Raw genomic sequence first — 144179 nt, forward strand, 5'->3', positions numbered from 1 at the left:
GATTCACAGATAGTGAGACATAATCTAATAACAACTGGTGCAGAAGCAGCTACTGAGAGGCGTTTGCACCACTGTTTCCACTTGCCGGTTTTATTCCAGGTTTTCTAGAAAGTTTACCCTGATCAGGAAATTTTCATGAAACCCTGGTAATTCTAACTTATTGTAATATTTTAAGTTTAGCTTTCATTTTTGTAAAAAAAAAAAAAATGGCCACCACCGGACTTCTGAGACTTTTGGCGGTATATGGGCAGGGAAGACATAAAGTGAAGTGGTACTGTGCAGTGTCCATATGTACAGCAGAAGAATTAAATAAAGAGAAGTGGTAATGTGCAGTGTCTGTATAACAGCATAAAAATTGCATAAAGACTAGTGGTACTATGTAAGGCATGAACATGACAAATACAAGTGCTACTGTGCAGTGCATATGTTGTTAGCATGGAAATTAAATAAAGAGAAGTGGCACTGTGCATTGTCCATACATTCAGCATAGTAAAACAATTGCATACAAAGCAGAAATTGTGCTGTATTCAGATATGACAACTAGAACAGTAAAATGTACATAAGTGAAATAAAATGTTACATAGAAAAGAATGAGACATAAAGTAAGCTGTACATTAATGTGAACACTGCTTTAAATAAATCTGACCATCTAACCAAATTAATATTACTCTGCAAAACTAATACTAATCTCCTCTCCCACCCAATTGAAATAAAAACTATTAAAATGAGTGTTATAGTTACTTACCCAGTGCTGCACATCAGATTGCAGATGATAACAGGTCAATTACTTTTCATATTTTTCTATTTCACACAAACACTAGAGCACTAGATAAAAACTGTATAAATAATAAACTAGAGACAAAAGTAACAGCGGCCATTTTGTTAAGGCCAATGTTGATGAAAACCTAAGCAGATGCTCGGAAAAGTTTCCTAGGCTGCAGACAATGGGCCTGATTTATCAAGCCATCTATTCTGAGCGCAATTCACGTTTAGTATTATACGCACGTATTTAGGCTTTGCGTACTCCCGAATTCATCAAGGCACGGATCACAAGATATGTATGTTTTTGAAATCGGGGACAGGTCTGCTGCGCATTACTACACAAGACGCTGCAGAATATGTCCAATACCTATGTGGATTAGAAATTTGCAAAAGAACAAACAGGAAAATAAAAAACATTGTGAATTAATGTAACCTGTTAATAACAAAGTCATTAATGCTAAAACAGTTAAAAAAGTGATTGTTTTTTTTAAAAAAAAAAATTCACATGAAATATATTTATTATAATGGTGTTAATGTCTACTAAACATAAAATACATTTTTATAGTTGCTCGTGATTGCAAACACATGTTATAGCATGCGTACGAGACTCTTATCACTACTGATCAGGACTTAGACTAGCCCCTTAGATGGAGCAAGAGATATGGCAGAAAAACAAGTAACTTTGAGAAACTTAGAACTTAGACGTGGCTGCGTGTGCTTGAGTTTGGCACGCCGCTACTGTACACTGATTATGGCAAAACGCCCCTTCCCCACCCCGTTCACTCCCTAAAATCATAGGCTGTAGTAAGTGTCCTTTGCATACGAGAATGCAGCGGACAGGGCTGAGTTCAAGGACGTTTCTCTGGCTATGGGCTTGCGCAGAGTGATTTTGCAAACGATTCGCTCACAATTGACAGATACGTGTCTTGATGAGTCAGGACCAATGTGTTATAGTAAAGGTAATATACAAGCTAACTGGGAAGTTTCATGATTAGAGAAAGGGGGGTTCTTGGGTGCCTGTAAACCCCCTCTAAGTGCACTACTGACAACCTACTAAGCTGTAATTGTTATCCAGTTGCTCTTTAAATTCAAGCAGGCTCATTGCAGGGTAATTAGATCACAATACATTAGGTGTGTGTATGCACAATATTGGAGTACTGCAAGAGATTCCTAGTTATCAATATCGAGATTCTCACATGTGTTTTTAAATTGGTCCTGGAATCGATTCGTCGAATAGGCTCTAAAAAAAATCTGAACTATAGATAAACTAAAAATCTAAATTTGAGGAAGGCGAGCTAGTTCAAATGTGTTCGGGATTGGTTGAGCTTTAATAGCTACATCATAAAGTATTTTTAAAGCTTTTTAACGAAAAATTTCAAACTCAAACACAGTGATTTTCATTGCTCTAATTAAAAAAACATTAAAAATACTATAAAGTGTGGTCATTTAAGCTCAAACAAGGAAACATTTTAAATGTAACCCGAAATACAACCTAAACAACCGAAATACAAACTGCCCAAAATACGTGATTGTACCTCAAACAAGTTTGAGTCATTTTAACAAGCCAAATTTGGCCGTATTTTAAACCAATATGAATATTACAAGCATCTCTAAGTATCATTAGTTCAGCATTGTAGTTTTGTAGGCTGAGTTTCTCCTGTACAGTTTCTGGAAGGAGGCCTAGGTGGTAATAAACAGAAGCAGCAGAGCGGTAAGTGTTCAGGCAGACAAAGGTTGTCTTTGTTGTATGTGGTGGTTCATAATACACAGTCAGGGAAGCTCTGGTGAGAGTAGTAGTGAGAAGGGGGGACAGTTGTTCATATCCTAATCCATTTAAGACAGTTCAAAATGTAGTCTCATCAATTAAATCTGCAGAGCTCTCAAATCATCTTTATAGACTTTGAGGCAGTAAAATTGGTGTGTATTGTGTACTACAGGCAGCACGGTGGCTCAGTGGTTAGCACTTTTGCCTCACAGCGCTGGGGTCATGAGTTCAATTCCCGACCATGGCCTAATCTGTATGGAGTTTGTATGTTCTCCCCGTATTTGCGTGGGTTTCCTCCGGGTGCTCCGGGTGGGTTTCCTCCCACACTCAAAAAACATATTAGTAGGTTTAGTAGGTTAATGTGGGGGTTATGTTAGGGAATTTAGACTGTAAGCTCCAATGGGGCAGGGACTGATGTAAGTGAGTTCTCTGTACAGCGCTGCGGAATCAGTGGCGCTATATAAATAAATGGTGATGATGATGATGATACTAAACATAGATTTGTAATACAATTCAATTCTAGGGACTGTGAGTGGTATTCCAAAGCCTTTACCTTTCATTGCTGTTAGTATAGTTAGTTAGAATACTTTGACATGTGTTAGCTAAACATTGGGGTTCTGCTTTGTGTATCTGACCAGTTTCTTACACATGTTGCTTTGACTTCAACAGTTCCCCATGACTTCAATTTCTTCATAATGTAATCTGGAACTATGTAGACATCTTTTCATAGCCTTCGTCTGCTTTGTAGCAGTCTGCTATCTTTTTATAAGTCTTCTGTCAGCTACTCAGAGAAACCCACCGATGTTAACAAGAGGCTCAGAGTATTTCTGCAATTGTCTTGACCTGGCTTCATTTCATGTTTAAATGGTCAATAAAGACAGGCCTTAAATTATAGTAATAAGTCAACTGGAGGGGTGCCCAAACATTTGCACATGTCACATTCACTATTTTATGTTTTCAGTCTATTAAAGTTAGCAAAAGAAAAGGTAAAAGTAAATATGCATTAAATTGTGCAGATAGATGTCATGTTTACGTTTGCTGCCTGCAGAGGTTGTGTTAACTTCTTTTCACTTAGAGGTTCAGTGAAACATACCATGTGACCACAGGTGTCCAAACGGTTTCGTACAACTGTACACGTCTGATTGGTGAATTAATGCTAAGATCCAAACCAAGTATTAGTAAAACCAAGAACCAATTTAAAGAGATATACAATGGAGTTTGCTGGGTTATTTTTAATAGATTTAAAGATGTATGTGAAGAAAGTCTTAGAAGCTTAGTCTCAATTGCTGCAGATATGGAGGAGGAGGGAATATAACAGAAAACCATAGCAATTAAGGTAGAGGAAAATTTTCTTAGTAAAATATAAGATATCATATTCTTGCATTGATTACATAAAAAATAAAGTATTATTATTCTTATATCTATTTGCTAGGTGTTTGCACATTAATACAGGTTAAATATTTGTTTTATGTATTCAACTTTCTGGTAGATTGCTGCTGAGCCGTTGGTAGTCACTAATATGCTTTTTTTCAATCACAATGGGGTTGCATGAAGATTGACATCACTCGTCATTATCAGGAGACTGCAGCTAGGCTTCAGCAATCACTAGTAGTTAAGGTAATTAGCAGGTCTATTATTCTTGATCATAATGGTTAGAATTTCGCTCCCTGCTAGAGGTCACTCAATTTCTGAAAGTCGCTGGTGGAAAACAATTATCTAATTCTTGAATTGGCTTTATTATACAAAGAAGCTTTCTTTTTCAACAAATATATCTATTTTCAGGAGGATACAAAATATGATTGAGAACTATATAAATATATACACATTAGCTCTGCTGCTGAGTTTGGAACAAAGCAAAAAAAGGAAAAAACCATATTGCAATGCAATTTGGTGCAAATTAATTTATTTTTTTTGCACGCAAGGAAAATACTGGCTACTCTTTCATGTAGCACACAAATACTTGACAGCTTTATTTTTACACTGAAATTTAACGTTGATCTAGGACATGCCCTACTCCACGGTAGTAATAGTAAAAACGATTACCACTATGGCGTCAATGTGGGGAACCCTAAGGTTAAGTGTTTAAACACTTAACCTGACATTGCCGCTTTAGATTTGTACTGACAGACGTCGCGATGACGTCAGCCTGCGCTGCCGAACACTTCTCCAATCGGAAACACTTGCTGTTATCATACTGATCCAATCAGAGATCTCCAGCGGCGTCTTGAAGGTAAGTCTGTTTATTTTCCATTCAATTTTGCAGCTTTTCGGATTTTTTTTGTAGGGCTTGTACATGTCGGCATAGTAACAATAGTTTAATTGTATTCAACCCCTACCCAAAATATAAATCTGTCACCGCATTTTAAATTTACCTCCCCCTCCAAGGTAGCTTGGTTTTGCCAAGGGGCTAATTTCCTACTTTCATGATCATCATCATCATTTATTTTGCGCCACTAATTCCGCAGCGCTGTACAGAGAACTCACTCACATCAGTCCCTGCCCCCTTGGGGCTCACAGTCTAAATTCCATAACATTCACACACACACAGACAGACTAGGGTCAATTTGTTAGCAGCCAATTAACCTACCAGTATGTTTTTGGAGTGTGGGAGGAAACCGGAGCACCCAGAGGAAACCCACGCAAACACGAGGAGAACATACAAACTCCTTACAGATAAGGCCATCATCGAGAATTATACTCATAACCCCAGTGCTACTTTTTTTTAAGTAATTGGACCCATTGTCGGGAATTGCTTTATGAGGACAATCCATGAGACAGGAAAACCAAGTTGAATCTTATTAGGATGATATAAATGAACTAAACATTCTTTGTCATCTGAGGCACTAAGAGCCTTAATGGCATAAAACATAAATAAAGTGTAAACAGGACACATCCAATAGTCACATCATCGTGCACTGAGGGGACATGAAGGCACAAATCATGTCATCTAAGCCCTGTCATCTTTTAATAGGAGGAGAGATGTGATCTGGGAGGGTGGTCTACTCTTCCAGGAGTCCAGGAGGGTTACGTGAAATTCACAAATCTACCAGGCGTTTCAGGAGAATAAGTAGGATTTTATAGTTTTCAAGCTCTCGTATTCCTCAGTATGTGACCTAGACACTGCCTAAAAAAACATCCCTAGCAAGTGCTCTTCTGGTCTTCTATATAGGGAGATGGCAGGTGTCAGCCATAAGTATGCTTGGAGACAGAAAATCCCTACTACAGTGGAAGGGGGTAAACTAAGCCCGCTGCAAACCTTCTACAAGCTTTACGTTTCAGAGCCAATAACACAACTTAAACAACCTCGGAATGAAAGTGATTTTCACTGACTATGATTCCTAAATATTTTACTACATAGAATGGAAACTTTTAGTGATGAAACAGTGTATCGGGGCAAGGCTCGCACATTTCCTTGTAGTTTTGCCACCTTATGCTTGCTGGACCAGGGACCTTTGGGTGACCCTCTGTGATCCTCAACTATTAGAACCACTTTATGAGATGTTCACCTTTACCAGCCCCCTTTCTGATGAACTATATATGTTCCACAGTACTCTGATGCCCTCAGGATTGTGTACTAGTAGCTGTTGATCTCACTATTGCCCAGTGGAGTGGACAGAACACGGTAGGAGGTAGTGAGCAACCTAGATGGTAACAGCAGAGTAAACTGAGAATCAAACTGGCAAGGGTTAATGCAGAGTAATAGGCAAGCCAAAGTCAGGAGTAGGAGAGGATAGCAGTTCCTTTAACCAGCCAGGGGTCAGGGGAGGTAGAGATATATATGCAGATCAGTTTAACAAGCCAAGGTCAGGGGCAGGAGTATAGAGAGTATCCTTTAAACAATTTGGGTCAAACACTGAGAACAGAACAGATTAGGATAGAAGAAACTAGGTCAAGCAATAACTATTACCAGCATCGGTATGGTAACAGGAAGGGGTTTATAAAGCCAACAGAACCAATGAGATATTACAAGATGATTAGCTTCATGAGTGCAGCAAGTGATTGCGCAGCTGATGGCGCCAGACTGAGAGCTAAAGTGGCGCTGGTGGCTATTTACATAGCAACCAGATAAATCAATGAGGCGCCACCTGCGTGGGGGGAGAGGACGCTACTATTGTTTTAAGGCAACCAGTCCAGAGCGCGGCAGCAGACATCCTGCACATACAGAAGAGTTTAGTACAATTCACTGCCATATAATAAGGAAAAATGCTGGTACCGGATCAGAAGTGCAGCAGTGACCACCGCATAACTAAATAATCAGGGCACAAGACGCCGGTTACCGATCTGACATATAGCAGTGATCATCAAATCATCAAATTCCTAAACACATGAGAGCGCAATCGACTGTCATCTGACAGGGAAAGGACACTGGTAACAGATATAGTATCCGATGGTGATCACCCTACACTTGGGACATCAGGTTACAATCCTCTGTTGCCTGATAGAGAAAGGACGTCAGCTACTGTTGCTAGGCAACTGACCCGGCGTGCTGCAGTGATCACCATATTTCTTAACAATCACTGTCTGTTCTTCCCCATTAATTAACTGTCAGAGGACTGCTCCAAACTACAAATTGAAAGCAACTGTTTGAATTGCACACTCTTATGTGAATCATAAAGGTATTAGAACTGGTTGTTTACAAAGGACCATCTTTAATTACTGGAAGGCCATCTCTGTCTCTGAACTCCATAATATGAGAGCTGACTTGCTTCCCCTTATTAGGTCGGTGAAGGGACCTGCAAATTAAGCAAAGTTAGATATGAATGTATGGTAGTATCCCACGATACCCAAGAAGGCTCTAACTTGTTTTATTGTTAACAAAAACATAATAAAGGATTTTTACGTAAGTAATTTTAGGGTTAAGCAATTGTTTTTTGGATTGTTTTACATAAAAAACAACAATTTAATTCAATCAAACTGCATGTCATCCTTAGGTAAGACAGCATATAGCAAATATACAAAAATAGTAAATCAGCTCAAATTGATATATTTTCACTCCTTTCTCTCCTTCACAGAGATTACTTCTATTTAGAAAGCCTAACTTAAAGATAACTCACTCTTTACTTTTATATATTGCTGAGTAATTCTGACACATTTTATTGTATTATTTTTTAATCATATTTAAAGGGATTGTATACACAGAGAGCAGTATTAAACAACCATCAGCCTGGGAAACATTTGAGATGGGGAGGAGAGCCCCAGGCCATGCCATACATGTCCTCATGTGATTTGACATTGCCATAGCTAATCAGCAGGGGCTGGCTGGCAAATGTTAGATTGGGGGTCGGAATTCTACTCGTCGGCCTCTTAGGAACATTATAAAGGAAAACAATGCAGGATGCCCAGTGACCTAGCCCAAGGTAGCCCACTCTGGGACCGACCCAGGGGCAGACGCCTACCTGCCCCACAGCCCAGCCGGCCCCTGCCAATGAGACACCTGCCTCCTTGTTTGCCTCATGTCCTATCACTTAGCACCCTCTGTGGTCAGAAACACCTCCCCCTTTCAAATGTTTCCTAGACGCATTGCCGCCTTGGATCTACGATCTCCTAGGCCGAATTAATACTGCCTCAGGTCAAGTGCCTCAGGTCAAGTCATTTATGGGGCTCCTGCCACTAAAATGTCATAAATGCAAGTCAGTGCATTTGTACAGTTCCACACCACTATGAGTGGCATGGTTGCTCTCATGTGTTGACAATGGTGTAAAATTAATATTATTACTATAATTTTTGTTATTATTATTTATTGTTTCAAAGGTCTACCAAGATATGATCTCAGTTTAGTTACTGGACGCAGACAGTTCAAATGCCGTTGCTTTTGACATCTCCTCTTTTGTTCCTCTCTTGATGATCTCCTTGACCTTCTTGGTGGCGGCAGCTGCCACCACAAATTTTATAAACATGGGGAACAAATGCACTGGCCCTGAGTCCAGGATAAGGCCAAAGAAAAATGTTGGACACAACACTAATCCGAGCTGGAACCGAAGGTCTTCTCTACAACCAGAGGAAGAAGGAGGTCAGCCATGGTTGTCACAAGCTGACTGTCTTAAGATTCCAACAATGACTAATAAATCTCCACCTTCAACTGTCTCTTCTCATTTCAGCCATACTATACCACTGTGCACACAAATGCCAGTTGCCAATGGCTGCTTTAATATTAATGGCTGGTAACGCTTCTGCCTTACAATAACCACAGACACTCTCCCCACCACCAGCTACAATTGTTCTTCTGCTACTTTATAAATCAGTTGTTCTCCTCACCTGCCAAAATGAGTTTATAATTTGTTTCATATCATTGTATGTTATTTATTTGTATTTTGATCCTGGTGTACAGCGCTGCTTAATATGTTGGCACTTTATAAATAAAAGATAATAATGATAATATTCGGTTGCTGCACACTGCTTTCTTTTCTTCTGTCTACTTAAGAGTCATTTATGAAGTGCAAGACTTACACTGTGCGATTTATAAATGTGCAATTACTTTTAAAGGTCTAAGCAAACTTACATGGCTTCTAGTAGTAATCCACCATTTTTCATAATAAATTGAACAGTGGGAACACTACCTCGTTGGAGTTTGTGGATGTGTAAATAATCAGGCTCCTTGTCCAGAATGAATTATAATTAGAGATACGTGACTTGTTCAAAACTGTTACACAAAATACTCACCTCGTTCCACATTTGGCCACAAAGTTTTGTACATGCTGCGGGCAGAATTTGGCATTAAGTGTTCCCCGTTCTATCCAAACCACACTGCACAGCAGAATGAATATATCATCGTTGTTCCAACTCTATACAGTGCAGAATGGTATTCCATGGAATGTTAAAGAAAAAGCGGAACTCAAAGGGTTAAATTTAATAAGCCGTGAGGAGGCGGCACATTGTCGGCTAATATGGTACAGAAACTTCCGCTAATTTTCCCTTGCACCTCTATGGGATACGAGCAGGGGCTGGCTGGCTAATTTTAGCCCTGGGGGTGAGACTCGGCTCAGCAGCCTATTAGAAACATTTTAAAGGAAAAAAAAAATCAGGTTGCTCAGTGACTCAATCCAAGGGAGCCCGCTATGGAACCGGCCCAGGGGGCAGATTCCACCTGCGCCCTAGCCCAGCCTGCCCGTGAACATGAGGGAAAATAATAGTTGCCTACTCTCCTGGAATGTCCGGGAGACTCCCGAATTCTCCCTGATCCTGGCCGGCTGTGTAAACTAAACGGAGTGGGCGGGGCCTAGTGACGTCATGGACGCCGCGTCATAATGCCCCACCCCCCCCCCTGTTTTTATTGGTCCAGAGTAGTGATGTCCATTTTGGGGGCGGGGCTAATGACAAGAATCTTCGAGTCCCGCCCCCACACACCCACCTGCACCCCGGACCTCCCAGGCATTTTAGTAAAAACTCAGATGGGAAGTGTGCTGGCAAATTGTTCTGGAGACACCTTTTTGCAGTCATTAAGGAGATCAAAGCATAAAAAATTTGTAACTTTGCACCTGGGCAAAACTATGTTGCATTAGAGGGGGAGATAAATTTAAAATGTGGGGACAGATTTATAGTTGAGATAGGAAATGTCCTAGATCAGCTTTAAATTTCAGTGTAAAAATAAATCTATCAAGTATTTGTGTGTTAGATGACAAATCAGCCTATATTTAACTTATGTGCAAAATAATAAGCTATTTTGCACCCATTGCATTGTAACATGGTTTGTCCCGGAGAACATTTACTCCTTTTTTTGCCTTACCTTAATGACTCAGACCCAAAGAGTGTAACACTGAAACCTCACTTCTCTGTAAAACAGTCTTTTCTCCAGCAAAACTTGATTCACACAAAATTTCACCTTCATTTTGCTCATCTCTACTTATTATTTTAAAAAACAAAAAAATAAAAAAGTTTACTGACTGAGTATCAAACTCTGGCATTGTTTAAATGCGTTACCTGCTATCCATATAAAAACATAAGGGTTACATGTCATCTGCTTGCTTTCACAACAAACCGTTCCTGTGTTCAGTAAAGAAGTGTGGGGTATTCAGCACACATGAAAGTTGAGCACCTGTGTACATACAAACACACGCTCACTACAATTGACAGGTGGATAAAATCATCAGCCTCATATTACTTCTCAGTCCATTGTTTCCCTCACAAGAAAGAACAAAACACGCGTTCAAGTCTTTGTCTCATAATATTACTACAAACGATGACATGTTGCAGTGCAAACACAATTGTGTATTAGACACAACCAAGTCTTGTCTCATCAGGAGATTAGATCAGAATAGATCAGTCTGCTGGACTTACCATGGTAGACATTTCACTTAATATAGTGGATACCAGTTTTGATGTAAAAGCAATTTTTCTACTATATCTATTTCAAACTACCTAATAAACAGGCATTATATAGAAGGAATTGTGATCTTAAGGGAATAGTCTTCCCCTTGCAAAACATTGGGAAGCTATTGCTGGAGAAAGCTTGCCAATCTTACCGGTGGCAATAACCCATTGGGCGTAGTTCTATCTCAGATGAAAACACTTGGCCAAAAGGCTTTTCTCCATTTGATAAATAGACCAAACAGTGGTGCAATTAACCTTGTGAGAAATTCAAAGATAAGCATTGAAAATATCAAAAACACCAAGTTAAAAATGGCTTAATTTGCAAAACAAATAAATGCTGAGGATATATAGCTAATGTATGCAGCTTCAAAAACTGTTGTTGCTTAATTCTCCTAGCTACTAAAAGCAAATATGCACATGTTCGCCCTTCCGTTGCCTAATTAAATAAGCTTTCTTGCCTGTAAAATATACATTGACATATCATAGAGGGAAGCAGGACCTAATTATAATTTCTCTAGACCTCTCTCTTTGCAGCAGGTAAAGATTGTCATCTTGAATCAATTTGCATTGATTTGCATAACCAATACCTGACGTTATACCTTGAGGCTGTCGCCATCTGTACACATTGAAGCTCCAGAACCCCCCCCCCAGAGTACATGTTTAGTGCCAGCCTAAACTATTATCTGACCAGGCAACAGGGGGCATTTGATTGTATAAGGCATACAATCGGAAGTCTGATTTCCATAGCGGATACTCCAACGTCCTACATGTATGTGTGACTCACGTGACATCACATGAGTGCCTGATAGAGTGCATGACATGATGACACAATGTTTTAAATAGGCTCCTCCCACTCTGTGACATCAGATGTCTGCCCTGGGCAAAAGAAGGGCTCTTGCTGGCCCTGCGAATCTTGTTCTATTTTTAATGTGTATAAAGGAGAGATTAAATACCTTTGTAATACAAATTGTCCTCTTTTATGAGAACAGCAAGAGAACCTGTCAGGCGCTGTCTCCGCACTGACTCTTGGTGCAGGAGACAGACACGTGCACCTTCTCGGCAGCCGTGTCCTGTTGCCTAGCAGCGGGACGCTATCTCCGCTCACCTGTTGGCAGTCAGCAGCACCAAAATCTCTCTAAACCAATCAGGATGCACCTTTTGGTATATAAATCAGCCTCTGACACATGTCTAGTGCCAGATAATTGGTTCACTCCTGCTCCAGCGTTTCCTGAACTTCTGATCCAGTGTTCTTCGGTTCTAACTCGACTTCCTGTGACTATTCTCCTGTGTTTCATTTTGGTACCTCGCTGCCCGGCTGGTTTGACTATTTGGCTTGACCTGGCTTCTCTCTGGATCCTCCCTCTGTACTGCACCTATCGGTTGGCTCTGACCTGGATTGCCTGACTAGGCCTGTCTACTACTGTCGCTACACTGGTGACTGTCTTGGAGAACCGCGACCTGCGTACCCTCTACAGCTAAGCCTAAAAAAAAAACAAAGAAAAGTAAAAATAATAACTACACATTTTTTCCATAAAATTAAAATTCAATATGTTATCAGATATGAGATATGTTAGAATATTATCTAGAAACTTGCCTACTGTCCCAAATTTTGGATGAATCCCTAGATTCCGGGAAAAGTAGGCCTTCCCCCGGATCCCACCGACTTCACTATTGAAGTAGGCGGGGGCAGGGCTTGATGACTCAACTTGTGTACAAATCGCCGCATTCCACGGCAGTGGGTGGGGCCACAGTGACGCAGTTCCCTCCTCCCCGCACTTACCACCTAAACTCTCTTCTGGGATTTCCCGGAGGGGAGGTTTTCAATGCTGCCAAAGTAGAATTATATATAGTATTTCCACTATATCCATTGTCATTCACACCTGCTTATGATCAGCAGGCTGTAGAATATTGTGTTTCTTTAGCCTCTCGATGCTCTAACATCATTAGGAAGAATAAAAATAGGGAAAACAAACATTGTTCCTGAGATAATGCCAAGTATCTATATAGCTGACAGCTGTGATTATGAACACAAGGAACAGAGGTAGTGTAAAATGTTTATCACAGGAGATGCGTCAGGAACAGAGAAATGATTGGTTAGTCTATAGCGTTGATAGAACACATCAGAGCATTCAGTATTCTAGTGGTTAATTTATTGTGAACATTAAAAGCAGAAACAAATAACATATATTTTTCTATTTATTTTGGATTTTTTTTAATCACTAGGTGTATTTTCCAGATTAAGGACACATTTTCACATTTTGTGATTGTTCATTTTATTGTTTTTGAGTTATATTACCAGCAATCATCTAGGCTAATAACCTGAAAACATTTTTTCTTCAAGGTTTTTTTTTATATTAAGGTGAATATTTTAGTAGTTTTTGATAAAATAAATAAACATATAATATTATTATTATTTATTATTATCATTTATTTGTTAGGCGCCACAAGGTTTCCGCAGCGCCGTACATAATACAAACAGGAGACCATACAGGTATGAATGTATTAAAAAAACAAACATCCTATTGTTTTTATAACATTGTTAACAACGATTTGAAAGATACACTATAAAAATGGTAAAAATAATAATTATTCTCACTCGTAACTTAAAGATACAGGGCCTGAGTTATTAAGGAAAGCAAAGCATAAAAAATGAGTAACTTTGTACCTGGGCAAAACCATGTTGCATTAGAGGGGGAGGCAAATTTAAAATGTGGTGGTAGATTTATAGATGGGATAGGGCATGTCCTAGATCAACTTTATATTTCAATGTACAATAAAGCTATCAAGTATTTGTGTGATACATGAAAAAACAGCCAGTATTTAACTTACATGCAAAATAATAATCTAATTTGCACCCCTTGCATTGTAACATATTTTTTTACGGAGAACATTTACTCCTTGTTTTGCCTCACCTTCCTTAATGACTCAGGCTCACAGAGAATACAGGCACTGATGCATAATGATACTGCATAACATAATGATAGAAGCAGTTAACTGCAATCTGCAGGGGCAGTTTCCTGCTGTATCTATGTGCCTCATGCCTCGTGCCTCCTCAACGCTATCATACAGTACCTTCCAGCATGAAATGACCACTTGGATTATTAACAACAGTTTTATTTTAGACTTTGACTGCTCACCTTCAGTACACCATGAATTATAAATCATAGAGAATTAAAATGATGCTGAGAATTTCGTAATAAGAGAAGTGAAACTGTACTGTAGATCAAAATTAATAATTACGGGTATTGTCTAAAGTTTCATAGAGGCTATTTCTGATTCCTGTCCAGGTCTGTTCTTGTAAATGAGGGATGAATAAAAACTGGATTGATATGATGATGACTTTAAAAGGACAATGGGCCTGATTCTTTAAGGAACTTAAATTAAGAAGTTTCTTATTTAAGTCTCCTGGGCAAAACCATGTTACAATGCAAGGGGTGCAAATTAGTATTCTGTTTTGCACATAAGTTAAATATTGACTGTTTTTTCATGTAGCACACAAATACTTGATAGCTTATTTGTGCACTGAAATTTAAAGTTGATATTTGTATGCTACATGAAAAAACAGTCAGTATTTAACTTATGTGCAAAACAGAAAACTAGTTTGCACCCCTTGCATCGTAACATGGTTTTGTCCAGGAGACTTAAATAAGAAGTTTCTTAAGTTAAGATCCTTAATGAATCAGGCCCAAAATTGTGCAAAACATATAAATTTATGTTTAAACATACATTTAAGGATAGTATAGCTATTATTTATTTTTTATAAATACACAAAATTCTAAATGTACCCAGCTTTATAGTTAAAATAGATATACTAACATGATAAAACTGCAGTTGCTATCACTCTCGCTTTTCTCCCTCAGTCCTAATGGTTTGTCACTTTTCTCTGCATTGAACAAACAATTTGTACCAGGCTGATAGTGATGTATAAAGCTCAGACTATCTATAGTATTCACCGTATCCACCGCAGATACAAAGTAGATACAATTGATGCAAAACAATAAGACATAGAGAAAAAATATTAACCTGACATATCATTTGTAACATTGGTTATAGTTCAGTATGCTATGTTCAGTAAATATCATACACAGACTTTTATGATATTGGACTAAACTAATAAATGGATTTTAACTTTGGACATTTCCTGATATACAAGTGTGATGAGCCCACAAATGAACCAGATGCATATAAATATATATGCATATGTAAATATATAAATAAATATATATAAAATAAATGGTGGTAATAATAATAATAATAACAACAATAATAATGCATAATAATTGTCGGAATCTATAGCATCATTGTCAGACATGCAGTCAGAAGATGACGGTCTTGTGACTGCAATAACAGGCCCTAACTAGGCCGCATAGAGGCCACCTGATCATCATCATCATTTATTTATATAGCGCTGCTAATTCTGCATCACTGTACAGAGAACACATTCATATCAGTCCCTGCCCCATTGGAGCTTACGGTCTAAATTCCCTAACACACACACACACACACACACACAGACAGACAGAAACACAGACTAGGGTCAATTTGATAGCAGCCAATTAACCTACTAGTATGTTTTTAGATTATGATGCTTTTATTATTGCAATTCCCTATTTTTTTTATTTTTATTTGCATGCATCAGGCAAGAAGGGGCAAGTGTTACTCATCAGGGCCGACCCCATCAAGGAGCTAAATAAGACCGGCAAGCAGCAAATCAGACTGCTGCCAAGCTGCCTGTCATTGCAGCGTGTGATCTCAGCTTTCAGTCTCGCAAGATGAGGCTTCCTTTCCTGTTTTCTGCAGAGCATTTCACTAATGGATGCCAGCAGGTAAGTACAAGGGGCTGGGGGAAGGGGTGTTATATGCCTGGCATTGTGTCTGCATGTATTACATTGGGTATTGTCTGTGTATGTATATGATATTGTGTATCTGTATATGACTTTTTGTATGTATGTATGTATGTATATGACATTGTGTGTGTATGTATATGGCATTGTGTGTGTAAATCGTGAAATCTCTGCTGAAGTATACTAAGGGTGGTTGTCTGATATAAACTCTTCTGGAATTCTATGCCTAAAATATATTGCTTTTTGTTTATCAAGTACATTGCAGGTCAATGTGTTTTTCAAAGGTTCCACTTAAAAATTAAAACCTTCCAATGCCTCATTCTCCTGAGATCCCTGTTGAAAGACTTTGTTTACAAAAAGCAATACAGTGATTATACTATTATGAGTTGTTCATGTATTTTATACAATATTCTTCTTGCATGTGTTCTGATAGGACTTTATATTGCACATATGCATGTACGTATTCTGCACTGTTCTGTCTGCTAACATGCGGCAAGTAACGTTTACGTAGAGCGTACTTATATCCAGATTCAAATGGACACGTAGATCCGCTTGGATACTGGCGCAAATACGCTACATTTTCACGTGCTCATTTTAAAAAAGGGCCCATAAAGTTAATAATAATATGTGACTTATGTTGAGAATGTTTATTAGATATATTATAATTAACACGTGGCATGTATGGGAAACATGTATTGGATATATCAATTGTTATGTGGCACAAAGTTACAACATTTTCACATAAGTCTTTAGCTCTTACATGTGTTTAGCTTGAAGTAATGCTAATAAATCAAATTTATATAACAGGTTGCTTCAACTGATGTTAAATGGGTGGACAAGAAACATATTTTATTAGCTTTATTTATTGGCAAGATGGCAGCTACACAATATCTACAAAGGTTCTTTAGAAGTCCTGCAGGCATTTCCCAGTCAGCTTTAACTTATGTTTTGAGTTACTAAGCACACAACACTAGAAATAGAAATATCCCATTTACTTGGCTTGATATTGATGTCCTATCAATGTAGTTTGCGCTTTGTCTTTCAACATTTTTGGGCATCCTAAATTGTATGACACTCTATCATCATCATCATCTATTGATTTATATAGCCCCACTAATTTGGCAGCACGGTACAGAGAACTCACATCAGTCCCTGCCCCATTGGAACTTACAGTCTAAATCCCCTAACATACACACACAGACCGAGAGAGACTACGGGCAATTTGATAGCATCCAGTTAACCTACTAGTATGTTTTTGGAGTGTGGGAGGAAACCGAAGCACCCGGAGGAAACCCACGCAAACATGGCGAGAACATACAAACTCCACACAAACACTCTGTCCCAGGTTTCTTCAACTCTGGTGCTTAAGTTTGTCCAAGGATTTCTCATATTATGAGTAGAGAGCAACTAGCCAGGCCCGGAGCTCCCATTAGGCAACGTTAGGCAGTTGCCTAGGGCGCCGGGCTCTGGTGGGCGCCACAGAAGTAAAATGCATTTACTATTCACTATTCACTTACTTTAATACTGTGCGGCGACCGCTGAGCATACCTTCCACGGCCGCCGCACAGCTTCAGATAGATCCACGGGGGGGGGGGAGGGGCTATGGATCACCACCGCAGCCCTCCCCTCCAACAGCTGATGGAGTTCACCGTCCCTCCTTCTCCTCCCCTCCACTCACTGACTGTCGGGCGTGACATCATCATCACGGCCCGACAGTGTCAGTGAGGAACCCGGCAGAGAGGAGAAGCTTTATGGAGCCAAGGTCAAGGTGGGGGAAGCGATTTTGAAATTGTGCGGGGGGGGGGGCGGATTTTGAAATTGTGTCAGGGTTGGGGGGGGGGCGGATTTTAAAATTGTGTCAGGGGGAGGGGGGGCAATTTTGAAATTGTGCCTAGGGCGCCGAGGACCCTAGCACCGGCCCTGCATCTAGCATGTACCTTTTCCTGAAACTTTTCATTATGCAGTGGGCCGGTCATATGTAGTCCCCCAGCTCCTTCTGCCACATCATCCGGCCACTGGTAGTAGTTTGAATTGAGTAGTAAAAAAAGCTATTTGTGAGTCTGTGGAGCCAGGTGTAGACAGGTGGCTGTATACGCCCGCTCTTCGCTATTGTAAAGCTGCATGCTAGATGTATTCTACTACAGGGTGTATCTAACCAATGGTTAGATATATATAATTGGGTTATATCTGCAGAATAGATTCTCTGGGTCTATTTTGCTCATTTAAACCCAAAATATGAATAGTCCACAAAAGATTGATATTTGAAAGAATTAATGAAAAAGAAATGCATATTTTAATTAAAAAAATCTTGTATGATGGACACCAATAGGCACCCAATCTACAAGTGGTTTACTGTATTTAACAGAAGACCTGTGAAATGGTGAGTTGGTTTCTTGCTTCAAAAATGGTGAGACTTGGAAACATTTACATATATTTGGAAATGAGTCAAATACTGCAGGTTTACTTATAGTTATGTATATTCTAAGTTACGTCAATGTAGGAAACATTTACATATATATTTCAAATGAGGCATGACAATTTATGGAGAGTTTTCGTATCAATGAATGTTACAAGATGCAATAACAAAAATTGACAAAGAAATGCATAGATATAATTAGCTAATTCATTTTGTAAAGTACAGTAGCATTTAGGACATTCATCTTGGGAAAAATATAATATTTCTTAGTAAAACTCATCAAAAAGCACCTGATAAACAAGGGAAGACCTTAATCTTCTATAATATGCAGTTATTAAAAGGATGACTAAGAATAGCATGATAGTTGGGTGTCTACATTTTCCTTTTTGCAGATTGCACCTACAAGACGCAGTAATTCTCTTCTGAAGTTCATAACAAAGGGATCTCAGGAACAGTCGTGTACTTGCCAATGTTTGGACTATATATATACATCGCTAATCGTGCAGAAATTACTATAATCACAGACAAAACACTTCCACTTATGTATCAGGTGACTGACTGTATATTTGTATAATGAGTGCATTACTCCATGCTGAACAGTGAGAAGTGTTGACTATAAGGATCATTTACTAACATTGTAGAACCATCCCTTCAAAAAAAGTAAATTTCAACTTTTACATTTTACTCATGGATGCTCACTAAAGCCTCATTCATGTCTTAAGTGTAAGGAAAAAATCTGGTCTGTCTTGATATTTCATATTCATATTTCATTTCATATATTTCATATTTGTAGCGTTACTGTTTTCGTTACACTGTTAATGGAGTAAGTAAAAATGCACTTTGCACTATAAGTGTGTCTGGAAGGTACAATAGGGTTCCCATTAAAAGTATAGGTCCTTTTGTAAGGAGAAAGCATCTCTCCGGCCCTGACTAACCAGGGAACGCCCAATAAATTAACATTCGTCACACACTCAAACTCAATTTAATATCTTGTTCTGAAATCTTTCTTACATGTTACCACAATACAGGGCTCATTAGTGTGCCTAGCCAGCATTAAACAAAGGAGCACTTGAACCTTCCCTGCTCATCCTATAAGGAGCAGAATTTGCACCCCTAAAGGACCCATGTTTCTGCAATTTAGCAAATTACTTTTTATATAAAGGATTATTCTTTGCTTTGCTATTTGTATTTCTTCTACAGTTCTCTCCCTTTATATTGCCTTATTTTTTTAGAAAGCCACCTTCACTACATTTTCTTAACAAAAAACATATTTAATTGTATTAATTATTTTATATGTCATCTTCTATATAATGCATACATATAGCTGACATAAACAAAAAGTTTTCAGTATTTCTTTTTATATATTTTGTGTTCTTGTATATAAGGTCTGTTGCATTTATCAAAAACATTTATTGAAAGACAATGACAGATATCCTTCTGAGGAAATACGTCTGTGGGAAAGTGTTTATGTGTTAAGAGGTTTTACTGGCACTATGTACTATATGTTGTAGCAATGTATGTAATGGCTGGATAAGGAGCAATGGATTTCAGTGCTTAGAACCCACCCTTCTCTCTATTCCCATTGCTGGCCTACGGAGTGGTCGGCCTGTGCTGTTGTGCAGCTGTTCTCAGGTATGAGGATACGTTTGTAATCCACTCCCTTCAGAAACTGATGCATTGGAATGAAGTGGGAATGCAAAACCAGTGGAAAGTTCTATTGACTTCCCCATGGAAGACACAGAGCATTACCCCAAAGAGTCCCCATTTCTAGCCAAGATGGAACTCATTCCGACGATTGGGACTGGCTTCAGCAACAAATCCAGGATATATACTGCCAAAAATATGCCTGATGGGGGTGGAAAAAGTGGGTGGAGCAATGGCAGAATGCCTACCAAGACACACAACCCTCTACGGAGAAGGTAGGAGAGAGATTGTGAGGGAAGAGACATGATAAAAGAACTCTGGGAAGATGTGGGTAGAGATTATGACTAATGAGCCAGGAAAAAAATTTCGACCTTGTGACAGTCAGGGTTCCCTTTGCCTAATGTGAAATGTCCCTTGTTTTAAGTACTGCTATTAAAAGCATTTGGGACAAGGTGTCCGCTACCTGCGGCCATGTATCTGTAATGAAAACAGCACCCTGATCCGGATATTCTTTTGAGTGTAACATGTCAAAGGGGCCTAGTCCTGGAAAGGAAGAAACTGGCCTCACAGAGGTAAGTGGATCTCTAGATGTAATTATGGAGGAAGTTATAGAAATTGACAAGCTGCTGACCACTGCACCAGAGATATCAGGGACAGAACAACCATGTGAGGTTATCAAAACACCTGTAGAGAAAAGAGGGCTTTAGCCCCTCATAATCCTCTACATCCAAATCCATCCAATTGCTGGCGAGCCATGACGGAACGAGAGGAATTTTCAGAAGAGGAGATATTCCTGCCAGGCATTATGGAAGTTTCAAATTCTTCTGTCCAACAGAAGATAAGGACAAGCAGGGTTTTTACATCCTGCTTGGTATGCGCATTCGTGTTGAGGTCTTCAATGTTCGTAAAGTTGAGCTAATGGTATAAGATGTGGTGCTCTTACGTGGGTCTTAGCTAAGGTGGAAAACACAACGTTCATCTGTGCATTCTACAGAGGCTGAATCCTTACGTGAAAGGGGCAGAATCCCTCCCAGATGGAATGATGTGGGAAATCACACATTTTGAATCCACAATGAGATTAAAGAAATGGTTTATGGGATGGAGCATCATAAAACATGGAGACTTTTTACTCACTGATGATGGCAGAGAAGCTGGGGCCTCCATTCCCTTAATCCGGCCCTGTGTAAGTGACGACTGAAAATGATGACTGACATGGAGTTGTCTTTGTATTAAAAACTACACGTATGCATGCCACAAACTAGCACAGAACATGCATGCGAGGATGAGTGTCCATAAAAATGCAATGTATGTACAGTACGCATTGCAGGCATCTTGATTTCTCTATTTAATGTAAACATATGTTTTTTAAATCCATATTTTTATTGATTATACTGTTTAGTTGTTCATTTATTTAAATAAAATTATTATTTTTTCATGTGTTCTGATGTGACCTTAGACTTGTTGCATATACTGCAGTCTGTTGTGTGTATCTATATACGACAAGTAACATTTAGGCAGAGCTTAAACTTAGATTCAAATAGAAACATATCTTGAGATACATTTGGATTTGACGACGGTCGGAAGTTCCGTGTTCTTCCTAAAACACAAGTTGCATCCAAACATGAATCAGGCCCAGAATGTGGTTATGAACATATGAATTTTTGGTAAACGACCCCAAACAGAGAGAAAAAGACTAACTTGGCATTCTGTTTTTTGTAAGACTGATAAATGGAAAGTGGCATATATTATGAAGCATTATATTTATGTATGTGTCAGGTAGCACGTTGGTTTGCAGTGAGGTCAGAGATTCCAACCAGGACCTTATCTGTGTGGAGTTTGTATGTTCGCCCCGTGTTTGTGGGGAGAAACATACTGGAAGATTAGTTGACTGCAGAACAAAATGGACCCAAGTGTGTGTATGTGTGATAGGGAGTTTATACTGTAAGCTCCATAAGGGCAGGTACTGATGTGGATTATTAACTATGGAGGCACTATAGAGATAAATGCTAATAAATAAATAATTTATGTAATCGATGCAGGGCCGCCATCAGGGGGGGTACGGCCAGGACTCCTGTGAGGGGCCCGGACAGACTAGGGGGCCCGGACAAACCTCTCCGTCTGTCCAGGCTCCCAGGACTGTCCAGGCGTCTCAGTCTGACTGTGCTGTTCCGTCTTCTCCGCGATGCTGCAGCTCCACCTCCCAGGCTCTGATAGGCTGGGAGCACGGCGCGGTGACATCATCACTGCGCGCTGCGCTCCCAGTGTATCAGTGACCGGGAGCTGCAGCATCATGGAGGAGAAGGTAAGTTAATTAGGTATTCATTTTATAGGAGAGGGGCCATTAACTGTGCCTGGGGGGGGAGAGGGGGCCATTAACTGTGCCGGGTGGGGAGAGGGGGCCATTAACTGTACCTGGGGGGGGCATTAACTGTGCCTGAGGGGGCATTAACTGTGCCTGGGGCGGGAGAGGGGGCAATTTACTGTGCCTGGGGGGGAGAGGGGGCCATTAACTGTGCCGGGAGGGGGGAGAGGGGACCATTAACTATGCCTGGGGGGGTGGGGAAAGGGGGCCATTAACTGTGCCTGGGGAGGGCATTAACTGTGCGGGGGGGGGGCATTAACTGTGCCTGGGAGGAGAGGGGGACATTAACTGTGCCTGGGGGGGCATTAACTGTGCCTGGGGGGAGAGGGGAACATTAACTGTGCCTGGGGGGAGAGGGGAACATTAACTGTGCCTGGGGGGAGAGGGGGACATTAACTGTGACGGTGGCATTCACTGTAAATGCGGGGGAGAGGGGAACATTTACTTTGATGAGGGAGTAGGGGGAGGCATGTACTGTGATGAGGGAGTAGGGGGAGGCATGTACTGTGATGAGGGAGTAGGGGGAGGCATGTACTGTGATGAGGGAGTAGGGGGAGGCATGTACTGTGATGAGGGAGTTGGGGGAGGCATGTACTGTGATGAGGGAGTAGGGGGAGGCATGTACTGTGATGAGGGAGTAGGGGGGGGCATGTACTTTGATGAGGGAGTAGGGGGAGGCATGTACTGTGATGAGGGAGTAGGGGGAGGCATGTACTGTGATGAGGGAGTAGGGGGAGGCATGTACTGTGATGAGGGAGTAGGGGGGGGCATGTACTTTGATGAGGGAGTAGGGGAGCATGTATGGGGAAGAGGGGGGCCCTGACGGATTAATTAGTACACATGGCAGCCCTGAATGTATGTATTTAAAACTAATGCTCAGAGGCTCATTAAGGGAAGACACCTTGATCTTAATGCAGAACCCTTTTGAACAGCAGCTGAATTGGTCTGACAGAGGGGATAGCTGCTGTCATTACACCTTATGGACCGAGCAGCACACATTCCCTTTAAAGAGCTCTGTGTCACTGGCTGAGCACAGATTGTGCTCCGCATAAATAGTACTTGTCCTTTCTTGCCTTATAGGCAGAAACAGGTTATCCAGAAAGTTACAAAAAAATAAATGGAAACTTGCTCCTCATTGTCATATAATATTATGCTACTCACTACTGGGCATAACGTTCTGGCTGTTGCTGGAGAATATATGCTGGCCATTGCTGAGCGATAATATGCCAGTCATTGCTGGATATGATATGCAAGTAATTGCTGGACATAGCATGCTGATTAGTTATGGGGAATAATATTCTGGTCATTGCTGAGTGTAACATTGCTGAGTTTGTATCCTGGAATATAATATACTATATCCATGTTCAACTAGTAGTTGCAAGTTGTAACATGGAGGTCTTTCCAGGCAATAATGTACTAGATATCTATATGTATATTATCCTGGTCATTTGGGCTGTGTAATAAGCTGATCATTGCTGGGTATAATATGCTGTGCTAGTATGCTACACAGTGTATGTACAGTATACATGTATTAAATGCATAATCATATAAAACACACAAACACCCGTGACTTGGTGGATAGGCTTCCACAATTTGATAAAACGGATGCTATCCTCATTTTATCCAAAATGGGCTAGTATTTTTAAATATTCAGATAGAGAATATCTTGATTATACAAGATTTAGGGGTAAATGTATCAATCTCCAATCTCAGCTAAAATTTAAAGCGGCGCTGCCTTGTAAAGGCAAGATTCCCTTTACAAGGCAGCGCCACTTTAAATTTTAGCTGTCATTTTGCCGAACTCCCACGAGTTGAAGAAACCGGAGATTGATACATTTACCCCTTAGAGTTGGTGGTAAGCCCATCGTCAGCCATAACAACATGCGTAAAGTTAGCTGCACTGCACATGTGCACAACATGCTTTCCTGCAGGAGAGCATTTAAACTGTACAAAATGAATCCAGAGACAAACGTAGGGACAAGACCCATTCTCCAGCATCTCAGAGGTGCCAGAAAATGGGAGTCTGATTGTAGGGAGAAAAGGGTCCATTACAGGGAATACATATGTAAATGTGCCCTCTTCACCCCTTTATTTAAATAATGTCCTACTGCATGATGAAAATGTTTTTCCATTTCACTACAAAGCTAGGAGCAATCTAGCGCCTAGCCTGGGCCAACCAAGGAGCGCTCCAGGCTGCCCAACTACTCCCATCAGCTACTGCCACCGAGTTCTCAATAAATACATTTGCTGTACATCTGGGTGGAACTGCGCAGAAGTAGACCTGTGAGAATGTAAGCTGGAGTTCTCCTGCTTTGCGGTTGACAAACAATAATTTATTATATTGCTATAATTACTGATAGTCATCATTATTTTTAAAACGACATCACATTATAATGCAAACTCTCTGCTTTGTTATACTGAACACGCCTTCTGTTTTTGTTTTTTCTCTTAAAAGTCATTAAACCTCTAAGTTAAAATTTATTAAAATATTATATCTTCACGCTATTACATCACAGCTGAATCTCATTAGCGTTTTTTGTTGTAATGGAATCTGATGTCGGTCAAAACTGGAGACTGCAGTCATTTAAACTGCTTTTACCTTACTGGACCTCCTCCCGAGTATGTATTATCTGCCTGTTTAGTAGAAGGACATCCCACCTTATATAGCACCCTGCTGCAGAGGAGTAAAAGAGAGCATGTTGGACTAATTTAGTTTAGAATAAACACTTCAGTTATTTCATGTATATTATTCAGCTCAGCAATACACAATCATCATCATCATCATCATCATCATTTATTTATATAGCGCCACTAATTCCGCAGCGCTGTACAGAGAACCCATTCACATCAGTCCCTGCCCCATTGGAGCTTACAGTCTAAATTCCCTAATATAGACACACACTCACACACAGACAGACAGACACTAGGGTCAATTTTTTATAGCAGCCAATTAACCTACTAGTATGTTTTTGGAGTGTGGGAGGAAACCGGAGCACCCGGAGGAAACCCACGCAAACACAGGGAGAACATACAAACTCCACACAGATAAGGCCATGGTCGGGAATTGAACTCATGACCCCAGCGCTGTGAGGCAGAAGTGCTAACCACTAGGCCACTGTGCTACACAACCTTTGTAATATTAATTAATGTGTTTTACTAACTCTTTGTTTAGGTTTATAGTAATTTATTATATAAACCAAAACATACAACCCTGCAAACACTTAGAGGTAGATTTACTAAACTGCAGATTTGAAAAAGGGGGGATGTTGCCTATAGCAACCTATCAGATTCTAGCTTTCATTTATTTAGTACCTTCTACAAAATAACAACTAGAATCTGATTGGTTGCTTTAGGCAACAACACCACTTTTTCAAACCCGCAGCTTGATAAATTAACCTCTTAGATTTGATGCACAATGTTACATTTGTTAATTTTACCTAATTCAATATTGCCACCTAAATAAACAACATTTAAAGTAGATAATTTAAAATGTATTTTCCATTAACCACAGTAAGAGGCAGACAACAGTACTCCCATCTTTTAGAGATGATGGACCTGATTCATTAAGGACCATAAACGCAGACACTTGCCATATTTTGCGTTAAATTGCATTGCACAGGCCCAGATACTGACTATACACCAGTGAACGTAAGAATATCCAGTTCATCTTTGAACACAAAGGACAACAGCCTACGATTTCATGGGCGGAACAGGGTGAGGAAGTGGCGTAAGCAGGTAGTCAATATACAATAAGGGCCTGTCAAGCTTGCACCAGCTACAGGGCAGGTGTAAGTGCCATCAGGAACAACTGAAAAAATTCATTTTTTTGTACAGTAGACATTAGTAACATCCTGATAAATGTATTTCATGATAGAAAAAAAATCAGAATTTTTTTTTTGAAATGTTTTTTCATTAATAACTATATTATTAACGGGCGACATTAATTGAATGCTTTTTTTCTGTGGGTTCTGATGAGATTTTATATTCCACATATGTATTGTTCGTATCCTGCAGTATGTTGTGTATGTCTGCATATGGCAAGTGCCATATAGGCAGAGCATACCTACACCCGCATTCGTTTGTTCAATTCCGCTTGTCGTTGAATACGGACATGCGTGTTCCCAAAATACGTGCGTTTTTTAAAAATGCACAATACTTTCATTTTACATGCCTTAAGGAATCAGGCCTGATATGTTCACTCGGTATTATTTGTTAATACAAAGCAAGTAGTGAACAAATAATTGTAATTGTTCATTATTTAACGTAATAACTTTCCTTTAATATCTCCAGGTGGTGATTTTGTCATAGCCCACAATTTGCTGGGTAGTGACTTCGCATATATCACATTGCTGTCCATCCAAAAGTGGAAAAAATGAAAATTGGCACCAAGTCAACAGAAGAGCTGACAATCCAGGAACCACTTAGTTACAAAAAGTAAAATGTATCTTGTTTATTTACATTTTTAAAACATGAGAGTATAGCTCCTTTCGCAATTCAGGCAGCACCTGCCCTGACTCAGAGTTAAATTAATACATCCACGTGACTCTTTTCGTAGGAATCCCAAAACAGCACAAATGAACACGGGTGTAACAATGAAATTTAAATACTATTTGAAAGATTTAAATGAAATTAACAAACCAGTTTTTCAACTAAGGGAATTATTGATTGGCTTCTTACCTTAAAGTGGTGTATGGAATTGCCTCGCACCCATGTGCATGTCCCAATTTTAATCATACTTGCCTACTTTTGCAGGCAGCTTTCCGGGAGGGGGTCCGTCGAGAAGGGGGCGGTGCACCGTTAGGCTCTGCCCCCTGTCAATCTCAGGCAATTTTGGCCAATCGCAGCACAGGGCGGGGCCACTATGCTGCGTTTGGCCCCGCCATCTTCAACAACACCGAAATCTGGATCCGGGATTTTTGCCTGCTCTCTCGGTAGTCCAGGAGAACTACTGAAAATTTTGGAGTCTCCCGGACATTCCGGAAGAGTAGGCAACTATGATTTTAATCCTGTGTGGCTTACTTATAGTTGATGAGCTACAGTGGTCTTTAAGTTTATTTAAACTGTCACAAGACCTGTCATTTCAATGCTAACTTCGTGGAAAGAACTTCACTGACGGTTTTGCTTGTCTACCTCAGCAAAGTATTTTGTTTTGGTTAGTTTTTTGGCTTTCCACAAAACTAATAGTAGGCTTCATCTATTAACAGACATGGAGAAGATGAAATGTCATAGATCATCATCATCATTTATTTATTTATATAGCGCCAGCAAATTCCGTAGCGCTTTACATTTGGAAACAAACATTAATAAAACAATACTGGGTAATACATACAGACAGACAGAGAGATCCCTGCTCACAAGCTTACAGTCTGTAGATTCCACAATTCTCTTACATCTTTATTTATTTACTAAATAAGAGAAACCAACTACACATATATTCTTTAGAAGTTTTAACGTCTCTCAGTGAGATAGATGGATCCCCTTCTTCTTTTTTTTGCTCACTCTTTCATTAATGAGTGATCTGGTAATGATGCATCAGGATCCCACCATAAATACCTCTTGTGTTGCCCCAGGACCAGTCTCCACCATCTGGCATCTCACAGGCTCATTAGGGCCACCTCTGATAAGAGATAACAGGGTCCTGAGCATCTGTAGAAAAGGACAGATTGGTGGTATATGCATAACAATGCCTGATCTTACTTTATGTGAATTATGCTTCTCAAAGAAATCCTATGTTATCCCTGTACACCAGCATATTTGTACTCTATTTTAATAATAACAATAAATAGGTCAATATCTATATAACTAACAGCTGGATCCAAAATAGGTCAGAAACTTATTAACAAAATGATCAAAAAGAAAGTAGGCACATAACAATGATCAGCTCTTTACAGTAAGACCACAGTGCTCATTAACTTTCATTGCATTTAGGCACAACATTTACACAGAAACACATCCAGCAATCAGACAATTTCTTTCATTATCTTATTTACACTAGACAGATAAAAGCTAACTTCTGATTGGATGATGTAGTCATGTACAAATGTTTTGCTTAAAAGTAAATAAGCCAGTGTATCTTTTTAGAGAGAAACAAAGAACAATATCAGATATGTCTTAAAGTTTAGCAAGGACAAACATGATCAGTATCATGAAAGTCACAATTCAAATCCATTATCATTCAGAGTATCACAGATCCTCAAGCAAGGTTTTTACATACCGCCTCCTCTAAAACAAGAAAACACATTGATAATACTGAATAAACAAATGTCATTTTGCTAATATCTTTATTAGGCTATTGTCTATGGTGAATAAACCAATACCAGTTCAAGATAACCCAGCTTCAATGAAGTGGACCCATCACTTATACACAATGGGCTTAACCAATACTCAGGCTAAAAATACACAAGCAGCTGGTGACATCACTCAGGAATGTGTCACGTTGTTTGTCATGCCTTAGTGATGTCACTAATTCCTAATGAATAGGCAATATAGGAGTATTGGTTCAGCCCAAAAATCCTGCATTATGGGTACTAAACAACTGACCTTAATTCCCTCGAACAGTTCAAGTGTTTGAACAGGTTTGCCCAGATAAATTTTGTAAAACAGAGACATTTTAAGGGTCAAAAAATTACTGTGCAGCACAATTTATCTTATTCTCTACATTGGATGCAGTTTTCACTTTCGATTTTTCCTCTAGGCCTTATTGGTTACCATTTATTGAAGAACACCATGCACATCCTTTTCTTTTCTGGGGAATACTTGTTGGAGGAGAATTGTGGTTGACGAAAGGGACCATTTGAGAATTCTAATATTACTATTGTGTTCTAATTTTTCAAAATATGCACAAGGGAATCCAGTAGCAATTTTGATGTTGGAGATTATACACCCTATAAAATTGGGGAGGGGGGATTCAATTGGCCACAAGGTTACGGGAAAGTCAAGGAGACTCATCGCGGTGGAGTATTTACGAAAATCTCTGCTCATTTTCCCTCGTGTCCCAAAAGATAAGGGAACATGAGTGGAAATTCTGTACCGTATTAGCCAGCAAGGTGCACTGCCAGACCTGCCAGACCTCAAGGTGATGTCCAGCATCACCTAGCGGCTAATTGAATTCCCCCCCATAGAATTATTTTGGCCTGGTCTTACCAGGATTAGGTTGTCCTATTCACTTTTCACAGATTATTAATACCCTTTACATTATGATATATATTTGCTCTTTTTTATGATATTTCATCTGGTATTTTGACAAAAAGAGGAACACTTCCTGACTTTAGGGCGTTATTCTTATCAACGGGCCTGATACATGTCTTGCATGTAAGTTGTGTTTTTAAAAAGAGCATGCAACTTGAGCATCGTTACGGCCATATTCAAAACAAAGCGCATCTCAAGATACGTTTCTATTGGACTGTGGGTGTGCCGTACGTAGACACACAGAACAGACTTCAGTATAGACACATGCGTAATAAAAGATCACAAAGTATAAAACTTTCATTTGATCATAAAATTAAAAAACAGCTCTTAACAGTATAATCATTTATATAAATATTTATTTTCATATATAATTAAAAAAAATATTTCTTACATTAATTACGTAAATAAAGATGATTTCAATGTGAACTGTACATACAATGAGTTTGTATAGTATATCTTAGTTGTATACTGTTGTTCTGTGATAGCTACTGACATGCATAAGTGTAATTAGTAAATCAAAGTCTACGCAATGTCAGTCATCACTATCAGTTTACATCTTCCGGTCACTTTGTTTATGATCACTATGGTAACCTGATGAAAGCGTGATAACCCTATTAATGAAGTAGGCATCTTATTTTTTATAAAAAAACAATCCGAGCTTGTGAATAACACAGTGCTCCACTTTGTGATGTTCTGGAACTTCTGAATAACACCGTAGTCCAGTAGAGTGGCCCTGGGGTTTATGAATAACACAGTAGTTCAGTTAGCAAAGCTCTGGAGCTCGTGAATAACACAGTGATCCAATTAGTAAGTCTCTGGAGCTTATGAAAAGTAGTACTCCAGTTAGTGAGGCTCTGAAATATGTGAATAACTACAGCTCTCAAGTTATTGAGGATTTGGAGCTTGAGAATAACACAACGCTCCAGATAGCAAGGCTATGGAGTTTTTGAATAACACAGTGTTTCAGTTAGCAAGGCTGTGGAATATGTAGTACTCCACTTAGCGAGGCTCTGGAACATCTGAATAACAGAATAGTCCAGTTAAGTGACTTTGGTTTCTAAATAACACAGTAGTTCTGTTAGAAAAGCTCTAGTGCTTGTGAATAACAAAGTAGTCCAGTTAGCTATTGTAACTGGACTACTGTAGCTATTGTAAAGCGCTACGGAATATGTTGGTGCTATATAAATAAATGATGATGATGATAATGATAATAGCTATGAAGCTTGTGATTAACAGTACTCCAGTTAGTGAGGCCCCGGAGAATGTGAGTAATGTGAGTAACACAGTACTCCAGTAACTGAATACTTGGAGCTTTTAAGTAACACAGCATTCCAATTAGCAAGGTTCTGGAGTTTGTAAATAACATAATAGTCCAGATAGACACGCTAAAGGGTTTGTGAATATCAGAGTACTCTAGTTTGGGAGGCACTGGAACTTGGGAATAACACAGTACTCCCACTACTGAGTGTTTGGAAGTTCTAAATAACACCGTACTCCAGTTAGTGAGGTACTAGAGCTTCTGAGTAACTTGCCCATTTTTTTTCTCTGGAGAGCTTTGGTTTTCTGGACGAAACAGATTGGAATTACTCACAGACCTGACACTTATTTTGGTGCCAGACGTGGTGATCTATGGTCCAACTGACCATAAGACTGGCTTTTCTGCTGAAATTGTAGTCAGTAGAAGGCTCCATCTCACAGGCTACACAATGTGTATACCAATATTAAGGAGTAACAATATTAGCTCCTGTCCCATGCTCCTGAAAAACAGTCATACAAAGTTACTGTGCAACTATTAATAACAAGTGATCTGTGTTCCAAAACTTTGAGACAGTGTGATCTAAACAGGGGCACCGAAACTCTAGCAAGCTCCGTGCTTTTAATTAGAAGTAGGAAATGTAGTTCTCCTCTGCTTATATTACATCATGTTCCAGACAAAAGATGTGACCCTCAGCTGTTTGCTCTGAATTTGGCAAGGACCAGTGTCACCTGACCTCTGCACCAGTTTTCACACCTTGCTGTCCTCCTTTACTGCATTACCCAGAATCCCACTGGAATTCAGCCAATACACTGCTGCTTCTTTCAGCAGTCACAGTTTGACATTTTAATTGACATTCTATTCAGATGTTTAAAGGATCCCTAGACTATAATATGTATTTTTTTAAAAAAAAAATATGAACCATGAAGTTAAAATATATAGTTCTGTGTTACCCTGACTTTCCACTGTAGCTCTGTTACAAAAATAAAGTATCCTTACTCTATGCCAGACAGATGAAGCTGCTTCGACATCTTTAGGACAGTGTCGTCATGGGATCTTATACAGGTCAAAATGAAGAGAATGCAGTCCTTCCTGTTACTGTGATATCATTGGCCTTATCCCTGTGTATGAGTCAACTGATCTACACATTACTGCAAAGCAAGTCTGCCAAGCTGTTAGTCACTCTGTTAGAGAAGCACTACCATCCTAACATGGCAACTTGCTGTAGAGGAGTGAACAACAGCATGACGGACATATTTAGTTAAGTATAAGCACTTAAGTTATTTAATAAAATAATGGCTCACTTTCTCGTGGGTTTAAGCAGCCTAAACCTCACTTAAGGAACCATCAAAACCTCATATGAGTGAAAAATAAGCAAATAATCAGTTTCAGTTATTGGCTCTACAGCATAATAAAGCATGTATCAATATAGGTATAAATACATCAAACATCTAATGTGATGATCTGCACAATTGCAAATGTGATTCACCTAAAAAAAAAGATAATGATAAAGAAATATAATTAGTGGAATAAACAGTAAAATATAAATACAGTGGTAAACTCTACACAGTGACTGGATTCCAATCTGTCTCACAGAAATACACTTACATGGATGTAATGGAGAGGTCTAGATTTCAAATGAGAAATACAAAAAATACAAGAGAGACCATGTAGTGAACTTACGTTTTCAACGTATGACTAATTTTCTCATCACGTTCACATTTTTGAACGAAAATGGCTTTAAGATAAAAATTTCTCTTCATGATACAGCAAACTCATTCCCTGAAGGTCACTGTCTCCGGTATTCCGCTGTTCCTCTGAACGTCACCTCATTAAGCACAGTATTCCAGCTTTCCTATTCGGAGATCAAACAAGAGAACAAAACAACAGCTCCTGGAGCATTACCCTTTCAAATAACGTTTTATTTCACCTATTATCTGCACTTGCAAAACTTTTATTTATTTTTGTATTAAAATACAATTAATAACTGATGTCCTTGGGGGGCCCATTCTCCCGGGTGAGCGCATTTAGTACAATGCGCACTTTATGCATTATGCTCTCAGCTTCCTCCAGACCTCACAGCAGGCAAACTGTAATACACAAGTGTCCTTAAGTGGTGACACTTAGCCATTTACATAGATATTATTTACAGGTGTTATTACATATATTAGCATCACCTTTTTATTATTTTGGTGTAATCTTCCATTTGCAATTCAAACAAGCTGTCAATATCCCCTTCGGGAGTGATCAGAACGCATAAAGAGTGAGCTGGATTCCTAGGTCCAGTGCACTATATGGATTACATACAGTGCTTTCTTACTATATACGTATATTTATTACTGCAGCACTCTCTCAGTTACCAATCAACCAGTTCTTTAACATGCCAATAACTTAAGGGTTTCGGAACTTGGAGTGTGGTCTTTTGCAATGTGTATTAACGGTTAGAATAAATACATTAATAGGTCATTTACTTGACTTTTTTTCTTTTTTATGTTTTTAAATATATGGCTGGATCTGTTATCAATGTTACAAAAATCAAATTTCCCATTAAACGTTTCTGTCTCTGCCTTATTGATTTGGAATCACTGCGGTCTCAAAAGTGGGTGGATTGGGCTGCACGAATCATCACCATGATCGTTGTGTATCTTTACACCAGTCCTCCAGAACACATACAATATACGGTAAGCTTCCTAAGCTACACTTGTGAGAACACACCCTTAATGTACTTAAGTAATACTTGCCTGCACCCTTTCTGCCTCTCCAGGTATAAAGGGCCACAATTATAACATGAGCATATAATTATGCCTCCAACATCATCATACACCCAACTCGAAATCTGGCCCTGTGTGTGCAAGTCCACTGTGTTTCTACAAGCTAGGTCTCATTTTACGATATACATCTTATAGCTCTGTTCTTTCATGTAGCCAAGCCAAGCCCCGGTTACCTGGGCTATAGACAACACCATTAGTTAATTAGTGATAATATGAAGCACCTACGCTTTGCAGCATAATGTAAAGAGACCAGTTATTGAGGTTCCGTGTACGAATCAATAGTAAATGGTAGCTTTAGATAAAACAATAAAACATTAAAAAAAAAAATTATTATGTCCTTCTCCTCCCCATGAATTCTATCAGTTCCCTACCTGCCAAGGGGGTATATTTACTAAACTGCGGGTTTGAGAAAGTGGAGATGTTGCCTATAGAACCAATCAGATTCTAGCTGTCATTTTGTAGAATGTACTAAATAAATGATAACTAGAATCTGAATGGTTTCTATAGGCAACATCTCCACCTTTTTTAAACCCACAGTTTAGTAAATCTAGCCCTAGGAGTGCTACAGATCACTTTGTTTTATTCTATGGATCTCTGCACACATTGAATGCTCTAACAATATGATCCACAGTGCAGTTTGGCCTCCTGGCTTTAAATAAGGCAGACCACCCGGAGACAGATTGGGGGGGGGGGGGGGGATTTACTACATGTGGAGCGCAGGTTACATTAAGGGAGGTTGTCCAAAAGTGAACAACCTTTTAAAAATTTTAATTAGTTTATTTATGCAAACGGCTATCAACTACATACTAAAGGTTATGCTTAAATGTACATTTATATTTTACAATTGTTTAATCTAAGATGAGCAAATAATTCTAATAAAACTATTTCTGGTTGGCCAATATTCAGGTACTATAATTTGTTTCAATGTCAAATAAATCATTATCTGAATCGATTGATTGGATTAATAAATCAACTAAATAATTTAATTAATTTACCTCTATAGATACGGTTAATGCAACCTTTATTTTTATTAATACTCAGTTCATATGCAAGACAACTTAACCAAACTGCTCTGAAAATACTGAAACCATCGGGATCACTGATCCCAGTTCTTGTATGTCTCAGGGGTGTCAATGTAAAGTGCAAGTCAACGGCTTTGACCTATGAGTTATAGTACTGCTCTTGTGAGCAGCAAATGCATGTAAGCACTGGTAGTGTTGGACTGGCCCACTGAGACACTGGGGAAATCCCCTGAGGGCCCCTGCTGTCAGTAAGCCCCCAGTCACTAACAGTGAAGGAGGGGAGTCATGATTGTCTCCCCTCCTAGTTACATAGATGTGCTGGCTCTGGCTGCCACTGCACAGGAGGACAGAGGGACAGCAGAGTTGTAAACCTGTGACTCTGAGGTCACAGGTCGCGGCTTCCCTACAGCAGGAAGTAACGTGTGCAGACTGAAAAGCCACCAAGAGACATGGGGCTGGGAAGGAGAAGAGAAGAACAATATATAAGAGCAGCAAAGAAGGAAGATGAGGGCACATATAAAGAAGTAAGGGGCAGAAAAGAAAGCAGAGACCAGAGACACAGAATAAGTCTGGGGGTTCATCATCACCATTTATTTATATAGCGCTACTAATTCCGCAGCGCTGTACACAGAACTCACTCATATCAGTCCCTGCACCATTGGGGCTTACAGTCTAAATTCCCTAACACACACAGACACACACACAGACTAAGGTCAATTTGTTAGCAGCCAATTAACCTACCAGTATGTTTTTGGAGTGTGGGAGGAAACCGGAGCACCCGGAGGAAACCCACGCAAACCCATACAAACTCCTCACAGATAAGGCCATAGTCGGGAATTCGACTCATGACCCCAGTGCTGTAAGGCAGAAGTGCTAACCACTAGGCCACTGTGCTGCCCATGGACAAGACATACAGAGAGTGGGGTGCAGACAAGGGGTAAATATTTAAACATGAAAACGCCATATATATATATTTTGTACCAGTATCTTACTATGCATTTGGTCAGCTTGTACATTTAAAGCATACAGGTCATTCATATAGACATTTATGATGAGCCCTCAAAAGGACCAAAGGGTAATAAATTAGAAAGATATCACAAAACAAAACACAGTCCAAACACTGCATGTTTCTAATCACCTTTGCAGACCTTTTACACAATATACTGTGTCTTGAATATTATGTTAAATAATATATTCAACAACTATAATGTATATAAAGTGTACAATCAAGACACCAGCAGACAATTCAGCATCATTTTTCAATTTCCGTGTGATGAACAGCAGCATATTCCAGTTGTTGAAGGGTTAATAAACACAGACAGGGGACTAGAACACAGAGCACTATTATATTCCCATTATCCTATACACACCCCTTAGATATTAATAGCTGTTCAGGAATAAAACTCACACACACACACACCTTGAAGGGAAAAATGACGGCATGAAAAATGTAAGTGAATGGAATTTGATAATTTTACAATCAAAGCTGGAGAAGTGGTGGTATGGCATAAAACCATCTACACTCCTTCTTTAGTCACTGCATGCATGTGTGTGTGTGTATACATGTATGTGTGTATATATATATATATATATATATATATATATACACACACATACATATATATACATATATATAAATATATATATATATTTATTTCATACTTGCCTACTTTTGGCAAGTTGTATCCAGGAGAGGGGCCTGTCTAGAGAGCGGAAGGGGGCGGGCACGGTGAATCGCGTCATTTTAGCCCTGCAATTGCCGAAATGCAGGAGATTTGCCAGCTCTCCCGGGAGTCCGTGAGACCGACCCGAATTTCGGGAGTATGATATATATCCACATGCCTGCAGCATTTTCAGTTTGCTTACGACATTGGCCAATTGGACGGAAGCATGACCAAATTCTTTGAATTAACTCATTTATAAACAACCCCAAAAAGATTTACTGATATAGATTTCTGACGGAAAAAATAAGGGCTATGAGTTTTTCCACCAAATACATGTGTTCACTTGTAATATCCAGGAATCCATCTATGTTAAGTTGGAATCGATTTCCATTTCAACAGAAAAAAAACAATATCTTGAAAACTTAAAAATTCTAAGGGGTATATTTACTAAACTGCGGTTTTGAAAAAGTGGACATGTTGCCTTTAGCAACCAATCAGATTCTAGGTCTTATTTATTTAGTACATTCTACAAAATGACACTAGAATCTGATTGGTTGCTATAGGCAACATCTCCACTTTTTCAAAACCACAGTTTAGTAAATATACCCCTAATTATAATTAGTATGTTTTGCATCTTTTATATAATGAATATATTAATATCCTTAGCGCAATGGTTTGTAAGCCTAAGTTAATTATATGAAATGAGTAGTGTTACAGCTACGGGTATCTATTCCTCTCAGCTGCCTGATTCATCAACATTTTTCAGGAAACACAAGATGTGTTAGAATGTACGGGCGTCTTATCTGTCAGGTGCAGATTCTGTGGTCTTTCAGTTTCCAAAGAACAGGCTATCAAAATTAATCCAGAATGAAAACTCTTGCTTTCACTTCCTAGGAGGTGCTGACAGCATTGTGAGAGATAATGTTGGTTGCTTAACCTGGCTTTTTCAGAATTCCCTATTGTATTTTTCGCCTGACATTAGGAAAGTTCTTTCATGAGAGGTGTTTGCATGAAAACAAAGCACATTTACAACCAGAACAGGCTAGACTTGTCCATTCTCCTTACATGCATTCTTAATTAGTAGCCATGGAATATTTTCCTGACTTACACAGAACAAGTTGTGACATGTCTAATGTAACTCCAGTGTTGTTACAAATATATTACCATTTCCTAAAAAATGCAAATCTGCTCTGATTGAAACATTTGTTTTCATGTAACTTGTAAATGTCTAAATATTTTCTGAAATTTGTGGTGAATTTTGGTTAATGGCGCATGAAAAAATCTCCTATATGTCCCTCATTTGGTTCAAACTCTCAATCTCACCTGCTACCATGAAATATTTTTTTTAAGTGTAAATTGATCAAACCTTTTAAAGAGAAAAGTGGAGGTGTTACCCATAGCAACCAATCAGATTATAGTTATCATTTATCTAGTACATGCTGGAATATGAAAGATTGAAACTGATTGGTTGCTAGGGACAGCTCCAACACTTTTCCTTTTAAAATGTTTGTTAAATCTACCCCTTTGATGCTACTTCAGATATTAATAAATAAATGTTTATATGAACTTCCCACTTTTTTTATTTTTCCATATTTTAATCTAGATATTGCTTGGCGACATTTGTGTTTTTTTGTTTATGTCGAGCTAATAGGTTTAGCAAGTGTCAGATTTGCTGACTCCACAAATGCAAAAACTTGGATAAAGTCAGTCTTACTAGTTTACCTTAGTAAGATAAATTTACTTCCTTACTTCTGTGGAAATCCTCTCAGAATTCCACAGAATTCTATTCAAAATGCCAACAAAGTTGTCTGTTTGGCTGCAAGCGGGAGATCAGCAGAGTACAAACAAGGGGCCTGATTCATTAAGGAACTTAAATGAAGAAGTTTCTTATTTAAGTCTCCTGGATAAAACCATGTTACAATGCAAGGGGTGCAAATTAGTTTTCTGTTTTGCACATAAGTTAAATACTGACTGTTTTTTCATGTAGCATACAATTATCAACTTTAAATTTCAGTGTACAAATAAGCTATCAAGTATTTGTGTGCTACATGAAAAAAACAGCCAGTATTTAACTTATGTGCAAAACAGAAAACTAATTTGCACCCCTTGTATTGTAACATGGTTTTGTCCAGGAGACTTAAATAAGAAACTTCTTCATTTAAGTTCCTTAATGAATCAGGCCCAAGGTCTTGCGAACTCCTAAAATTCGGGGAGTCGAGGGATGGGGGCGGCAGGTACAAAGTAAAGTATTACCCATCTCTTCCTCCGATACAAACCCCGCCAAGCTTTCAGTGTGGTGCCATATTCAGACTTATATAAGTAAGTACTCAACTTAATTCTACAATCCTGTTATCTAACAGTATCATGATATGAGACCACACAGTTCTATTTCTGCTTTATAGACTCAGTCAAATTCTGTCTTAATACATATGTGGATTATTACACATATCACCAGTCCAGTTATGTGTGAGGCCAAATTGTATATTAGTCCTGTAGAAATGGAATTTTAAGCCTGTATATCTGCATGACATTTAATATCAGATAAGGGATTTATCAGGTTATTTGTTATTTAATTCTTATTTATTCAAAGATTTTACAATCATACAGACATTTTATGCAGACTTTTGGTTTCTTTACACACCCAATACTTCTATTTATAACTTATGCTTCCGATCAATTTAGATACATTCTATATTTGTTTTTCTCATCATATCCCATCTATTAATTATTTACTTAATTATTAGTCATGCAGTCACTCTGAACTTTGTGCTTACAAGATCTCTCCTTTATAGCAGTAGAACATTATGAAACCCTGTAAAGTTTTCCACACATTTCCTACATTCCTAAGGAGTAAACTTCACTTACTCCTATGATCCTGTTAACTACATCACTCATCCTTTTATTGTCTTATAGATTCATAATTCCTTATCTTACTAAACTCCTTTGTGCAATACTATTTGCCATTTCAGTGCAGACTAGTGAGTTATACAGCAAGGTCATTGTAAAGAACTGTCCTTGACCAGTTGAACACAATTCAATCTACAAGATAGTGGGTAAAACCTAAAAGCCTAAAGTGATGATTGGCGAAAGGGAAAGGGTCTTATGTAAAGGTGTGCGCTGACCCTCGGGTTTCGGTTTCTAAACCGGTGTCAGTTCTAAACCGCGTTCGTGTTTCGACATTGCTACCTGTTTTGGCAAAAAAAATCGCGAAAATTTTGGTTTTGGATCTGGATTTAGTTCATAATTGTGAAATATATAAGTAAAATAATGTCATTTGAGTTGTTTTTGCTCCTATATTACTACTTATAGCATTAACATTAATTTCCACTCATTTCCAGTCTATTTTCTAATGATCTCTTCACAACGGTCCCAATTTTCACCAATTTTGGCCAAAGTCTGCAGCGAGCTGTCTTAATGAAGGATTTTGTAAATTTGGGCCTGATTCATTAAGGAAAGTTAAGTAAAACATTTAAGAAAATAAGTTAAACATTGTCTGTTTTTTTATGTAACACACAAATATCCACTTTACATTTCAGTGTACAAATAAGCTATCAAGTATTTGTGTGCTACATGAAAAAACAGACAGTATTTAACTTATGTGCAAAATAGAAAACTAATTTGCACCCCTTGCATTATAACATGGTTTTGTCCAGGAGACTACTTACTCATTTTTTTATTTTTACTTTCCTTAATGAATCAGGCCCTTTGCCATCATTGCATTTCCTTTCTCTGATTCAATTAAAAAATAATGAATTGCATAGTGTTGCTATCTCATTTTCATTGCACTCAAACCTCCTTCGCATGTTCAGACTTACTTTTACTGTAATTGAATAAATAAATAACCACATGGACACTAATGTAAATTTAGCAAAATGTCACAGTTTTTATTTAAACAAAAGTGGTGGTGGAGAGAGCAATGCGAGTCAGCTAACAGCTAATAGCAAAACCAAACAGTTAAAGGACAGATTGCTATTACACCACGGGTTCCAGGAGATAATCCTTTATGATGTTACAGCTTCCAAGTAACTTCCAAGTAACTTTTAAGAACTAGCAGGAGAGGTCTTCACCTATAGAGTTGGACCCACTCACAGGTACTCGGTTACCCCCAGGACTTAACTCAACATAGTAAATGCTTATGAGCAGGAATCGGTAGCATGTTTCTGCCCTTCCTGGTTTGATTCAGAAGGGCAGTATTATGGCATAGAGCACATAAGCAAAGCAACGTATTGAAAGGCATGCCTTTATCAACTAATGAATACTCTGGCAATGTATTGTGTGCCTAATCTTTGAATTTTTGTAGTATGGGTGCCGGCCACCTTCATCTCTCAGTACCCTCATATATTTATATAGCAACAGCAAATTAGGTAGCTCTTTACAATTGGGTATATACTTGTCTAAATATCTACTGATGCCTCTGTCCATCTAATGACATTGGATTGTTACTGTCTCTTCACTTTCCATAATGCCTGCTGTATAAAGTTTCAAATCTAGTGTGTGTATAGCATTTCAACATTTTTTTGTCTTGCGCCTTACACTAATATTTTTTGTTGTTTAATTTATTGAATGGGCTTGCGTCAGTCGGTGGCATGTCAGATGACATTTTTTTTCAGCCTTTGCAGTGTTCTACATGAAAAAACCCTCAGACACAAACTCCCTTTTTTAAATATAGATTTCAGTGAATGACCCTTCCAAAATAGACAAGTATTGAAAAATAGAAAAGATTAGAAGACAATAATATATAGCAGAGGTGGAACTAGCAAGTTGAGGGCACAGGTACAGGGAAGCGAGCAGGAGGGAATCGGGGTCCCTGACCCTCTGCATCTGCCATGATGCGGGCCCCATTATCCACTTTGGCCCCGGTGCACTGCACCTGCTGCACCAATGGTAGTTCCGCCACTGATATATAGAATTTTTTGGGGTGTGCAGGTGAGTGCTGACCCTCACAAACACCCTTTTTAAATATAGGTTCCACTGAATGAATCTTCCAAAATTTACAAGTATTAAAAAATAGAAAAGATTAGAATATATAGCTTTTTTGGGGTTGGAACTGCTGCTGAATCTCATACACAAACACCCATTTTTTTTTCAAAATGATTTCAGTTGTCACTGCCCCACACAAGATTACTTTAATTTGGAAAAAACTTTCAATTTTAAAAGAAAGAAATCTGTTTAATTTGGATTCTGCTGCTAATAGTCTGACAACCAAAGCACACTGTTTTTCTCAGAGAAAGAAATATACTAATTAGTTCAGAATGATATCTACCTAATTCAGTTTGTATATATTGTCTAGTACTATTATATATATGCAATGCAATGCATTAACAACAAGTTGCCACTAGTCTGTGTAAAGTCTATTAAAGATTGAAATTAAAAGAAATTGATCAGCAAACTATTGTAGCTGACTATTCTCTACAGAACTGCTTTATCATAATGACAGAATTCTACTGCTTTTCTAAGTCCCTGGTTCACCCTTAATTTTCTCAGCAGAGCACTGCAGCTAACTTTTTCCCTACACAATGTTTGTTCTAAAATGACACTTGAGAAAACGAGTGAGGACTATATATATAAAAGATGGCAATCCAAAACTCACGAGAGTTTGTAAAAAAAAATTCCCGGAAATGACGGTTCGCCTTGTTTTGAGATTCGAGTTTGGTGAGAGAATCCAAGTTACGACTCGGTTTCACTCGGATCCCCAACGTCGGATTTCGTCGGATTTTCCATAATCCGAACCGCTCATCTTCAGCACTCTCCTGGACCCCTCCCCTCCCCCCACCCCCTCCTCCCTGACTGCCTCCGACTTCGCCTCCTTTTTCTCCTCTAAAATTGAGGCCATCCGACTTGAAATCTCCTCCTCCACTCTCTCTTCTACCCCTCCCACTCTTCCGTCCTCCCCCCCTAAACACCTTCCCCTCCACTCCTTCCGCCCCACCACGGGCGAGGAAGTCCACTCTCTCATTTCTTCCTCCCCCCCTACTACCTGTCCCCTGGATCCCATCCCCTCCCACCTTCTTCGCTCCCTTTCCCCCACCACCTGCTCCCACCTCGCTCACCTCTTTAATCTCTCCCTCTCCTGCGGCATCTTCCCCTCCTCCTTCAAACATGCTTTCATATCCCCCATTCTTAAGAAGCCTAATCTCGACCATACTTCTCTCTCGAACTATCGCCCCATATCTCTTCTACCCTTTGCCTCCAAAATTCTCGAGAGGCTCGTCTGCAGCTGTCTCACCTCCTACCTTTCTGAACACTCCCTCCTTGATCCTCTCCAGTCTGGTTTCCGCCCCCTTCACTCCACTGAAACTGCCCTGGCTAAAGTCACCAATGACCTCCTCTCTGCTAAAGCCAGGGGCCACTTCTCCCTTCTCATCCTCCTTGACCTCTCTGCAGCCTTCGACACTGTTGACCACCCCCTCCTCCTCCACACCCTCCAGTCTCTCGGCCTCTCTGGCCCTGTCCTGTGCTGGTTCACCTCTTACCTTGCTGACCGATCCTCCTCTGTCACCACCACTGAGTCTCTCTCCCCCCGTCCACCCTTCCAGTCGGGGTCCCCCAGGGCTCTGTTCTGGGCCCCTTACTCTTCTCTCTATACACCTCCTCCCTGGGTGAACTCATCAGCTCCTTCAGCTTCAGCTACCACCTTTACGCTGACGACACTCAACTATACCTCTCCTCTCCTGATCTCTCTCCCTCCCTCCTCTCTAGGGTGTCCGCCTGCCTCTCTGCCATCTCCTCCTGGATGTCCTCTCGATTCCTCAAACTCAACCTCGCCAAAACCGAGCTGATAGTATTTCCTCCCCCCCATACCTCATCCCACCTCATCCCCTGTCGACCTCTCCATCACTGTCGAAAACTCCTCTATCTCCTCTGTCCCCCAACTTCGCTGCCTTGGTGTCACCCTCAACTCCTCTCTCTCCTTTGGACCCCATATCCTCTCTCTTGCTAAATCCTGCCGCTTCCAGCTGCGTAACATCGCTCGCATCCGGCCCTTCCTCTCCCAAGATGCCACCAAATGTCTTATTCACTCTCTGATCATCTCCCGCTTGGACTACTGCAACCTCCTCCTTACTGGCCTCCCCCTCTCTCATCTCGCTCCCCTTCGATCTGTACTTAACGCAGCCGCTAGGCTCATCTTCCTTTCTCGCCGCTCCTTTTCTGTTTCCCCCCTCTACCAATCCCTCCACTGGCTCCCCTTCCCCTACAGAAATCTGTTCAAGCTCCTCACTCTTACATACAAGGCCCTCGCCAACGCCACTGCACCCTACATCTCCACACTCCTATCTATTCACACTCCATCCCGTCCTCTCCGATCTGCCAATGACCGTCGTCTATCTTCCCCCTTCATTACCTCCTCCCACGCGCGTATCCAAGACCTTGCCCGCGCTGCCCCCCTCCACTGGAACAAGCTCCCTCCCTCCATCAGGGCTTCCCCTAACCTGTCCCGTTTCAAACGGGCTTTAAAAAAACACCTTTTTCTTAAAGCCTTCCAGTCTCCCACTTAACTACCTACCTTATCCTCTGCCTCTCCCCCTTCTTTCCCCTTCCCTGCCTCCGTCCTTCTACTCTCCCTCTCTCCCCTGCATTTCTCCGTCTGTCCACCCCTCCCCTTAAATTGAACGCTCCTCTGAGCAGGGCCATCTCTCCTCCTGTTTCCACCACTTCTAACTCTGCTCTCCAGCTACTTTGCCCTCCTCCTCGTGGGCCCTCCTCCCCCCTCTGGTGGTCTCCCTGTCTTCTGTGCCCTCCTTTTGGGCCCCGTCATTTGCGGATACTCCCCCCGCCCTCACTAGCTGTGCATTGAGCTTACTGAGTTACTGTGCTTTATGTTTACTGTACTGTGATGTCTCACCTTGTATTGTAATTCGTTTTTGTCCCTGTACGGCACCACGGACACCTTGTGGCGCCCTATAAATAAAAATTAATAATAATTAATAATAATAGTCTTATGGGATACAGTAGGGACATTGAACCAAATTTTGTTCTACTTGTGCAATATCATTTGAGGTCTGAATGATAATATCCTGTTAATGTTAAGTTTTCACTTAATGTCAGGAACATAAAAAGTTAATTTATGAAAGTGGAAAACATTTTTTGTTTCTTCACAAATGCTCCTATTTGTCCACCTAGCGCACCTACATGCTGATTTTGGTCCCGCGATAATCAATCAGCACTTATTTTTACATGATAGCAGTTTAAACTGAACATGTGCGTTGTGGAACGAGTGAAATTGTTACATCAAAGTCCATCCTACTATCACTTTAGGACCATACTCTTCATTATTCAGCTTTTTTCTTTTTCTCGTAAAGTACTGTACGGTTTAGTCTCACTTATGTCTTAAATGAATTGGGCATGGGGACTGTCTTAATCACACGTCACTTTTGTGCATTTGAAAGGGCTTCTTTTTACATTGATAAAGCTGCACTTAATGGTGCACCTTGTAGGATAAAATGTGTCTCATTGAAAGACTGATGCCTGGTTTCCACCATCTCCATGGAGAAAAAATATTTGTGGGACATGCCAAACAATTTAGAAATATGCCTTCTCTACTCCTTCAATCTAATTTAAATAATCTCCTCTCCCAAAATGAAATCTTGCTTGCTAGCCGATGCATACTGCGGCACATTTCACAAGTCTAGCCCACACTTGGGAAGGAGCACATCACAAGACCCCCACGTAAACTGACGTATGTTGGATAAAATCCAGTACATATGCACAACAATAGGCACAAATGATCTTTGCACAGCAGGAAGTGCATTTTTGCAATATCAGAATTTATCTTTAATTAATCTGATTCTAAAGTCACTGAACCATGTTCAAATTATTATGATTGTGACACATTGTCCTTGGCATGAAACAGCAAAAAATAAAAACAAGTTAGTTTTATAGCAAAATGTGTATCCTGAAAACTGGGAGAATTCTTGCTTTTAATAAAACATATCAAATAGGTAGGAAATGCTGCATTTAGTAAGAAAAGTCATCCAAAAGAGCAAACTGTTTTCAAAATGTATGTATATGGTCCCTTTAAATGTGTAGTGTGCATTTATGGCTCTTATCTTTCTAACACACAACCACAACATTACCTAAGGTCTAATCTGTGTCACATTACACCCTTTCTCTGCCAGAAGGCCAGAGAAGCAGTAAATAGATGAGGTATTTGTTCCGGTCACAGACAGCTCTATGCTCTCATTAGGGAAAAATCCCATGTTTCAGCAAGTCTTGCAAAGTAGCACTTTCTCCCATTACTGTCTGCTACACCCTCCCATAGCTGTAGGCATCTTGCAAAACAGAAAACACAGAGGCCATAAAAGACAAGTGGAACCATATCAGATAATCCTGAAAGACAACAGGGAGCATTATCTGCTCCAGCAGCTTGCAGTACTTTAACCATTTTCTTACCTAACAATACCACCCAATATTTGAACTATAGTACTGGGACACCTCCAAGACTGTGTCACGCTGGGGGGCATGGATGTGTCACCTTGGGCATGTGAAACGTCCACTGGGGAGCTCCAGAAGCACTAGGTTGACCTCAAGTCCCCCTCACAAAGCTTTGGAGAGCCAGAATGGGACATTTGCAGAGAAGCGGTAGTTTACACAGGCTGAGGAGAGGGTAAAGAGTTGGGCAAAATACAGAGTGGGCGCACCTAGTTTTACAGAGCAGTGCAAAGATTTAGTTTTTTGGAGGGTCTTTGTTGTGAAAAAGGGGGTAAAGCCATTTTCAATTTGCAACAGTACAAGAATTTTGCAGCAGCTCGGATATGATGGTCTTCGGGTCTTATGCTCTACTTTTACTGCGACCCATTTTGTGCCTTAATGTTACACTCCAGGGGGGAAGAATATTATTAGATACAATTAAAAGTGTTACATGTGATAACAACAGTTATGTCCTCTCACTATTATGATTTGTGTCAGCCACAAAAAGCTAATCTAAGATGTATATTAGGATAAAAATGGAAAGATCAATTTAATTAAAGGGGTGGATCTGAAGTGATCATTTAATATGACCATCAGCATCATCATTATTTATATAGCGCCGCATTCCGCAGCGCTGTACAGAGAACTCACTCACATCAGTCCCTGCCCCATTGGAGCTTACAGTCTAAATTCCCTAACATACAGAGACAGACAGACAGAGAGATAGACTAGGGTCAACTCCCAGTATGTTTTTGGAGTGTGGGAGGAAACCGGAGAACCCGGAGGAAACCCACGCAAACACTGGGAGAACTTACAAACTCCACACAGATAAGCCCATGTTTGGGAATTGAACTCATGACCCCAGTGCTGTGAGGCAGATGTGCTAACCACAAAGCCACCGTGCTGCCCCGAATGCTTAAATGCTAGTCACGCCCACACCAGACTGGCCACAACCCCTCTGGGGGTTAGCCACACCCGCTTCACTCCCTATAGATTAGTAACAGCGTCAGACTCTGATGATTTTACCCCTCAGCAATTGTACTTTAGTTGAAGCAAAATATGGGCGGATCAGGGATGTTCATGTACAAGTGGAGTACAGTATGGGCACACACTTTATCTATACCTTTTCTTATTTACAAAGTGTATATTTTGCACTTACACAATACAAGGGCTCAGTATGTACTTTGCAATATTTAAGGTAACGGGTATCATCATCATCATCATCATCATTTATTTATATAGCGCCACTAATTCCGCAGTGCTGTACAGAGAACTCATTCACATCAGTCCCTGCCCCATTGGAGCTTACAGTCTAAATTCCCTACTATAGACACGCACTCACACACAGACAGACAGACAGAGAGAGAGACTAGGGTCAATTTTTTTTTTTTTTTTTTTTTTTTTTTATTGCAGCCAATTAACCTACCAGTATGTTTTTGGAGTGTGGGAGGAAACCGGAGCACCCGGAGGAAACCCACGCAAACACAGGGAGAACATACAAACTCCACACAGATATGGCCATGGTCGGGAATTGAACTCATGACCCCAGTGCTGTGAGGCAGACATGCTAACCACTACGCCACTGTGCTGCCCTATCATGTAAGATGTGTCTTACTCAAAAGACAGATGTGTAAGAATCTATACATAAAAGGGTATCTTTACGTTCTGAGTCACCCCCTTTAGCTGAAAAACAGTTTATTTTAACAGTACGGTTAAATAAAAAATATCTACATATGAACAAGGTTTTTCAAATACCCAAATCTGAAATAAAGCATGTATAGTGATTATATATAATGGCATAGGTATGTCAGGTAGATTATTTAGCTCACAAATGCACAGGCTGATATATGTATATATATATATATATATATATATATATATATATATATATATATATATATATATATATATCTGTATAGTCATAAATGGGTTTGCTTGCTTTACTTTCTGTATTATGATAATAATCTTACATAATACGTAATATCGGCGATGTAGAATGTAGAAGCCTTGTACATTGTACATACTTACATCAGGGCCGTAACGAGGGTGGTGCGGGCGGTGCCGTCGCCCAGGGCGCAAAGCCAAGTGGGCGCAGCAGCCGCCCGCTACCTGCCTCCATACAGAGAGAGAGGGAGAGATTAACTAACCAGAGTTTGATGTTTCACTCCTTAACTTCTGCCGAGAAACGCATGTGCGTTCCACTGACAGGAAGTTCTGCATTTGGAATGCAAACTTGCCTTCCAAATGCTGAACTTCCTGTCAGTGGAACGCACATGCGTTCCACGGCAGAAGTTAAGGACAAGCATCAAACTCTGGTAAGGTAATCTCTCCCTCTCTCTCCTCCCCCTCCCTCCTCCCCCTCCTAAGATGGGGATGCCGGTGCCCTGTCTTGCCCAGGGCACCAAAATGTATAGTTACACCACTGACTTACATTACCCCTTTAACAGCACTGATAATAACATTGCGTTTGTCACTGACATCATTAAGTGGCACCGGCTTCTTGCTACATCGCGATTGGTTCAAGTCGCATTTCAGAACAGTCATCATTGATACTGCATCGGGAAGGAGACGTTCGAACTGAAGATGTCGCGGTAAGTGTTGTTGGGGTACTCAGCATCGATATGCCATACCCAACCCGATTCTACACAGTATGCAATTAGTATGAATGGCAAATTCATCCAAGTAGCACGGTGACTTATATATATTTTCCCAAACCTTGGAAGAATGTGAAAAAAGTGGCATTATATGTATATTTGCTATGCAACTACTGTCTTATATTGTACGTTTTATGGGTGATTATGCTATGATATTATGAGATAAACAAGTTGGATATCACTGTATGTGATTGCATTACATTTGGCCAACCTCAAATTCTTCTTCACTTCTTTTCAAACAGAGCCAGAACAAGTTTCAGTACCAGTCCAGTCCACTGACGTACTTAATAATGATAAAAGTCTGATGATAGCAATTAGCTATAAGCACTGTCACACTGAGTAACAGTGGGCCTATATATACTTCTAAGATACACAAAACGTATGGAGATGATGTTGGCAACATGTTGCAGCTGATATTGTTACAATTACTATATCACTAATATAAACTGTGTAGTGCTGAAACTGAGTGGAAAAATATACAAAGTTGCCCCACTATCCTCTCCCACTGAACCTAATGAAATATGATTTTGCCCTAAGATGTATGAGGTCAATGGTAGTATTGCTCATCACCAGCGATACATTGCTGCCCCAAGAGAAGTAATAGTAAAGTGACAAACGGTGTTTCGGGTAAGGTAGACTAAAACTTAAAAAAAAAAAACATTTTGACTGTTTTCGGGAATTTCTTTACAGTTTCTTCTGAATTGATCAAGAATTTGTTGAAAACTTTAGCTGCTTCGAATTTCTAAAATTTATAGATTATTGAACCTCGAGGAATCATTTCACTCAACTGTGGTTATTAGTAGTACTTTTATATACACCAACTTGTATACTGATCCATTCAGTTTGAGTGTTTCAGGTAGATTATTTATGTGTGTGTGCGCGTGTGTGTGTTAGGGAATTTAGACTGTAAGCTCTAACGGGGCAGCGACTGATGTGAGTGAGTTCTCTGTACAGCTCTACGGAATTAGTGGCGCTATATAAAAAGCTGATGATGATATTACCAAGCCTATACTTTGGTCACAATATTTTAAATACAGTAAAAATTGAGAGTCCATACTAACCACATATTACAATTATTTTCTAGTTATTATTATTATTATTATTATTATTATTATTAATAATATTACATTTTCTGCTGAGTTGTCATGCAAAAATAAGTATCAATTTAAATAATTTGTAATCCGTTTATTTGTTAGCTGGGGGTGGCAGCTGGCATGTACCAATTAATTTTCAAAAGATAGTAGTCCGAGCTCACAAGCTATTCCTGCCCTATGCATTACAATGGAGCTTGGCAGTGAGACACTTGTGATTTTGCAACTTTTTTGCAACAATGTTGCAACTGTTTGTTGATAGTTATTCAATAAAGACAAATTCTACCCGCCATAAAAATTTTAGTTGTGGGTGGAATTAAATCAGTCAAATTAAACCAGAAAATTTTACTTGCGCTCCTGCTCTCCTTTAATTTGGTGGTCTAAGTTTAAATGTTGCTTTTCAGCCATAAAGCTGCAGAAAATGTAAATAAAATATTTGCAAGTCATCTCATTATCTATGTAGAAATATATTTTAAAAACTCTCTATGGAAATATACTTAAATGAAATTCCTGAATCAGTAAAGTAGCATAACAAGAATGGCTATCACAACAATTGCTTATATAATATTTACAAAACTTGTTTAATACAATGAACCCACTTCTGTGATAAACCTGCCTGTATAGCATGTAGTGTCTTAAATGGAATTAAAAATAAGCAAATGTTTTGACTGGCTCTTTTATAATGTTTGTTTAGGCAGATAACAATAAAAGGGCATTATAAAATCAAGATGACAAAAGAACAAGGTCACTTGGGCTGACATGCTGTAATAGGATATTTTAGTTCAAGGGCCAAAACATACAGTTTAATCTGCATTTAACCCATTGGGCACCTTAAGTGTACTCATTGTAATAAATGATAAATATATATTATCTTACATAGACAAGATATAAAATGAATGGCAAAAAAAAAGCTTTGATAAAAGTATGCAGCAAAATATTAGCCTGCAAAATACTACACCAACATGGGCCTATAGAGATACTGTGCAGCAATTTTATTCTGAATATTAAATTATTACACATGGAAAGTTTCTGCATTTTGTTATTACAAAGGATCTTGTATATACCACTGTGACTTAAGACAACAACTGAACTGTAGCTTCTTTGCAAGACTTAAAACCAGGCAAAGACCTGGAGCTCTCACAACTCCTCTCCGGCAGGGAAGGGGTTACTAGTGAATTCTCTCCCTGCGTTTTCCCACGGATGAGCCTTGGGCTCCGCCCACTCTCTGCATTGTTACGTCACTGAGCTCGAGTAAAGCAACCCACAGCCTGACCGTGCAGCGTCTTGTGCGCTTGCGCAGCATGATCTGCGCTGCAGCAACTGAGCCCACGTCACTGGGTCAGACTCTAGTGCTGCAGTAAAAACCCTGGTCTACAATGGGATGAAAGACTGTCATTTATAAACATGCGTTTTGTGAAGCTGTGCTGCAGTGATAATACAATGGCTGCAGTGATAATACAATAGCTGCAGTGTATGTTTGCACAATGTTGCACACAATTGGTTTGGACCATATGGGGATGCATGGAGTCCAGCTGCCGTGATGCAGAAGCCCGGACCCCAGTGCTGCAATTAGATATTCAGATGGCACTACTGCAGTGTGAGGTTATCCTTGCACGGTGTGTTGTGGTCGCAGTGTGACTTTAAGCAGACAAGTTAGACTGGCATCCAGCTATAGCAGCCAGTGCTTGACTGGCACCCACTAATATCAGTGTTTTATTATTCAGGCATCCAGTGCTTGCATTGACACTGTCATACTGTAGCAGTGTAAGGTGAAGTGCTTGCAGTGTGAAATTATATTGTACCCAATAATGGCAGTGTTGTAGTTTCCAGTGCATACTTATACTTGGCACTGTCATTCTGAGCTAGACGAAGTGCACATATCCAGTGCTTGCAGTGTGACATTAGTCTGGCACCTAAGCAAATCAGTGTTATATTGTATTGTGGATTAGGATAGGCACAATAGAAAAGAAAAGCATAATGAAATAATGGGTAAACACTCCCGTGCTGTAAGCCATTGTGGATTGAACCCAGGAAAGGTGCAACGAGTCTTTTGTGCACCAAGCTGATCATTGTGTAAAGGAAGACGAGGGTCTTTTGCATAAGTAAAGCCTACAATGCAAATGACAGCCTGTGCCAGGCAGAGTGGGAGATAGGCTTCCCATTGTCTGTCTATGGGGTGACTCGTCCTCTCTATGTCATATATACTAAGCTGGTCACACACATATGCTGCCCTGTGTGCCTGGGCGTCTATACAGCACCCACCACCCCCTACATGGCTCTAGCACAAAGCCCAGCTCTTTGTGTCCATATAATAGACCCTCTGCAGGTGCTACCCCGCTAAATGCAACAACTCTCCACCGGGCTTCCATTGGGTTTACCCCCCCTCTACCCCTGAGTGTGTAACCCTCTCCCTGCCGCGTCCTTCAACCTTCACTGAGCCTTCCCCAGGCCGCCAAGGGTTAATGGCCCCTTACTTTACATGTCCAGGATGTCCCTGCTTAGGGTGGATGGAGCATGAATATTCATGAGCGGGCGCCGTGACGTCACGCCGACGCGGCTTCCGGGGTTTTTAATGTTGCGCTGCAGTAATCCAGCCGGCATAAGGAGGAGAGGAGGGGGGTGATAGAGGACATAGGGCTGCGAGGACCCGACCAGGACTAAACCATCCTCACAAAGCTGTACAACATTTCCTTGGTTCACCCCCACACAGAAGGACAGTAACAAAGTATCACCAGACCCTCCTCTCAGCAAGACACACAGCGGCCAAGTAGCTAAAGGGGTTTAATATATGTTTTGTGTTTGTTTTTTTAAATCGATGTTGATACTTTGTAAAGATAAATAATAACATTGTAACAGTTTTACAGAAAGGTGGTAACTTCCAGTCTGACCATATATATAATATATATAATATACTCTATTACATAGTAATATATTGCATAGCAGAGATCTATATTAGTAGCTGAGCTGTGAGGGTGACAATGGGGGACTACGGGTTCGGGTTACTGCAGACGGCTGGGGCCGGCAGCGGAGGAGGAGGCAGCGGCTTGTTCGGCGGTGGTGGTGGGGGAGCCTTCAGGGCCAGCACTCAGTTCCCATCGTCCGCGGGCAGCGCCCTGTTCCTGCCCGGGTACCCGCAGGTCATGCAGGATGAGCTGCTGCTGGGGATGGGCTGTGCCCCGGGGAAGCACAGTAAGAACGGGGGGCACCAGGTCTCCCCACCTGCCCAGCTGCTGCTGCTGCACGGTGCCCAGGACAAGCAGCTGGGACACAAGAGGAAGGACTTCAGCCCCCAGGAGAGCGCAGCGTTCAGGGAGGAGCTGAAGAAGCCGGGGGAGGTTAATCACAGCCAGGGATCGCCCAAAGCGGAGGATCTGGGTGTGGAGGGTCCGGACAAGCTGCTGCCAGCCTCCCCCTCGTCCTCCTCTTCTTCCTCCTCCAGCTCTTGCTCGGCGGCAGAGGTGGCTACAGCTGCTAGGGAGACCCATGGTCCGGGATCTCCTCCTTCTCTGGGTCACCAGCTGCCAGTCAAGACTAAGCTGCAGATGGAGGCACAGAGTGGGCATCACCTGCTGGGAAGCCCCTTCCCCGGATCCCCAGACCTGCCAAGTAACCAGAGCCCGGGGACATCCAGTTCCTCCCCCTCACTGCCCGGGTTCGGTACCCCCTGGTCCGTGCAGACCTCGTCTCCACCACCGCCTCCCCCTCAACTACCCCAACAGCAGCCGGCTGCGCCCCACCCTGCCGGCCCCAACCTGAACGCCATGCAGAGCCCTGAACCTGACAGCTTCTACCCTGGCATCCCCTCCTCCATCAACCCGGCCTTTTTTCATAGCTTCTCCCCAGTGTCTGCCAACCCGTGCCCTGGCATGAACGTCCCCGGATTCAGCAGCCCTTTCTCGGCTCAGATCAATATCCCTCAACAGCAGCAGAACCGGAGATCACCAGTGAGCCCCCAGCTGAACCCCCAGCACCACCAGGCTGCAGCTTTCCTCCAGCAGAGGAACAACTACAACCACCATCAGGTAATTTACTTGGCATATTCCTTTATTTAGAGCTGGCAAATGTCATTGCTAAGATGTATGAAATGGGATCTCTTGCTTTTAACCCTAAGATGCCCAATTTCCATTCTAAGTGCCCATTGTGTCATTTTTCCACTGGATGTATATGGGTTTACTAGTCTACATCATAGGTGCAGGCTACATATGGTGACTCTTCTATTTACATTGACTATTTTGTGCTGTTTTTTTTGTCACATCTTAGCAGAACATCATTGGATAAATACATTTTTGCAAATGTACTCATTGTGTCTATGTATTTTAACCCATCCATGTTGAGCAGAAGCCTAGTGTCTCCAATCCGGGTGTCACATTCTTCCATCATATTCACTGTGTGCCTGTTAATTACTATAGTGTGTTATCTGGACAATGGGCTCCAATGTTTTCCATTAATTTCCAGGATCTTATCACCCACTGGCAATAATGGTGTTAGGGTTGCTTTTATGTAATAGCTGTTTTTCTTGTCTTTAAGTGTTATGGGTCAGATTAAGGCACTGGATCCTGAGCTTTGTTGCCTGATGCACTCCATTCATTTTGTGTGTAAAGTATAAAATATATAGTATATCCTGCAGCATTGTAACACTTTAGCTGATCACACTTGAGCAGAATAGGTTCTGAACTGTCATCAAAGTGGAATAACATTAGCTTATTTGATGTTGAGCTGAGCTAGGCCTTAATTACAATGCAGTAGGCTGCAATAGATTAAATATACTGTTATTGGCTGTGGGAGAATTCCGCCCCGGCATACATTATTTTTGTTAATAAATTGCTGCTATACATCTTTTAAAACCTTTCTTTGTAAGAAACAAAGAGATTTAGCACAAGATGGCGTAACAATGGTTCTGTACAAAATTTGGTTTCCTGCAGTGCATTTGAATACCCTTGTATTTCTCTTGTTTCATAAAAAAAAAAACATTCTCCAGTTTGTGGGCTTTACTTGTCTTATGAATCTTTTATTCTAATGCATGAAACACATTTTTATCTACCCACCTCAGGCGTTGCTGCTTCTGGGCTTTTTCCACTGCCATTTTGTGTGTACTCTGTGTATAACCTCTACTGCAGGACCAAGGCTAATGAGTAGAACGTAGCCTCTCCTTTGCTTATATAAATGCGTTCTGTAGTAAATAAAATGCTTGTTTATCTTGTGCAGGATGTGGTGGCAGCCACTGTGCGTTCTGCTCTATAGATACAAAATAGTGCAAGTTTTGGGTGACATAGTATTTTTGGTTCACAATTATTTCATGTAAACATGTTCCTAGATACCATCAATCTACAATAGCCTCTATATCCAGTATGTGACTCTGAATAAGGTTATTTGTGTGTATACTAGAGGCTTGCTGCAGTGGACTAATTGTGAATTGAATGTAAGGTACAGTAGAAGTAGTATTTTAATTCTCATTCCTGTTTATTACCCTTGATATGGTACATGTCTGGTCTGTTTAGTTAGAGTAACAAATGGAAATCGAATGCTCAAAATGTCCAGGTCCTTATATTTGCTAATCGGTAGGTTCACTAAGCTTTCATAACAAAATAGATTCTATTGTGCTATACATAGTATCTCTGCTAATTAGCTCAAATAGATCTCTTCACATTCTTGTGTCATGCCCCAGATCTCATTGTTCATGTCCAATAATGGTCTGTCATATCACATATGACTCTGTGCAGCCTCTTAATGGCCGTGAAGCAGCACTCTTTCATGTGACATGAGAAATTAGATCACTGTAATAAAAAATATTGTTTTAAATGAACACTAAAAACAAACTTGTGTATCCCCCCCCCTCCCCATTCTCAGACCACTGAGATATTGTGATATTCTACAGTGGCACATTTTTAGTCAGTTTTCTACTCAATTGAAAATGTGAACCATCTTATCCCTTTGTCTGTTCCTGTTCCTCAATTTTTTTTTTTTGTTTTATACGCTGTAAGGTGCTACATATATTGTTTGTGCTGTCATACTAATTATTGTATGCATAAGTTTGTCACTGGATGTGCATGTCCTTTTTCATTTGAGTCCTTTATTAATAGATCTGTAGAGCATGAACATGGTTTTGATATACGAGGGGCTTTTTCGGTACATTACAGGGCAGAGTTTGTAGTCCTCTCCGTCAGCAGAGGGATTAAATGGCATTCAGAGTTTGGAACCGAACAAGGGAGTTTAAAGCCCTTAATTCCCCAATTGTTTTCTTTTCGCCCTGTTTTGCTGAGGTATATCTTACATGGTAGAAATCTACGTCATAATCTGCTGATGTACACACAGGATAATAATTATGGCCTTGAAAATTTCAGCTTTTTTTTTTTTTTTTCTTGTGTGATGCAGTATTTCATACAGCATGTTGGGAAATAGATATGAAATGACCATACGGTCATACGAATAGGAGGAGTATTTTTAAAGGTACACTAACCCCATTATTAAAGCTTCTCTATATGATTTATGTAGTAATCTAAAGAAATTTATATAATTTGTACATTATATGATGGTGCCTGCGACAAACAGCAGTTAAATAGTCTGACGCCGCCATTTTCTTGTTGTTTTTCCAAATAAGACCTTCTCTTATGTGTGTGCTAACAATTGCAACCTCCCCACAGCTCTATATGCACCACTACCCTTCCATACTGCAGGTAGACGTGCTTTACTTTCTTATCAGGCATTTGTTTGGCAGAGAGGTTGATGGGAGAAAAATTAGAGGCAGAAGGGACCTTTGAGGACCACTCATGGTTGCCTGCTGTGTCTCAACCAATTCACTGCCTCAGAAATGGCAGGACGTGCAGTCGGACAGTATTTTCACATTTGTTTGCCTACACACCACACAATAAAAAAGATAGTGTGGTATTGGAGTCGCTCGAATGAGCAAGTGTACAGTTGCGACCAAAGCACATTTACGTATCATAGTCAGTCACTGTTTTGGAAACTCTATTTGTGAGCCACAGGCCCAAAATGGCGTCCATTGGTTCAGTAATTATTAGCACACCGTCGTTTACAAGTTGAAACATTGACTTTTGGATAATATTTCCTACAAACTGTTATACTCTCAACAGCTTAAAAATGTGCCTCCGAGCAGACCAGCAAATGCATTGACTTTTTAGTTAACATTATAATTTAAGGCTTACGTAAAAATATGATCGTATGCAACAAAATGAAAACCCTACATTTTATTGCAGCTTATGCTGTCGAACGGAACACTGAAATTTTGTAGAGTATTAGCTCTCAATACTTCAATAAATGTTAGCTGCTGGATAAACCAGGAAATACCAGTGTGTTTTTATGAATAGCATATCATTTAGTTTTGGTGTCTGTTCTGTTATCTTAAAGTTTGGCGTTATGTTTTGCTTTTACTATATGCGGTTTTTATTTGATATATTTTATGTTTATTTCAGATCTATGATGCATATCTGGACCGCTATCTTTCCTACAACTCCAGCTTTTACTGTAGCCAAATGTGGGGGAGGACTAATGGGTCATAAAAAGTTTGAAATCACTTTTAAGTGAACAGCTTATCTATCACTGGTCAGAAATAGAAGTAGATACAACAGCTCTGGTCTTGAAGGGTTGTTAAATGAATATTCCTTGCTGTATGGTGAATTGGCGTTTGAGCTGTTCTGCATTCAGTTTTTTTCCCATTTTCTCAGCTAGGATGACAAACCAGACTGTAGAATGGTGTTAACCATACATTCTAGAACACATTCTATTTTCTCCCTTCATCGTGTTAATGGAGGTCATTTGTGAATGGTAACTATAAGGCATGGTAAGATCACAGCGGCTTCTTTTGAATATTTTTCAGTCAGTGTAAAGCTCGTTTGCGTTGCATTATGCATGCTGGTAACGGAGCTTGTCATATGATGTGCTGGGAGTTATGTTTTTATCCTCTTAGCACTTGACTCATCCTCGCATAGATCACTACAGTGCAAAGAACAGTCTGCTGGATTTATTTTTAACGCTGGACAGCAGGTGATTTTGTGAGGGACATCACAGACCTAATTAACCCTCTCGCTGTAATGAGGCTTCTGCAATACCTGATTGAGTAAATCCTGGTGGGTTCATTTTTTTTATTTATTTATTTTATACCAAGAGAAACTTGCTATTATTTGTCCTTTTTATATAGATGGCAAAGCACGTTGTTGAAATTTTGTTGATTCACCATTGTTCCCATTAGGTATCTGTGGCTGCAAATTCTGTTCGGCTTCAGTGAATAAGTCCAGCCATTGTTGGATCTTTGTGTGAAGTGTTAACATCCAATGTTTCTATACACAATAAATGTAACTGTGCCATCCCAGTCGTGTTTGCAGTCACATTTGGGATAGTTTACTAGATTGTAGGGTCTCTTTGTCCTTTGTTTTGTATGTGTATGTAGATTTGGTGTACCTCTTAGATAACGCTGTATAACCCTGTAGATCTATTGGGTGCATATTTACTTTTCAAGTAAAACACATAACCAGTAAACTATAATTGCTGTCCGATTGATCCTACATTTTAAGGATGCATCAGCTTTTAATGTACCTCTCTATTATCTCTTACACAGATTTATGGCTCTTGCGTTGCTATATGTTTTCAGAGTAAGATTTTTTATTGGGTGTTACTTGTTTCTTTATATCTTCTAACTACGGATCTGGAGTTCTGATCTTGAAGTTTATACACCCAGTCGTACACACAGTGAAGGCAGCCATTTTGTGAAGTATACCAGTTTTCAGCAGGAATTGCCTACGGGTTCACAGGTTCCTAGTGAATGGGTAGGTTGCATTTTCACCGATATTAGTTCAGCTTACACGTTGGCTCGTCTCCATGAGCATGGCAATTAAGTGGAAAATTATTATGCGAACCGTGGTATTATGTGCATTTAGATATTCTCCTTCCCTATGAATGGTTGCTGTCAATAGACCTGCTAGCCTCACGTATTTGAATATATCCCTTTGGCTGAGCTTAAATCTCTACAGCCAGCAAAAATGATTCTGGTGCAACTGGGCGGCTGTGACACACACTGATGATCCCTTAATCCCCCACATTAATTTTAGTTACTGTTGCAAACTAATCGCCCTCCCCCAATCCATGTCAGACATTTGTCTGCAACTTTCACTTGGGCTAGGTTTCAAATATTTCTTGTGCAGAGCCAAAGGGTTTTAGTTTTCTGTTAAGTCTTATTCCTTGGCAGCCCACACAAGCCTGATAATGGTCTGTGATCATTGGGAGAAGGTTTAGCAATACAGCATTTTGTGAAGGACAAGTACCAGTTTTTAGTCTTTGGAGTGTTGACATCGTTGCAGAAATTATTTACTGATCGGAAATGAGCTATATCTATTTATCTGCTGTTTCTGTAGATGAATTTGATCATTTCTCAGGTCTCTTACATCTTAGTATAATGTTTCACTTAAGCTGGAGGACAAAGTATGTATTATTCCTGTGTAGGGGGAAAAACTGCTTAAAAGCTGGTAAGTGTTTCATCTGCAGTCCTCCACCAATAGTCTATGTAACTTTTTATTTTTATTTTTTTTTTTTTTGTGTGTCAAAGGGCCGCATTGGGATATAGTAGTCGTTTGAAGGGGACGCTATAAAACTTTAGTTGCTTAAATATGTAAAATATACAGAATTTACTACAGGAAAAGGGGAACCGCTTTGAATATGTGTGCGCGGGCGTGGCCTTCCCATGGGTGTGGTCACCTCACATAGAGCCAACCATTGCTCTCCCCTGTAACTAGGGTTGCCAACTCTGAATGAAAAATAAGCAACCGCTAAGTGAAAAACAAGCCCAAAAAATCTAAAAAGAGCCCAAAAAAAAGCAAAAAAATAATTATTTTTTTATTTATGATAGAACTATCAAGATAATATTAATAGTAATGGGATCTGCAGCATTTTCTGCAGTTACAGTAACTAAAGATGAAGATTCAGGAGTTATAGCTGCACTTTTGGGGGTTTGTTTTCTCTGTACACTACAATATATCCCTAGCTTTACACTATAATTACACACATCATGTTCTGTCTGATCACATATATACTCTCCATAGCTACTGTATACAACACAGACAGGCTCCCCCAAGAGGAGCCAATGCTGTAGTTTACCTACCAACACCTAAGGTCACGCCAACGTAAGAGACCAGCAGCGTCCTTACACTGACTAAAGCGTTATTATACACAAGGCAATAAAGTTTTTTTGAAAAAAAAATAAAAATGTTGTGAAGCCCAAAAACCTGCAACTCTGAAAAAAAACAAGCCCAATTCCGCTTGTTGGAAGCGGAATTGGCAACTATGCCTGTAACAGGTTTGTAGTAATACAGCTCAGCAGTAACATATATCCCCAGCAACAAATGCATACTCCCTCCCCACATATAAACAGTCTCCTCTCCCCACTCTCCTAGCAACACATTCCCTCTCCATTAGCAACACATGTCCCGGGTGGTCCCTCGTAGCCACATAGTGAGTGGACAGAATTACTGCAAAGGTCTTTTTATCTCTGGTCTCCCCATACCTAATCTGCTTCCCCCAGCCACAAAATCTAGTTTTGTGACATGCACAACAGTACTTGGGAGCATTTATGAAATATAATCTTTTATAATAAATCTAAAGTTGTTTAAAAGCACCATAATTATGACTTTACTCCAATGCAACTTGATGTGAGAAATTGATGTCCACTGTATTTTCTAAATCTCTTGACTTAAAGGAAAAAGTTGGAGATCTTGGTATAAAGTGGATTTATCCATTTATGGTGGAACAGGACCTATGGATTGTCAGCGTGGTTGTCCAGCCTACATCTTAGTGTAGGATTAGAGTGTAAACCGTTCATCTGCCCACAACATAGGCACAAATCAACTTCTGCCTCAGTAGACTAATGTATTGATGAGATGTACTGTCACTTATATTGTTTTACCAAGTGGTCTGGTATATAGTATACCGCCACTTCCCCTACTGCCTTCATTGTAAAACTGAAATTCCATTTACTTTTTCCATTCCGCTGCTTCTAAGTTTTCACTTCGACCACCCGTTTTGCCCCTCATAAATGAACGTCCACCCCCTTGCAGAAAGTATAGCTGTGGAAATGTCTTCAAATAGACATTCTGCATAGCACTGACTTGTACTGTTTATAATCTAATCTCTATAAGTTGGAGCTCAAGGGGTCGATGTAATCAAGAAGCATTCATGTGTTCCTGTATGTCTTGACTTTTGGGGGTTCTATTTAAGTCAATTGATATTGTGTGTGTGTGTATATGTATGTGTGTGTATGTATATGTATGTATATATATATATATATATATATATATATATATATATATATATATATATATATATATATATATATATATATATATAATTTCACTTGCCATGTTATGTTTTATTAAAGTAAGATGAACTGAGATCCGTGAGTTTGAATGGAACCATACCTCCAATGGCCAAAGTCCAAACAAATTCACAAACCACGACATTGCAGGTGGGACGAGCATCGTTTGGCTCATACAGAAGCATATATTGATTGTAATATAAATGATGGCTCTGTATATGTTTTATTTTATTATGCTCAAGTCTTGAGGCTATTAAATGCTACATTGGCTTTTCTGCTTTATAACATGGCAGAGACAAAGCTTTTCATTTGCCCAGCATTAAAAAATGCAATCATCTATGTTGCTTTGGACAGGTCTATATGATAGGGTCACGGGCTGCTGACCCTAATATTGGTATTTTGTTCTCTCAGGTAATTATTCAGTCTGTGAAGGCCCCACTAGCCACATAAGATCGATTATTGGTATTCATAGAAAGTATGAAGGTGACTCTCTATGTGCAAGGTTAGACTGTAGTAAATATATTGTATGTGTCCATGAAATCTGCAATCTCCCAGCAGTAACCTTTTGTCCTAGCAACAGGAATATATCTTGTATAATCTATTGAGATGAAATGAACGAAGCTCTGCTCACCAGCCCTTGTGTTAAAATATATCTGTGCTGTAGAATTAGGAGCAGACACATATGTGGGTTCTCTCTGTTGCTCATTGTTTCAAATCTGATAAAATTTTCATCATTATATTGTCTTTTACATAGTAAATCTCTTGTTCCGATGGTAACTTTTTTTCACTTGACCCTGCTGTCCTTGGAACCTCATGTCCCTAATATGCATTGATACTGTACTGGCCATTTCAAGTCAACATTTCCTATAACTGCATACAGTGTTTCCTGTGAATCTTACAAAGCTTTGCTGCAGCGATGTCGGTCTGTCTATGCAGACCTCAGGCTTTAGTAAAAAAAAAGGGAGTGGAAAGAACCTGCAGTCTGGGGCTGAGAATAGAGGGAGACCTTGGGTTTGATTCCAGGCCCAATGAATTTGCATGTAAGCTGCACGTTTAAAAGGTGCACAGAACTTGTGCGTAGTTCAGACTGTGTTCAGATTCAAGCGTATCTCCAGATAAGTTTCGACTTTAATCTTGGTGGGGGCACGCTCTGCCTAAACAGTACTTGCCGTATGTAGATACACAGAACAGACCGCAGGATACGCACAAGCGTATGTACAAATGTTCACATCAGAACACACACAACTTTTTTTTATTTGATCATAAAATAACTTATCAGTATAATTTATATAAATATTGTAAAAGAAAAAAACATTTCTTATTACATTACATAAAGATGCTTTCAATGTATAATGTACATACAATTTAATTTATAGACTATCGTGGTTGCAAACAGTTCTGTGATGGCTAGCGTAAATCAAAGACTGACGCGTCGGTCATCACTATAAGTTGGCGTTTACACCTGCCCTGTAGTTGGTACAAATGATAAGGCTGAAACAGGCATACATACAGTAATCAGAGGGCTTGAATCGGCTGCTTCTGCCCCTGCTGTACATGACCTACGTTAGACCGCCCCTTCCCTCGCCTGTTCTGCCCCTTCCCTCGCCTGTTCTGCCCCTTCCCTCGCCTGTTCTGCCCCTTCCCTCGCCTGTTCTGCCCCTTCCCTCGCCTGTTCTGCCCCTTCCCTCGCCTGTTCTGCCCCTTCCCTCGCCTGTTCTGCCCCTTCCCTCGCCTGTTCTGCCCCTTCCCTCGCCTGTTCTGCCCCTTCCCTCGCCTGTTCTGCCCCTCAAGTCGTAGGCAGTAGTAAGTGTAATTTGCCTTCAGACATGAATGCATGCGGTTGTGTTCATTGATATAATATCAGTTTCTAGGCATGCACAGCTTCACGCAGGATACACTATGCAAACAGCCTTATGTCTGAACATGAATCCGGCCCCTTGTAAGCAGTTTACACTCTATTATTGCACTGGCTAATACCCCATTCATACTGCCTGAAAATCAGGGTTGTTGCCGGGGCAAGCCCAGAGGACCCAGATTTAGGCGCACTATGGATGGTGTTAGTGAAAAATCCTGGGTCTGAAAACCCAGGATTTAGACCCGTGTCTTGGTGGTGTAATTCCTGTGTTGGCCCCAGTTAGCCTGCAGTATGAATGGTGAGAACCAGGTCTTGCATAAAGCAGCTGATTGGGTGTCTGGTATGCTGGCCCTGAGAGAAACTCTACTCCGCCGAGTATTCTCCCTCTGTGCCAGAGATTGCTCCTTTCTCCCCCTGAAATGACTGTGTGCATCTGCATCAAGCTCTTATTTGCTGTATAAAACAGCAAATACGCAATAAAACAGGAACTCTGGGCTACCCAATAGTGACTCCTCTGCCTTGATTAAAGCAATGCTGTGAATAGTCACCACCCACTTTGATCTTTGTGTGCAAAAAAAAACTATTCCCCTTTAACTGACCTCAGTATTTTTCAGCAATGAAAGCTCCTCTTGTGATGACTCACACTTATTGCCAGGGCAGACCTGAATGGGGTCCAACTCGGAAATTCCCGGGTCGAAGGTGCAGTGTGAACAACGGGGTCTCTGAGCTGGGACGATCTGTGCCTCAGAAAAAACCCCGCTTGAAAACCCAGGAAATTGCAGGGGCGGCAGTATGAAAGCGGTATAAATAGCACGTTGGAGCACTGCACCTCAGGCTTAAAAAGAAAGTGTGGATCAATCTTGAATTACCATCATTATGTTATCACCTCATTTTAGAGTCCGTTTTATAGCCAGTTAGAACTATATTGTTTTCCTTAAGTCACCAGGTAAATTATCCTAGCCTAACTGTTGCTATAACCTCCTTGTATTGATGTGGTCATTATGGGCACATTAAACTTTTCAGGTAGTGGAGCCCCTCAAATATCATGTGGGGCCTGGCCAACTGGGCCATGGTCAGTGCCCATACTCGTCCTCCAAACTCACAAAAATACCACACACACACTAATATGTTGATGAAATGACTATAAAATATTTGGGAATATGGGTCAGGAACAACTTGTATGTACTTAACACACACACACTGTGTTCTGAGAATCAACCGCTTTGACACTAGTAAACTACTCGAGTAAAGCGCATTGTTTGATAAAGCACAAACACAACTTGGTGACTAGGTGGTTCTTCATGGTGAATAGACGAGTAAGACGTAGAATCCTGTGTCTTATGACACACTGTGTAATTCCTGCTATTCTGGATTTGCATGTTCCACCCAGCCGTCTAAAACAAAACATTTTATTGACGGCCCTATTATTGCTAATGAGTGTTTGTTTATAGCTCCGTGTCTCTGTGACTGGAATAGTTCTGCCTGTTTCCATTATGACTGTACATTGTCATTAGCCATCCCATTCGGTTTAGCTGGTTCAGTCACATTGTTCTAGTTTTTGTTTTTGTCCTCTTCTGTTTGAGGCAAAGGGCGTTTAAGTCAGTAGCCGGAGAACATTTGTTTGATGCTATGTCCCTGCAAAGATACAGGGGAATTCTTTACTGTTGACGAACAATAAACATTACAAGTGCTTCCTAGTTAGCACAATAGAGTGTCTCACCCCAGCTATATTTGTGTTGTGTGCTGTACAGTCATGGCCAACAGTTTTAAGTGACACAAATATTTTTCACAAAGTCTGCTACCTCAGTTTTTATGATGGCAATTTTCATATACTCCAGAATGTCATGAAGAGTGATCAGATGAATTGCAATTAATTTCAAAGTCCCTCTTTGCCATGACGAAGAACTTTATCCCAAAAATATTTCCACTGCATTTCAGACCTGCCTCAAAAGGACCAGCTGACATCAAGTCAGTGATTCTCTCCTTAACACAGGTGAGAGTGTTGACGAGGACAAGACTGGAGATTACTCTGTCATGCTGATTTAGAGTTGGAATAACAGACTGGAAGCTTTAAAAGGAGGATGGTGCTTGAAATCATTGTACTTCCTCTATTAACCATGGTTATCTACAAGGAAAGACATGCAGTCATCATTGCTTTGTATAAAATGGCTTCACAGGCAAGGATATTGCTGCTAGTAAGATTGCACCTAAATCAACCATTTATCGGATCATCGAGAACTTTAAGGAGAGAGGTTCAATAGTTGTGAAGAAGGCTTCAGGGCATCCAAGAATGTCCAGCAAGCACCAGGACCGTCTCCTAAAGTTGATTCAGCTGCAGAGCTTGAGCTATGGCCTTATCTGTGTGAAGTTTGTATGTTCTCCCCGTGTTTGCATGAGTTTCCTCCCACACTCCAAAAACATACTGGTAGGTTAATTGGCTGCTATTAAATTGCCCTTAGTCTCTTGGTCTGTGTGTGTATAATTTAGAGCATTTAGATTGTAAGCTCTAATGGGGCAGGGACTGATGTGAATGAGTTCTCTGTACAGCGCTGCGGAATTAGTTGATGATAGATGATAACTAAGTGACTTGGGATCAAAACATCGAAATTTTGGATACATGGCCTAGAAACTCCCCAGACCTTAATCCCATTAAGAACTTGTGGTTAATTCCCAAGAGGCGGGTGGAAAAACAAAAAACCCACAAATTCTGACAAACTCCCAGCATTGATTGGGCAAGAATGGGCGGCCATCAGTCAGTATGTGGCCCAGAAGTTGATTGACAGCATGCCAGGGCAAATTGCTGAGCTCTTCAAAAGAAGGGTCAACACTGCAAATATTGATTCTCTGTATGAACTTAATGTAATTATCAATAAAGTGCCTTTGACACTTATGGAATGCATGTAATTTTACTTCAGTATACCATAACCACATCTGACAAAAAGGTCAAAAAACACTGAAGCGGCAAACTTTGTGAAAACCAATACTTGTGTCATTCCTAAAACTTTTGGCCAAGAGTGTAATGTTACAGCAAATGGAAATGTTGAGTGCTAGAGTGAAGTGGAGTTATCCATTATAACGTCCAGTTATGTTTTCCACTAACTTTTCTGTACAGATCTGTATAGAGAACACACTTTAACCTTATGAGTGATCTGGTCGTCTGATCAATGTCAAAGACTGCATGAAAGTGATATATTTTCTGTAGATCCTACGTAACATCAGGCAATGCTGTGCTGGTTAGCACCATTGTAGTCATGTGATGTGTGGGTGATGAGAAAATTAGCCATTGCTTTAGAACATAGATTCTTTACAAAGCATGGGCTGTGGAAAAATCAGTAAATATAACTTTATTTTATTACTATTGGTGTATATTTGTAAACTGTTCTGGCCCCATGTCTTTTAGGTTGTGTTTCTTTGTTTTATTTAACCTCTTGCGTTTCTGTACGTTCCTACAGCATTCATCCATTTGTAAAGCGCTACGGAATTTGCTCTAGCTTTATAAATAAATGTTGATACATGTACATGGGAACATTTTTACCATGTATCTTTTTGGCACATATATTATTGGGGTGGGGGTGTTAACGGCCATATTCACTGTATGGTGTCTTCAGGATTAATGAATAAAGTAGCATTGCTTAGACTTGTTACCAAGATCAGATGAATCTAAACATAGAATTAAGGCCTGTAGTTCTTGGAATCCGATTGTGTGTTGGTTCACCCTTCTCTGTTTACGTTTGTTTAAATTACCACCCGGGATGAACAGTCCCCTCTGCATTTCTGAGCCATTTGTTGTAGACGTTTTATATTTCCTTGTTTTAGTTCCTCTAATGATAAGTCATGTCTGTATAGTCCTGCCACTCCCATATGTTTTTCCCCCACTGGAAATCCTTAATAGTACATGTTTGTGAGCCCTGCTGGTTGCTGTAAATGGTATCCTCCTGAATATTGGATCAGCACACAGAATAGCTTCCTCCATGTGTAGGCAACAGGTGCACCTACAAGTGTGTCTGAGAATTCTACGTTGCAGTTCTAATGGGAAATCCTGCATTACATTATATTTTGTAGCATTCAGACTTCTGATGTACCCAGATTAATTAGTGGGAAATGTGATTCCTAGAGATTTTACTGATGTCAACACCCCAAACCGAATCGGAGGCTTTTATAGACTAAAAAAATGTAATATGGAAGCACTAGTTATGCTGCAGTGTATCCTATAAATATATTTGGTAATAAGTAACAGATGTAGCTTCCCTGAGACCTGCCAAGTTTCCTGCTGCTGCTGAGTTATACGTATAACTGTTGTCTTGATTTCTCTTGCAGCCTCTTGTCAAGCAGTCTCCATGGACCAGCCATCAAGGAAGCGGCTGGAGCACTGGCAGCATGTCCTGGGCCGGGATGCATGGCCGCGATCGCCGCACCGCTAACATGGGAATCCCTGGCACCATGAACCAAATTTCTCCTTTAAAGAAGCCCTATTCTGGGAACGTCATCGCCCCACCCAAGTTCACACGCTCCACTCCATCGCTGACTCCCAAATCCTGGATTGATGACAATGTTTTCCGAACAGACAACAACAGCAATTCTCTCTTACCCTTACAGGTAAGAATGGTATGTAACGCTGCTCTTACCTTCGTGCATACTTGACACTGTTTATATAGCTTATTACATACAGATGCTCACAATACTTGTTGACATGGTAACTTCTCCAGAGGTTTACGGTCTTCTAGATGGAAAACATGTACATTACATCACTCGTCTCTTTTCATAAGAATTTTTACTATTTATGTTTTACCCCGCCATCTCCAATGCCCAGGCTCTGTGTGGTCTAATATAAAGGTTTATAGTTCAAGTGTAGGATGCTGACGTACAATGGAGACGGCTATTGTAGAAATGCAACCTTTTCATTTCACCAGGAACCAGCTAACATTGTGCTTCTACTCTCTCTTTCTATTCTTCATGCCATTTTCACTGCATCATAGGTTAACGGAGTGTATCCGCCATCCACCCTGCATATATAGGTGTAGGTATAACAGATGTATCTATTTAAAAGTCTTCAGGCTTTCCCCGATATTGGTATAAGTATAAACCATAAAGATGAATCTATGATAAGTAAGAAGCAATCATAGTATATAGGTCTATAGTATTTAATACATTTAGTTAGAAACCCATTGAAGCTTATGAATGTTTAATGAGCTCATCTGATGGAATGATGGAGGTCGGTGATTGTGGTAGATCGCCAGGTAAATTAGGTGCCATCTGTGAGTTGAGTCTCATCTGCCCTCAATGTTAGAATGGTAGCGGAGGCGGCAAATACATTGAAGAGCCATGAATCTGAAAGCTGTCCTGCGTGAGGGGAATGTGTGTATGGATCAGCGTGGTCGCCTGCCCTGGGTGACCTCCGTGCTGAAACCAGCCGTGTACACTCAACATAGAAAGAGGCACTCGCAGGACTTGAATATATTTCCCATGTTTCAAGTTTTTATTTTTTTAAGCTATAATTCACATTTGTGTGTACAGAATATCCTTTATTTAAAAAGGGCCAGAATGTTGCTCTGCGCTTTGTATTGAGGATCATTCCGCGCACGTGAAGACTAAACAGCACATGGAGATGAAGGTGAAGCATTGGTGGAACAATAGGCTTATTATAGCTGGGTCTCCTATATTATTATGGGCAGTTAGTGGCTCATGTAAAGTGAGATAGGCGCCAACATCCTTATCAACTCGGTGTCTCAGTTGGGGGAAGCCTACAAGGACTATAAGGAGGTAGATTTGGATTTTTTTCTTCTTGCAAGGCATTCTGGGAGCTGTCCAGCTACAATTGACACTTCACTTGGCTTGTCTTTTGGTCTAAACAATGAGTCCAGATGAGGTATCCTGCACAGCCAGGCTTGCAAACACAGGCTGCTGAAACTCATTTAGTCTGTACACCAGTGTAGCAGGTGTGTTGTGTGACAACATGAGAAGCCTGAGCTGTCTCTTCCTGGCAGAACGCCATACAAACCAATGCACTCCAATGCCTTACAAGGCTGTTCTGCTGGGAAGGACGAGAATGTTTGTCAGCTTTGTTTTCATATGTGGGCAAGAGGAATGGTTTTCAGATAATCAGAGCCCTATAACTGGGTGAAACCAGATTATTTCAGTTACTGGAGTAGATAATCCTCTTTGGGACCTCTTATAATGTCATTTTTAACATAGCCATTCTGAATTGCAAACAAATCTGTGTATATGCACACACAGGCCTGTTCCTACATGGCAAATAATCCTACTTGTTTGTATGTAGCACTCAATACTAAGTGTTTGTGTATTCTTAGAAATAAACAATATACCTTTCTAATTTATTTGTAGAGGGGGATATTTATTTAACACACGAGAGGTGGTGCCCACAGCAACCAATCAGATTCTAGTGGAATTTAGAGAATTTAACAACTTGTGCTTTGTTTGCTATGAAGAACCAGTCTGCTTTTGGCTATTCTTTTCATACATCAGGGTTGATGGTGCTTTTAGTGTGTAGTAAATGTCTCTTGCTACCAGCATTGTTTGTGAAGGGTAAAATTGTGTAAGCTGCTTTTTCACATAGCGAATTAGAACGTGGTACCCAAATACGAATACCATACTTGCCAACTCTTTGTCCGAGAGACTCGCGAAATTCGGGTCGGTCTCACGAACTCCCGGGAGAGCAGGCAAGTCTCCCGTATCCAGCAACTGCCTAGCCTAAATGACGTGATTTGCGGTGAATCACGTCATTTTGGCCCTGCCCCTGCGACAAAACTTGCATTTTCGTTGCGGGGGCGGGGCCAAAATGACGCATTTGCCGCACCCCACCCTCCAGTCACGCCCCTCTTCCGGAATACACTTGCAAAAAGTTGGCAATTGTGACTAATATACAATTATACTATATTACATGACCAGTGGTCCTCTGCTATCCTGTCCTATACACTGTGTTGTTGTTTACTTATATAGCTCTGATCATATTAATTCACATCAGTTCCTGCCCCATTGGCTCTTGCAGTGTAAATTCCCTACCACACACATACACTAAGGGCCATTTATTTAAGAAGCCATTTACCCTACCAGTATGTTTTTGGGCTGTGGGAGGAAACCCACACTAACCTGTGGAGAACCTACAGAGATAGGACCCTGACTGGGATTGAACTCATGACCTGTGATGCAGCAATGATCACCACTGTGTCCTCCTAATAATGTCACATGGTAATTAGGACATTCATTTGCATTTAAACACAATAGGCAGATTTTGCTTTTAGTTTTATCTATAACCTTGCAGTGACAGAACTCTGTACAAACGTCAGTTGCTGTCTATGGATTACAGCATTGGTGAATCGATATTGCCTCTCCCAATTATCTGAATTGATTTACGTATGCAGAAAAATAAATGTTTTTCAGTGGGGAAGAAAACAATCATACTTAATTTTACTGTGTATCCAATATTTTTTTTAATAAGCCACTAAAGTGTATCAAGCTTTATATACAATTATAAAACATTAATTTGTGGCTCACCTTGACCCCCCACCACTCCCCCAAAAAGTTTCCTATTGCCCTCATCTGTTCCACCAGACAAATTATTACAGATATGCACTATTTTGCACAATTGTTTAAACTATTTATATATAATAATTATGAATTAATAAAAATAAAAACCCTCAACCTCTATTTTTAAACTTTAAGATCCTCTAATAGGTTAAGCGAAGGATATTCTTGAGGTTATAGGTTCTTGCCAGCAAATAAGTCCCTTTTCTCCTTATGTTCAGTCCTTGAGTAATTTAATTCTGATATGGGGGGGGGGGGGAGATTGTATCTATATAATGCAGTGTGTTGGGTGACTGTCAGCCATGACATAAGAACACAGTTCAGGTGGAGCAGTTGGTTTTCAGGACACTGAATGGGTTATTAGGACTGTGATGTGTCTGGAGACACAGATGGTGTTGGGTAGATAACTGGTGTCCTCTGTCTTTTGTTCCTCTTCCCTTACAAGGCTGGCTATCGAGAGGGAATGTTCCTTCATAAACAGCTGCATTTTTATCTCATCCGAGACAAAGTGCAACTTTGCATTTCTTTGCACTGAAACAGAGATTTATATTCTAAGCTTCAGATCTGTGTTCGTGTCCCGCTCCTCCAAATGTAATAATCAAGACGAGAACATGTTCTTTTCTATTTAATCCCTATTTTATTGAAAATGACACACATTCCACTGTCGGAGTATATGAAACGGGGACATTTTTTATTGTGCAAGATGCTATTGTTTATTATGACCCATTCCTTGTGTCTCACTACCTCATCGCTTTTAAATTGTAAGCTCTTGTGTGCAGGATCCTTATTTAGGACTCCTGTAATTGTTTCAGTGTAGCAATAACACTGCAGAAAACCTGTCTACCTGACAGTGTTAAGAAACTGGGTCATCATGTTCGGAGTGTCACCGGGCGGAATGCCCAGTGAAATCGCATGATCTGCAAGGGATCTGGTGCAAACCTGTTGGCAAAACTCTTGTATGATTTTATAAAAGAGTTAAAAAAAAAATAAAAAAAATAAAAAAAAAATGAAGAAAACTAAAGTCACATTAACACGAATGACAAAACGTATTTATATTTTTTATTTAGAGTTCCAAGTCTGCACAGAGTTGTTTAACTTGTCCCTGAAGAGGGGAAGGGGTTGCTGGTGTGTCGATATACATCATATAGCGATTCTGACCTCTGCACTATTTCAGTGGCTGAATATATAACCTGTTTCAGTGCATCCTGGAGCTAAAATGGGAATACTCCCAAATTTAGACTACCAGCAGTTTAAGCCCCCTGCTGTGAGATAAGAGGTGTCATGAGATCATTGTGTACGTGTATATTCTTGTGTTCTCTTACCACTGATTGACATCGCAAACAGGATAGAACACTTTGTGAACATGTATTTGAGCAAGTTTCTGTTGTATTTACTTACTTTCCTGTATATATGTGTATTCTATTTTTTTTTTTTTTTTCCTTCCATCCATCTGGGGGACACTGCTTAACCATGGGGTTGAGTAGGGAAGGGAGGAGTCTGGCACCTAAACAGTTAACTTTTTTCTGCTGACAGGCATACCCCCCCCCCCCCCCCCCCACCAATTCCCCACATACCTCAGTTTGAAGTAGGTGCCCTAGGAAGTGCTGAACATCAGCTCCACAGTGAACAGGGTTCACTGTTAATAGGCTTTTTCTTTTCTTTACAAAGTTTTCTTCTGTTGACTAGCGGCGAGAGGCTCTGTTGTTATCAGAGCTGGCTCGTGGGAGAAGCGCCTGTCAGCTGGGGGCAGCCCCGCAGGCAGAGGAGGTAAAACGCTTCTCACAGCGGGAAGCAGTCTGCAAGAGACTCTCCCCGCTGATGGCAGGGTCAGGCGCTGCTATAAAGGCAAAAAGCCAGGGTGGAGCATACCAAGTCCCCAACCTGTCTTATTTAATCAGAAATACTATGATATGTTTAAATAACCTAGTCACTATTTTCTGATACATTGTGGAAGTGTTTGTGCGTATGAAACGTGATTTTATTTTTTTCTTATCTTGTGATGGCTGATAAAAGTAAAACACGTGCCAAACATATTGTCTGTTCAAAATGTAATGTTAAATTAACAAATGAACGGCTAGATCAGGGGGGGGCGCTGTGGGGCCTGTAATGCTGCAGGCTAAAGAAAGCTCCATTCTGACAGTAGAACCTCCCGAATGGGCGGCAACCTTGTCACAGGTGGTTAATACCCTTGTAAAACTGTTATCTAAACCAGTAGAGATCCCATCTACATCGGTGGCATCTCGGGGTATAACAGGTGGAATTCATTTCCCCCAGGGGTCGGACAATATCCCTCCCCGGCTCTCCAAGAGGCACCCCAGATAGGGGAGGTTGGATTGTCGGCAGTGGCTAGAGGCCTAGACCGACTTAACCAGTTACTGGAGAATCCCAGACATATATACGCAGTAATAAAAGACGTAGACCAGCTAATGCGCTGTGGTCTGTGTCTGATTCAGAGGGTTCCTCGGAAGAGGAAAGGGAATTGTTGGACGATTCGGATTTGTCCATAATAGAATCAGAGGAAAGCTCTAGACACCAGGGTATGGACCATCTGGTAAAAGCCGTTCGTCAGACCTTGGGGTTTATTGAAGTACAAGAGACGAGGTCCTTAGACCGGTCTCTCTTTAAGAAGGCTTCCAAGCAGGTGGTCAGGTTCCCTCTCTCAGCAAAATTGAGCGGTATTGCAGAGGCCTCTTGGAAGTATCCAGATAAGAGGTTCTATGTGCCAAAAAAGTTTGGCTCTTTATATCCTCTTCAAGAGGAGGATATGACTCGATGGGAACAGGTGGCGAAAGTGGATGCGCCTGTAGCGAAATTGGTTCGCCAGACCACACTACCTATACCAGGGTCGGCGGCCTTACATGATGTGACCGACCGTAAATTAGAATCCCTGCTGAAATCGGTCTTCTTGGCCGCCGGTACAAGCCTCAGACCAGCATTGTCTTCAACCTGGGTAACTAGGGCTATGGAAGCCTGGGCAGGGCAGTTAGAGTCCGCATTGCAGGATTCGGAACTACTACCCCTGGCCATGCACCTGAAGGAGGCAGCGGGTTATGTATATGAAGCGGCCCAGAATTCGGCCTCCATATCATCGTCTATTTCTGCTACAGCTGTAGCAGCGAGAAGGGCGTTATGGTTAAGGACTTGGAATGCGGATTCAGAGTCAAAGAGGTCGTTAGAGTCCATCCCGTATACGGGTGGGATGCTATTTGGTCCAGAGTTGGACTCCTGGATTTCACAGGCTTCAGGGGGTAGGAATACGTCCTTGCCTGTGAATACTCCTAGACCGAGGGCTCCTAGGTTTAGTTCTTTCAGACTGCCCTTTCGTGGGGGCGGGTCTGGCAGAGGCCAGACTGCCAGTTCAAGGGCCGTGGGAAGCAGGAGACAGTCCCGTATAGGAAGGTCATCCTTTGCCTCTGCAGCAGGAAGAGCCTCTTCCGCCAAGCTGCTGGATAGGCCAGCTGCATGACTACCACCCGCCTCTGGTTACAGAGGGTGGGTGGGAGGACGGCTGCATGGGTTCGCCCAGCAGTGGACAACGTCCTCGGCGGACTGGTGGGTCCAGGGTATCATGAGAAGGGGTTACATGATAGAATTCATGGGGCCAGCTCCTCACAGATTTTTTGTAACCGGGTTACCCCGCTGTCCTCAGAAAAGACAGGCAATGCTCACGGCTGTCGCTTTTTGCTTCTTTTAAAAAAGTTTATTATACAGGTTCCGGAGTACCAGAGAGGGAAAGGGTTTTATTCAAACCTTTTCTTGGTACAAAAACCAGATGGTTCGTTCAGACCAGTGCTGAACCTCAAGCAGCTAAATCTTCATCTGAGGGTAGACTCCTTTCGGATGGAATTCCTGAGATCGGTCATAAATGGCCTGGAGACAGGCCAATTAATGGCATCAATAGACATCAGGGATGCCTATCTCCATGTTCTGATCTGGGAGGGGCATCAGCCTTTTCTCAGGTTCACGATAGGCACAGCTCACTATCAGTTCAAAGCTCTTCCGTTCGGGCTGGCCACAGCCCCAGGGGTGTTTACAAAAATTATGGCAGTGATGGCGGCACTTCTTTACTCCAGAGGGGTGCAGTTAGTGCCTTATCTGGACGATCTGTTAGTCAAGGCGGCAACAGTTCAGTTGTTGGAACAACATCTTCGCCTTACGGTGAGGGTGCTGGAACAGCACGGCTGGCTCTTGAATATAACAAAGTCACAGATGATCCCTTGTCAAAGAATGATTTTCTTGGGACTAATAATGGACACAGCACGCAGCAGAGTTTCTTCCACAGGACAAGATAAGGTCCTTGATGGAGTGGATAGGCAAGGTCCTGTCAAGCAAGAAGCTGTCAGTACTCATGTGTATGAAGCTGCTAGGAAAGATGGTGGCATCTTTCGAGACACTGCCATACGGAAGGATCCACTCCAGATGTCTTCAATGGGACATTCTGAGGAAGTGGTCAGGGTCCTTCCTTGGTTTAGAGTGCCAGTGGATGAGGTAATCTCTAGGGGCGAGAAGGTCCCTCAGCTGGTGGTTGTTGGAGGACAACCTAACAAAAGGCAGATCCTTTGCCTCGTGGGCATGGGTCCTGGTATCCAGACGCCAGTCTGAGTGGTTGGGGGGCAGTGGTCCTTTACCTAAGGATACAGGGCCTGTGGTCAGAAAGACAGTGGGGTCTTTCCATAAATGTGCTGGAGCTCATGGCCATCTTGAAGGCACTACAGAGAGCTCAGAGTGTTCTACGAGAAAGGCCGATCCGCATCCATTCCGACAATGCCACGGCAGTGTCATACATAAACAAGCAAGGAGGCACCAGGAGTGCAGGAGCGATGGTCACATTTCAGATTTTTGACTGGGCAGAAAGAAACGTCCCGGCACTGTCAGCAGTGTTCATCCCAGGGAGACAGAACGTACAGGCAGACTATCTAAGTCTGCACAGGGTTCTATCAGGGGAGTGGGCCTTGCATCCGGAGGTGTTCCAGTTGCTAGTAGACAAGTGGGGACTCCCGGATCGAGACCTGATGGCGTCAAGAGCCAACAGGAAAGTCCCAGAGTTCTGCCCAAGAACAAGAGATCCACTGGCAGTGGCAGTGGACGTCCTAACAATGCCTTGGGACTTCAGGTTAGGTTACCTGTTTCCTCCCATAGCAATGATTCCCAGGGTCCTTCGGAGGGTCAGGGAGGGGGATCGACCAGTCATTCTGGTGGCTCCAGCGTGGCCACGAAGAGTATGTTTTCCGGAGATTCTTCTGGTGGCAGTAGGTCAAGGTTTTCAGTTGCCCCTACGAAGAGATCTGCTGACCAAGGGACCGTTCTTGCATCAAAATCTGAACCGGCTGAATTTAATGGCGTGGCTTTTGAATCCAGTCTGTGGAGAGTGAGAGGGTTCTCAGGGGTGTGTAGTAGCCACTCTCCTGAATGCCTAGAAGCCAGTTTCGGCCAGGATCTACCACTGCATCTGGCATGGATATATAAAGTGGTGTAAAAAGAAATCTTACAAATCAAAATCCTTTTGTCTGGCTAGATTTCTCACCTTCTTACAGTGTGGTTTAGAGGCGGGTCTTAAGCTGGGAACCTTAAAGGTTCAGGTGTCAGCATTGTCAGTGTATTTCCACAGCTGCTGGAGATTCCGGATGTCAGGACTTTCCTATAGGGAGTGCTTCACATCCAGCTGCCCTACGTACATCCGACTGATCCTTGGGATCTTAATCTGGTCCTTAGCATGTTGCAGGAGCCTCCCTTTGAACCTCTACTCTCAGCAGAGTTGCGGTTCTTGACCTGGAAGACAGTCTTCCTGCTTGCTATTGCCTCGGCTAGAAGGGTCTCCGAGCTGGGAGCTCTATCTTGCAAAGAACCTTATCTGGTCTTTCATGAGGACAGAGCAGTTTTAAGGACTATTCCGTCCTTTCTACCTAAGGTGGTCTGAGGTTTCCATATCAATCAGGAAATGTTCCGGTGTTCAGAGAGGAGCCTCAGACTCCAGGAACGAAAACAAATAAATGTTTGGACGTAGTGAGGGCATTACGTATATATGTTAAGAGATCTGCAAAGATACGTAAGACAGATTCTCTATTTGTATTATTTGACTTTTGTAGGCAGGGATGGCCAGCGTCTAAGCAAACTATTGCCAGATGGCTTACCCTGACTATTAGGGAGGCTTATGTTCGTATTAATCTTCCTGTGCCGAAGCGTATTGTTGCCCATTCTACCCGTTCGGTTGGGGCGTCTTGGGCGACACAGAATGGAGCTACGGCGGACCAGCTATGCAGAGCAGCCACCTGGTCCTCGGTCCATACCTTTATGAAATTCTACCAATTTAATGTATTTGCGTTCTGGGGATGCCTCCTTCGGCCGTAGGGTTCTACGTGCGAGGAGATCAGAGCGGTCCCACCCTTCAGAGGGATTGCTTTAGTAAGTCCCCATGGTTAAGCAGTGTCCCCAAGATGGAGGGAAGAGAAAACAGGATTTATACTTACGATAAATCTTTTTCTCTGATTCCATCTGGGGGACACTGCGGTCCCCCCCTTCTCGTTGTTTTTCTTTTCTCTCCGCTCCCCCCTCCTTTTGAGTGGTGTATCTTTGTTGATTGGCCTATGTCCTAGGGCTTTGGTAATCAAACGGAGGCATGTGGGGAATTGGTGGGAGGGGATATGCTTGTCAGCAGAAAAAAGTTAACTGTTTAGGTGCCAGACTCCTCCCTTCCCTACTCAACCCCATGGTTAAGCAGTGTCCCCCAGATGGAATCGGAGAAAGAGATATATCGTAAGTATAAATCCTGTTTGTTTGTTTTTCTCTCCTTTTGTCTCGAGGCTTCCTCTGCTCTCATGTCTGTAATAAAGTACAGAGGTTTCACAGAAAACATAATGCTTGTGTGCTGTATTGTATTAATTAATACTGTGGAATTAAACTTTGTAGACTACGAAAAGTCTTTATATTCCTGATTTGTGTATAGCCTTTGTAAGATAAGCACTTGTTGTGGTTTTGGGTATACACAGACAGAAAAACACAACAAATGCTTAAAACCAGTGTGTGTTTCTATACACACACATACATGAAAGCATTGTAATGGAATACTGTGCTTTGCCATGTGTTGTATGGTAGTTTATTTTAAGCATCAGGCTGGTTACTTAGCAATTTGATGGGCAGATAATATAGAAAGGGAGGGATCCCCATTTAAGAAAATTGGAGTGTATGTGTTTTAAGGCTGCACCCCAAAATCAGTCATAAAATACAAGCAGGACAGGGCGAGACAAGTAGGTGTGTGTGATACTAAAATAGAAGTCTGTTTGCTACATACAACATCAGACCAGAATAGGAATAATATGAATACAATAGAGTAATATTTTCTGCAATTGCTCAATGTCTTGCTTTTGTCTTTTTTTATTTTTTGTTTATTTTTTTTTGTGCCAAATTCATGTGACCAATACGGCGGTCCCCTCACTTCAAGTAAATAGAACGCATGCAGAGTCCTAAAACTGGCACAGTGCTTTCGACTGCCAGAGGGAATGCTGGTGTGTATGGGGGTCATTGGAAACCATGTGTTCCATCCCCATACCAGTTTACATGCTCTTACTAGTATTATGCTAGGAAAGGCATGGATTTTGACACTAGTGGCTTTTGAGTTGTATGGATAGCATAAGTATAGTCCGTAACATCATAATTAAATGGAAATTAAAGTCCACATATTTAAATATACAAATGATTTTTAGATTTTGGTTTGCTCCAATCCTGCTCACATTTGCCTCATTTCTGAACAGGATATTGTCTTCAGGAACTATTGCCCTCCAACCTCCTATCTGATCACATCCATCTGATTCTGGTGTCATAGTCCACATACATTTGCTGATTCAGTCTGTCACCGGCCTTAGATGAAGGGTAAAATGACTTGCTTCGTTAAGGGGCCTATATAATACAATTGTTGTATTTGTACAAATATCCCCCAAGCACTCCATTGCTATCGTTTTCTAAATCGGTGAGGGGTAGCTTGAAGGAGGGTAATAGGTGAAAGGAAAAATTGTTATTATTTCATTTAGGTCTGTTGCTTTAAGATCATTTGCCTAGTTTTGTAGTATGTCCGTAGCTTTTGCTTGGCTGATTTTAAATTTGCTGTAAGCCTTTACTTTCCAGAGGGGTAGAAAGCTGATGGAAGCAGTGTTCAACACAGAGCTTTTATGCTAGATTACAGCAGGTTGGGGATTTCACAATCGCTAGGTGTCCATCTGAGAGGGGCGTTTTGTTAGGCAATAGAAACTGATGGGACTTCGGCAATACTGCTGTGTGGAAACAATCCCTGAAGTGGATGGAAAAGTTTCTCAAGTAAGAAAAGGGGAAGCTGGGATGTTCTGCCACATTAACCTTGTGGCTGCCAGACAGGACAGCTGGCTTTTCTGGCAAAAGTCAGGAAGGTAGCAGGTGTGCAGTGTAATTGTTTTTTCACATGATTTGTTGTGTTTTATAGCCTCTTTTTTTTTTTTTTTTTGCTTTTTTTTTTTTTTAATCTATTTTATTGCTATAAAATGGTGAGAAAAATACACAAAACTCCAGAGGTTTAATGCAGCCATTGTGCACTAGTAGCTCTACAGATCTTGATCTCTTCCCCAAAAGGCTTATTTACATACAATAGCATGTATTCATCATCATCACCATTTATTTATATAGCGCCACTAATTCCGCAGCGCTGTACAGAGAACTCATTCACATCAGTCCCTGCCTCATTGGAGCTTACAGTCTAAATTGCCTAACACACAGACTAAGGTCCATTTAATAGCGGCCAATTAACCTACTAGTATGTTTTTGGATTGTGGGAGGAAACCCACGCAAACACGGGGAAAACATACAAACTCCTCACAGATAAGGCCATGGTCGGGAATTGAACTCATGACCCCAGTGCTGTGAGGCAGAAGTGCTAACCACTAAGCACTGTGTATTGTTGCCATATGATGGGAATTTTGTACTTTCCACAATAAAATAATGATATCTGGAGTCACAGAAAGTATGAGGCCTAGTCACTGAACGCTGAGGTGAATATCCTTTTTATTTATCAGGGGTTAGTGGTGGGCAACCTGATTCACTTCAGGGGCCACATGAATCTTAAAAAGGGTTGCACTTTACCCTTTATCTCAATCCGTTAAAACAGTACATTTAATCAAAGATGGAGGCGCCTATCAGTATTGACACAATCTATAACAAACCAATCTGCCCATGAAGCAGGAAGGATCTGGGGCCTGCAGGTGAAGTTATGGAGGGCTCATGCGTATCTCGGGCTGTCTGTCGCCCATCACTGGGTTAATTTATTCCTTTTAAAAAGTTTCAATATGAAACAAACCAAGCTGCTTATATGAACCTCACTTCAAGAAGCGTTTTGCCGTTATATTTTACAACACCAACATCACTGCGCAACAAAAATAGAAGCACGTTTTACAATATATGTTACGTATTCCCTGTTTGCATCACTTGTTTATTAAACTGTGACTTGGAAAGCCATGGATCGCACCCCCCCTCCTCCCCCAGGCTTCGTCATGAAGCAAAATACACCTGGATGTGGAGGGGTTAAAAAAAAAAGTGTGCAGTTTGTAAATATATTTTAGGTGACCCATGGAAAATGTATAAGAATCTAACTCTTGTAACAGAGTAAATACACAGAGGTAGTCTAAAAGCCTTTTGAAGCCTAAATGTGTCCCTCTGAAGCGAGCAGAGAACGATGGTGAGCGCTCTTCCATATGTTGCAGTGTGGGTGCTATTTTAGGCCCTGTAAATAAATATGGAAGGTTGTGTTACTAACGGTGACGTTCACCTTGAGCTGTCCTTCTCCTCGGTTCATTCAGCCCCTCTCCTGGGCTCCTCCCAGCTGATGTCAGACTGCAGCTTGCTGAGACACTGCTACTGGACAATGTTATGTAAATGTTCCCTCTGTGACATTATGTCTGCATGAGCATAGGTAATGTTACAGAGTGCAGCATTCCTAATAAAGCTCCTCTGTCGCTTGGTCCGAAACCTGGATGTTCTCAGTGCTGCAAAGTAACATAATGGGAGTCTTGGATACAGCAATGATTCACATGCAGACAGCTAAAACGTCCATGTAGAACCCAAGAGTAGGATTAAACCTGCTAGAGACTTGCAATCACCAGTCTTCCCACCTAACGCATTAGAAGGAAAGATACAGTGTCGATGTGCTCTTGCACGTACTGGTAAAGTGGTGACCTGGCAGCGCAAGTGGAAATATTTGTAGTAAATATTAAATTCCAGCTGAAAACAATATATGCATTGAGTAGCTGAGCTGAGCTGTCATGTGATCATTGCCCCATTATCATTAATCTTTTTATAGCACCATTATATTACTTAACCCTTTACATCCTTCCCTGACCCAGTGGAGCTTAGTCTATCTTCTCTACCACACAAGCACATACTAGGGTCAGTTAACCTACCAGTATGTTTTTGGACCTTTAGAGGAACACGCACAAACACAGGGAAAACCAACTGCACACAGATAAGGCCCTGGTCAAAACCGAACCCATGGTCACTGAGACAGCAATGCTAACCATTGTGCTGCCACGTCAGCACTGCTGTAAATGACTGGCTGTGCTTTTTAGTAGATATACATTATGGAAGCACCAAATCAGATACTCTATGTGTTGTTAGCAGGATTCAGGCATACCTAAATCTTGATAAATTTCCTGCAGCTAAAACTATAAAATGGATATGACCATTTAGGCCCTTCCTAATAACCACTAAATTCCGAAATTAGAATGTTCAGATATGAGCCATGAAGGTGCAATGAATAGGTCAGTGTTAGCCTGACAATCTACTGCAGCTCTGTTAAATAAACCAAAGTATTAGTATTACCTCTCCACTCCATTATAGAGAAAGGAAGCTCCTCCCAAATCTCTTCCATCAGCTGCCCTTAGGACACATGTCAAAAAGCTGACTCTGCAGTTATTTGAGCCACTGTGACATCACTAACCATGCACCTGTGTATGACTCCAATTCACTGTGTTTCTGCAAAACAAGCCTCTGCAGCCGGGTACAGAACACTGAAAGACCATGGAGGACATATTTAATTACATTTAAACATTCCAGTTGTTGCCTGTATATTCAGCTCAGTAACCCAGAGACTTTCTTATATATTGTTGTAAAGTTCTCTGCATATTCTAAGCGTTAAAAATGAATTTATTTATTTTTGTATACTATGCATTCTTGTAGCTTCTTGTTCTTCCTCCTCCACCCACCTGGTCACACCCACCTGGTCAGTGATTGGTGACCGTCGCCTTTAGTGACACGGGGGGAGGTATCCGGTACACTTATTCATATTCTTGACCAGCTCACTGGGTATTCTTGGAGCACATGTGCAGGGGCCCCACATTCAGCTGTTCTTTACAAGGCTCTGATCTTGTTAGAGCAGCGACCAGCCAATCCTAGCAGGGCAAATTATTACATACATTCACAAGGTGAATTAGGCAGCAGTCAGATGAGGGGAGAGGACGTGGCTGTTTGTGAGGAAGGTATGCATAGAAAAGCTTTAAATAACATAAAAAAAAAGTTGTTTTACGGAATCTTATTCTAAACAAATACAAAGAGGTCCTCTTCCATTATTAATATGGAATTTAGGTTGTTTGATAACCTATAGAATCTGTTCAGGATTTAGAGCATTGTCTCCCATAGCACGATTATGTTGTAATGCAGAGAGTATTGTCTGCATGCTGCTTCTTGTGGTGCCCGTAAAACTGCAATTCAGAGACCTAGATTGTCTGCCTGCCATTCGCTCCGTGTGTGGGCCCAAAAACCCACTGATCCCTATTTCAGTAACTGACTGACTGTGGTCTTTCAGGTGGCGGTTGTACGATTACCATGTGCAGTTGCCATTTACCTGAATGGATCATTGTCAGGGTTGAAGTTTGTTCTAGGGCCACAGCCATTCGGTGCTTGGCCAGATCAGGTGACTGTGTAAATCTACTGACCGGGTTTTTGAGGAAGTCCAAAAATTGTCAGTTACTGAAAGCACAAAATAAAGATTCCTGGCCCAATAAGTTTATGGGCAGCATGGTGGCTGAGTGTTTAGCACTTCTGCCTCACAGCACTGGGGTCATGAGTTCAATTCCTGACCATGGCCTTATCTGTGTGGAGTTTGTATGTTCTCCCCGTGTTTGCGTGGGTTTCCTATCACATTTCAAAAACCTACTGGTAGGTTAATTGGCTGCTATCAAATTGACCGTAGTCTGTGTGTGTTAGGGAATTTATACTGTAAGCCCCAATGGGGCGGGTACTGATGTGAGTGATTTCTTTGTACAGCGGAATTAGTGGCGCTATATAAATAAATGATGATGATGATGATGACGGTCTAGAAATAAGGTTATTTGTACAGTTTAATTTATGCCTTTGTTTTACACAGAAGCCACAGATGGGATGCGTTCTATATGGAAAAATAGAAGTATATTACAGTATTTATTTTGGTTCAGTCAAAGGGGCCCAATTACTCGTTAAATGGTTTCTAATTGGATGGCTCTGTATGGTGAACGACCTCTGTTATAAAGTTGTATGGCTCTTAGTGCACTTAATACAGAGCTCTAAGGAAGGACTTGTCTCAGGGCTCCTAATCTTCCACTACAATGCCCCTCTGTATTACAAACAGCCGCCCAGTACACAGAGCAGGCTTAATAAGGATAATCTGATTATCTTTCTTTGAAATAAGATTCCAGCTCAGAAATTGCTGCCTTCAAGTTTGATTTAACTTTTCCCCTCAACAACAGTTTTTGTTCTAAGCATTTTTGTTTTTCAGTGGTCTTAAGTTAATTTTACATCTTTCTTTAATGTACATTCTCTATGATCACGCCTCTTATTGTCACTTAGGAGACATCACATAGAGGGTGGGGGCATAAGACACCCAAAACACATTACTATACTAAAATTACTATAACATTTTCTTAAATGAAGAGACATAATCCTCTGGTATGCACTAACTGCTGAGACTTGTAGTTCAACGCAGGGTTTTCAGAATTAGATCTTGTTCCAACGAATTTGACTAGGGTTACTAAACACTGGTCTCAATAAACAGATTTTATTACAATTACAGGACCACTGCACGTTACCTTGATAACAAATAATGTATAGATTATAAACTACAATTTATTTCCGCTTTGAATGTCTTCTTCATCCTTAAAGTATGACCTTGTATTTTTCAGGGAATCCTCTTCCTGATTGGGATATTTATTGAAACTGAATATATTTGTATTTAAATTCGTTTTTTCAATTTGGTGCTTCTTGTGGAACATAAATAGACCTTTCCTAACTTGCTCCTTATGTTTTGTTCAGTTTTTGGATTTCACTGGAATTTTCCAAGTTTAGGGCATTCAGTTGGTCGTCTCATCTTGCCCATTAGTCGCGGGTCTTGCGTGCATAGCTATTAAGATACAGGGACATTGTGTTGGTCCATAGGTTCATGTGTACAAGTATAGGGAAGCTCCACTGCAGAGAGGTGGCCTGAACTCTGACCTTTATCATAATAGAAGTATATAGTGCATTTCATAATCTTCCTGTCAATATACATCTATATTTGTGAATTTTAAAGATCAGAAACTGCAGTTGATCAGGCTTAAAAATAGGGACAGAACAAGTTTGAAGGGACTCTTCCAAACCTATGGGTGTTAAAATATTCAGCATTGTAACCGGCTGCATTTGATTTTTCAAGACTATACATTGCCAAGGATGCTAGATGATAAACTATTCTCTCTTTAATATGCCTTTGCATACATGATAGATTTATTTTAGCACTTCCTGACTGCAACTGGACTTTGTTTTAACCTCCACGCAAAGATCAACACTAAACAGCTTTCTAAAATATGCCACAAATACATAGCAGGTAGCACATTATTAGTAAATGCATTAATGCAATATATACACTATTCCTGCACAAGTAAAGTAAATGATTGCTTATAAGGCCAGTGTACAAAGCCCTAATCCAGGTCTGTCCCTGTTTTCTTGTAGGATCGGAGCAGAATGTATGACAGTTTGAATATGCACTCATTGGAAAACTCCCTTATTGAAATAATGAGAGCTGAACACGATCCCTTAAAGGGTGAGTAGACTTTGTCATGTGTTGATGTTTGTTGACCTAGAACTCCCATGTTGCAGAATACACACATTTCTTCTCATCTGTGTCTATAAAGGTTACAGTGTATTATTACTCTGCATTAATGACAAACCCTGTGTGGGTTGGAACACATGGACAATTTTATAGGGATTATTAAATCTCAAGGTAAAGCAGCTACAAGATCCCAAATGCCCTTTTTGTTACCTTTTTCTTTTAATTGCTGACCTCTACTGCGTACCTGAAAATTGTTTGCGGAGAACGCTGTAAGCAATAGTCCTCGTTTCCTCAGAAACTTGTGTATTCCGTAACCATGCCTTATAATCCCGTATGCTATGATTTAATAATTGCAATACAATCCCATGTGTGTTTCTGCCCAGTGCAACCTTGCAGCATGAACTTCAGATCACATCTGTGGGATTGTACTACTGCCTGGAATCACTATTTGTTTCTGAATAATGCATATATTATACAGGTTCAGGACCTGTATAATGTATGCATCCCTGTAATAATTGTGACTTGCTGTATTCTATACAAGGGAATTGATTTCCTGGAGTTTGAATATAAGTATTCTAAAACAGGTTTAAAAATGAAGTGCTGTATTTTCCCGCGCCGCCCCTGCTGTTGTCAACCTTGTTAAATTGTCCAGCAGAGCTCCTCATTGTAACTGTAGGATGAACCAGTTGGTGATCAGTGATGCATGCCACCCATTAATGGCAGAACTGCAGTAGCAGAAGGGTTTAACCAATTAGGATTTTCCATTTAAGAGAAGACATTGCGCATGTCTGTACAGTAACTGGGGCTGATGCACAACTGTGCGCCCCAAATCATAGGGGCAAACTTCTGTAAAACATGCATCTTCGGGCATATGCAAAGTTGCGACTATCGCAAAGTTGCGCCTGTTTTCACGCCTGACACACATGACCTACAGTTACGGCCCACGTTTACAACCGTTTGTTTTGTTTGTAGAACAATAAAACATAAACCACCTTACAGGGTCGCTTACGGGGAAAAATTGCTTAAACACACACACAAAAGCATAATATTTGCACATGTAAAGAAGAAACACGACTTGCAAAGGAGTATAAACGCCTGTGTCCCGGTCTGCATCTCTTCGCGATTACGCCCTGTACTCGGCCTACTTTAGAAGGTCATTCCCTCCGCTGTCTCTCCTCGCCATACACAATGGCAAACCTGCATAGGCAGATAAGTGTGTGGACACTTCTCTGCGCGATTTCATGCAGCATAGGCTGCACAAACTGTCGTAGTACTCACTGTGTATCACTGGCTGCTTTCTGGGGGGTTTTTTGTTTGCGTCATGAAGACACGGAGCTGGAAAAAAAATTAACTTACAAATGACTCAAGACGGGAGAATGTGAACAGTGTGTGCAACATACTCCAACACATTCCACTTTCCTGAAGTGTTAGACACCTCCCCTAAATGTGATTCCTCGGTGAAGGCCTACTGCGGAGACGCATGTTCACCTAGACCTCATTGATCTCTGAGGATATGAAGACACACCACTTTAATACACATTTTTTATTAAAAAGAAAAAAAATGATGTCCCATTACATTTACCCCTCTCCAAATGGATGTGTGTGTATATACGTGTATGCATACACACATACATACATACATACACATACATACACATACATACACATACATACATACACATACATACACATACATACACATACATACACATACATACATACACATACATACACATACATACATACACATACATACACATACATACATACATACATGCACGCACACATACACATACATATACATATGCACGCACACACGCACACATGCACACTTATTTAGTCCAGCTGAGGCGGCACTCAAGGATTTAAGACAAACTGTAGTAGTATCCAAAGGATGTATTTAATCCATTCCAAAGTTTCGATACATTACTTTCCTCAGGGACATCATGTGTGCCAGGCACCTGGATATTTTCTATAAATATAATAAATTATATATTTTTTGCTTCATATTTGTATTTGACACGTGATCTCCGAAGGGTATGTTTGGTCATCACTCTGCAGTAAGCCACGCCCCCATGGTTCTACACCCCACCCCCAGTAATGACCCACATATCCCTATCCTCTGGGCTACACCCCTGAGCTATTGTAAAAAGGATCATTATACCTCAGTTGATTGGCATGAGAGCTCTGGGAGGAGATTAAAGGGATTCTGGGGAAGAGAAAAGAGACAATGGAATTGTACAAAATAGTGAGCTCTGCAAAATGCATTACTAGCACCATCATAGAGACTAGGTGAAGTTCTACATCAACAGGATTTTATACATTCACCCTTATTTCACAGGACAAATACAAAGAGGAAATAAAAACAAGTATAGGGTTGGAGTTCTTTTAAGGTTTCCTATTTAAAGTAAGGTTTTTGGGATCTGTAAGCAATTTATCTGAAACAAATTCAAGTCAGTTTTAAATGTACATGGATCAGACATGGAATCTTTGTATGTTTAGTCAGGAGTCCTAACAGACGTAGCCCGATGCACTGGGGTCAGGAGTTTGATTCCTAACCATGGCCTTATCTGTGTGGAGTTTGTATGTTCTCCCCATGTTTGCGTGGGTTTCCTCTGGGTGCTCCGGTTTCCTCCCACACTCCAAAAACATACTGGTAGGTTAATTGGCTGCTATCAAATTGACCCTAGTCTCTCTCTCTGTCTGTGTGTTAGGGAATTTAGACTGTAAGCTCCAATGGGGCAGGGACTGATGTGAATGAGTTCTCTGTACAGGGCCGCAGAATTAGAACCGCTATATAAATAGCTGATGATGCCTAAAACTCTACAGTAGTATTTCCTTTAAATGGGAAGTATCATGATTTGTAAAATGGAATTTAGTACTATTTTTATTTTATTTTTTTTATTTTATTTTTTTCTTGGCAAAAGTAAATATTTTCACATCCTGTAGAGAACGAGGGAATATAGGGTCATCCCGTTACTTTTAAATGTCATAGCAGCTCCAGTTATACGGAAAATAAGTCAAATTTTTTTGACTACAGAGTGATGACCAAACTAAATCTATTCCAAACATTCCCTTGTGTTGGGCACAAATATCCTGACTACATATTGCCATATTTCTATGAAAGCCCATCCCAGGTCACTGACTTTAATAAATAAACTGTTCGTTTAACAAGATACTTTTTATTTTATTGCTTTTAACTAACATTTTAATAATGCCTGTTTTAGCAGAACATTTCAATTATTGCACACTTTTTTACCTTGCTATCAGGGAGTGCTCAGAGTATATACTTTACAGCACCAAAGACTGGTTTTAGGTCTGTATAAAACGCCTACTTATTATTTGCTCAAGTATGAATAGATGTTTTGTACTCTGAGATCTAAAATAAGTGTTTTCATTATTTCAGTTTAATGCCACTTTAATGTCCTTTGGTTGTCGTTCATGGGAACACAAAGACTCTCCAGCACATGCTAGCTCCTAAGTCGAGGGACGTTGCCCTCTTGCCACTGGCGTCTGGCTTTGAAAGACTCGGCTTGTTCTCAGCCGGTGAACTAAATACCCCGGCCATTGAGTAGTCCTTCTGTCTTGGAGAGTCGTAAGAGATGTGGATTCATGAACGATAACATTTACATGCCGTTGGCCAGCTCTGTTTAGCTGGGAATGTATGTGTATACTCCTAAGCACATTCTTTTGGTAGAAGAAAGCTAGTCTTTGTGTTTAGTAATAACTCCCTCTCACTGCTCCTTTTTGAAAACTGGAATAATGAAAACAAGCTAGGACAGTGCATCTTGTGTGTGGTGTTGCCTAGCTGAAGAGAAAGTGATTGGAATGTGAAGCACGTGTTTGTCAGTTAGCCGCTTCCTTTCTCGGCTATGACTAAGCATCTTGTCTGTATTTTTGTGTGTGTGTGTGTTTTGGCACTCAGGACAAACTTTTTTTTTTTTTTTTAAATTTAATACTCTCAGGGCCGCCTCCCCCTTCCACACCACAATGTCATTGGATGTATACAGCACCCTACACTCATTTCACTCTGTCCAGCCAGGAGTTTCTTATCAATGGATAGCTCTTGTAGCATAAATTCTCTATTGAAGGTTGCCATAGGTTTCCTCCGTGTTTTAAAGAAGTCCTGTTGATTCAGTGTGCATATGGCTTTTTCATACTAAAGATTGAAGTAATTAACATACCTATTCACCTATCCCCCCACTGCACACACACGTTGGCATTCCCTGGGGTTATTGGCTCAATTTTGAACAGGGCAGTATTTGTGTGGAGCTTGTATGTCTCTTCCCCCCCCCTTGTTCAAGTGCCAGGGAATATAGATGCAAAGCTTACATCAGGTATAAAAGGAAATAACTGACATGCTAGGCCTTCTTAATTTAACTTTTTGCTCTATTTCAGAGCATTTTTAGCTTTTATGACGTGACCTGTGTATTGTGGGTTTGGTATTTGTTTTTTCGGAGGATTTAATAATTCCTAGCACTTTCAATTTGTATACATGTCCACTGAAGACAGAATATGGTTGAACATCATGCTTACATTTTAGAAATCTTGAGTTTATTTGTGCTGAATGCAAGAAAATGTGGATCCTGCCACTAGGTCATGTAGCCCAGAATAACCTGTAATCCTTGTGCTGGGTTTGAAATGTGAAGCATTATGGGTAGTGCACATGTGATTCCTGGTTTTCTGAAGATCTGGTCAGTTTTTCCACTATTAACCTGTAACAAACATATTTCCCCAAATTGACTCCATCTGCACCTGCGTTAACAGAAATCGCAGACGTTTGGTCCTATAACTGTGAAACTGCATGTGGCGTGTATCTGTGACTCTTGGCTCTCCTTGTCTTCAAATATATTAGTGTCCTGAACAGGCTGTATTTGGAAGAACTGTCTGCAGACGTTGCAGCCTTGCGATGTGTTACTAGTCCAGTAAAGATGATGTACTATGGTTTCTCTGTGTGCTGGCTTACCACAAATCTGGCTATTTCAGGTCGTGTCCTTTTGTGGTCATGTTGGTAAATACAATACAAGGATGTGAACTAACAGCCTACCACCTCCCAATGGCAAGCCAATTACTTTAGTTTATAGGACAAAACCTTTTACTGCCCTCCAATAATGTCCACAATTGCAACCACCCCCTGACCCCATGTAATTATTTGGGAGGGGGAGTGGAAATTAATAATAGGGGCTATGGAGACTGGTTTTAGGAGAAGTGATTTACAGGGGTGGTTTTGAAAAATAAGTTATAGAATTGTACTGTAATACATGCACAGTTATATATAATAGAGATCTCTATTATCAAGTTTAAATTTTGGAAGACCAAAAAATAAACCTACCTGACATAACTGGCAGGCTACTGTCAAAAAATAATTTCATGCCGAGCAATGCACTGCTTTCTACTTTATTCTTTATTTGCAAACTTTGGAATACTGCATTGTGTATAGTGTTACAGTATTCCATCCCATGTAGTAAATATTTACTCATAATCATCTAGTAGAATCTTGGCATGGTAGATTCCAGTTACAGTGAACTGAGACCACACACTGCCCTCCCGTTTACCTCAATGCCTTATCTCGGTTTCTACACTAATCAGAATGTCAGTCTCTGGGGCACTTTTGCATAGGAATTATGTCTGTGCTACAGATGCATCTTCAGGCTTTCTGAACATTGCAACTGACTGGAGTTCTGGTTTACAACAACCTGAACGGATACTGGTTGTGCTAATTTAAGCAAAGGCATTAAATGCTTAGTGCTATATTTAGTCACAGTGTATTGGTGTCTCTGGGTAATGTCTTAGTAGCCCAAGTGGGAATTTCCACTCCAAAAAAGCATATACAAAGTATTGTTTTTCGATGTCGCATGTTAATTGAAATAAATCACCCTAAAAAATGTAGAAGTCTGTTAGGCCTATTTACCAACATAGCTGCAGGATGCCAATAACAGCCAACCTGCATTGAGCTTGATCGGATGGGCAATAGGCAGCCCCCTCGCCTTCACCTGCAGCCCACAGCTCCTTCTTGCTTTGTCAGATTTGTTTGTTATAATTCTTTTATATAGCGCCTTTCTCCCAACAGGACTCAAAGCACTTTACGTTGCTGCAGAGGGTGAGGCTGCCATCTAGCGCACGCCCAGTCTTATGTGGTCATATTCATCAATCTCTGCAAAATGGAATCTTACGCCCTAAATTCCCTACCACACTGTTTTGTCGGAAGCCAATTAACTTGCCAGTTTTTTTTTTTTGGGCTGTGTAGGAGGAAACCAGAGTACCCGGGGGGAACCCATGCAAACAGGGGGAGAACATACAAACTCCACAGAGATGGGGCTATGGTAGTAATCAAACCCATGACCCCAGAGCTGTGAGACTGCAATACTAACCACTGTGCTGACCCTTATAGCTTGCAAGGCTTGTTTAAAATGCCTGCTGATGTGTTATTAATGATGTGTGTCTCTTTGATTAAATGTATTGTTTTAACTTATTACTGAGATTAAAGGTAACGTGTGGCCCTTTTGAAGGTTGGAGGGACATCCATGTGGCCCTGAGGTGTTTCGGGTTGTCTATCACGGATCTTGTGCATGGTAGTCCAGTAAAAGAAAGATTATTGCTATAGGTCACTGCAGTGCATACCTATCAACATGTCTGTCCCCACCTGTGGGATAAGGGGTATGGCCATGATGAATGGGGGTGTGGTCACATCACAAAAAGTGTGTGGTCACGCCCCCGGTGGGCGCCTAGTGCTGTAAAGCGCTAGACTGCCCATTGCATACCTCCCTTTCCCCAGCGGGGCAGAGTCCTAAAATTGGGACTGTCCTGCTGAAATTGGGACAGTTGGGGGTGCTGCAGTGTGCTAGTTCGCACAGTAATGTGAGGCACTTGATTGACATGGTTAATGGTTTATAGTACCAAGAGATTCCACTTACCATGATACCTATTTTTTGCAATCAACCGTGAATTGCGAGACAGAAGGGTTAAAATAATGTTGGACCATTAGTTAAGCAAATGTCTGCCAAAGGTCTCTCTGTTATTACAAACTGTCACTTTATATCCCATATGGGGAAATTTATTTGGGTTATTACACCTGTCAATTTTTAATGTGTAAATAAACCTTTTTTTTAACATTCTTGTTTATTTTAAGACCAGTCTGCCTGCACAGCTCTGTGGGGCTGGTTATGTCAACATTGTGATTCGGAAATCACCTGGTAGACATTTTCCTGTACAGATAGTGTTATTTTATTCACAAATATGTAATGTAACTCTTCAGCGTGTACCAGCTGCTTACACACAGTGAAAGGTGCCCATTCTGTGGGGTTGGGGTGAAACCAAGCCTATCTGTCACTACGTCAAGCCGTGCCACTACTTCTTAGTGAATTGATGGACTGGGGTCTCGGATATTGGGTCAGTTGTATGTATGCTTTTCTCCAATACATAAAAGCCCTGAAAGGTGTCCTGTTATCAGGGCTTTTACTGATGACGTACTCTAGACATAGTGCACAGTGCAAGATGTTCTGTTCAGGGCAGTAATACATGGAGTAGTGCACAGGGAATAGTTTTCTTGTTTTACTAAAATGCGTGAATTTATATTTCTACCTGTTGTTTTTTTTTTGGCAGCATTAGAAAGGTTCCTGCTGTGCAGAGTATAGATAGAGACTCTGGAAATGGGCGGGAGATCTCTAGAGGTCGGCACACTTCTGGAGTGTGTGTGTGTGTGTAACAAGAGAGCCCTTATCCTATTGGATCACTTACTGTTGCACAAATCTCTTCCACCCAAATAGACGCTAGGAACCACTATGTATTAGTCACTGTAAAACAAGATGGGTGTTGCATAATATTCATTATTAACTTCAAATGTTTTATTTCCTAGGTCGTTTGAACTACCCTCATCCAGGAACAGACAGTCTTCTGATGTTAAATGGTAAGTCATTTTTGTGTTTAATACTTAAGTATACAAACCCAACATCACACCCTATTTGTGTATCATCGGTGCTTTTTATCCATACAGCGCTGGCCACAGTATAAATTAGGGCAATACCTAATGAAGACAAACATGACCGTATATATACTGATATTATTTACAGGAATTTATCGCTGGTATTACATCGGTGCTGTTTTGTTAAATGATTGAAAAGTTAGCGCCATAGAGCGTCGGGGCCTATACATATTGGAAACAGCCATTTTGTGGGCAGAACCAGTCAGCTTGCAGCTTATTCAGTCACTCAAAGCCAGTGACATCACCGAAGCACTTCGTGACTGAAAATGGCGGCCTCCTCTACATATTTTAACTTGAAACTAAATTGGAGCCTTATAGAGATGTTTCTATTTCATCTCTTGGATTGCTGGGGGTGGGTGAGAGTAGTTTGTAATCTAGTTGAAAGGGAAACACATTTTCATCTCTTGTGCCGATGTGTATGGCTTGCTTCTCTTGTTTCTTCTCTTTCTTCTCTTGTTTGTTTGTTTTTAGCAGTTGGCTTTTTACTTTTTACATCAAATCACCCTGGCTGTTAATTTTGACCTTTGGCACCAGGGGTTAATGAACAATGGCCAACGAAGCAGTGACCTTTATCTCGGTGCATAATTGTTAATCCAATGACTGATTACATAGTCCTCTAGAATTAATCTTCCTGCTCCAAATTCCCCTCTGCAGCAATTTATTTGGTGCTTAATACAGAACGCGAGGACTGCTCAAATGATTTTGTCATTTGGTTCGGCCATAAATATGGTTTATAGTGACAGGATATAATCAGATGCCGTGTACTCTGAGAAAGCTTTCTCTTTATGATGGAATTTCTTTAAGAATAATTGCTGCTAACACAGGTAATACATATGTTTATGCCTTTTCCCAATTCCGTTCACATAGGCGCGGGCAAAATAATATAGAATACATGTGTCATTCAGGCGAATCTAGGGTGACGATGTGCGTCCATTGACTTCAATAGAATAGGCTCTTAAAAATTGAGCACAAGCAGTATTTTGATTTTATTCTTTGTTTTATTAAATGTGCATTAGCTACCTGTGTCCTGGGATTTGTGCAGCCCTGTAAGATAGTATGGCTGAGTCTACCTGTAGGAAAGTGTGTGCTCTTGTCTCCGTAAGGTGTTTATAGGGTTTTTGTTTTACAAGCTTCTTGTGTGCATTGACAGTGCTTGCGTGGCGTTCTAAATAAACACTGTAACATGATTGTGGGCATTTTTAGTTTAACACTCTCTCCAGTTAACTGGGATGGGGAAGCATATTTACAGTAATTAACATTTAAGAAACGAATACTGTGCAAAACTACATCTTGTGACACTGCAACTTTTATTTTGTGTCCTGTATTACTGAACACTGAATCCTGAATTGGTACAAACACTATAAAAATTTCTTACGTTTTCTTAATTCCTTTTTTTTTTATTAACTTATTTGGATTTGGAGAATCACATTGTTCATTTCCTAGGAATGATTAACACCGATAAGCCCTGCGATGATCTATGAATGAATTGATAGAAAAGGGATGTTGGTACAGTTCTCGTCTCTAAAATACTTTTCCAGATCTGGCATGAAATCTCCAATTAGCTCACCGAGTGTGTTAAGCAACTGGAATCTAACAGGCCTCCAGGGTAAAGTGGGATTAAAAACTTTTCCTCGCTTGTTCACCATATATCAGTCTCTACATCATTTTTGACCTAGCGGGATGTGGCTACTGTTTTGAAAGGGAACGACGTTATGTAATGGAGGGCAGCATTGAGTCCAGGCGATTTTCATGCAAATCGGCTAACTGCTGCGGTGCTCCAGCTTAATGGGTTAGTTCAACATTGTGGGTCAGTATGGCTATTTCTTTCTTTCAGTCCATCGACAGGACTAGTATTTCAAGATAAAACCCCCTCTGAATAGAACTAGACTTGTTTGCATCTAAAATAAATAAATAGGGAAAAACATTTATATCTGAATTTTGAATTCTTTCAAACAAATGGTACGCACGGGTGTGAGCCGTTTAAGGATGCAAAGAATCTGTCGTTTTCTAATGTGAGAAGAATTGAATGCGGGATTCATGCATTTGCAGTATTCTATTCCATCATCCATCCCTTCTTCCAGGGTTAAACTGACTTTTGTGATACATTCTCCCCCCAAGCAGATAAGGAAGTGTCCAGTACACATGTTGCCTTTCTTCTGGTAGTTTGTTGGAATATTCTACCATCTCTGTGTCTTTGCTATTCCGGGCTGGCTGGGTCATATGAATATAGGAGCGTTGTAAAATTATTTATAGTTGTATAGATATTCAAACATCTAATCATGTGCGCACTATATATTTTAATCTCGTTGCCTGAGCCCTTTCTTAAATTCTAAGACCTTTTTTCTGAACCAACCTCCAATTTGTTTCAACATATTTTACCATTGGTGATATAAGGACTATCCTAATATAATGCTATTGGCAAGCACTGTTTGGCAGGGGGGTAATCTTGCCAGGGCAAAGCCTGGTTCATTTTTAGCTGCCATGTTGAATCATGAAAATTGAGAGAGAGAAGCTCACATTTTATGTAGCTGAACCTAGTTCTTACTCTGTATTGATAACTACATAATACCACGTCTCTTGTCCTGTATGCTTAGATAACCAACTATATACGTGATTACTGTTTATAAGTGAACATTGCTTAAACTATGAACATTTTCTACATGTTCCTTGACATACTAGCCAATCCTCAATCAAACCACACCTGATATTTAGCATAACCACACCCAGACATTCATCAAGAACTCACTGTATAATGTTTAGTATAGAGTTGATCTGTTTTGATTTTTGCTTCATAAACAAATAATGAATGCTATGTTTTGCAGGATATAGGCCTCCATAAAGGCGATTAGTGATTAGACCTGTTCAGGGATGGTAGAGGGGGGAGTTATCGGTTTATCCACCAAGAGCCATGTTTGTGTTGAAGCTTTACGTTGTGGCTTCAACTAGTATCCCACATTTACATGGCATTTCAAAGCTTTTACTTTATGCTTGCTGATATGTAAAATACTTACACTCAACCATTTGACTGCCACACACTTTGGCAATCTGATTTGATCAATCTATTGTACAGATCTGAGCAGATTGCAGTTATGCAATACTATTGGCATATCATTTATATTGGTTGTTGGTGCAGTACTTCCAGTTCAAGCTTGGTTGAATGTTACTCACCGATCCAATTTTCCATCTTATCCTATTGGATATTCATTGTTTTAGGATGGGGCTACACACTATACAATGGTTGGCCAATTTGAACTGTCCTACACAATTAATTAATAAATCCACTCCTTCAGGGGCTCACTAAGTAAAAGGTCTAATTCCGTATTCACACTATTTTTTTATTTTTTTTGCTACAATCCTCTTAATTCAGAATAATTATTTATCATCACAGATTAATTGTCTTAACAAATGTGCTTTGACAGATATTGTCGCGGTCTTAAGTAATCCACCATTGACGCTAAATGGATACCTGGCAGTAGAAGTAGAAATACTAATCTGTAAATTAGAATGTATGATGTTTATAGAATTGTACAACTTTATTGGCTGTAGATTGCCCTTGCTATACATAAAGCAACAACTGAAGAATCCCTAAAGCTGCTGATATGTTTATGGTAAAGCTTTCCTTTTTAAATTATATTTACCAAACTAGCAATTTCTGTGAGATGGTATATATACGCACAAACGCACAGATACATAATTTTTTACGTCTTCCCTCATTCTTAAATGGAAATGGGCCACTCCCACATTCCATCCAAGCCACACCTCTTTCTGATGTGTGTAAAATCAGGACAGCTTGCAGGTCTGAAATTTGATTTCTCTTGTTCTCCAGGCTAGTTGACCCAGAACAGTTTTCAGATAGTCTGGGAGACAGTCTATAGAGAAATATATATAAAGCAAGAGCAGCATGCAGCCAGTAGTGTGGAAAATGCTTAGAAAGACGTAAAATTAGGTATTTCATTCTGAAAATACCTCTAGACTTGACATCCATGGGTTATATTGTAAACAGGGCTCTCTCCAGCTAGTATTCCTCTATTGTTCTTGTTTAGAACTACTTTATAAAAAATAAAAAATCCAATTTACCTCAAAGAGCCCTGTACAGTTTTTATTTTTGTTTTCGGTAGGCATATATTATTGCCACGCTGCTTTCTCTGTGAATTTCTCCATTTGTTTGGATTGGAGAGCGCAGTGTGTTAGTAGAATTGAAAGCCTGACTATTCAGAAATCATCGTTGAATAGGCTGCTTTGGCATGCGTTAGTCCCGCTATGTGATTATCCACTTACTTCCTGTCAGCATCACCTGATCCTCTGTGCCTTTGTGGAAACCGAGTCTAATGCATCTGTGTGACTGAGGTGCACACACTGCCAATATATGTTCTTTTATTCTTGCATCTTGTGATTTGCTCCCCAGGAAACGGTACTGTAGATATTTTTAGAACGTTGATGGTATAAGAAACAGCACGCGAATGAATGTGCAAGGCAAGCTAATTTGAGATGACTAGCATGTGACCTAAGAGGGGTATTTGTCATTTATTACATAATAAAATATTTATTGCTTGTTTTGTAACCATATGATCAGTCAGCAGAAACACTCTAAGGGTCACTTAAACATCTATTTAGTAAAATAATTATCAGTAGACCGCCATACCCATAATGCAGGGTGCACAGGAAAAAAGAAACCATTGCAACAACACTGCTACAACTGGTCTGTAATTGCATATGTTTTCTGTGCGATGGGTTTCAGAAATGTACCCCAGCAGCGACTATCAACACCAGATAAATTGCATCCTCCAGTTTGGCCAAAACAGCAACAGAGGACAGATATGCCAAATGGACCAGTTTATAGTATAGGCTATGTGCACATATGGGTGTCTTTATTTCCCTCTCTCCTGAGAAGGGTACTTACAGATCATTATGGAGCAATGTGATTGTGCTCACGGATTCTCGCAGAAGCTGGGACTGTGGTAAAAACATGTTCGACTTCCCCTGTGCCCACTTTGTCATACGCTTCTCCAAGTGCCCTGGTGTATATACACTCCATAAGATGAATGATCTGTATGAGAGTATCGGTCTACCGTCTATTCCCCTGTTTAAAAGTGGAACACAGGGAAGATGGAAATAAAATTTGCAGTGTGCACATGGCTTAAATCCTAGCTCTGCAGGCATGCACCAATAGATCGGGGGTCCCTCTAACACAGAGAGCTGTCTAGTTTCCAATACACTTGTGCATACGTCCCCAAAACAAGCCCCATGTTTGCTTAGTGGTTGCATAAATGAGTCTCTTTTTTTTTTTTTTTTGTTTTTTTTTTTTTTTTTTTTGTTTTCCTTCTGATTTTAGATGAAGATTTGTTTTATTGCTACAAGGGGGCTTTTGTTGAGTTGACAAAGGAAAAAAGTCTTTCTGCCAGTCTTGTTCAGCTGATGAAGGTCAAACATTACAACTCGTGTATTGTATGGAACAAATGAACAAAATGTTCCTGGGCGCATGTGACTTTTTTTTATTATTTTTAACTGGACTCTCAGTTTTTAGGATGAAGGGTCCCTAGAAGTGTATTTAATACTGCATGAAAGAAAGTTCATCAATGAACGAAGACTAAATTGTGCAATCGCTTGTCAGTGGATTCAATTCCCTTCTTGGTCTCTCATACTTAAAAGTCTTGTTCTGAAAATGTCCTTTTAGGATTTTTCACTTTAAAACTAGAACAACTCCTTGATACACATTGAGCGCTTTTGACAGATTTAAGTCAATAATTAATTTTAGAAAGAGCAATGAATTAACTAGAGTGACATGAATAATTTCTGCCAGTGCTCACATGATTTACTGTAGATGTACTAAAGCTCAACTGGACTATGCAATGTAACCTAATTTATACGTTTGTGTGTGTATATGTATAAATTATTTTTTGTAAATCTTATGGGCCTTCTATGTATTAGTTTATATACATATAGAGGTATACAACTATGACACACTGCTCCCAGAGTCTAAATTGTATTCCCTTTATTTGTAAAACAAGAACATTTTGATTATCTGATCAGTAACTGGGAGGAAATAACTGGCTTTTCTAAACCGCACCATACATCGCCAGTATTGGGTCATTTATCTTGTCTCTGGTAAGGGTATCTTGTACTGAAGGTTGTATGAGGTTGATAGTGGCATATTAGTTTTAATTTATATTTAAGTGATTCTATGATACATTGACAATGTTGTCCTTTGTTTACATGCAGCAAGGAGTTATGGGAGAAGACGAGGTAATATATTTATCTATTTATTACTAAAGTCAAATTAACAATTGTTTCTGATCAGTCCTGATTTGCCCTTCAACTTTTCTCAATCAAAATTTGTGGAAAAATGTAATTTATAATTGAGATGCTTTTATTAACACATCTGCTGGTTACTAATAGAATGCTTTGTATATTCTGTTAATGATGTTGCTGGGTGATACTAGTTCTGGTTATTGCAGATAATTTTCATATTCACCCTTCTGAAAACACAATGTGGGCCCCCTTTAAAGGGGCAAAGGACATTGTCCACTATTCCTTTGCCTAAACATTGCCAACCATGCTGAAGCAATTGTAATGTAAACTGTAGTCTGATTGCTCCCTAGCTATGCCTGATAATACATACATTGGCACATAATATTTTTTTTTGGTGTTGTAACATTCACACACTCTGATCACAACCTCCTTTCCTTCGGCCTCGCCTTGGATCATGCCCTTCCCCCTTCCCCCTGCACCCACATACACACGTACACAACCAAACCGAAGTACTCTTAACCCAATCCACTTCTCATTTTCACTAAAACAACTATTTTCTCCGACTGTATTGTCTAATCAGGCTGTCTCTTTCTACAACAAAACAATCAACTCATCCCTAGACAATGCAGCTCCAGCTACCACATATAGTCTCCCATGATCCAAACCCTAACCATGGCACAGACCTTCTACCTGTAAAAAGTGCTCCCGAACTGCAGAGTGGCACTGGAGGAAATCTCATTCCCATCCAGTGTTATGCTTCCACTACTTCCTAACTGTCTTCACCTACACTCCCCAATCCACCCTCAGTCATTCTCTCTAGTAACTGAAGACAGTCTCTGCACTCATCTCATCATCTCGTCCTAAAACCTGTCCCTTTGACCCTTTTCCCTCCCAACTTTTCTGTTCCCTCTCCCCCACAATGCATGCCCACCTCTAACTCACCTCTTCAACCTGTCTCTCTCTACTGGCACATTTACACCCTCCATTAAACATGCTCTCATTTAATCAGTTCTAAAGAAACCATCTCTTAATCCAGTCTCTCTCCCCCCTATTTCCCTCCTTCTCGTTGCCTCCAAACTACTTGAGCAATTAGTGTATAAAGCCCTCTCCCTCTCCCCATTTTTGACTCTCTGCAATCAGGTCTCCTCCCCCAATATTCCACTGAAACTGCTCTCACAAGAGTGATCGAAGATGTACTTACTGCAAAGTCTAAGGGTTATTTCCCCATACACATTCTCCTGGACCGTTCTGCTGCTTTTGACACTGATCACCCTCGTCTCCTGCACACACTTCACTCCATTGGCTTTTGTGATCGTTCTTTCCTGGTTCACTTCCTACCAAGTGAACCGCTCCTTTAGTGTTTCTACCTCTGGCACATCCTTTGCTCCACTCCCACTATCTGTTGGGGTCCCACAAGGCTATGTTCTTGGGCCTTTTACTTTTTTTTCATTGTAGACCTCTTCTCTTGGGCCACTAACTAGCTCATTTGGCCTCCAGTACCACCTCTACGCTGATCTATATCTCTTCCCCTGACCTCTCCCCTTCTGTACTATCTTGTGTAACCAACTGTCTTTTTTCAGACTTTCCCATAGCCTTCAAATCTTTAGACGCTCTCTGAAAACCCATCTTTTTTACTTATTTGTTTAGAGGTTACCTTATCTCTGATAACAATTCACATTAAGGCACCCTCACAACTGTCCCAATCTCCACTCTGATCCACACTCGCTGTTCTTGCTTCAGTTGTGCCCTCTTCCACTTAGAATGTGAACTCTCTAATGTGCAGGGTCCTTCATACCCTTTGTTTTCATGTCTGCATTTATTTTGTCTGCCTTGTTTGTCCCTGTTTTATGTATGTTCCGGTATCCTTTCCGTACTACGCTGTGGAGCCGTACAAATCTACAATATTATTATTGATGTTATTGATATTATTTTTATCAACATTGTAATACTGGTGGAGGGCCAACCTTATTTGTTTTATGACACTTAATCAGAGAGACTGAAGATGACCATGTAGCTGTAGCCCCAATTTGGGCTTTGCAAATCTTCAGCAAGTAGTTACACCAATTAGAACATTACAGTGAAACTATTCCTAAGAAATAATATTGTAAAAAAACTGAAATACACATGTAAAAACCGAAATATTTCACTTTGTATGTAACTTTGCCTGGTACAATTTATTTTGTTTAAAATCATTCTGAGAATCAGAAGATCCTTTCAGTGTTCAGTAGACTAACCAACAGCAAGTGTTGTGCCTCTTATAGACGTCCCCCCCCCTCCCCCCATAAAGCTCTGCACCCTTCGGTGTTGGCATGATTGTTAGGTCTCAGAACTTCTGCTAGCCTAGTACAAGTTTTGAGATATAGGTGACATTGCATCCCGAATTGTATCCGCTCAAGACAGTGTCACGATTGGTGGGTGCATCCAGTCATGGAACTCAGTCCTGCCACTAGTGGGTAGGCATGTGTCTGATCGAGGAATGTAAGCAGGCAACCAGTTATTTCTCATTTCCTCTTTAATATAAATCTATCTGGTAGCTGGTATCCGATTATTGTGCTCCCTATGCCTTTAATCCAGCATAGTTTCCAGTTTGGCCTCCCATGCACGAATTTGGCTTGTCTGACTACCATTTATGGTTTGATGTTTGAGGATTAGTCCCTGATTTATTTATTTTTTTTATTATCTGGGTACCATGGATAGAGAATATTTTACAATTTTATATAATGAAGTGTCTTAGAGGATTCATATTCTGACCCCTTATTCTGAAAACAACCTCTAGATTTGATGTACTCTCACTAGTTTAGCATTAAAACGTGTCAACCTCATCACATTTTTGTCACTATCCACCGTTACATATACACGCAGCTAGAAAATGTAAAACGACATGCCAGGATTTGATTAAGTGCATTATACTGAAGCATGAATAGAAATTGTGAAGTCATCCAGAGATTATGAACAGTGAGCGACTATGTTGAAATACTTTGGGCACTAATAAGTGCAGTGACCTTTGGAAACCAGCTCTCACAATAAACACTCTGTAATAATTACAGTCATTGCTGTAGGCCCATGGTCAATACACACTTAAGGCTGTGTGGTGTTGTTGAGAGGTCACATGAGCTGATTAAATTCTTCTATTGAAGATCTGAGCCTGTTAGGTGGCCGGGGCACACTGTGCTTGTGGCATCCACGTCACAGCCTTGCTGGGTGAGGCTTCTGCTAAATCATTTACAGGCAAGGATGTGAAGTCTTCCAAGAAATCTTTAGTAAACGTCACTTTTGCTAATGAAGTAATGATTAGATTTATGGATTTCTGTTTCCGATTCTTTATTCTCTAAGTAAATTATATATTTAAAACTAATAATTAATAAACATATAGGTGTTTGTATTGTCTTATTTAAATATTTGCATAATCAGGAAAGTTTTATAATTATGCATGATGTTGAGAACGACCCATACTATATTGGTTATTGGTGCTACCTCGAAATAGTATTATCGCACCTTTAGGATAATCGTATTACCATTACATTACCATGGATCTTTTCTGTGTACATGGTGAGCTGACTTACCTTGGCTCTAAGAAGACTGTCTGGCCGTTTGGTGTGCATGGCCTGTGGGAACACTTGAAACCTCAAGAAATCCTTATTTGCACAAACAGAAGCAACACAACATTTCCTGGACAAATGCTGCACGTTCGTCTTCCTGCCGGGCCAGGTTGTGTTGCAAGGCTGAGGTTTTAGGCCAGTGTTGGCTAACCTGTGGCACTCCAGGTGTTGTGAAACTACAAGTCCCAGCATGCTTTGCCAATATATAGCCGCTTATTGCCGGAAGGGTATGCTGGGACTTGTAGTTTCACAACACCTGGAGTGCCACAGGTTAGCCAAGCCTGTTTTAGGCCATATGGCCGATGAGGGTGGGGGATTGAACACAAATATTTATATGGATTCCACTGGCTTCAGGGTCTGAAGCACAGCAAACTACACAGCAAAAAACAAAAAAAATTGTAATCCCAGCTTTGCATCAGAGACCTTCCTAGGTATCCCCAGTTCACTTTACGTTACAAATTATAAGGCCCTGAATAAGCCTGTTCCTCAGGTTTTATATAGCAGTTTACCATTTCTAATTGATCAATTACCAAGTCAGGACCAAGGAAATCCTGAACCGGATTGTTTGCTGGAGCCTTGGCCGGAAGGAAGAACAGCAAACCCTTTATTCTGAATACTCCACCTCAGGGTTCTATAACAGTATATTTTATCATATTAGATGATTATAGGATTGTACCTAGGTTCCGTGATGGTGCTGGCGAGTTGGTTTGCATAGCTCTCCTCCATTGGTAAAGCTTCCATTTTTTTTTCTCATTTTCCCGTAATCCCTCTCACCTCAAGCAGATTTATTGAGAATTGTGCATTATTTTGCGTTTTCCATTTTGCTTTAAAAAACCTTTACAGTAGTGTAGTAAATTCTATCTAATCTAATGCATATATTTCTCTGCTCATAAAGATTGGAGTGCCAGCTATATATATTAATAAGACTTTAAGCTGATCACACACTTTACAATCGGATCCCTTTTATACCTATTGTTGTGGTTTGTTTTTTTTTACCAGATTGTTAAAGCATTCATACGTGTCTGTGACAATATATCCAATACTTTCAAATTTCAATGGCATCATATCAATAATCTGACCAGATATATATTAAATTCAATAATTTTGGGTGAAATGTGTTGATGTTAACTGTACGATTACGCATGCACTGAAAATGTGTTTCTGCTGTTACTGGTCATAATTGTAATGTGTGTAAAAACAGTCACAAACTCTTACAATGTTATTCTTACCACCGCTCCATATCTGCTACACTACTTTGCAAATCCCTACACTGGCTCCCTGTGTCTTTCAGAATCAAGTTCAAATTGCTCACCCTTACCTACAAAGCCCTCAACACTACCCCTGCATACATCTGTAATCTCCTACCAAAATACTCTCCTTCTCGCTGTCTTAGATCTACTTCTGACCTTCGCCTTGTCTCGTCTCTGGTAACCACCTCTCATTTCACCTACAAGACTTCTCCCGTGGTGCTCCCCACTTATGGAATTCCCTACCACGCTCAATCAAACTTTCCCACAGCCTTCACAACTGTCCCAATCTCTACTCTGAGCCACACTCGCTCCTCTTGTTTCAGCTGTGCCCTCTTTCACTTAGAATGTAAGCTCTCTAATAAGCAGGGTCCTCCATACCCTTTGTTTTCATGTCTGCCTTTATTTTGTATGTCTTGTACGTCCTTGTTTTATGTATGTCCTGTGTTCCCTACTGTATGGTGCTGCACCTTACAAATCTATGATAATTATGATGAAACCACATGGATTGTAATGCATGCTTCAGTTGTATGTGATTCCACAGAAATGCAGTAGTTCAAGTGTGGCCACCTTCAAACATCCCCTCTGGTTGGCAGATCTAGCTTGGAAAACATGCAAGTCAATCCAACATGCAAGTCAATCCAACAATTTAAGAGTGTAATCATATTATTTATGGGGAGGGGAAAGAACTCCATACTTTTATAAATGGAGCTTTGTAACTTGTTTCCTGCTTTCTTGTATAGAACTAAGCATATATTAAAAAAAAAAAAAGTTTCTAAGCTACAGGTGAGCTGGGAGACTTTTTAGATAACTTGCATCAAGTGGTTTTAAAAATATTGTAGTCTGGGCTCTTCCCCTCTCCTTCTCCTATTTACTGATATAATTGGAGGCAGGATTATTGATGGTCTTTTAATTAATTGAAAAACTGTGTCTGCACATTACAGAATAACCCTTAATGCTACAGGGAAACTGTTACTGTTGATGTCATTGGACCATAAGGCAGCAGATACATGATAAACACATACTCATGTAAATATATGAATTTTTTAAAAAAGTGAATGTTCCTTTTTAAATAGTATATTTTCAGTACAGCACTAACTATTTATCAACATTGCACACAGAAATGGTACAAATGAACTATATTTATTCAGGACAGACTTCCTACTGCAAATGTCTGCAGGAAATTAATTTGTTCAGCGCTTGCAGTAGCTGTCAAACGTTTATTCATTAAATACAATTGTGGTAGAACAGTTAATGCAAATGACTATAGATAGACAGAGAAACAGAGTTTTTGATCCTGACGTATGTTTGGTTTTATTCTCCCTTCAAAATGTCTTGAGGTTTCTTCTCCTAGTAAACACTTGTGTCAAGAGCATAATTATTGTTGCGAAATCTTACAAAGGAAACCTTAACCTTTTGTGTAACTGTAACCGATAGAATGTGACACTTATGTTGTATTTGGCTGAATGCTATCCATGGTTCCAAGCCCACTGGTCAGCCTATGATTACTTAAGCAAGTTTGATCTGGTCATCGGTCAGTGACTGAAAAGATGGGGATAGACAGCCAGATTGTTACGTGTGTGTGACCAGCATAAGCAAATGTTGCCTTTAAGATCATTGTTCTTGTAATCCATACCAATAAATCGGTTGTTTGCGTTCATTATCTGACTTGGACCTTGCTGGTCTTACTGCACATTCTGTAAATCACACAGACAGTGGTGTCCTGACTAGAAGTAGTACGCGTGACAACAGAGAAGGGGCCACGTTAATGTGAATGGGCAAAAGAGTAAAAGGACAGTTGTCAGCGCTTATCCTTAACACATCACATCTGTGTGTATCTTGCAACATGCAAACATGAGGTTTTGGTTCATATTTTGATAAAACCTTTAAGCCTGCATCCCAGCGTCAAGGGCACCTCATTATATGCAGGTCCTATATTGACCTATATGCTTTAATCACCCTTGAAATGCAATTTAAAAAAGCAGTAGCTGTCCAATGTGTTCCCAAGCAGAATACTTGTGTCTGGCCACTCAAAAGAAATGGGATCCAGGAAGTAGTGGGATTACGGGCAAAACTGGACAGAGACCCTGGAAAAGATCAGGGTAAATCAAAAAGGAAAAAGACAAATTCTGAGCAAACAGGCTACAACAGGATAGTTTAATCAAAAACCTGTTAGAAAGGAGTAAAAGACAATGGAAAATAGAAACTATATAAAGTTCTATTACTTTTGTGTCTAGTAACTAAACGAGGACTAAAGCTGGGTACACACTACACTGTTTTCGTCCAATAATTGGCTCAAACAGTCGACATACGACCGCTCGTTCAAAAGTCGGGTCAGTGCGATGGTCGAAAGTCTGCCCAAATGGACGATTATCGCCTTATTTGGTTGGTCGTACCGTTTAATATTCGTTCCAATCTCGTTTCCACTGTGTAGTGTGTATAAACTTCCGACCGATCCACAACAGTGAGTACGAAATTAGTCATTGCTCACGACAACATGGCTGTAAAAAGTCGCTAAAGGGATGTCTGCTCTTTTCTTTATCGTCCTAAACAAGGCTAATGTGTATGCAGCCCGTGGACCGAGCGATCGGACCATCGATCGCATGTAAAATTGCTCGGCATAAAAAGTTGGTCGAAATTTCTGTAGTGTGTACCCAGCTTAAGTCTATATGTTGTAGTGCAAATTACCTGTCTGCTAAGTTTTATTTATCTATTAACTAACACACTATTAACGAACACAGCCTTAAAATGCAAGCTAGACTACTTGTTGGCTGAAAGAGCGTTAAAGATAAGTAGATTTTAAAGTATTGCAAAATAAACAAAGAAACTTTTTTAAAGTACAGGATTAACTAATTGTCTACATCCCCTCCAGAAAAGGACAGAGGTCCGCTAAAATACTTCTCCCTCAGGACTTGTTATATCACTACAGTAGTGTATCACAGAGTGGACATAATGCCTGTCTTTATATTCAGGCAGTATCAGTTGAAGCTGGCTTACCCCGTTGAATAATAATAAAGCGCCCTTATTAATCCATTGAGAAATGCTTTATAAAAACACAGGGGACCCTGAGGTTTCTCCGAACATGATCGTGTCCTAGCTTTGTACATTCCCTGGTTATTACGACACAACTTTATCCTTGTAAAACCAAGAGATGAAGCTCGCTATACTTGCTATGTTTTATCATGACGTACTCACAGACCAGTTCATGACCTCTGCCGTAGTATAGTTCAGCAGACCACAGAATGTTTGATATTTTGGCGTTGTCATTCCAGTCTTTATGTGTACTACACCTTCTGGGTTATAGATTTAGCAGAACATGCTTTTCAGGCATTAGACATTTGCTAAGGAAGAAATTCTTATCCCGCAGCCTTCAGTGCAGCTGGTGACTTGTTCAGTCAGAATGTGCATTCTAGGGTCAGATCTCTGAAATTCTAGCCCCATCTGCTGCTGTTAAAGCTTCCAGACAAATGGCTTTATAGAAACTTGTTTCAGGTTAAGATGTGTGTAGTGCTTCGGATTCCTCTCTCTGAACTTTTTCTACTGACAGGCAAACCTCTCAAACAGTATAGGACAAACTGTTGCTAATACACGGTAAGGGACACTTCTGAAAACTGGTGCACGTGAAAGACGTACTGTAACCCACAGCAACCAGTCTCATTGTAAAGACCCTTTTTCCATTGAAGTGTGTGTCTTTAGTACGCAATTTCTCTTTAATTGAGGGGTTCAAATTTTCCTGACTGTCTGGAGATGCACAGAACAATGCACATACCAGTATTAGTATTCAAAGGCTCCAGTGAAATATTACAGTGATGGAGATATCGTCACCTCTGTCATGCCTAAGAATAGCCACGTTTGTATACACTAGGGATGGGCAGCACGGTGGCTAAGTGGTTAGCACTTCTGCCTTACAGCACTGGGGTCATGAGTTAAATTCCCGACCATGGCCTTATCTGTTAGGAGTTTGTATGTTCTCCCCGTGTTTGCGTGGGTTTCCGCCGGGTGCTCCGGTTTCCTCCCACACTCCAAAAACATACTAGTAGGTTAATTGGCTGCTAACAAATTGACCATAGTCTGTGTCTGTGTGTGTTTGTTAGGGAATTTAGACTGTAAGCCCCAATGGGGCAGGGACTGATGTGAATGAGTTCTCTGTACAGCGCTGCGGAATCAGTGGCGCTATATAAATTGATGATGATGATGAATGATCTGTGAAGGGAGTGCTCCATTGTCCTGTTTTTATGTAAATAATTAGGCATAAATATTGTTTGTATGTGTGAGGATTGTTTTGCTTGTTTTGTTCTTACTCAGTGTTTCTATATAATTTGCATTTTCAAAGTGCAAAATAGCCAATGTGCTGCCCAAATTGCAGTTTGGTAATGCCGTGCACCTACATTATACCTGCTGATGAGAGAAGTGAGAGTGTTGAGGTAAAGGGGGGGATAGGGCACAATGTTTGGGGACGTTCCTTTCTGTGCAGAGTGTAATACAGCCAGTTCCACCTTGTAATAGGACTTTATATTGCAGTCTTTGGGTCTTGTCCTATTCTTTTAATGTGTCTTCCAGGTAGTTGCACTTTGGCAGAGAAGTGGGTTTATAAGGGCACTTTAGTAAAACAAAGCTTTATGCACACACAAGTGACGCATATTTTAAAGACCGCTCTAATGTCCCCTCACGGTTAATTTAAGCCATACATCAGGATAAATCGAGCACACAAACTGAAAATATGTATTTCATTATAGGAGTGGTTCTAAATTTGTAGGAGGTTGGACTTTTGATGTGACCGTAGCACTTTTGCACAGATCTCTCCACCTCTGCGCACCTATGTGCACTTTTAGTTTCGGAAAACTCCTCCCTAGAGATGAGTAGACCTCACATACAATGTGCGTCGACACTTACCGCTATAGTGTGCTGCCAGGTGGCACGGAGGTTAGCATTGTTACCTCACAGCACTGGGGTTATGTGTTAGCATGTTCTCCCTGTGTTGGCATGGGTCTCCTGTGTGCTCTAGTTTCCTCCCACACTCCAAAGACATACTTGTAGATTGTCTGCTAAAGAAATGATCGTGTGTGTGTGTGTGTCCTGGTGGAAGAAAATATAGATTGGAAGCTCCGCTGGGGCAGGGAGTGAATGATTAAATATAAAACGTAAAGTGCTGCGTAATATGTAGGCTATATATAAATAACTGTTAATAATAAATAGTAAACTCATTCTGAACTACTTTTTCTAACAATTCTAACAACCACTCTGGGAGATCCTGGAGGGAGGGTCTGTGTCATCTTTGGGGGTGGGGGGGGGAAGGGGGCATGATGCTGCTGCAATTCCGTTCATTGGCCCACCCCCTGTGATTGTGTCATTGCCACGTGGGGTGCAGGGCACAAAATTACGCTATTTGACATTTCAGTCTATCGATTTAATTCAGTGGCAGAACTACTATTGGTGCATAGGGGCCCATGAAGATGCAGAGGGTCTGGGGCCCCGGTTCCCGCCTCCCTGCATCGGGGCCCACAGCTCGCTAGTTCCGCCTCTGATTTAACTAGAAGCCAGTGACCTCACTGAGTCAGTAATGTCGCTAGGTGTGGTGCATTGATAGGCTGCGCTCTCATTGATGGTGTTTCAGCACTGTGTGTAGGCAGTACGTACACTTTAAATGACAAACGCCTTTGCAGGACTTTCCTTGTAAGCAGATTCCTTGACATAAAATGGGCATTGTGTTATTTATCAAAATGTAATTTCTCTCTCAATCAGGCAATTCACATCAACATCCCAGCATCTCATTGTGTTTAATGTCTTGTTAAAATGAAGTCTCTGCATTTATTATAATGCTGACTGCTTCAACTCTGCACCATTTTGAAGATTTGATTTATGGCCGCCTTTTGTATTAAAAGTGTCCCTCCTGATTTAGTATAATGGAGTTTTCAGGTGAAATGTAATTGAAAGCCATAAAACTGGGTTCTGCAGTTGCATTTTCATCAGTGGTTCATTAACCTTATCATGGAGCAGCCTGTAAAGTATTACTGATTCCAGCACCCGTGTGTGAAGAAAGCCCCTTTCTTGCTGGCGTTAACGTCCGCACTGTACGAGTAGATGCAGATGTACTGTGGAATAGATTAGTGGTTTCTACACATGTTTTTAATTATTGTTTTATACAGACCAACCAGATTGTTTTATACACTAGAGAAATTGGTAGAGATGAATGAACCATTAGCTCATTCAGGAGATTACTGTATTAAGGTGCCTTTGACCATGGTCTGAGTACCTTATTGTTGTTCGTCTCCTGCTATTCTATGTGCACCCTGTTTAGCAGTATTTGGGAATAAGACAACCTGTAGTAAATCGGATTATCCTGAGCATTAGATAGCGGAAGGAGCAGGAACAGCTGTAACTTCACATTTAATTTGATTTCCTGTTTCTAAGCATGTTCCTGATGTGTCATCCCCATAACTATTTTCTCCTTGTTCATTACAGGTCGCTCTTCTCTGTTCCCAATAGACGACGGCTTGCTGGACGATGGGCACAACGACCAAGTCGGCGTCTTGAATTCTCCCAATTGCTATTCTGGGCATCAGAATGGCGAGAGGATTGAGCGCTTTTCAAGAAAGGTGTTTGTCGGGGGTCTTCCACCCGATATAGATGAAGGTGAGATGCCAGCCCATAATTACAGGGTACTGATTTGGTCCATCGGGGGAACTATAAAACAAATCTGGAGGTAAATATTGGAAGGGAGTAAGCTGATAAAGAACTGAGAATCATTAGATCTGTCACTGGAGAGAAGAGGAAGAATCAAATGTCTGATATCTGAGTTATTCACAAGCAAGCCGATCATTTAGCAATACAGATGATTAAATCTGTCTAGTTCAGTTTGGACCGCATTGCATTCTGTTTGTAGGCACCAAATATCCCTCTAGGCTCTCCTAAAGGACCCTGTGTGGAATTAACCCCCCCCCCCCCCCCCCAATGTTTTATAAAAGATTTCTTTGATTTTTGTCCGTTTTAACAGCTACTGTTTCTATAATGAAACCTTTGTTACATTCTATATTAAATGTGAGCTTTAAATAACTAAAGCTTTTTCATCCCTGTTCATCCAGACGAGATCACTGCCAGTTTTCGCCGGTTTGGCCCCCTGGTGGTAGATTGGCCGCACAAGGCAGAAAGCAAATCCTACTTTCCACCAAAAGGTGAGTCATATGTTCTTGTTTTTTGTTTCATTTTAAAAAGCAGCTCTAGTTTGTCGTAAACAAGCGCTGGGGGACATTTATGAAACGGGTAACTGCAAAAAAAAAAAAAAGGTGCTGTAACCAATAGCAACCAATTGGGTCTCGATGCCTTTGTAAATATGAATTTCTGTCAGACATAACACCTCACTATTTTCACTTTCAGTGCTCACATGTGTAAAATTATTTAATGTGAGATGTTGGTCTGTAAAATGCAAACAAAGTGAACCCAGTGCCTGCACACAGTAACCTTTTATTTTATATACGTAGCACAAAACATCTAGATGGTCCGCCCCGCACTCTAGGTACACGCCCACTCTGTGCTCACGGGAGATACCCCCGTAAACTATAAGTGCACCTAAGCGTGCAAAGATGCGTTACAAGCTGATGAGGCCACTGTGCAAATATTGCATCAAATTTCTGACCTCCTTATAACCACCTAATATTTATTACACAACACTTCTGGTTTTCGCCTAAAATACTGCTTCATGCGTCCCTGTAGGATGACGCTCAACCTCCGCAAGCTAGGGGCTGGTGGAGAAATAAAGTCCTTCAGTAGAGTGGTAACGGGCACCACACCTGCGCACAGCAAGAGATGCCTCTAATATGCGCTCATTCCTTACCTATATCTCATTTCCGTAATGTCACTTTGCAGATTAAAATCTGATTTTGGCACTGGTACGCGAAACTGGGTACATCAATAACCGTGACAATGTAGCCTATCAATTTACCTAGGAATCATTGACATCCCTGAGATAGGAAAGCCCACGTATCAGCCAGTACCACATTTATATAATAATCATCCTCCAGTATTGAATATATGTATTGAGAGATGACCACTCTCCTGGGATGCCAGGTAGACTCCCAAATTCCGAGTAGGTTTCCCGGGACAGTAGACAAGTCTCCCACATCCTGGCCATCTGGTACCAAAATGACGCGATTCGTGAGGAATCACATAATTTTGACCCCGCCCCCACAGCATTTTGTTGTGGGGAGGAGACCAAAATGGCGCAAATTGCGCTGCCCCTTTCCGCCCTCCCGCAACATGTCCTGGATGCCAATAACATAAAGTTGGCAAATATGGTTTATTATGAAATGATCAGGTGAAGTAGATTTTCCTCTTTTGAAATGACCATCTGCGTTTCAGGAAAGTAGCACACACAATAAATATTGCACAATTAACCAGGTATGCTCATAATGTTGTAATTTATTCATTATTTTATATGGGGGATGATTCCTGTTTAGTTATTTTCGAATAACTGTGGTGTCATAATGTGTTTCTCTTGTATATTAAGTTTTTTTTGAAAGCTTTGAGTATTTGGACAGCTTTTAAATGAAGCCGGTTTACTACCAGCCTTCTGAGACACATCGTGGCTGTATATCCAAGGTTTCTTATTTCACTCTGGAAAGCAAACTGGTGTTTTGCATCCAGGAAATATCTAGTGGTATGATTGAGTGACAGTATTTGAATAATCCCTGCAAACCTGTAGTTCAGGGACTTGCTGCGTATATTAAACTTTTAAGTTTATAAATAACTGACCCCTGTGGCCTTTTTTTTTTTTTTTTTTAAGCTGCCCTGTAGTGGACAGCTGCAGGCTTTGTAGTACGGTGATTAGGAAAAACAGTTTTGATTTTATGCACAGACTTAACACCATGTAAAGTTTTCAGTTACTTTATTCAGAATACAAACTAGTATATATTGGTTCTTGTTATAGTAAAAGGGAAACGCAAATTACATTATTTTTTTAATACTAAGTTAAATTTGAGTTTGTGCCTTCGCGTCTCCTGCTTGGCAAATTGGTGATGCGAGTCACTGATACATGTTACTGCAGTTTCTCAGTACGTCTCCTGTCACTGGCTGTCATAAATGAACAGGTTTTTTACGGTTCTATAGAAGGAATACATGTGCTGAGGAGCAGATAAGAGGGACAGTTGTAGGCGAGGCAGTACACTCTGATCATCCGAAGTAATGAGAGAACGGAATGTGGAAAACATTAAGGAAAAACAGCACCTGTAGAATAAAATGAGCAACCGGATACTGAATACTGAGGGTTAACTTTTTATTTTAATTAGTTTAGATGAGGATTATAGGAAATAGTAAAGAGTCAGTAGTCCATGCGAAGATGTCAGATGTTGGGTATGAACTATAGCCAAGTATAAAATAATTGGAATAAGAACAAAATGTACATAAAGTGTTTAGCCTATGTCTTATCACCACTTTTCCTAGTGCATTCATTGTAAAATTATCAAATTCCATTTATTTATATTCCCATTACATTTTCCATGCCGCCACTTCTAAATGTCTGCTTCGACCACTGTATGTATGTGTGTCAATATTCCTTTATTTATAGCATGCTGGCATTACATAATGCTGTACATTGATGGGATCATGTCAAATAAATAACATACCATGACATGAAACAGATTTTTATTAAATTGTGAACGCTTATCTACCATGACATGGTGATCGCATTCGGATAACTACTTACACTAACCATTAATATCAGTGGTACATACCTCTCTGTTGCATCTAAAGGTTCTGAATAATGTTTGGAGCAGAGAAGGAATAAGGGGGGACATGATAGAAACGTAAAATATATCAAGAGTTTTAACAAGGTGCAGGGGAGAAACATTCTTCAAAGGAAGAGAAATATTAGAACACGAGGACATGGACTGACACTGGAGGGAAGTAGGTTTAGAGGAAATGTTGAGGGAAAACTGCTTCACAGAAAGGGTAGTGGATAAAGGGAAAAGCCTCCCATCAGAGGTGGTAATACAGTACAGCAATATAAACATGCTTGGGATAGACAAAACGATATCCTTACATAGAACGAAGTATCAAATATGGTTTGAGGCTACCGTAGGTTAAGAAATGGGCAGACTAGGTGGGCAAAGTGGTTCTTATCTGCCGACAGATTCTATGTTTCTATGTGACCTAGCTGAAAGTTATACTGAAAACGCCTATGAATAAATGGGTTGGGCGCTTGGCCACAGTGAAGGCAGTCAGTCATCAAAGGGCTAAAAATAAAGGGGTGATTTTACTCTGCACACTCAAATTTGTCAACTGTATGAAATACTGCATCCGGACAGTGACTACATTACATAGTATGAGACAAGATTGGCTTAATACGAGTTTATTTCTATTATTAATAAAAGTATGATAATTTTTATCTTTTTGTTTATGCTGTAGGTTATGCATTTCTTCTCTTTCAAGAAGAAAGTTCTGTTCAAGCACTTATTGAAGCCTGTATTGAAGAAGACTCAAAGCTGTATCTGTGTGTGTCCAGCCCCACCATCAAGGACAAGCCAGTAAGTGAACACAGTCTTCTCCAGGCAGTGGATGGAATATATTAAAAAGTTGCAGAAAAATATATAAATATATTTACCCAGGAGAGGGAGATGAAACACATCCCTACAAGGCTTAGCGTTCAGTATTGATGGATTGTATTTATTTTTGCTGTTCTCTACCTTGCATATTGATCACGCTGCCTTTTTTGTTTGTTTTGAGTAAAACAAATGGTTGTCAGGGGACGGGGAATTTAACAGCGTGAACCAGAAGTACAAGTTGAGCTGTTAATGATGCAGGAATTTCACTTCTACAACTCTGGATAAATAGATATGTGCTGTTTCTGAGACCATGGTCCAGCATGTCGGGGGGGATTATATATAATATATATAAATAAATATGTATATATGTGTGTGTGTGTGTGTGTATATATATATATATATATATATATATATATATATATATATATATATATATATATATATATATATATATATAAATTAGGATGCATCTCCTCCTTCTGCATGCAGTACAGGTGGCGTGAAGACGTAGCTCTGACTCTAATCTGGTCTTTTAGGTGACAATAGGATTATTGACACCATATATCATTTTAATTTGTTAGTGCAAACTGTTTGGAGCAGGAACCACTTTCCTATTCTACTACTAGAGTGTGTCATCCTCTTGAGAACCAAAGTTGACTTCATACACAACGTAATCTTGTCCGCCAGCTAGGTCAAATTGTAGTGTGTATGGACCCAAAAAGTCTGATTGGGCTTATTCGGTTGACAGCCCTTGGCCAGCTGGTAAATAACGTTGGACAACTCCCACATCTGACTGTGAGGTCACGGTTAGACTGTTCTAGTTGTGCCCTATGTAATTTTCCACATCTACTGTAGGAAGCACATTTATAATAAGTGACTGGCGCTCTGTAAATCATCCAACAAGTGGATACTTGCTGTTTTAGTGGCTCCTGAAGGCTGGAGAAACGCTTGCGTAAGGCTGTGGTTTGAGTGGCACTACACAAGTGAAGTTATACATATTAGTTACGTGACTCGTACATTTAAAGAACAAACCAGAAGGTATTGTGGATCTACAACACTTACAAACTTGAAATCAATCAAATGTATCTTCATTTATTACTATGTAACCATTGTTCTATTGTGTATAAATATTACAGACTACAAGTTTATTATAGAACAGTTTATTATATTGCAGAAAAAACGTGTTAGCACTAAATGTGGTTGCTTAGCAGTGTATTAGACAACCCCGGTGGTAACATTGCCATAACTTCTCTGGAATAGGTACAGATTCGTCCTTGGAATTTGAGTGACAGTGACTTTGTGATGGATGGGTCACAACCCCTTGATCCCCGAAAAACAATATTCGTGGGTGGTGTTCCCAGACCACTGAGAGCTGGTAAGAGGTTTTTGTTGTTTTTTGTTTTTGGGGTTTTTTTTGTTTGTTTTTGTTTGTTTTTAAAAAGTGCTGCTTGACCAAAATAGCCTCCTCTGTATCTATTGAAAGGACAGTATAATCTGGTTGCCGTTTGTCTTTATGTGCCATGTAAAACCTTAGATTGCTCAGGCTGTAATTATACACAGTGTAATGGTGAATAATGCAGACGTACGTCTCTCTAGATTCTAACGTATTCAGTCATTCCACTTTTTTTGAACAAATTGTATGAGAGAAAACACCTTTGAGATACATAGGCCGGTATGAGTAAAACGGCCATATATGTCACTACCCTTGTTCTGGCCAGATCATCCCGCATCCTTCTAAAAGAAAACACATTATAACTCTGTAGCACTGAATATATTAATGATCTGTCGTCTTCCACCCACACATTCTCTAAACATAGTCATTATGCAGTGTAACAAAGCTCTGCGGTATAAATACGTTAAATATTTGTTTATACAACTCTTCTAAACAGTGTTCAGACAACAGGTGAAAACACTGTCAAGGAAACGAAATGTTGTTGCATCTTAAGTGAGGTTTCAATACATCATGTTCATTTGTTTAATGCCTTCTAAAGAGAAGCATCTTTAGGACTCTAGCGCTCTGTTGACCTGAAGATGGAACCACATACTCTAAAACGTTTGCAATTTCTTAAATCCGCTAAGAGTGTAAACACTTTCCAGTGTCTGGTGCTAACCATGTGCTTGTCCTTCCTGTAGTGGAACTGGCCATGATTATGGATCGTCTCTATGGGGGAGTTTGCTACGCGGGAATTGATACAGATCCGGAATTGAAGTACCCCAAAGGTGCAGGACGTGTTGCATTTTCTAATCAGCAGAGTTACATTGCGGCTATCAGTGCTCGATTTGTGCAGCTGCAGCATGGGGATATCGATAAAAGAGTAAGTGATTATTCCCCCACACACACACATTTATCTTAGTGTTTAGTACAGGTACATTAAAACGTTAGTGGTAGTTATCTGAAAGCAGACTGTTATAAGATTGTATAGCTTTCTATGCTTCTGTGATATTGCTGGTACATTTAGAATTAACCATCTTTGCTCAATGATTTTTTTGGTTTGGGTAGAAGACGTTTTGCACTTATAGATGTATAGGATGGAACGGTAATAACTGTCTTGTAAAATAGCTCACTACTTATATAGTGATATATATAGTGCACAGATACCTCAAACGCTATAGTTCTGGGTTATCGGCTTGCAGTCTTCTTGCCAAAAAGTGATCTGTACAGTTTGGAGGCTTCAAATATGGTATGATAAATTGTCTTGGGGGTAAATTTATCAAGCTGCGGATTTGAAAAAGTGGAGATGTTACCTATAGCAACCAATCAGATTCTAGCTGTCATTTTGTAGAATGTACAAAATAAATGATAACTAGAATCTGGTTGACATAGGCAACATCTCCACTTTTTCAAACCCGCAGCTTGATAAATTTACCCCTTGATTATACAAGTAGATTTTTGGGTTTTTCTTTATCAAAGTTGGCTTTTGTGGATAAAATATACCCTATTAATGTAGGATTTCTTTTCTTTTTTTCTTTTGTTTTGTTTTGTTTTTTTTTTTCTTTTTCTGTAATTGATATAAACACTTAAACAATAATTCTCATCTGATTTTAAGATGCTTTAATGGATGCAACCAGTCACATTTCTCTCTGGCCACCTCTAGTTGGTGGTTGGAGAGACTCCTACATCACAGCAACACCAAGTAACCAATATATTAGAAAGCCGAATGCTCTCATTAAAAACTGATGAATCTACAAAACTTGATTTCAGAATACACTTTATAGTAAAATTAACACTGACCCTTGATGTAGGTTTATTTGTCCAATATTTACATCAATCTTCAATCGGAACATGCAGAATTCATACTCCAGACTTTCATATACGGTTGGCATATTGTCATTTTGATGTAGCCTAGTCCAGTCTACACTCTAGAGCAGGCTTGGCTAACCTGTGGCACTCCAGGGGGTAAATGTATCTAGCTCCGATTTTTTTTCAACATGCCGGAAATCGGCGACTTTGCAGCTAAAATTTAAAGCGGCGATGGCTTGTAAAGGCAAACTTGCACTTACGAGCCATCGCTGCTTTAAATTTTAGCTGCAAAGTTGCCGATTTCCGGCGAGTTGAAAAAATCGGAGCTACATACATCCCCCAGGTGTTGTGAAACTACAAGCCCCAGCATGCTTTGCCAATATATAGCAGCTTTTTGCTGGAAGGGTATGCTGGGACTTGTAGTTTCACAACAACTGGAGTGCCCCATGTTAGCCAAGCCTGCTCTAAAGGCATAAAACAATAGACCAGTAGATTCTGGCATCTAGTTCGTGTCCGCATATTATCTGCATATGAATCCAACTGTGGTCGATCTTGTTTTGCATTTATCACTTGGGAACTGGCTTTATACACCGCTGCATCTTGTTGGGATCTTGCTTTTGCCGGGTGGCAGTCAAACGCGACAAAACTCATGTTAGAATTCTGTTCATCCTCTGCTTCCAGGTAGAGGTGAAGCCATACGTGCTGGACGACCAGATGTGTGATGAATGCCAGGGAGCCCGCTGCAGTGGGAAATTCGCTCCGTTTTTCTGTGCCAATGTCACTTGCCTGCAGTATTACTGCGAGTTTTGCTGGGCTAACATCCACTCTCGCGCCGGACGGGAATTCCACAAGCCACTGGTGAAGGAAGGAGCAGACCGCCCTCGTCAAATCCACTTCCGCTGGAACTAAGAATTGCTTATCTACCACTCACTGAGAGATGGGTGCATGCGGCTTACTGTGTTTAAAGATACTGACATGCAGGAGAAATAAGTGCATTCTTCTGCTTTTTCACCCCCAGCCCTCTATATGTGCATCTGTATCAGCAGCCAAAACACTAAAAGCCTCTTGTTTTTCACCAAAACCCCACATCTCAGGCTTTGATCTTTTCATGTTAAAATAGGTTGGTTTTTTTATATTTTTATCCTAGTTCTTTTATATGTAATGCTGAAGTTAGATATGGGAATGTTCTGCATAGGGGCAACACAGTCTGCTGCTATATAATATATATATCTATATGGATGAAGTGTGCACTTATTTCTAGACATGGATTTTTAACTTAAAAGATCAGCCCCAGTTATTTACCAAAGGTAGCAATTAATAGTGAAAATGGAAAATGTCTGCTACTAAAAGATTATTTTTATTGTTGCTATTTTAAGTGTGTATGTAAATTTTAAAAAAAAATATAGGGTTGATTTTTTTAATTTTTATTTTTTTCGCTCTCCATTTTGACTTGCAAGAAATAATACCTCAAGATAATCTGATTTTTATTAGCTATTTTTAAACATTTTTAATCATAAGCTGTATTAGCTTTGCTGCTATATAGGTGTTGTGTGTAATGCCACCTATTTATACAGGATTAAAAAGTTTTCAAAAAAATCTGCATTGCAGAGTTAATGCAGGCAGCACAATATGGCCGAAACTGCCATAGTTTTAGAATGTGAAATATGCATGTTTAACTACCTGTCTACACCATATGCATGCACTAGAACTATTAACGAATCACAAATACGGTATTGCAGATAAAATGAAAAATAAAAAAAAATTAAAAAAAATAAATAAACAAAAACAGCTCTCTTGAAACAAGGTACAATAGCATGAGCAAAATTTACAAATTTTGTAGCAAAAAAAAAGCATATTTGCATGAATTGTGAATCAAGTAAAACAAATGTCCTTAAATGTGTACAATATGAAAATTTGTTTTAGATTAGTAAGTGCAGCCATTTTTGTGTCCTGGTTAGTAGTGGACTTCAATTTACAAGGATTGGATGTAATACTGTAATCCCCGTGCAATAGTTTGGTGTGTGTGGTTCTGACTTGTGACGTGAAGTAGCATAGAGAAAAAAATTAAATTGTATTAAAAAAAAACAAAAAAAACATTCACATAGTTACCCCTGCCCAACTTTAAAACGTCATGGTTTAAAACTTTCTATAAAAACCAAAGATGGCCAGCACACTTGTAATCAGTCACCAAATGTATAACCCAAATGCTATTTATTGATGCATACTAGTTACAAATAATATTTCTATTAATAATAATAAAATGCTTGATGCTTTAGAGTAAAATTAAAGTCAAAATGGAGATGGTGTAATGCAGACGGCTAGTTGCATAACAATTCCCCTCTACCTTCAAGACAACAGTGACACGTGGCTAAAACTTTATTTTGAAATTGGTTTCCTCTGCACACTTTTTTTTTTTTTTTAAAATTGAATTAATTTGTAAAGGCTGCTAAATGATCGCACATTTTTGTTTTTACATATTGATTATGTATTTATTATAAGAAGCCAACAGTAAAGAATAATAGTTTTGGCTAGGAAAAAAATAAATTAAACATCAATAAAAAAAAATAATTAAATCTCAACAAGCCATGAGGTTATGCAACTAGCCCACAACAAATACTTCAGTATGGGGAAAAAAAACAAAACAAACAATCTTGGCATATTTTCACTCCACAAATATACCAATTTAATGCCGAAAGAATAGAGACAAGAAGGGGTTTTTCTAGATATAACCCATGGGACAATCTTCTGTGTATGAAAACTGCGTTCTTACCGGTTGTCAACAGCGTGCTTTTTTTGTACTGTACAATGTGACTTGTCTCACCTTGATGTTTCAATGTGGTTGTAGTTCACGTTTTAAATGTTTGAAATTGTTACTGTTCTGAAGAGTGCTTCTTCTAATTTATTTATGTACCCTTACCTGTTCCTTAAACTGGTCTGTCATGTTCCCTGGGTCTTCATCATTAATAGTATTCTATCGACCTTCACCCTCCCCACCTAACTCCAAAACAATTCTGACTTTGTTATGCACTATAGTTTTTTATCTGAGAGAAATCTTTGACAGTCAGCTGTTTTGAAATGCGCTTGTTTTAATTAACATCCGTTTTTTGCAATACCTCGATTTTTTTTATTTTTGAATTTCTAAGAAGAAAATAATCTTGCCATGAATCTTGTTAAACTAATAAATTAAAGAGGCGCATCTGCTCAAGTGAGAAAACAAAATCTCAATTTGAAATTGTTTGGGGGTAAATGTATCCCCCATCTACCAAAAATTTAGAGAAAATCTTTGGAATTTGAAATGGAAATATTCTAAAAGGGGGATTGGCAGAAAGTCATTTTATTGTCATTTCACTTCTGTGTGGAGCAGTCCGTGCTGCTTCAAGTTCTAATCCTGCTTTTCGTGTATGTATTTGTGTAGTAAATTCTTATTTTCTAATTGTTGAACACTGTATTGGATTTTTTATAAATCATATTTATTTTACTATTTTTGTAGAAGATTGCTAGTTGATTTTGATTGTATTTTTATATTTTTAAAGCTTCACTTTTGCTCCCCCAATGTGCATATTGCTGCCCAAGTGTATGACTATGGAGGGAAAAAAAAAAACCTTAAAAATCCACACTTTTTGTTAAGAAGGAAACATTTAGCATTTATATATTTGTGTATGGACAACACTTGATATTTTATCCCTGACGCATCTGGCTGCACAAAGCCTCTCCTCAAAGATGCTAGAAAACTTGAATATAACACATTTTGGAAGGCTGACTAACCTCGATTCTGTGTTGTGATGTGCAATACTGTTTCTAATATTTGTATAAAAAAAAAAACAGTGTAAACCTTTTTAATGCAAATTTATTTTTTTCATTGCATATTTTGCAGATTTTATCCACAGTGTCATTTTTTACTGTCAGAAAAGATACCCCTTTTGTCATTGCAACTATTTTTTAAAATCCAGAAATCTTTGTACTGATGTAAATGATTGTAGTTATTTTGGATAGTGTTTTGCTAACAAAAGGAGAGACTTTTTTCATGCATATTTCTATTTTGTTGTTTCTTTTTTTTTGTTTTTCTTTTATTTGTGTTTTTGTTTTTTAGAAGTAATATTCTTGTCATTAATATCATTTTGTATTTTTATGTGGGAAAAATATAATTTTATGACGCTAATTGCTAAAGTTTTATTTTATTTTGAATTATTTTTGGAGCTGAAATCTTTATACTATTAAAGCAACTAGTTTCTAATTCAGAGTTTCTGTATAGAATGGCACAAGTGGCTTAAGGAGTGTTTGGATTGTAATTATTAAAGGTTCTTTGATATGCAAATTTAGTTGATTTATATTTTTTGGGTATTCTGTATAATTAAGAGCCCATGCTTAAGGACACTAGGTGATTGCCTTCAGCTTGAACTTTTTATTTTTTATTTTTGAGATAGTTTAGTTAAAACTTTACTGTTATCTTCCAGGTGTCTAAATCTCCAGTCTGTCTGTTGTACTGGTAATTTAACTCTGTAATGAAATAGTTTGCTGCCAACTATTTATATTAAGTAATTTTTAAATATTTGTAATATTGTTGACTGACTAATAAACTTAAGTTATTGGCATGTCTTCTCTTATTGACTCATTATTGCTAATCATTATGCATCCTGAAAATACAATTTTATGTATTTCTGCAAATATAGCACATTTTTTGTTAAAATATTTTGCCAGGTTAGGAACATTGGTACTTTGCATGTTCCTCTTGGTGTGTAGAAGCCTACACACCAAAACATGTTGATTCTTTTTAAAACTGTATTTTACCAGACAACTCAACAATCCTCATATCTTTAAACACTTAAATATACATTACTAAGGGCTAATGTATTGACATTTAGAAAATATGGACATAGAGTAACAAGTAAAAGTGACAGTTGATAGCACCACTGGAATTACTGAGGATTCAAACAAGATTAATGTTTACGTTTGTATCGGCTATTGGTAAGTGATGGAAAAAAAGCAACAGCTTTTCTGCTGCGCTAAGGGGTTCAACTGCATAGAGCATAATTTTGAAAAAAGCCAGTCCACAGCCTTTTCTAAATTCTAACTGTGTTGATCAAAAAGAAAACAACCAGCAAGACAGCTGGCAATATAAAATTAACCTTTTAACTACTTGAAGGGGATGTTTTAATTCTGTGTTAGGAAACCTATAGTGATGTCATTTGGGACATCATTGAGGGAATGTTCATGATATACCGGTTTAATATAGGATGGTTACTAGTTCAGCCCGAATAATGACTCCACTGTGTACAGTCATGGCCAAAAGTTTTCAGAATGGCACAAATATTATCGTTCACAAAGTCTGCTGACTCAGTTTTTATAATGACAGTTTTCATATACTCCAGAATTTCATGAAGAGAGTGATCAGATGAATCGCAATTAATTTAATTTCCCTCTTTGCCATGACAATGAACTGTATCCCAAAAGCAACATTTCCACTGCATTTCAGCTCTGCCACAAAAGGACCAGCTGATATCAGGTCAGTGAGTCCCTCATTAACACAGGTAAGAGTGTTGACGAGGAAAAGGCTGGAGATCACTCGGTCATGCCGATTGAGTTAGAATAACAGACTGGAAGCTTTAAAAGAAGGGCGGTGCTTGAAATCATTGTTCTTCCTCTGTTAAACATGGTTGCCTGCAAGTAAACACGTGTAGTCATTGCTTTGCACAAAAAGGGCTTCACAGGCAAGGATATTGCTGCTAGTAAGATTGCACCTAAATCGACCATTTATCAAGAATTTCAAGGAGAGAGGTTCAATAGTTGTAAAGAAAGCTTCAGGGTGCCAAAGAACGTCCAGCAAGCACCATGACCTTCTCCTAAAGTTGATTCAGTTGTGAGATCAGGGCACCACTAGTGCAGAGCTTGCACAGGAATGGCAGCAGGCAGGTGTGAGTGCATCTGCTCGCACAGTGAGGCAAAGACTTTTGGAGGATGGCCTGGTGTGAAGGCGGCCAGCAAAGAAGCCACTTCTCTCCAGGAAAAACATCAGGGATAGACTGATATTCTGCAAAAGGTACAGGGATTGGACTGCTGAGGACTGGGGTAAAATCATTTTCTCTGATGAATGCACTTTCAGATTGTTTATGGCATCTGGAAAAACTAGTCCGGAGAAGGAAAGGTGAGCGCGCTACCATCAGTCTTGTGTCATGACAACAGTAAAGCATCCTAAGATCATTCATGTGTGGGGTTGCTTCTCAGGCAAAATTGTGAGTGAACCCATTCCATTAGCTAAGAACACAGCCATGACTAAAGAATGGTACCAAAGCATCCTCCAAGATCAACTTCTCCCAACCATCCAAGAACAGTTTGGTGATTAACAATACCGTTTCCAGCATGATGGAGCACCTTGCCATTAGGCAAAAGTGATAACTAAGTGGCTCAGGGATCAAAACATCAACATTTTGGGTCCATGGCCAGGAAACTCCCAAGACCTTAATACCATTGAGAACTTGTGGTCAATCCTCAAGAGACGGATAAACAAAACCCCACAAATTCTGCCAAACTCCCAGCATTGATTAGGCAAGAATGGGCAGCCATCAGTCAGTGTTTGGCCCAGAAGTTGATTGACAGCGTGCCAGGGCAAATTGCAGAGGTCTTCAAAAAGAAGGGTTAGCACTGCAAATATTGACTCTTTACATAAACTTAATGTAATTGTCAATAAAAGTCTTTGACATTTATGGACTGCTTGTAATTTTACTTCAGTATACCATAGCAACATCTGACAAAAAGGTTTAAAAACGCTGAAGCAGCAAACTTTGTGAATACCAATACTTGTTATTCTTAAATCTTTTGGCCATGTCTGTATAGTCGACAGGTCCACTTTAACTGCTTAGAACAGGGTTTCCCAAACCAGGTCTCCACAACAGTGCAGGTTTTCTGGATCACATGTGACATAATTAGGACCACCTGTGGATCTGTTACAATGTGTCAGTCAGTAATGAATACACCTGTGCTCCAGCAAGGAGATATGGAAAACATGCACTGTTGGGGAGCCCCTGAGGACTGGGTTTGGGAAAGCCTGGCTTAGAAGATACATTTTGTGTGGAGTGCATGGGCATTCAGCTGCGGTTAATGCAGTGATTGGACCTGATCATTGATTTTTATTTTTTTTTACATTTTCAATGCATTGCCTGGACCAGAACACTGTACGGCTTCAAGTATGGCCAGCTCATGAAGCCAAATGTCAGTGAGTAGAGACAGCAAGTCCCATTGAGCTACATGGTCTATGTGATCGGCTCTGGACAGTGTGACCACAGCTGAATGCCGCTGCAAGTTAACGCATAAGTGTTGCCGAAAAATGTGTTGTTTAGATCCCCTTGTTCAAAGGTAAAACTGTTTGCATCTCATGACTTTATCCCATTTTATGCACAATGATTTCAAGAGACCTAAAAACTCATAGAGAAAGGAACTCTATTAATCTCAACTCTACCTTTCCTCTCCTGATCTCTCTCCCTCCCTCCTCTCCAGGGTATCCGCATGCCTCTCTGCCATCTCCTCCTGGATGTCCTCTAGATTTCTTAAACTCAATCTTGCTAAAACTGAACTCATTGTCTTTCCTCCCTCTCGTACCTCCTTCCCCTCTGACCTCTCTATCAATGTTGACAGCTCATCTATCTCCCCTGTTCCCCAACTCCGCTGCCTAGGTGTCATCCTCGACTCCTCTCTCTCCTTTGCCCCTCACATTCACTCTCTCGCCAAATCCTGCCATTTCCAGAATCGCCCGCATTCGGCCCTTCCTCTCCCAGGATGCCACCAAATCTCTCGTCCACTCTCTGATCATCTCCCGCTTGGACTACTGCAACCTTCTCCTTATCGGACTCCCCCTCTCTAATCTCGCTCCCCTTAGATCTGTACTTAACGCCGCTGCTAGGCTTATTTTCCTCTCTCGCCGTTCCACCTCTGTCTCCCCACTCTACCAAGCCCTTCACTGGCTCCCCTTCCCCTACAGAATCCTTTTCAAGCTCCTCACTCTGACTTACAAGGCCCTCGCCAACTCCACTGTTCCCTACATCTCTAACCTTATCTCTATTCACACTCCCTCCCACCCACTGCGATCGTCCAATGATCGTCGCCTCTCTTCCCCTCTGATTACCTCCTCTCACGCACGTATCCAAGACTTCTCCCGCGCCGCTCCCCTCCATTGGAACAAGCTCCCCTGCTCCATCAGAACTTCCCCTAATCTGTCCTCTTTCAAACGAACATTAAAAACCCACCTTTTCCTTAAAGCCTTCCAGTCTCATGCCTAAACTCCCATCGGCTACCTCTCTTTCTCATCCCTTCTTCCCTTCTCCCCCTTCCTTGACTCCATCTCCGTTTCTCCCGTCTCTCCATCTCATCCATGTGTCTGTCTGTCTTCCCCTCCCCTTAGATTGTTCACTCCTTTAAGCAGGGCTCTCCTACCTCCTGTTTCCATCACTTTTAACTGCGCTCTCCAGCTACTCAGCTCACCTCCTCTCAGTCCCTCTGCCCTCTGTCTCCTCTCGCTTCTCTCCGCTCCCCTCAGTGACTCTAAACCTGTCATCTGTGCCCACCCTCTTGGGCCATAGTTACCTGCCTATACTCACTTTTCCCCTCCCTCCCTCCCTCTCTTTCATGCTGTGCATGAGCCCCCAGAGTTATAGTGCTTACTGTTACTTGTACTGTGCCATTGTTTGTCCTTGTACGGCGCTATGGATACTTTGTGGCGCCCTATAAATAAAAATTGATGATGATGATGATAATAATAATCTCTCCTCACAAAGGTCCAACATCTGTAGGGCAAACTAAAACTATAGAAGCATGTTATACTCGCCGATAATTTCATTGAAATACTCCATGGCAGTCCTAACACATGAATTAACCCTTAGTAAGCTGAGTAGAGACAGGAAAAAGTTAACAACCCCAGAAGGTATATTATGTGACACCACCTTTCTTTATTACCTTTGAATAACTTCTCAAGCGGTCTCTGACAATCATATAAACAGAGAGGCCACCTTGTGTCTATGGTTCCAGCAGGTGCATTTTTATATTCTGCACAGGCTGGGGCACCTTTTGTGCATGCCTTCTGGAGATTGGTATGGTGTGGGATCTCATCCACCTTGGTTGCTACCCCTGCTCTGTTCCTGCAAATCTCTTTTTGGTCTTGTACTGAAAGAACACTTTAGTATGTGTCCAATTTAACCTCACTTGCCAAGGTGATCATAGCACAAGAGTGGATGGTACTGGAACCTCCCAGTGTTCCTGCTTGGATTACCCTGCTAAATGATGTCTGGAGACAAGAAAGATTTGTGTAAAGAGCAGGAAGGTCCTACATAAATATAAGATTTGGCATCCCTTGCAGAAGTCTCATTTTTGTCATTCCTCCCCACCAGCGTGATGATGGTGTTGAAGTCCTCTGGGTTGCTTGCCCCCCAGCGTGTCTTCTCCTTGTTCCAATGACATCTCCCTGCCCTGCATAGCGTTGACACATTATTAAAAAAAGCTATTGTGCTGCATCATCCTGCTGATATGTTTACCTGCTGCTCTTGTTTATGTGGGTGAATGCCCAGAATTCAGACTTGACACGACATGTGTGATGTGTATAATCAGTCGCAATAATTTGTATTCACTGCATTGGTTATGGTTATAGATAGACATACTATAATGCCTAGCTAACTAGCTATAGATGGCCAAGTCTATATTTTGTTTGTTGCTAAAACTCAAAAAGACTTTATTCAAAAATAAAGAAATCATATAAACCGATAACGTGAGAGGGAATATAGGGGCTTCCATGGAGTACGTCAAGGAAATGAGATTATCAGTGAGCATAGATTGCTTATTTTCTCCTTGGACGTTCTGATAAATGGGATGTACACAAACTATCACACTGGGTGGACCCAAAAATCAAGCAGACACTGATCAATCCATGCATAAATCATATTTTATACATCAATTGCTTAATTAAATTTTTCTTCCAAACTGAGCATCAGCCAAAGCAAAAACATCCAGAAGGTAAAGTCTGAGAAAGTGTGAAGCGATGACCAGCCTGCTGCTTTGCATAGACCATTCACTGAAGTGTGAGCCCTTGTGGAATGAGCCCTCATTGTTTTTGGCACCCAGTGTCCTGTGCCATTACTTCTTGAATCCATCTTGCAATAGTGTCTTTGGATGGAGCTTGTCATCGACATGAACCTTCACAAAGTACAAAGAGATGATCCATTTTTCTGAATTCTTTTTTTTTTTTTTCCTCCCCCCCTCTCAAGAGATACACAGAATTTGCTCTGTCCAGATCTAGAGTATGTAATCTTTACTTACTTTCATTAGATGACATTGCACAATGGAACAGAATTACAATCTCTTGATTTATATTAAATGTGGAAGCTACCTATAGCATATTTTGTTTGTAGCACAACTTTTATCAGTGTACGTGTTTAAAAATAGTTCCTACCACCTTAAAGCCTGATGTATTAACATTTAAGAATAGTACCTGAGTGTGAGCCATTTAAGTGAACTTCATATAAGGATTCATAGGGTTCTTTTACTACAGCCTCCAAAACAAGGTAAAAGTCTAATCCTCTTAGCTGAAAGAAAAATCTTCCCATCAGATCATTTGCTGCCAGTCTTGTGTCCATGCTAAGTGCTGAAAACCTGCACTATGGAATAATTTACTTTCCTTTCCCTACTCCATGGCAGCCCTTACAATGGGTTAATACCCCGATCAGCTTAGTGTAGACAAGAAAAGATTCACACCACCTGGACACTATATAAGGCAGCTCCTCCTCTTTCTCAGTGTCTTCTTTTTCCTGTCTCAGCAAGTGTATGACAGGGTAGTGCAAAGTAGCATTTTTTGTTTTGTTTATTATTTTATTTGAGGGGGCTTACCTGAGGTTTGTGGCTTTCCTCATGGTGCTGGCTGTATGTGCAGTCCAGCGGGGCACGGGCAGGGACTGGACTTCAGCTGGGCTGTTGTTGGTCTGGATGCTGCCTGGGACTTCCGGAACAGGCGTGCACACAGGGAGTATATGTAGGGAACGCGCGCGGACTGCTCCCGGCCACAGTAGCATGGAAGATGCTGCTGAAACGTCCATGGCCGTTGCCGGTCAGACCAGACCTCATACATCAGGGTCCGGTTCTGCAGCCAAATCCTTGGTTTGATGTTGTGGAGACTGAGCGGCAACTATTGAAATCTAAAGGTGTTTCAGACGAGGTAATAGACATTCTAATTCAGGCAAGGAAAGTGAATTCCTCTATAATTTATTACAGAATTTGGAAAAAATTCATTTGTTGGGCAGGGAACATGGCGAAGGATCCCATGTCTGCTAGTGTTCCAGATGTGTTAGCGTTTCTTAAAGATGGTTTCCTTAAAGGACTAGTACTGTCTACATTAAAGTTGCAAATATCTGGTCTTAACATCCTTCTTGATACCAAGCTATCATCTCAGGATCTCGTCTTCCAATTCTTTCAGGCGCTGAAGAGGTTACGACCAAGAGTGAAACCATTCTTAGCCCCTTGGGACCTTAATATTGTCCTGGACGCCTTAACCACTGACCCCTTTGAGCCATTGCAGGATATCTCTCTCAAATAGCTCACTTTGAAAGTGCTTTTTCTAATGGCAATCACTTCAGCTCGTTGAATAGGGGGCATACATGCGTTATGGTGTGAGGAGCCCTTCCTGAACGTTTATAAAGATAACGTGATTCTGACGACAAATCCGGAGTATCTACCCAAAGTTGTCTCTTCATTTCACATCAATCAAGAATTGGTACTACCAGCTGTCTACCCTCATCCCACTAGTAGTGAGGAACACATTTCCATACTCTAAATGTGGTGAGAGCTATATCTACTTATATTGTCAAGACAGAAAATCTTAGGAAGACAAAGCAACTATTTGTACTTCCTGAAGGTCCCCACAAAGGACATGTCACATCCAAACCCACATTGGCGAAGTGGATTAGAGAAGGGATTGCACAGGCCTACAAGGGGAAAGGGCTGAAGATACTGAAGGCGCATTCAACTAGGGCGGTAGCGACCTCCTGGGCACATAGAACCCAGGCATCGCCAACCGACATCTGTAAGGCAGCTGGAAGGTCGTCGATGCACACTTTTTTCTAAGCTTTATCTGCTTGACGTTTCAGCCTCTACGGAGACACAGTTTGGGAGAAAGATTCTCCAACAAACGGTGTAAATAAAAATTTTTTTGACTGTTATTAAGGTTTTGTTTTTATTGCCCTCCCAACTATTGTACTGCTTTGGTATTTCCAATTGTAAGGGGTGTGGTACGGAATAATGATACTCATTATTCCGACAAGACTTACCCCGACATGTTCAGGTCGAAAGCCTCCTTCCCGACCAGCCTCTTTCCCGACTACTGTGAGCAATGACTTGAAGGCATTGCGACGAATGAAGACGGTGGCGGCAGTTGATGACGTCACTAGCGAGCGCAACGCTGTTATCGGTGCTGTTAAGGGGTAATGTAAGTATGCGGGCATGGACAATGTAGTTTGCACAGCATTGTACATTGTCCATGCCCGCATACTTACATTACCCCCTTAACACCGATAACAGTGTCGCGCTCGCCGGTGACGTCATCGACTGCCGCCGCCTTCATTTGTCTCAATGCCTTCAAGTCGTTGTTCACAGCAGTCGAGAAGGAGCCTGGTCAGGAAGAAGGCGTTCGGTCTGACCACGTCGGGGTAAGTCTTATCGGGGTAGTCAGCATCAATATGCTGACTGCCACCGATTGTAAGGGCAGCCATGGAGTAGGGAAAGGAAAACTGAGAATTATACTCACCGTTAATTTCCTTTCCTTGAGATACTTCATGGCAGTCCTATATTTTCCCACCCTTGTTCTAATAGTTAAGTTCTAGGACGGCTTGGGAAGTCACAAAAGACACTGCGGAAGAGGAGAAGCTGCCTTATATAGGGTCCAGGTGGGGCGAATCTTTTCCTGTCTACACTAAGCTGATCAGGGTATTAACCCATTGTAAGGGCTACCATGAAATATCTCAAGGAAAGGAAATTAACGGTGAGTATAATTCACCATTTTCTTGCTTGTATTAGTTCCTCAATCACCTTGTTAGAACAGTCATTGCTCAAGACTAAGGATTCTATTTTCACACCATCAAAGTGGATAAAAAAATAGGTCCTTGATGCAGAATATCTGGCCAATGCCGTAGAGATCAAGATTGTTCTAGGAGCATCTCTGATTTGAAACATGACTGACTAGGTCTGAATGGAAAAACCACTGTTACTGCTATTTCTTCTTTATTGATCTTCAGTGTGTGTGCTGTGAGGGGAACAAGAGGGTACACATACACCAGTTAGAAGTTACATGGTCTTTTCCACTAACTGCTGAAACACCATCTTGTGTAATGCTCATTCTCCTAGGTATATCTGTTATTGACTGAGATAATCTGACACCATGTTGTTGTAGCCCACTGTGTGAAGACCTGAAAGAGATCTTATACATCCTATCCAATCTTTTAAAATTGGATTGCTGCTTCTCCAGTTTTTTCCCATTCCTTATACAGAATTTCTCTAATCACCCAATGCGCTATGGACAATCTAATTTTGTACTGTTTATCTCGAAACAGAAAAAAACCATCCTGTAAGGTAGATGGGATTTGCATATCCTGTATTCCCATAGTCCTATTAATATGCTGAATAATTACATCCACCACTTAGGGGTAAATAGGTTCCTCTTTAGTCTCCCCTTCTTCACTATCAGATGACCCTTCCTCAAAAGAATTTATAGATCCACATGAAGAAAGTTTTTGTATGCTATCCAAGTTATCTACACCTGAGATTTGGTCCTTTTAACCCCTTTACATACTTAAAGCTGTTTGTATTGTTCTGAGGGTTGCACTGGGTTTTCTCTATGGGGAATACAATCCACACATACACCGATTAGTCACAACATCAAAACCACTGGCAAATAAATTAAAGCCTGTTTATAATCATTAGGTAGGTCCTTTTCACATGCTCCACTACTGTGATTAAGAATCTTGTAAGTCTTCTTCACTTCTAGAGTCATTGCCAAAAGTTTTGAGAATGACACAAGTATTGGTATTCACAAAGTTTGCTGCTTCAGTGTTTTTAGACCTTTTTGTCAGATGTTGCTATGTTATACTGAAGTAAAATTACAAGCATTTCATAAATTTTAAAGGCTTTTATTGACAATTAGAATTTATGCATAGAGTCAATATTTGCAGTGTTGACCCTTCTTTTTGAAGACCTCTGCAGTTCACCCTGGCATGCTGTCAATCAACTTCTGGGCCACATACTGACTGATGGCTGCCCATTCTTGCCTAATCAATGCTTGGAGTTTGTCAGAATTTGTGGGTTTTTGTTTGTCTACCTGTCTCTTTAGGATTGACCACAAGTTCTCAATAGGATTGAGGTCTGGGGATTTTCCTGGCCATGGACCCAAAATTTCGTTGTTTTGATCCCGAGCCACTTAGTTATCACTTTTGCCTTATGGCAAGGTTTTTCATCATGTTGGAAAAGGCATTGTTCGTCATCAAACTGTTCTTGGATGGTTGGGAGAAGTTGCTCTTGTAGAATGTTTTGGTACCCATCTTTTGTTCATGGCTGTGTTCTTAGGCAAAAATGAGAGGGAAAGGTGAATAAGAAATTAACAAATCTACCATCCATGAAAGAGCACTCCTAGCTAGGGCTTACCTAGGACGGGTAATTTTTGGCTTTACCGAGTTCCGTATCCGTGATGCAGGCTGTATTTCAGGAAACAGTAATGCATGCAGCAAGTCCCTACAGAACTGGCTCACCACCAGGGCCATCTTAACAACATTATGGGTCTCCGTGCAAAGCAGTGCACTGGGGCCCTTACCTACACAACCACTCACATAACAGAAAACAGACTGCAGAATAGAATAACATAACAGAAAGAATATATATATCATCATTACCATTTATTTATATAGTGCACTGATTCCGCAACGCTGTACAGAGAACTCATTCACATCAGTCCCTGCCCCATTGGAGCTTACAGTCTAAATTCCCTAACATACACATACAGAGAGGCAGAGAGAGACTAGGGTCAATTTTGATAGCAGTCAATTAACCTACTAGTATTTTTGGAGTGTGGGAGGAAACCAGAGCACCTGGAGGAAACCCACGCAAATATATATATATATATATATATATATATATATAGAGAGAGAGAGAGAGAGAGAGAGAGATTGCTCCTCAGTGAAATTATTGGGCAACACAGAAGAGGGGAACAGGGAGGGAGCCGGATAGCCGCATGACCGCAAAAGGTAAATTTTTTTCTTTTGCAGGATTTTTTTTATGCACGATTATTTATTCTATTTAAGAGCCCTGCCTATGGGGCCCCATTTCCTGTGGTGCTCCCGGGCACCTGCCCATCGTGCCCAGTGGAAAAGACGGCCCTGTTCACCACTTCTCTATGCCAGCACTGACATGAACTGTGGCAAACTAGATTGATGTACAGCAATCATTATTGTTGTCATTGACTTGTAAGGCACCACAGTGCTCTCCAGTGTCGGACAGTGGGTGCAGCAAACATATAACAAACAAGGTAGAAAAATTATATGCAGGAGATGATAGATCCATTTGTTAAAATATTCCTTTAAATTACAGAGCGATATAAGTCATAGCTTAATAAGGACATTTATTTATATAAAGTGTATTAATATATTAAAAGGAGACAAAGCAACCCTTGGTGATCAGCATACTGAAATATACTACACAAAATATCATTAATATTGCATAATATTTAAAGAAGAGTAGAGGTGGGAGGGCTACAGGCAGGGGAGGGCTGGCAAATTTTAACCCAGGAGGCAGATGCACCACTGCCCCCCAGCCCAGCCTGCCCCTGTCTAAAGAGGATGGGAACTTTTAAGAAAAGCAAGAAAAAAAAAAACATTGATCTGTTAACATAATAGAACACCACCAATAAGGTCTTTTCAATCCTAATTGGAATGTATCAGTCATAGGGCATATTAATATTTGCTTTTACTAAAACTCCACTCCACTACCATAACCAGATAGTGGGCATTGGTACATATCTTCTATGTGGAGGCAGATAAAATACATTTTATAGGAGAAAATTTGAAGGAAAAGATTAATATTATTCTCTATTACTTAAATGAGAAGTAGATTTGCAGGTCTTCTAACCATTTGGTAACATACAGAGGGAGCCAATAATCCTTAGCCGAGGCCAGCAGAACGTACCTGGGAGAGGACATGCTGGAATCTTTAGAGATTCTAACTTATAAATGATCATTTTGAAGTTTGATAGGGTACAGTAAGTCTTAGTTCCTGAATACGATCGGAGAACGTGACCATTCCTCCCACCTCCATGTCTCTCATATCTGTATTTAGCCGTATTTATCAAAAGAAAGGTTCAAAGCGCAGCATAACTGTAAAGAGTGACCATGGGCATTCTTGCCTGGTTTCCTTTCTACTGAATCCTGCAGAGGAGAGGACTCACAATATCTGACCAAACTCACCCTAGCCCACAGAATAAAGGATAAGGATCCATTTCATAACATTGTCCTCTAGTATCAGGTGTCAAAGTTTGCATTTAATAAAATACTAGTCAAACAAGTAGAAAAAGCAGCTGATGAGGCTCCAACTGGGACTCATGAATGAGTCCCATAGATTGTAAGCTTGCGAGCAGGAACCTCTTACCTCTGTCTGTTTGTTCCCAATTGTAAAGTGCTACGTAATCTGCTGGCGCTATATAAATAAATGTTGTTGATAATGATGATCAATTGCCTTTGTTGTACTGTTTATTGCTTCCCTATAAGGAACAAAGCCTAAGGCTAGGTACACACTAAAGGATTTTCTGACCAATCTGTTATCTACAACAATTGTACCTGCGACTGAAGGTCCGACTGCTTGGGGCGATTCATGCACACACACTGACACGATTTACCTTCAGATCTGTGCTCTTCATCTGGTCCTCTAGTCGTTTAGAGAATGACAGCACAATATCAATTCATTCATTAATTCATTCATTCCTGTGACACTTATTAACCTCCTTGTTATAGCTATCTACGTGTCATAACGATTTTCGTTAGCTTCTGTGACTCTGAAACGAAATATTCAGTCTCAGAAGGAGCAAAGGAATTATTCCATCTACAACACTCTCTACATTTAGTCACCACGACATGTTCATTGCTGGCATTGGCAAAAAAGACCATGTCTCTGTAAACTCTATGAAGATCGTGAACATGAGTGCATACACACTACAGGATCAGAAGGTGATTGGAACGAGATTATCAAACATGCCGACCAACCAAATGAAACGACAATCATTACTTTAGGATGGCTGTCGTTCATCGTATAAGCATACACACTAACACGATATTTGATCAAAAGGGTTGATTGGCTGAAAAATCTCCAGTGTGTACCTAGCCTAACTGGTCTAGTTGTACAAGGTCTTGAATATGATCTTGTATTCTATTCAATAACATCTTTGCAGGCATCTTTAGACCATGTTGAGCTTTAATATTGGCCTACAACTTCAACACGTGGATTCTTGACCTTTTTGGAGATCACTGTTTTGAGGGCCTACAAATATTGAGCATATAACAAGTAACTTTTAGATGTAGGTTTGAAGACTACCAGAAACTGGATAGAGTAGTCTCCAAACATTTGGCAATAGAATAGACTGAAACCATCTAGATATGCCAAATTCTGTAGGATTTTTTGTTCCTTATTATAAATGTTCAAGATATTATTGTTCCCACAGATTATACAATTTATATTCCTGAATATTATTCTTGGAAAAACATACACAATACACTCAGAAATGTGATGGCACTGGTTATGGAAGTCGAAGATCAAGGTGATGTTCCTGGATGCACCTTGCTGTCTCAATGCATTCTCAAGAAGACAGCTTCATTTATTACTAAATTCAGGAGCATATATATTGCACCAATTTATATTTTGTATATTCATAATGTACTTCTTCCTGACTATAGTCATGTTGATGAGGGTTGATATCATTAATGGTTTTTCATGGGATGATTCTACACATCTGATACTTGTCATTAAGTTGTAACTATACTGTGGGCCTGCCTCTCTTGTTTCACACACGCTCCATGTTTTCTGAAAATTCCCCCATGTATGCATTTTTGGCCTTCCCATATAGTGGGAGGAGAGAGATCAGGAGCTAGATTTACTAAACTGCAGGTTTGGAAAAGTGGAGATGTTGCCTGTCGCAACCAATAAGATTCTTGCTTTCATTTATTTAGTGCATTCTACAAAATTATAGCTAGAATCTAATTGGTTGCTATAGGCAACATCTCCACTTTTTCAAACCCGCAGTTTAGTAAATATACCCCCAAGTGTGTTACTAGTTTCAGCTTTTTATCTCTCAATTAAATTCTTTGCTTGACCATAGTATCTGGTTTTATAGTATAACCATGTGACTATGATTATATGAGGAGCTGATGTAAGTGATACCATAATTGTACTTGGTATTGAACTATTGCACTTTATTGAATTAGAACTACTCTTATGTCAATCGAATTACAGATCATATGAATTGTTGCCTGTTATTTAACAATGCATTTTGAATGCTTTTATAATATATATGCATATGATATTTATGATTGATGCTTATAAATATGAAAATTATTGACATTATTCTATTATGTAACATACTGTTAATCTGTAATCAGTGATCACAGAGCACAGTCCCTGAACCTATACTTATAATACATTACAGAAGTCTGCAACAGCTTTCAATGATCCTAGCGTATTCCATTCCCTTTTCACAATGTCTCTGTTTTTACCATTATTCTTCTTTCCTGCATCAGTGCATAATTTGTCTTGAGTCACCTACTTATTTATTGCCCTAAATCTCATCCTGCCTCGCTAACCTATTCCTTGTAAACGTACAGCATTCCATGTCCTTCCCTCAAAGTATTATCCCATTTCCAGACCCCCTACTTCCCAACTGTTTGACGAGCTCTCCCCCATGATACACCTTCATTCCGTTTACACTATCTACATCATTTATTTTCGTTCATCTGTTTTAAATAATTTGCTCATGGTACTATAATGCCTTTACAGGGATACTACACCGTGTATGTTGTATTAGGTATAAATCTTAATGGCATGCTACACCACTGTTATGTAGATCCTACCAACTTTTACCTGAACCCAATTTATCTCATCTATTCCAGGTCTATCTGTACCACTGTAGCATCTACTCTCTATTTTTCAGTACTTTTAATTGTTACTTGACTTAATGCAGGTCCCCCTTGGTGTTCGCCTGAATAAAGAGTTTGAATGAATGAATGATTGATTGATTGATTGATGGATTTCATTGAATCACCTGCCGTTTCTTCTAGATATTTGATGCACATTTGGACTTATTTCTTACATGACCTAGTTAATGGTACATTTTGTACCCCATTTGCAGATTTGATTATTCCAAAACAGCAGTCAACTTAGAGTGCAAATTCATGCACAATCCTTTATATCTAGGTGCACAGTACACAAATGCCAATTCATAACATCCAAGTCATTTGTGGTACCGATGTGCTACAGATCATATGATCAGAAGTTGCCTATTGTCTAAATATAATTGACAACCCAAGGGTTGAATCTAAAAAAACATAGCTTAACACAAAGAGAAGGATATAGATTTGTTTCCCAGACTAAGGATTGTGCCACATGGCAGCAAATTAATGCAACAATATCAAAGCTGAGGCCCTCTCGTGTGATAGGGAACAGAGTTTCCCATTCACTCAGTGTGTGACGTGGGCAATTAAGCTCCTATTCATGTTACATTTTTGTAGCTGAATAAGTGCAGCTTCCAGTAGCTGCTTAGTGATTCTGTCCTAATGGCAAACAACACCTTAATACCAGGATCACCTCATATGTAAAACAAAGTATGCAATTTTGACTTTATTTAAACTATATTATTGAAACTATGCATTTTTACCCTGGGGAGAGAGGGTTGTGCACTTTTATCATGGTTTTGTTATGGTTGCGGGGAGTACATGGAAGGTTTATTTGTTTCGAGGCTATAATCAATTCAACAGTTAACCTCTAAGATGTTTCACAATGCTTTGCCTTTTTATGGTTTCCAAACAAGTCTGTTCTTCTGACCTGCTTAATTCATCCAAGCTTTAAATGCTTCTTCCCTACTTGGGTAGGAATATTTTTGTAAAGAATCTTAGTTTGCAGCTATTGCTGTACGGGACTTAAGTTCTCTCTTGTTTCCTCTTGTCGCTTTGGGACTCGTCTTCTGCAAGAAATTCCATCAACTTATCCAGTTTCCAGTTGAAATGATATAAAACAAATATAATCATGGCCCCATCTAAACCTCTCTACATCATGGCCTTAGTATCTTGAAGAGCTCTGCACCATACTAAACCAAACTATGCTTATTGTTCCCATTTCCTCCTATTGTCTGTCATTACCCCCTCCCTTTAGAATGTAAGATCTCACAGGCAGGGTCTTCTACCCTATGTCTGTACTCTGTGTCTTGTGTCTTTACTCTGTGTCTTGTGTCTTTACTCTGAGTTTCGTGTCTTTACTCTGAGTCTCGTGTCTGTATTCTGATTGTCTGTAATCCAGGGCTGGACTGGCCATCTGGCACTTCTGGCAAATTTCAGAAGGGCCGATGGTCAGGTCGGACCACTTCCTGGTCACATGGTCACATGACTGGTCTGGCCACATGTGCCGCTCACAGCGCTGTGTGCGGCATATTCCAATCTGTACAGGTCCTGGAAGGCAGCTGACGAAGAGCTGGCAGCAGACAGAAACAGACAGACAAGAAGCTGAGTAGGTAAGAATACAAAACGGGGGGGGGGGGAGGAGGGAGAAGAGGAAGGATGCAATACAAAAAACGGGGGGGAGAAGAGAAAGGGTGCCATACAGAAAACGTGGGGGAAGGGGGGGGGGAGAGAAAAGGTTCCACACAGAAAATGGAGGGCAGAAAAGAAAGGGTGCCACACAGAAAACAGGGGGGAGAAGATAAAGGGTGCCACACAGAAAATGGGGGACAACAGAAAGGGTGCCACACAGAAAACGGGGGGGGGAGGGGGGGTGGAAAGGATGCCACATAGAAAACAGGTGATAGTATGATTTGGGCCAGTACTGTGTGGCATATGATTTGGGGGCACTATTGTGGCATAATGTCAACTGGGTGCACTATTGTGACATAATATCAACTTGGGGCACTACTGTGCACTTTTATATGATTTGGGGCACTACTGCAAAGCCGTAACTTAGAATTTTAGCGCCTGGGGCGCAGAGCCGGATTTAGACCTCATAGGGCCCTAGGCAGGATACTGTTTTTGGGCCCCCTCCCTGAAACAATTCATAGCACTATATTTTTGCAGCCTACCATATACCCCTATAGTTACGTAGAAGTGAAAGCATGTGCCGCCGCAGGCCTACCATATACCCCTATAGTTAAGTAGATATGAAAGCATGTGCCGCTGCGCAGCGGCGGCACGCCGCCAAAGGAGGTGGGGGTGTGGCTTGCCTCTTTGGGGGCGTACCTAACATGTGAAAAGAGCAAGGCCACCTTGCTGCAGAAAAAGGCACCCCTAAATAATTACCGAGCAGTCCTGTTTTTTTAAGTAGTTGGGTCAAAACAACCTAATAAGTATTTAAGTCAGGACAGAAATATTAAATATTAATATTAAATTAAGTTGTTTGCAAAAATAATACGCATAAATCCAAGGATGTGCCCTTGTCACTTTTGTCCCTCAATCATCACACTATGCCCATTTATTGCCACTTTTGTCCCTTCAAAATATCACCTTTGTGCCCTCTCACTGTCACCTCTGTGCCCTCTCACTGTCACCTCTGTTCCCCCTCATTGTGTCACCTCTGTGCCCTCTCACTGTGTCAACTCTGTGCCCCTTCACTGTCACCTCTGTGCCCTCTCACTGTGTCACCTGTGTCCCTTCACTGTGTCACCTCTGTGTCCCTTCACTGTGTCACCTCTGTGCCCCTTCACTGTGTCACCTCTGTGCCCCTTCACTGTGTCACCTCTGTGCCCCTTCATTATCACCTCACACTATGTGCCTCCGTTTTACTTACCTGTCTTTTTCTCTTTTGTATTCCACTTTTCTGTCTTCTGGTCTTCTTGTCTTCCTGTCTTCTTTTTTCTCCACCACGCAGCTCCTCGGTTAGTCCTCACACAGTGGCCGGAAACAGACTTTAAAAAAAAAAAAAAACCAGTCACGTGATCGCATGACAGGTCCCAGGAGTCTCTCCTCCTCTCTGTTTTCCCTGAATGAAGAGGAGAGACTGCCGGGACCTATCATGCGATCACGTGACTGTTTTTTTTTTTTAAGTCTGTTTCCGTCCGCAGTCTCTTTTACTATGTCGGCGGACAGAGAGGGATGGCAGGCGGAGGGGAGCACTTCTCTGCCTTGCCTACCCCGCTCACCGCCAGTCCTGACTGGGCCCTCTGGGGACCGCTAGGCCCTAGGCAGTTACCTAGGTTGCCTAGCGGGAAATCCGGCCCTGCTGGGGCGAGAATGCTGCCCCCCTAGCCCTCAATTTTAACCAAACTAACCTAAAATATTCCGAAATTGCGCCCCTTTCAACATTGCGCCCTGGGCGGTCGCCCCTGTCGCACAGCCCTAGTTACGGCCCTGCACTACAGTGTGGCATAATATGATTTTGAGGCACTGCTGTGTGGCATAATATGATTTTGAGGCACTGCTGTGTGGCATAATATGATTTTTGGGCATTACTTTGGCATAATATCAATTGGTGGCATGTACTCAGGCATGAAGGAAGGAGGAGAATGTTAATATAATGTGGGAAGTAGGCTATTAATTTAATGGTGGTGTTTAGGTGGGGGCTAATTATTTAATTGGTGCTATTTTATTTGTGGGGTGATATGGGTTAATTTAATATTGGGGCCTAGCAATTTAAGATAGGGTGATTGGACCTTAAATGCTGGGGTGGTTTGGGGACTATTAATTGAAAGTGGGGCTGTTTGGGAAAAAATGTCTATTTATTAAATGTGAATGTGAATTATTCAATGGCAGTGATGGTTGCGGGAAATAGGTATATTTATTAAACGTAAATGCTATTTAATTTATTGCTGGGGTTGTTTGGAGGGAGGGAAATAGCTTTATATATCAGCAACAGCAGCAGCTATTTATATTAAATGTGAATACTAGTATTTTAATGTTTAGGCTGGAGGGAGGCCTAATTATAAAACATGGGTTGTATTGATTAAACACCAGTGCTGGTTGGAGTTTTCTAAATTACATGTAACCATTTTTTTTTCCAAATAGGGCCTTCAACATTCCAGTATCCAGACAAGCAGTAACTGAACTAAAGACACCAGCAGCCACAGGTGGTTAAAGTAACCAGACAGGTAGGAGAGAACAGGGCAGTCTGCCAGCTGTCCTCAATCTGGTGGGGAAGTCCCGAATTTTCTTGACTGTCTCATTTAGTGAGATTTGGTCCGATTACAAGAACAGTCGAGAGGTATGTCCCGCTTCACACTGTACTGCTTGTGAAGGCAGAGCTGCGTGCAACTAAAAGTATTGCACACAGTATTGCCTGTGTATTTGTCTAACATTTGTCTAAAATGATAACCATGTTACATAATAGGGGCTTCCTGTCTTAAATACCCTGGGTCCCCCGAACATTAATCCAGTTTTGGTGAGCAGGAGGGAGCAGATAGCTGCTCCCAGTCTCTGAATAGGACATAGTCTGCAGAGCAAGCCGAGGAGCTCTAAATCTCACAAGATTTGTAATCTCGTGAGACTAAGAGCTTCCCTGCTTACTCTACAGAAAGTTCCCACCCTGATGGATGTCAGCAGCACCAGAAGTATAGATAAGTACAGTGGGCTGGTGGTGTAAAAATTTGCCTCGGGGAATGGCGTTATAAATGTAATGTTTTATTTTAATGTAGGTATCATTGCCCAATGTTGGCCACACCCACAACACAATGTGATCACGCCCTTTTCAGTGCGCGGCGGCACAAAGATTCTTTCCTGCTGGAACTGAGGTGGGCCTGTGTACTTTAAATGCCAGGGCTGATTTTTAGTCCCAGTCCGGCCCTGTAATCTGTGTCTTTATTCTGTGTCTCGTGTTTGTATTCTGTGTCTCGTGTCTGTATTCTGTGTCTCGTGTTTGTATTCTGTGTTTCGTGTCTGTATTCTGTGTCTCGTGTCTGTATTCTGTGTCTCGTGTCTGTATTCTGTGTCTCGTGTCTGTATTCTGTGTCTCGTGTCTGTATACTGAGTCTCGTGTCTGTATTCTGTGTCTCGTGTCTGTATTCTGTGTCTCGTGTCTGTATTCAGTGTCTCGTGTCTGTATTCTGTGTCTCGTGTCTGTATACTGAGTATCGTGTCTGTATTCTGTGTCTCGTGTCTGTATTCTGTGTCTCGTGTTTTTTATTCTGTGTCTCGTGTCTGTATTCTGTGTCTCGTGTCTGTATTCTGTGTCTCGTGTCTGTATTCTGTGTCTCGTGTCTGTATACTGAGTCTCGTGTCTGTATTCTGTGTCTCGTGTCTGTATTCTGTGTCTCGTGTCTGTATTCTGTGTCTCGTGTCTGTATTCTGTGTCTCGTGTCGGTATACTGAGTATCGTGTCTGTATTCTGTATCTCGTGTCTGTATTCTGTGTCTCGTGTCTGTATTCTGAGTCTCGTGTCTGTATACTAAGTCTCGTGTCTGTATTCTGAGTCTCGTGTCTGTCCTCTCTCCATGTTTTGTCTTATGCTGAATTGTTTTTGTATGCCATGTGATTTGCTCTTTTAATTGCATGCATTTATTATTCTGTTTATCTGTACCCATTGTTCTTATCTGTATGTACTTATATCATTTTGGTGTATATTCTAACCTTCTTTTACAGTGTTGCTGAAGCCTTGTGGTGCCTTATAAATAAAAGATAATAATAATAATAATAATAATAATAATAATAATAATAATAATAATAATAATCAGTAGATGATGGTTCAGCTGCCTAAATGAGTAGTCCAAAACCACTGCATCAAACAGAAGAGTGGGCCATAGATCTGTACTCCAGCCACAAGGTGGTATCACACAGTGGCAATAGAATGCTCAGTTTTACCAACAAGGACAGCGCAGCATTCATAAGAGCTGAATTGCTCATATGCTGACACTGTCATTTTAAATGGTGGTTTTGATTTATCGGATGTGGACGTGGCACTACCCAGTCAATTAAATATATGAAAAATTGTTATAACTATAACACAGATCAATCTGTTACACATCAATACACAAAGCACTTTAATGACCCTTGTACAATACATGCCCAATCTAGGCCCATTATGGTAAACACTTTTCATTGCAATGTCTTTTCTAGAAGACCGCTAAACAATGCAGAGCACATTACTGTGACTACTTTACAGCCGGCAATTTACCTTAGCAACGAGTACCAACCAAACCTTCAGTCACATTAGTAAAAGTGAGGTACAGACTCAGGGCCGCCTTTCTCATTGGGCACGCTGGGCAGGTGCCCGGGGGGCCCTCAGGAGGCAGGAAAAAAAAGAAAACCCTGAAAAAAAAGAAGAAAATACTTACGGTGCTGTCAGCTGGCGATCCGGCTCCCTCCCTGGTCTCATCCTCCGTCGCGCTGGCAGTGCATGTCGGGCGTGATGCCATCACGCCCGACCGACATCCATTGCGGAGCGCGACGGAGGATGAGACCAGGGAGGGAGCCGGATCGCCAGCTGACAGCACCGTAAGTATTTTCTTCTTTTTTTCAGGGTTTTCTTTTTCCTGCCTCCGGAAGGCCCCCCTGGGCTGCAGGGCCCATATATATAATCATTATTTTTTTATTTTTGTATATATAGGGGCCCCGGTGCACTGCTGTGCCCAGGGGCCCAAGAGGTTCTTAAGAGGGCCCTGTACAGACTTGCCTCTGATATGCCAGTCTATACACTTCTCTACTGTAGAAGCCATGAGAGAAATTTCACACCATGTCTACAGGTCTCAAGAATCCCAGGAGAATGGGAGTAAAAACATGGGAGTCAGATGTTATTCCCAAGAAAATCAGGATACTTGACAGGCCTGAATGTAAATACAGCAAGATATTACAACACGTGCATGCTCACAAATCCAACTAAGCCGTTGTAAGACCTGAAGCACTCTAACATAGATATATAGTGACTACAAACAAACCCAAATGTATGTGCTCCTAGGAGGACAAGAGAGTATATAACACCCAGATACAAACAGTAAAATTACCATAGTGGCCAGAAAAAACCTTCACAATGCAATCTGTGCAAATACCAATGTCACTTATTGTTTGCTAGCAGAGAGTGAGAGTGAATGGGAGCAACTGGCTCATGTGACCTCCTCTGCACACTGCAGGCAGGCAGCACAGCCAATCAGAGAAGGGGGAGGAGTAAGTGCAGTGCATTCAACCACCAGACAATTTATTCATCCCACCATTATCCATTTAGTCCTATAATAAATATACCAAGGTGGTTTGTACATATATTTCAGAGTCTGTGTGTGTGCCCTACGCTTGGAAGAGCACACTCTCGCACACAAGGTGCGAAGAAGGCCCAGGTGGAGGCTCTGCTTTAAGAGAGGTGAGAAGACGCACATACACACAACACAGTGCCAGAGGCAGGGGGTGTTATATTATAATTTAGTTTCACTGTAGCAAAAGAGATAAAAATAGACTTTTAGCATGGGAACTAATAGGAGTGACATTGTCCCAGATAAAAATAATCAATGCTTATGTTGCCGGGCTGCGGTGCTTTGACGACCATTATTAAGATTTAATGTTGTATTTTAGATCCAAAAGTGTCAAAATGATTGCAGGGAACTTTACTGAATGTGTCAAAGGATAATACATTTATATTAGATACTGTCATCTTAGCAGAGTGCACTAAGTGAAGCATATCCATTTAATAAAGCTAGTTGCAATGAATTTCACACAATGAAAAGTTAATATTCCTTCCATTAAAGCTGTGAAACAGATGGCAGACAAAGCCATTCTGACTGTGATAAGTAGCAGTAATTATCTTGAAATCCATGCTTGTTATCATCAATGTAGATACATTTTCTATGCCGATAATTTTGTTTTCACAAAGATGTTATTTGAAATGAAAATATAAGTACATGTTTGTCTTTCTGTGATATATGTGATCTATAATAAGGTTAACAGTGTCTTGCTTTTCTCTATCCTCCATAATGTAGAATGACTCTCAGGCTTCTCTCTCTATATACATATATACATATATATATATACATACATATATATATATATATATATATATATATATATATATATATATATACACACACATATATACATATATATACACACATATATACATATATATATATATATATATATATATATATATATATATACAAGTTAACCCGTGCATGATACTCATGCATTCTAGTCAAATCAAGCTACTTAAGGTGTTAAAAAGGTTCTTGT

The 144179-nt window shown here is 40.4% G+C and overlaps 1 protein-coding gene across 4 annotated transcripts; it reads left to right on the forward strand.

Moving 5' to 3' along the window:
* Positions 1-51738: 51738 nt before the first annotated feature.
* CPEB2 (cytoplasmic polyadenylation element binding protein 2) lies at positions 51739-121379 on the forward strand. Of its 4 annotated transcripts, none has more exons than XM_075194672.1 (11): positions 51740-53175; positions 66643-66930; positions 83836-83926; positions 91791-91841; positions 98136-98159; positions 109474-109644; positions 110094-110183; positions 113410-113528; positions 114807-114921; positions 115680-115861; positions 117469-121379. In XM_075194672.1, exons 1-11 carry the CDS (start codon positions 52132-52134, stop codon positions 117694-117696), a joined length of 2403 nt encoding a protein of 800 aa, XP_075050773.1. In that variant the 5' UTR covers positions 51740-52131; the 3' UTR covers positions 117697-121379. The 4 variants fall into 4 exon arrangements, with proteins under 4 accessions (XP_075050775.1, XP_075050776.1, XP_075050773.1 ...); XM_075194673.1 differs by having other exon boundaries at positions 66643-66921; XM_075194674.1 differs by lacking the exon at positions 98136-98159 and having other exon boundaries at positions 51739-53175.
* The last annotated feature ends 22800 nt before the right edge of the window (positions 121380-144179 follow it).

This window comes from Mixophyes fleayi, chromosome 1 (genome assembly GCF_038048845.1).
Source record: "Mixophyes fleayi isolate aMixFle1 chromosome 1, aMixFle1.hap1, whole genome shotgun sequence".
Taxonomy (NCBI): domain Eukaryota; kingdom Metazoa; phylum Chordata; class Amphibia; order Anura; family Limnodynastidae; genus Mixophyes; species Mixophyes fleayi.

Excerpts from the sequence above, each read along its gene's own strand:
- CPEB2 (XM_075194672.1), top strand. The coding sequence starts at position 52,132 with ATGGGGGACTACGGGTTCGGGTTACTGCAGACGGCTGGGGCCGGCAGC. Across the intron at positions 53,176-66,642 it reads ACAACTACAACCACCATCAG|CCTCTTGTCAAGCAGTCTCC; the intron begins GTAATTTACTTG and ends TTTCTCTTGCAG. Across the intron at positions 83,927-91,790 it reads TGAACACGATCCCTTAAAGG|GTCGTTTGAACTACCCTCAT; the intron begins GTGAGTAGACTT and ends TTTATTTCCTAG.